The sequence below is a fragment of the Asterias rubens genome, chromosome 18 (genome assembly GCF_902459465.1).
Source record: "Asterias rubens chromosome 18, eAstRub1.3, whole genome shotgun sequence".
NCBI lineage: Eukaryota > Metazoa > Echinodermata > Asteroidea > Forcipulatida > Asteriidae > Asterias > Asterias rubens.
In genome coordinates, this window is record NC_047079.1 from 3,924,235 (window position 1) to 4,036,474 (window position 112,240).

The window sequence follows — 112,240 nt, forward strand, 5'->3', positions numbered from 1 at the left end:
TCCTTTAAAGGGAAAACATTCTCAAGTTTCAAGGCTACCCAAGGATCCGCAAAAATATCCTAAATCTCGAAAAACATTTTCGTTCACATACAGACCAACTTGGTCCTAAAGGGTCACATTTCCTGGTTAAACTATTTCCCATACAATTGGAATCGTATTAATACAATACATATTTCAATTTACCACAAGTCAACAGACACAACGTCACTGGATGGGACAGCACCAACATTTATTATCCCTTCAGACTGGCTCTGGTAAAAAAAATTCTGGTAAAATAACAAACCTGTGAAAATATGAGCTAAATTGGTCATCGAAGTTGCGAGAAAATTATGAGAGAAAAAACACCCTTGTTGGATGAATTTGTGTGCTTTCAGATAGGAATTAAAAGACTTCTGGCTAGCAGACTTTTATTATTTTAGTGAGAAATTACCCTTTTCTCAAAATCTATGCTACTTTAGAGGGAGCCGTTTCTTACAATGTGTTATACTATCAACAGCTCTCCAATGCTCGAGATCAAGTCAGTTTTTAAGTTAATATTTGTTTTGAGTAATAACCAAATGTGTACCTTTCCTTTAACTGTTCCGTCATCTGTGTAAGGTACATGTACATCACATTGTACAAAGCCCTATAGCTGAATTTTTGTTTCCAACTTGCTTAGCAGGAAAACATTTTATTGTTTTCTTAAAGGATTATTTTCAATGTTCGTTTGTTTTATACAATCATCATGTAATGTTTTTAAATGTAAACACTGTTATCCTACACCAAGTCAATTTGTGGTGAAACTAAATTAGAAAAAATCTGTTTATTATGAGCTGTGGTGGGGGTCAGTGTTCTCTTTAGAAAATGTTGGGCACGTTCAGTGCTGTCTCAGCTCAATTTTCACACTGCAGTAAATTAGTTTGTGAAGCAATTTGTGTTTATTACTTACACGTACATTGATCTGACAATAAAAGTTAATGGAAAAAAAACAGTTATTTATGATAGATCATCTGGAGGAAATATTGGCTGCTAATGATCAAAAGTGTTCGATCATTTTCAGCATAACAAAGTTCAGCGACCTACCTTGATATATTTTGTACGACACACTAGTTTGAGATAGTATGTTGGTTTACATCAACCCATAATACATAGTCCTATTATACCTCAATGCATATATGGAGGGTTTCTTTTCTATGAGTTTCGAGTTTCAAGTATTTCAACTCAAAACTCAAAAACTCAACTTCGAAACTCGAAAAAGTGACCTGAAAACTTGAAAGTCAAAAACTTCAACTCAAAACTAAAAAAATTCAACTCAAACCTCAAAACTTCAGCTCAAAACTCCAAAACTTTGACATGAAAGTAAACAAAAATTCAACTTGAACACTTCAACTAACAACTACAAAATGTTAACCTCGAAAACGTGAAACTTCAACTCCAAAGGTGACAACTTTATCTCCCAAACCAAAAAAAGTCAACTCGAAATTGAAAAAGTCAACTCAAAACCTTGAAAACTTCAACTCAAACCTCAACTCCAAACTAAACGGCTATAAGATTAGTCTCAATGCAAACTATGACCTAACAAAACAAATCACTAATGGCAAGAACACATCTTTATGAATCTTAATCGGGGCCAGGTCCATAAAATCCATTACAATGTTAAAGTCCATGGTTAATCCACAAGGATCATCAGTCTGTTTTTTTCCAACTCAGAGTTGGTTTTAAACAACAGCGAAGTATTTTAATAGGTTTTGATATGATCAGCTGCGGTATTTATGGGTCAGTTATATGGCACCGTAGCACAATGTGGTTTTTAACTTAACATAAAATCCTGATCAGTTTATGATAAACTTCTGACCTTAATCTCCAGTACTGTTTACCATTAAAGGCAGTGGACACTATTGGTAATTGTCGAAGACATAGCCCTCACAGTTGGTGTATCTCAATGATGCATAAAATAACAAACCTGTGAAAATCTGTCATCGAAGTTGCGAGATAATATTGAAAGAAAAAAAAAACACATTATCACACGAAGTTGTGTGCGTTTAGATGGTTGATTTCGAGACTTCAAGTTCTAAATCTGAGGTCTCAAAATCAAATTCGTGGAAAATTACTTCTTTCTCGAAAACTACGTCACTTTAGAGGAAGCCGTTTTTCACAATGTTTTATACTATCAACCTCTCCCCATTACTCATTACCAAGAAAGGTGTTATGGCAATAATTATTTTGAGTAATTACCAATAGTGTCCACTGCCTTTAAAGCAATTTGGCAAAGTTAGTAAGCAGTGTATATTTTGACAATAATATTTACAGACTATTTGTCTTTTGTCAAGTGCTGTTTTTTCTTCTTCTTCTTTTATCGAGAGTAAAACTTTATCAAGTTTAGTGATCTGCAACAGCAAAGATAGACTTAGTAATGGGTGTTTTTCGTATAAATTGTAATTTTTGCTGTAATTTGGCTGTTTACCACGAGTTTAAAAGGCACTAAACCAAACTATACTATTCTCTATATTCATAGGAAATTATTGCACCAGTAAAAAGAAAAATACAAACTAAATAAAAAGGGTATATGATTGGAAATCATCGTTTGAGCAGATGGGTTCTTGAAGTTACTCGTCCAAAAACCAATGCTGTATGTACCAGGCCTGGATCTTCATCTTTGAGAGGGCAAGGCCAATTTCATTTTGCAAAGGCCGTGTTAGGGAACCATTTGAAGGGGCACCAAGGCCAAGACCAGGGGCAACAGAGGCCATGGCTTCTGTGGTAAATCCAGGCCTGATGTTTTATCCGTTAATTACTCTCTTAATGTAAAAGAGTGAAAAAGCACTCTTTGAAGAGCCATATATGAAGGACAACTCTTTTTCGAGTGGTCTTTAGATTGAAGTTTGCATCTTTTTGAGTGATTTTTCACTCTGTCCTGGAGTGAAACCCCTCTAAAAGACTGAAATAACCTCCACGCTTTTTGAAGAGCCATATAACGGTCAGCTCGAAAAGTAAAGAGTGGTGTTTTTAACTCTTTTACATTAAGAGAGTACCATCTGCGTTAATTGTCAAAAGCATTCTTCCCTTCATCACATGTTGAAAATACAATCACAGATGTAATAGTTCTAAGTTTCCTAAACTAATGTTTCCCCGAGCACCTAATCTGACAAATTGGGAACTATGGTCAAGGCTCGAAATACATCTCCAACCAATTGTGTTTTTAAAAAGGGATTAGACTTGCCATTACTAGAATTCTAATGTATAGGTGTTGAACTTATGGCATTTTAATTTGTCAGTAACCCCATAACTTGTAGATTTTTAAGGAGGATGTGTAGAAATTTTAACTACAGAAGTAGGTCAAAAAGCAGGATTTTATCATTCGTGTTGAGCAATGGAGAGCTGTTGATAGGGTAAAACATTGTGAGAAATGGCTCCCTCTGAAGTAATGTTTTTTTGTAGAAAAAAAGGTAATTTCACACTCCAATATTAAAAACCTTACTTTCAGGCGCATGAAGCCTTTTATGGGCATCTGAAAACACACAAATTTGTACAACTTATGTAGGTGCTTTTTCTTTTAAACTCTTTTGCAACTTCGATATGACCAATTGAATCAAACTTTTCACCATTGTTTTGTTATATATGCATATGTTGGGATACACCAGTGAGAATACTGGTCTTTGACAAAACCATTTGTGTCCAGTGCCTTTAAAGGCAGTGGACACTATTGGTAATTACTCAAAATAATTATTAGCGTAAAACCTTTCTTGGTGACGGGTAATGGGGAGAGGTTGATGGTATAAAACATTGTGAGAAACGGCTCCCTCTGAAGTGCCATAGTTTTCAAGAAAGAAGTAATTTTTCACGAATTGGATTTCGAGACCTCGACTTGAGGTCTCGAAATCAACCATCTAAACGCACACAACTTTGTGTGACAAGGGTGTTTTTTCTTTCATTATTATCTCGCAACTTCGACGACCGATTGAGCTCAAATTTTCACAGGTTTGTTATTTTACGCATAGGTTGAGATACACCAACTGTGAAGACTAGTCTTTGACAAGTACCAATAGTGTTCACTGCCTTTAAACAAAAAAGGCTTATCAATCTATCATCAATCACGGTGACAAGACCTTAGATTAGAAGAAAAGGTCTGCCATGTCAAGATGTCATGGTGAATGCCTTTGGATTACTTTACATAATGATTGAAGACAAAATTCCAGGTCTTCAACAGGAGGTAACAACAGCTCCAAGTTGACTCCATGCCCTTGGGCATTGAAAAGTATTTCCAGTAGAAATTAAAGTTTCCTGCATAGAGGTGCCCTAAAGTTAGCAGACCTTGTGCTTAAAGCCATTGGACACTTTCTGAACAGAACAAAAATTAAAAGTTCACAGATTTACAAATAACTTGCAGGGTTTACAGATGGTAATGTTGAAAGACTTCCCTTGAAATATTATTTCATGGAATGCTTTACTTTTTGAGAAAACATTAAAACAATGATCAATTCTCGATATCGAGAATAACGGATTTATTTTAAACACATGTCATGACACGGTGAAATGTGCAGCAATACTGTTGTGCGATTGCTTTAATATTTTTATGTAAAATGGCCAACGAGTTTTATTAGCCCAGATTTTAAACATGTGTTGTCATATAAATGTCATTCTTGAAGTAGGCCTACAGGTACGTTTGCGATCATAATCAGTGTTAAACGTAAAAATGAAGTCTTTCACACAATCAAAAATAAATTAACACAATTTTAGCTATTGTTAAGTTGACTTAAAACCTTTTGGAAATTTACAAGCATACTTCAAATAAGTGGGTTGCACAGTTTTTAATAGCCAAGGCACACATGGCAAGTTGACAAGTATTAACTAGTTAGCAGTTTTTACTACGAAGTTAACGTGCCTTTGTTGGGTTTATTTAGTGTTATTGGTGAGCCCTGAAAAAAAAACTACCTTTACCCCCAAGACAACCATCTTGAGTGTTGCTCCAGAAGCAACATAGCTGACACAGGTCTAAACATAATTTAGGGGGCTATTTTTTAAAGCCATTGGACACTTTTGGTAAACAGTATTGTCCAAGGCCCACACTTCATGTATCACAACTTATATATAAAACAACTAACCTGTGAAAATTTAGGCAGGCTCAATCGGTCATCGGAGTCGGGAGAAAATAACGGAAACCCACCCTTGTTTTCGCACGTTTCACCATGCCATGACATGTGTTTAAAATAAATCTGTATCTCGATACGAGAATTGATGTCGTTTTAATGTTTTCTCAAAAAGTAAAGCACTTCATGGAATATTATTTCACGAGAAGTCTTTCACCATTACCTTCTGTAAACCCTGTAAATTATTTGTAAATCTGTGATTTTTTTTTTCTGTACCAAAAGTGTATAATGGCTTTAAATGTCTGTGCATAATTTGTAGATCTTTCTAATTGTTGATAAACAAACCTCCACAATGGTTGGCATGGACAGCTCAATGCTAGCAAAACATTCTACCCTGTTCAGCATTTGTTGTGACCAAATTCTACTTCCTGCAAACTTTCAACTAGTAAATTGTTGGTCCAGACAAATTCAACACTACTTCTGGAAAATTGTGTTACATTATTACCAACTGTGGCTAATGCATAATCAAGTGCGTGGCTTTCCATAGTTTTTCAACCAATAGAAAGAAGACTAGAGGTCCCATGTGGAGTTTGGTTTGCTTATAATCTGATTCTCAAGCTCATTCCAACCCCCAACCCCTCTATCACAAAACTACAATCCGACGTAAAAATGAATTGTAATAAATGCTGTGTAAGATCTAGGTTTAAAGACTGGCAAAACAAACAACTAAGTTTTGATAGAACATTATTCATGCATTATGTATGTCCTTTTTGACCTGCAATACAATGCAATGAGTAGTGGCGGAGGTGTGATTACCGACTACTGTGCAGACTATGAAAAAAAGGTTTTCAATGAATAAAGCCTGGAGCGCAGTTCAGGTAATGGAAATACCTCTTGTTTAGAAGTTAAAAAGACACAACAAAATACTTTTGAACAATAGTGTTTTGAATGTCCAGAACTTAAAATGACAGTGTTATTAAAAACACTCTGTTTTTCTTGAACCCTGTTTTTCCATGTAAAAGCGAGGTAAAAACAACCACCAACAAATCTGACAGCTAGCAGCATTCATGAATGGACCAACAGAAATTTGAGTAACCCAGGAGAAATGATTCATGCATGGATTTTTTCTCAGATTCAAATATTTTCTGGGTGGCGACTACTCTCAGCTTTTAGAAGGTAGGGTCAAAGATTGGAAAACACGCCAAACAAAAATTATCCACCATACCTCAAAGGGATTCTCAAAATAGGTTATAAACAGCTGCAGTGCGCTTCTCTCCCCAAGCAAATTTTTATACATAAAAATGTGCTTGGTGAGAAGACTCAAGAGCACTGCCCAATTGATAAACTATTTTGAGAATCCCTTTCAAAGTATGGTGAATAATTTTTGTTTGGCGTATTTTCCTATCTTTTACCCTACCTTCTTAAAGCTGAGAAGTAGTACAATATAAAGAGATGAACCGTAACAGCGCTACTGTTTTTTGACCAGGCAGACAAAATAAAGTTTGAATTCAGATAATAAGTCTGAAAATGCTCATCCCTGTTATTGTTAGTAGTAGCCTTACAAAGGAACGCACCCTACCAAAAACCAACCCTCTTTTAAATTCTGCGTATTGTCGTGTTTAGCACTAAGAGCAATTTTAAGTTGAGCAGCAGACCATGCCGTTGACATAGCACTGATTCAAAGAACACTGGCTCATACAATAGGGCAAAGTCCCTACTAATGTTGTATGCTCTGAAAGTTTACAAAAATGTAGGTTTAAGGTCAGTACACAGTAGCTGTGGAATGGCATGCATCGTGAAGGTCAAAAACTATGAACCGTGGTCTGGAATTGCAGACTTTGAATTTGACTTTACAATACACATTCATTTTTCTTTAGCTAGGCCTATATCATCAGCGTGTCATGGTGTTTGTTACAACATGTATGCTTTTCATAATCAGGTTTTGATTTTTAAACATGCATTTTATAATGAGGCAAGCTGTGAACTTATAACTGAATTCCGACAGTTAGACCTACTGGTTCTTAATGGGGGCAAGTTTGATGCAAAACTAAACTTTTTTTTAAAGACAAAAGCTGTTATCCTATCTCTGTGATAACGTCTTTAACCGCTGATTTAACAATGACTAGAATGTCGTCTAGTTACTGAATCACAATTTTCTTGATTGTGCAGTTCATATAATCATGATGTTAAGCCAATTTTAGTATGAGAGAGATTTGCTGTTGCCAGCTTGGTGTTTATATATTATCCCCTGTGAGAGTTTGCCGAGTTCCCTTCTCTAAACATAGGCCTACTGTTGATAATACTTTAAAAAATAATTAATCCCCCCCCCCCACATACACAATATAACCTAAAACCCCAAGGTATCCCAGGTCAAAATTCTAGTTGAACCAAGTTAAACTGGGTTTAACTGGAACTAGTTGAAAACCAGTTGATAAACTAGTTACACAGTTAAAACCAGTTGGTTTAATATGGAAAATGGACAGAAACCAACTAGTTTATAATTTAAACCTAGTTGAACACAGTTAAACCTAGTCCAAACCAGTTGGTTAATATGGAAAATGGACGAGTTTGGTCGCTATCCAGTTAAACCAGTTGAACCCCAGTCTGGGTTCAACTGCAATTTTGACCTCGGATGTGTTTTGACTTAAACTGCCACAATGCCATACTTTTAAACTAATATAATTCCAAGTTACTCGGACCCCTCCGAAGTATTATAAACAAGTCTGTCGAGTCTCTACAGTTCAGAAATCTTCCTGACTGAATAATGAACCGGGGCCATACAAAACGATGTTAAATACGTGTATATCACAAAAAAGATGGTTAAAGTCAATTGATACAAACACGTGTGCATCAGTAATACCACTCTCTACCAAAAAATGTTGTGCTACACAAGAAACTTCACTAGCTTGCATGCATTTCTGAAAGTTTAGTTAGACATGGAACTCGAGATAGAAATGGACAGAGAGTTGAAGAAAGACACAAACCAGGTTGACAATTACAGAGCTTTAGAGCTCATATCGGTTATCAGTTGATAAATAACCAAAACGTTTCTTCAAATAATATTAAATAGTATTATATTATCAGATTTTCTTCCTGCACGATGGATTTTGCGAAGGACAACCGTTTGTTTACAACTTCTGACTTGTCTCCCTAGCCTTAGCCTAGACTCAAGTTAGAAACTTCGATCTAAGATTGCATCAACAACTTTTAGTCATGAAAATGATCACAAAGGCACTGCATGGGTTTTTGCAAATTCCTGTACAAGATTGAAATGAAAGGCAATTGGATGTAAGAAGGAAAAGAAAGACACTATACCTTGTTAAGCTTTACCACCCATCGTCGTTCCGTCCGTCGTCTGCTAAGGTTTAACCCGCAGGCCTCTCACCGTACGTGTGGTGGTACTGCAGAAAGTTTTCTTATAAAGCATTCGTCGAATGAGGGCGCCCGTCTTAATTGAGTCTGCGGGTCTGGTGGCAAATAGAGGGGGCTATAACAAAACTTATGTTAGTTATTTTTCGGCAAAGACAATAATTATTGAAAAACCCAAACAAAACTTCAGTCAATATTATTTCACTTTCATGCATTCTTTAAGTTGAACCGTGCCACCAAGGTTTGGTATACACAAACCCTCCAACCATATGCATAGAAACACTGATATTGACAATATTATGTGCAACTAAAAAAAACCAAAACAGAATAATATATAACGCAAACTAATGGCTCAGACAAGTAGAAGATCATAATTATGACATTTACATGAAAACTACCCAGTCGGGATAAATTGTTGGTCGTCTAGGCTAGGCCTAGGCCCCCACTGAAAAAGCACACAACTTGCGTGACACGTCCTGTTGTTTTCTTCTATTATTCTCTCGCAACTTCGACGACTGGGTTGTTTACAAATGCCTTTAATTCGAAACCTCAGCTGGGCTTTGGGAGGTATCGAATTCAATTCAAACATTTTAGTGAGAAATGACTTTCTTTCTTATGTTTTCAGAGGGAGCCGTTTCTCACAATGTTTTATAAAATTGTCAACAGCATTCGTTTTCTCTTTACCAAGTAGTGCTAACAATTATTTTGAATAATTACCCATAGTGTTCAGTTCCTTTAAGGCAAACCAGAGGAATGACAAAACAGCTTGAATATTAATTGCCCACTTACCAAGTTGTCATTGTTTTCCGTAATGAATTCCCAGGGTTCACTTAATTCCTCACACTAAAAAAAACCAAAAAAAAAACACCTGTTGTCGAAATCCCGCGCTATAGGTGACCAGATGGCGCGAAAACTGACTAAGGCTCGTTAATGATGGGACGACAATCGCCGAACGGGAATCAATTTCGTAGTAATTTAATAATCTCTCTCTCGATAATTATTACCATCGTCTGTGAAGGGTGGCATTGATGTGTGATGTATGGAATAGGCATTATACGCTATAGTAATAAGGATGTACCATATTGCTTTTCATTTTTGTCTACGACTGTTTATTAAGTTACTCTATTGATTCAAAGTGCAATATTAAAAGCCTGTAATAATTATGGGAAGTAGAAACAAAACATAGAACAGTCTTCGACTATAAATTGTCACGCTTCAGTAAAGCTGTTCCTAAGAACGCGTTTAATTTAATACAATAGTTATTATGCAATAATAAAATATTCTCGTATTGCTGACCGACTGACCGATGTAAATGAACAGTTGGCTTTGGTCATAATCGCAGACTCAAATAATATCACCAGCGACTATAGATAAACATAATGCTAATAATAAATTGTATTACATATTAAAGGCAGTGGACACTATTGGTAATTACTCAAAATAATTATTAGCATAAAACCTTACTCGACACCATTAATAATGAATTAAGAAAACATTTAAAGATAAGTAAACCCTTCAGGAAAAACCAATAACACAGATTCGTCAGCCCTTTATAATAATGTTTCTTGAAACTAGAGGAATGGAAAGTAAAATTTCAAAAAAATTAATTTACCATTCATAATACCTCAGACAGTTTCGCTATTCCGATTGGTGGAGAGCGCCGTACGGATGTGTTTAAACGTTTAATAATGACCAGCTGGACTCTGTTTATACCGGGTTGTCTTAGTGCAAGACGTTTCTTGTTACGGGCGATGCGGGCGCTGTCGGTAAGTTGGCCGCGCTGTGTGTGACAGGAAAACGAGAACGTATTGCACCAAGATTTACGCGCACGAACGAATCCGGAAACTCTCGGAAATAGGCGTCTCATTCGTAACAGTGCAACACACGGACGTACAGAGCTCAAGCACGTCGGAAACGGAGAAGTTTTACACAGTTTCTTACTTTATTACGCCTTTTAAATGAACGTTACAGAATTGGTAAGAAACAAAAATCATGAAGATCGCCGATTTACATAAAACTAATGATGATGATAATAGAAAACATCCCTTGCAATATTTCTGTCTGAAATGTCATATTTGATGAGAAACAAATAATCTAATTTCGCGTTTTGAGTTTATCGCTCAGTGAGCATTTTATTCATTGTTATTTTGGCATAGATGCAACGCAAAATTTGTAATCGGTTTTTCACTATTCTCTCGTGACCCAGATGGTCGATCGATCTCAAACTTCTACAGGTTCGTCAGTTTATGTATATGGTGGTTTACATAAAGTGCTTACACTGCCAGCAACTGTTTTGTTAGCAACAACCAATTCTGTAATGTTCCTTTAACCAAAAAGGCATTCGTTATGAATGGGAATTAAAGAGTAGTGACTCGTTCTTAAACGGCCGTTTAAAATCTTGCGCAGGGTCGTTGCCGTGCGATAAAGGCACTCGCCTTCGGCTCGGGCCTTTATCACACGGCAACGACCCTGCCTGTTTTAAACGGCCGTTAAAGAATTCGTCGCCACCCTTATTTAAACTTATTGAAACATAACATAGCGATTCATGTTGCATTTATACTTCTGCAACTTAACATAATCCATGCACACATAACATCAAATTAATAACGTTTCAATGTATTCCTCTTTGTTTTGTTTTATTAATTAATTTCACATCGTAAAAATGTTGATCAATATCAGAACACCCACTCAGACAGACGGTGTCCCGGAATGTTTGCGATATTAATTTGTATTCTTCTCACACACACGCACAAAACTGTTTACACCAAAATGCTCCACGCATACTTAAACGGTAACCTAGTGAGGCAGAATTGTACAGTGCCACGAACAATGCTCCCATATTAAACGTGGTTCCATCCAGACTTTGAGCCAAACATACACACTACATACGCAGTGCCTGCTTTTCATAAAACACCTGTAGCTTCTAGTGTGCTAGCCATTCAGCATGTCTGGGCACTCCGGTTCATGATTATTCCACCGCACAATGTGTGAACTCATTGACTGCCTGGTTTCCCCGAGCGTAGTGTTTACAATTTTCATTGTGAAGTTGTTACGCTGCGCCACAGAACCAGGAAACTGTTTGATTTGTGGACAACTTCAACTTGTGGCTTAGTGCTGATTCGAGGCGTGTTGTGTGTAGCGGGAAACTCTGAGCGAGAGTAACTAATCACTATACTGTCTTTCGAAAAGGATTGGGACTTTTTACGCGTTGATGTACAACGCCATCCATCGTATGCAGAAGAGATACCATGCTAATTTCTACCTCCATTCCACAGTCATACAAATAGTTGTGTATGTACAGACCTATAAAAAATAGCTCTATGGTGTTGTATTGAATAATATGCGGGTACCGTGGTTCTTGTGTGAAATTCGGGAGAGACTGACTGAAACGGAGTAGTGTGTCCACTTTGCACGGGCTGGTTGGAGAAAAAGGCTAGTAAGAATACGGATCCACGATGGGGGATCGCGTGGGTAGCCCCGGGCACCTCTGCCGGTGCTTTCTCGCTAGCATCTCCCGGAGGAAACAGGTCCCGCATCCTCCTACGTGCGGTGGGGAGGTCCAGTCCTCATCTGCTGCTGGGTTGCGGTGTGTACCGTGTAAGTTAGCACGGTATGGTGTCGGGCACGGAGGATCCCTCGCTATTGGTGTCTTCGTGATTGTGGGGTACGTGACGGGGGAAGTAGCCGGTCCTTCGGCGTTGCTGAGTTTGGTGATTGCCTCCATTGCGTGTTTGATATCGGGTATGTATTTGTATATTTTAACCTTAAACCTAAAACCTCAAATCTCAAACCTCAAACCACAACTGAGATGTCCACACTTAATGTTTCATTGAGTAGTCTGTATACTGCCACTGCATTGCGGTTCAAGCAAAGTACATTATGACAGTATATTCTGTCTGACAGAGGGTGATGCCTCTCGTATGAGCCTCGTCATACTATAAAGCCTCCTCAGTCAGAATTGACTTGGATCCGGGTCAAGTGAGGTCAAGTGGGACATCATCTAAATATGTGTCAAAATGACCCAGTTTCTGGGACATCATCTAAATATTATGTGAATGACACAGACATGGGTCATACTCGGGCAGAATCGTAGTCTAAAATCTTATTTCTAACCAGTCACCGGGTCAACCTGACCCTGAAAAAAAGGTCAGACCCTCCTGGCAATTGGAATCCGGGTCAATTCTGACCAGGTGCAGGTCAATTAGGTGCGTGGGGGTGATATTGTAGACCCCTTGTGAAATTTTACCCCTGGAATTTGAGCTTGTAAACTCACATGACGGCTGTGGCATCCATATTCACAAGGTTGTGGTGCATTTATAAGCTAATTCAAAAGGCGAGATGAACGTAATTAAATTCCAAAGCGTCAATCCAGATGTCACGTATTTAACTGCATGGTGAGGTTCAGCTCATGCATGTATTAGAGCAATGAGGCTTTGGTCTTTAAAGGCACTGGACACCTTTGATAAATTGTCAAAGACCAGTCTTCTCACTTGGTGTATCCCAACATAAAATAACCAACCTGTGAAAATTTGGACTCAATTGGTGATCGAAGATGCAAGACAACAATGAAAGAAAAAACACCATTGTTGCACATTAATGTTGGTGTGCTTTCAGCGGATGTATAATAACAGGCTTCCGCAATAAAAATGTTTCAAACACTGTTGTTCGATGATGCAACTGAAAAAAAACCACAAGTCACATTCTTATATTGATTTGCCAATCAAACTAAACCCATATTAGAAGAAACTATGAATAAATAGTAAACTTGCGGGTACAACCATGTGTAAATCTCTTCTGAGTGAGTGTTGGCTCTGAAAAGAGCCGGTTTGGTCTCGACGTTTCGAACAATATTCTGCTCGTCTTCAGGAGAAGTCCCTTTATGATTGAGCCCTAGGTCACTTACTGGAACGTAAATGCATTATAGGCGGATGATATATTTGTGTACACGCATTTTGTGCAAATAAAGAACTATCTGGAGGATTGTATGGACATTGACAGCCATGAAAAACAGTTACGTAATATTTAGGTTGCACAATGTGAGATTTTTCTTCCAGTGGTCATGAAGGACGATTACAGGATCAGCGCTTAGCTGTCATGGAGGGATTAGCAAAATACAATAAACTTAGCATTGCAGGGCCCAACTCCATAGAGCTGCATGTAAGCACAAAAAGTAGCTGAGCATGACAAAATTATGCTTACCAAAAAAGGATAACAAAAAAAAGGTAAGCCAAACTAAGATGCCACTTGTGTTATTTCAATACTGTACTAATAATTTGATTTCGAGACCTCAGATTTAGAATTTGGGGTCTCGAAATCAAGCATCTGAAAGCACAGAACTTCGTGTGATTAGGTTATTTTTTCTTTCATTATTATCTCGCAACTTCGACAACAGATTGAGCTCAAATTTGTACAGGTTTGTTATTTTATGCATATTATGTTGAGATACACTAAGTGAGAAGACTGGTCTTTGACAATTACCAATAGTGTCCAGTGTCTTTAAAGTTTTATAAGTACCCGGTGGCTAAATACTGCCATATTGCATAAAGTATTGTTGTGACCTTGTTCTCTATGCTTATGTAAAAAAAGCAATGGACCAGACGTTTTTGTGAAAAACCAGACGTTCTAAATTGCTCAATGACAACTTCAATAATACCGTATTGTTACAAGTTCAATATATAACATAGTGAATAGCCTTGGGGCACATGCTTGGTTTAAACTTATCCATTCGCTTAGAATATACAAGGATCCAATTTCACAGACCTGCCTAAGCGCAAAAAATAACTCAGCAAAACACAATTTTGCTTCCTAGAAAAAGGTTACCAACTATAATACCTTTGCATGCGCAGCATCTGTGACTGGTACCCTGCTTATTTTTGCTTAGCGGGATTTGTTTAAGAAGTAATTTTCTGCTGTCTAAGCAGCTATATGAATTTGGACCGGGGTTTATGTCGTCATTGCAGCTTTAAAGGCACTGAGCACGTTTGGTAATTACTCAAAATAATTGTTAGCATACAATTTCAATTTGAAACTTACTTGTGTAACGAGCATGAATAGAGAGCTGTTGATAGTATGCAACAATGTGAGAAACGGCTCCCTCTATTAAAGTAACATAGGTTTTGAAAAAAAGAGAAATTCTCACTTAAATATTTGAATTCGATACCTCATTAACTGAATTCTCGAATTCAATCACAAATTGGCAAACGCTCTCTGGAAGTGTTAGCTATATTGTTCGCCAAATAAAAAAAATGCAAGTTTTTGGGGGAACATCACAGAAAAAGCAATATCTCCTGGATTTGTTGGTAATTGGTAAAAGGTATAAAACATGTGAAATGACCGACGCAGTTCCTTTAATCGCGTGAACAGAAATCACCAGGGGCCAACTTTATGGCTCTGCTGACCATGAAATTATGTGCTTTTAAGGCAGTGGACACTATTGGTAATTACTCAAATTAATAATTAGCAAAAAACCTTACTGACGTTTTAATGAAAATTATTATTTAGTGACTCTGGAGTTACTACTATAAGTTGTAAAAGTGTTTACCTATCATTCACACATTGACGTCTGATGCGTTTTGCCCGAGTGCACCTACGTACTTCGGTCTACGTGCTCAAAACTGTTTGTTTTTTGTGTGTTTGGATTTGCTCTGATAATTTTTCCCCATAAAGAATTACTATCCATTATCATAAACAGTCGTATTTGTGTTTGTAACTATACAAAGTACGATACAAAAAGCAACCATTGTGGCGTGTTATGACGCTGGGTTCTACTTTGATGGCGGTTACCCCCCCCCCCCCCCCCCGGTCGCCAATGTATATGGCCAGTCATGATTAATATTTCATGTATGTTGTGTAACTTTAATACGGTATAAAACATTGTGAGAAACGGCCTCCTCTGAAGTGGAGTAGTTTTCGAGAAAGATGTACTTTTCCACGAATTTGATTTCGAGACCTCAGATTTAGAATTTGAGTTCTCGAAATCAAGCATCTGAACGCACACAACTTCGTGTGACTAACAAGGGTGTTTTTTCTTTCATTATTATCTCGCAACTTCGACGACCGATTGAGCTCAAATTTTCACAGGTTTGTGATTTTGAGCATAATGTTGAGATACACCAAGTGAGAAGACTGGTCTTTGACAATTACCAATACTGTCCAGTGTCTTTAAGATTGAAGCAGTGCTTTTTGTTCTTCCGTTGACAATTTATCACAAATTCTACTGTAGATGCGGGATTATATTGTGCTGGATTTTTGGGGCGGGCCAGCTTCGCACTAATCAACCCACTTGTATTACCGTGTGAAGCGTTTTGCAGGGTACCACCACTTTGTCATAACTGCACCTTGGACGAAAACTGACCATCGGTGTCCCTCAAGGATTTGTAGTGGGTCCTTCACCCTTTGATTGCTTTTACGTGTATTGAAATGGTGAAATACAAGAATGTAGAACCATTATTTGATTGTTTTTGTTGTTTTGGTGTTTTTTTTTGCGGGTAGGCAGGTCAGCCAAATCGTATGTTGATTATTATGATTATTTGATGGCGTGTATTAACAACGGTAGGTTATTGTTGTGGAAGATGAGTTGAGGGCGTAAGAGGGGGGGGGGGACGATGACCACCCATCTTGCGGTTAAATCCACTTGCCTTGTGTCGTCCTGTAAGCTTGGATTACATCAACAAGCTTTCGGACGATGGTCCAATCCGTAAAGCCCCTTCTAGAAGTTGCTGTAATTTTATCAATTAAAGCACCTCCATGGTTTTCAGCAGAAAGTACTCTTATAAGGTCACAGTGACGTCTTATCAACCTTGTGGATTTAATTAACCAGAAGAATAGCATGAGTTGCAACCCAAATGAATGGGAACTGTCTGTAATGTAAGTTTTTCAGTTAAAAACATTTAATCGCTTCAAATGCACTGGGTGCTATTGGTGATTTCTCAAAATAATTGTATGCATATAGACTTACTTGGTAACGAGCAATGGAGAGCTGTTCATAGTATAAAACATTATGAGAAAAAACGGCTCCCTTTAAAGTAAAGACAATTACGAATACTGTCCAGTGTCTTTAAGATTGAAGCAGTGCTTTTTGTTCTTCCGTTGACAATTTATCACAAATTCTACTGTAGATGCGGGATTATATTGTGCTGGATTTTTGGGGCGGGCCAGCTTCGCACTAATCAATCCACTTGTATTACCGTGTGAAGCGTTTTGCAGGGTACCACCACTTTGTCATAACTGCACCTTGGTCGAAAACTGACCATCGGTGTCCCTCAAGGATTAGTAGTGGGTCCTTCACCCCTTGATTGCTTTTACGGTGAAATACAAGAATGTAGAACCATTATTTGATTGTTTTTGTTGTTTTGGTGTTTTTTTGCGGGTAGGCAGGTCAGCCAAATCGTATGTTGATTATTATGATTATTTGATGGCGTGTATTAACAACGGTAGGTTATTGTTGTGGAAGATGAGTTGAGGGCGTAAGGGGGGGGGGGGTCGATGACCACCCATATTGCGGTTAAATCCACTTGCCTTGTGTCGACCTGTAAGCTTGGATTACATCAACAAGCTTTCGGACGATGGTCCAATCCGTGAAGCCCCTTCTAGAAGTTGCTGTAATTTTATCAATTAAAGCACCTCCATGGTTTTTTGGATTTTTTCCTGCAAAACCATACCAAAATAATGCCCACCCCTTTTTGTAGACCATGGACAAGAGAGAAAAGTGGCCATGGCCCGGGCTCTATATGCGGCCGGTGTCGCATGCAATTATGTCCTCTATGCAATACTAGCCGGAGGAAATTATTGCATATGTAATAATGTGCCGGGCGGTTTTGCATATGCAATCATGTCCTTCCGGACGCTGCTGAATAATGCAATTGTGTCCGCCCGGACACATTTGCATAATGCAGTTGTGTCCGCCCGTGCATTTTTTTTACAGGCCAAGTGCTTCCTTGTCATGAATTACATGGGATATTTTCGGCCGTTGGGTATTCGCTGCAATCGTAAAATACGTCACATTCATGCTGCATATCCCGTTTCTAGTCCTACTATAAATAGGCAACAAATACAAATATATTCTTCACTTGCCAAGATATGTTTAATTTGTTGTTAGTTTCCATTTTTTGAAAAGCAAATTCCAACATGAAAAAAAAACACCATATAATTTTATGCAGTTTATTGTCCTTTGCAGCTTTTGTAAAATTGTACTTCGTTTCGGTCTAATAGCTGTATGTAATTACAATAATTCTACACTTAACTAACAAACAAAATGTAACATTCAAAATTGCCCTGAAATAAAAAACTGCTGAATATAAACAAAAACCCGCACTGAAATGAGGTCGGGTTGATTAAAATGATTGGATGTCAGCCTTTTCTCTGGGTGTACTTTTGTTTTAGCCCGGTGAAAATAAAGTACATATACTAGTACTTCGCGTCCTTTCAACAGTTAAAGTTTCCCATTAGCAAAATCGATAATGGTTCGATGTTTTGTCACTGCAATACTTTAATGCGAATTACTATAAAGTAAGCTTTACTCATTATTATGCGTATAGTGAAATCGCAAAGGACTAGAACAGATTCTGCCCACGCTTTTCTACTATTGTAGGTCTTTGAAATTGGTCACAAACTGGATTACGACGATACAGTTATTAAACTTTTTTTCCCCCACTGGCGTATTTTATTCGGGAATAAACATGATTGATCAGTTGTTGACCATATGGTTTTTTATTAACCGAAACTGAGGCGTCAGTTGTAAGTTGATTAACACTCAGAACGCAAAATGTGTTCAGTATGAAGAATTAAATACATGGAACAAATTGTATTTCACGAGCTGTTGCGCTTCGGTTATTTAAAGGCACTGGACACTATCGGTAATTACTCAAAATAGTTATTAGTTATACTTACTAGTGTTGATATCGTATAAAACATTGTGATAAACGGCTCCCTCTGAAGTGACGTAGTTTTTGAGAAAGAGGTAATTTCTCTGTAAAATATTTAAATTGGTTGCGAGACCTCAGGCGTGAGATCTCGAAATCAAGCATCTGAAAGCACAAAACTTCGTGCGACACTGTATTTTTTTCCACTTTTATCTCGCAACTTCGACGGCCAAATGAGTTCACATTTTCACAGGTTGGTTTATTGTGTGCATATGTTGAGATACACCAATGGAGAAGACTGGTCCTTGACAGTTACCAAAGGTGTCCAGTGTATTTAATGGTAATCATTTGTTTAGGCTTATTACAATGTTTAGAAAAACACATTTAGTATAAAAATGCGTTAAGTATAAACAAAATATCAAAATATGAAAACCAAAAATTAGACAACACACCAAGGAGCAACAGACAAAACAAAAGATGGGCTGCCTAAAGGAGAAAACAAAAATGAACTAAAACACTATCACCACAGGGGTGTTTAAACAATAATTATCCGTAATATTCTCACTGAATCAACAAAATTCATAATTTCATAAAGAAACACCAATTGTTACGACGATGAATTATTCCCAATCGTCCTTGGTGTGTGGTAAGACACCAATGGACACATTAGCACCATCTGTTACCAGTCTATTTATAACAGACATCAGACCACCACTGTTCGTCAATTTACGTACATTGATCCGCAGCGTATAAACCAAAGTACTGAGTGGTTTCTGCTCTACCGTACCAGCCAGACTAATTTTGGGTGCGTTCGATTAGCTTCCCTGGGTCGACCCCGCGGTGCTCGCTCAGGTGAGCCCCCGACAAGAGCTAATCGAACGATCACACTCGCCCTCTCGTGGTAACGGCATGCACCTCGGGTCACCCCCAAGTGACCCACTCCACAAGCAGGGCAATGGGGGCTGACCCGGGTGAGCACCGTCAAAGCAATTCGAACGTACCGGGGCAGACCGGGGTCGACCCAGATAAGCTAAACCAACGCACCCACTATAGGATGGATGGTACCCATGCTTAGGGGATACAATGTGGGATTTCCCAGGTTCCCAATTCTATGATCCCTTAAAAAGGGTTTTCCTTATAAAACACTGTGTGGCTAATGAGCTCAAAATGTAATATTTCTTAAAGGAACACGTTGCCTTGGATCGGTCGTTGGTCTTTGAAAAGCGAACCTTTTGTTGTAAAATGCATATGGTTAGAAAGATGATTTGAAAGTAGAATACAATGATTCACACACATTTGCCTTGAAATTGCGTGGTTTTCCTTTTACTTCGCCACAAAATGGCCACAATGTAGCCCTTGTACGCCCATGCCTATAACATCCTTATGGACTGTGAAGGGGGTAACCCTGTTTCAGCCTTAGTTCAGCCCCATAAGGAGTATAGGTAGCAACGTGCATCTGGCGGCCGTCCGGCATTGTGATTCCATGCGATCTTTCATAAACAAATACTCAATTCAATTCAATTCAATTCAATTTTCTTCATCATCGTATGAAAACACATGACAACGTGTTTTCAACTGTACATTAAAACTACACTAAGACATCAAAAGTAGACAATTATATACACAATGAAAAAGACAAATTATAAAATCATGTACAATTTGTTTTCCTCTTTTGTTAGGTCCCCGGTTTGAACGGTCTACCTACTCACTTCCCAATTTTGTTTACCACATCTTTCATGAATCGATGTAAAAGCTCGCACAGGCTGTGCGAATAAATTTCTAATAAATGCTGGCGACGAAATACTTGATTTATAGACCCATAAAATGTAGCAGACGGAGTCCATCTCGATGACATGCGTCTGAGTTGTGTTTTTACTCCCACCCGGTGATATATTTTTTTGTTTCTCTTGAATATGTTATATATCCCTTAAGAAAGATATATAAATAAACAAGTTTGTTAAAAACGTTTTAAGAAACGTAAACTGAAAAGAGGGTATTTGTCATGTTTCCATATAAAAAAAAAACGTTTTAAAAAACGTAAATATGTAATATTTTGAATGGACAGTTTTACATGTTAAGTGTTTATTGAAGTCAGTGGCTGACGATAATGCTACCTTGCTGAGACGCCTCAAGAAGCGTCTGTGAATGCTGCTTTGATGAATTGTTAAATTGAATGACTATTTTGTTAAATCGAATGACGCAATATTACATTTGACTAGTCTTAAAACGAAATCGAATGACCCTTTTCAGTAGCATTCGATTTTGTGCGAAATAGAATAGCTTGGTGGTTAAATTGGCTGCTCATTTGCCGAAATTGACCAAGAAAACCTTGAATATAAATCGAACCAGTCCCTTACCACAGGGCAATCCAAGTTGTCGAAGCAGGACTTGTGCTCTAGAGAGGGGCCATGGTTATAATCCAACCCTAGGAGTCCTGGGCCAAGTTTCATAGATCTGCTTAAGCAGGACCTTTTGCTAAACAATTTGTTGCTAAGCAGGAAAGAGCAGGACACCAGTCACAAATTGTAAATGTGACATAGCAGTTTGGCTATAGTAATCTTATTCTGGTAAGCATAATTTCGCTGTGCTTAGCTTTTTAAGCTTTAGCAGCTCTATGAAATTTGGCACAGGTGTTTATATCTAGCTGAACCTATTATAATATTTACATTTAATAGCGTATCAATAAAATCCAAATTGTATTCAATATTATGACTCTTTTATATTTCCATTCAGGTTATTGTTACGCCGAGTATACGTCACACTACCCAACCCGTTCACTGCCTGCCACTGCCTACCATTATGTCTACATGCTCTCTGGTGAATTCCCGGCAGCCGTCGTTGGTTGGAGTCAGATCATCACCTACATCGCGGTCTCGTCACTGCTCGGCCGAAATATCAGCTTCACTTTTGACTACCTCATTGGTTACCCCATTCAGAACTTCACTGCATCCACCCTTGCCGATACCACCACGCAGTTCATCCCGAAACCAGACTTTTTAGCCTTTGGCGTTGTCATGTGTGTGGCATTCCTGGTCGCTTTTGGCGGGAAACCGGCATCGCTTTCGAATGCTGTTTTCAACGTGCTGTCATGTTGCGTGGTCATAGCGATCATCGTTTTGGCGGGAATTCAGCTCGCTCAGCAGAATGTGGATTTAGACGCCGTTATATTTCCGGAGGGGCATAAAGGGGTAAGTCATTATCTAAATAAACTGAGTGGAATATTGAGCCAAAGAGAATGATGTGTGCGAACGTGCACTGTTCACAGAATGCCCCAAGATTCTTCTTTAAATATTAGCCTACCCGCTTGTAGACATTTCACCAAGTTTGCAAACGAACATCTTTTGGTAGTGGCAAGATACTAAATCCTACACTGTTATTCCTCCCCAATTTTCACGCGAAACCATGAAACATGAAACACATTTCAAAAAGATCTGATGTAACGCCTCGCACATGACGTCACGAACGGAGCCGTTTATATTAAGTTGCGACAACTTATGATTATAGACCAATTTCGTTTGTAACTAAAACGCATGAGCGAATACAGGGTGCAGACTAGTCTCTGCCCATTGGGTTGTGGACCGAAAATGGCGTCCACCAATAGGAGACTTTCCAACGCTAGGCGGCAGCAGACATACCGGGTAAATTTCCATTGTTTACGTAGTTCTGAACATGCGCATAATTCTGAGAACAATGGATTTACCCGGTAAGTCTGCTGCCCTCTATCGTCCCAGAAAGTCTCCCATTGCGAGACAGAAAAAAGGGTCACAAAACCCCTCAAGCGCCCTCGTGGTGGTCATCGAAGACAGTACAATTTTATAGAGCTGCTTATCGTAAGCACGAAAAGTAGCTTACCACATCAAAATTAGGCTTACGTACCAGGGTAAGGTTGCCAGCCAAATACCATCTCACATGTACTATAATGTGACTGGTACCCTGACTATTTTTTTTGCTAAGCAGGAACTTCAGCAATATACTGGGTGCGTTCGTTTAGCTTCCCTGGGTCGACCCCGGTGTGTGGCGATTTTTTCTTCTAGGACGAACGTCACTGGGTACTAATTATCTGCACACGTTCGTATTGGAGAAAAAAAACACGCCACACACCGGGGTCGACCCAGGGAAGCTTAACGAACGCACCCTATTATAATTTGCTGAAGCAGCTCTTTGAATTGGATGCTTAGCATTTGCTGACAATATTGGGATGTGCGGGGCGCGTGCACGGGACTCGTGTTCATTTCGATTGTTTGACCCGAACGATGGCCGCCACTGCAAAAGTAGTCAGCTCGTCTGTCTAGGCACTGTATTTGTTGTTATAGTTTAATTTATAAGTTTGACACATTTGTGAAAGCACTTGTTAAAAATAATGGTACGTACACCGTTGTCGTAAAATGCAATATTACATTCACCAAACCTAGATTACCGTTTGTGCACGTACGCCATTGTCATAAAATTTAATAATTATTTCCCTTTGTGACTTATAGAACTTAATATAGAAAAGATACGCAAATCTATTGTCGTAAAATGTAAAACATTCATGTCTTCTTCCATTTGAGCCTTGTTCCCGCAGAAAATACAAGATTGTGGTTCTTTAAAGTCACCTGAAAATATAATTTTTATGTTTTCAAACATAAGAGTACATGTTAAGTAACAATAAAACAATTTGTAATGAATTGTTTGTAACGATTTATATGTTTAAAAAAATAGATAAAGTTGTTTTGGGGGTTGACTCCGCCTACCCCTTTTGTGACGTCAATCGAGGCAGACTTTGCCTTGATGCGTAGAGTAAACACACGTGCAAAGTACATGCAAATCCAAGTCGTGAGTTTGTACAATTCGAAAAAAGTTTTGTTCTTGCCTTTTTCCGGCAATGCCGACCAATTGCTCCTGGATACAGCAAAACCACTAGAGATGGGGTCAGTCTGCATGGCTGGTCAGACTCACAAGAGCAATAGTGCCTATATAGTGGATGGTCCGACGTCTTTTTCAGCGCTGTGCAGCATTTCTATTCAAATACCGCGCTTCGATTGACGTCACGAACAGCGCCTGCTCGGGTCGGGGCCTACTCTTAAATTTGTAAATAAGATAGAACCTTAGTTTACTGTTTATTTACATTCCACTCATCAAAACACATATATCAGTGACAAAAGCTTTATTTTGACAAATACCACTTCCAGGTGACTTTAGAAAAGTATACAGTGAGTCACACTGTCTTTGAAGGCACTGGACACTATTGGTAATTGTCAAAGACCAGTCTTCTCACTTGGTGTAATCTCATGGACAGCATTCACTTATAAGGAGTTGTTTACCCGAGGGCGGCGGACGGCTTTACCATTTCATAGCTGGAGGGGTGTTGTGTTGAAAGAAATCAGTTAACAGTTATAATTTTTGCATTTATTTTACTTTTTGACTAAAAAGTGATGATGTTTTTGACCGAAAATGTATTTATGAATGGGAATCAAAGTGTGTTGAATCGGTTTTCAACCAATTCGAATGGAATGTTTTAAAAGTATAGCGACCTTAAACTAAGGCACTGGACACTTTTGGTAATTTGTCAAAGACCATGTATTACCACTTGGTGTATCGCAACATGCATAAGATAGCAAACCGGTGAAAATTCGGGCTCATTTTGGTCATCGAATTTGCAAGAGAATAAAGAAAGAAAAACACCTACGTTGCGTGTGTGCTTTCAGATGCTTCAGCTTTTATTGTTTGAGTGCGAAATTACCTCTTTGCTACTTCAGAGGGAGTCGTTTCTCACAATGTTTGTTAACTATCAACAGCTCTCCGTTGTTTGTTACAAAGTAACTTCCATAATAGCCCTCAAAGCACCACACTTTCGTATTATACTTACAGTGACGTCCCTGGATATCAGGGTCCATTCCTGGGTCGGAAATTTTCCAAAGCTCAAATCATTGCAAAAAGCCACTAATTTCTGTACAGCATAGAGGAACGGTCCTATAGTTTGTATACGAACACTTAAGTTGAATATTTACCATTACCAATAGTGTCCAGTGCCTTTAAAAATGTTAGTATTGTTATTGTTGGTTGAACTCTGTGGTTAGGTGAATCAAGGTGATTTTTGTATATCCCAAGGTTTCTACTGGTTCCCTTTGAAGTGCAGTTGATATTTTAACAGCTGTTTATAATGGTTACATGTGGTATATAATACAATGTAACATCATTAACCGGAACAATGTAACTCTTCCCCCGTTAATCAGCGCTACAAAATTCACTGGTTGTAGGTTTTTTTTTAATACCTAGATTTGATTTCTTCTATATAATTACTGGATTTAATCGAACAGTTTTGAATTTTTATGTCAATAATTATCTTTAAGAAACCTATCTTTATAGGCAATGGACACTATTGGTAATTACTAAAAATATTGGTAAGCATAGAAAAACTTACTTGGTAACGAGTAATGGAGAGCTGTTGATGGTATAAAACATTGTGAGAAACGGCTCCCTCTGAAGTAATGTAGTTTTATCGAAAGATGTAGTTTTCCACTAAAATATTTGAATTTGATTTCGAGATCTCAGAATAAGATTTTCGAAATCAAGCATCTGAAAGCGCACAACTTCGTGTGACAAGGGCGTTTTTCCAATTAATATCTGGTAACTTCGACGAACAACTAGGTTCAAATTTTCACAGTTTTGTTGTTGTTGTGCCCATGTAGAGATACACTATTAGAGGAGACTGGTCTTTGAAAATTATCAAAGTTGTCCACTTACTAGTGTCTTTAGAGGGACCATACATGTTTGGTAATTGTCAAAGACCAGTGACCTCACTTGGTGTATCCTATCATAACCATAAAACAACAAGGCCTGTGAAAATTTGGACTCAATTGGTCATCGAAGTTGCGAGAAAATGATGAAAGAAAAAACACCCTTGTTGGACGAATTTGTGTGCTTTCAGAAAGGAATAAAAGACTCTAATTGTCTTTTAATTTGTTTAGTGAGAAATTACCTCTTTCTCAAAAACTACGTTAGTTCAAGTTCAGAGGGAGCCGTTTCTCACAATGTTTTATATTATCAACAGCTCTCCAATGCTCGTTACCAAGTAAGTTTTTATGTGAATATTAGTTTTGAGTAATTACTAAAGGTGTCCAGTGTCTTTAACCAGCTGTAACCGATGCCTGCTATGGCAAGTCATGGCCGAACGTTGTAGTGCATCGGACTCAAGTTCTGGTTGGTGAGTCATCAGTCGACGATTTCACCAAAATCGTCTTGACTTTGGATTAATCTTAAGACTAAGGACGAGTCCCAGCCTTTCACTGTAACATATTTTATAAACATTATTAAGACTAATCTTTAGAAGTAAGTTACTCGTTCTAACTCGAGATAGGATTAATCCTAACGTTTCGTGAAATCGGCTGCAGGGTGGGGGTTCGAATCCCGGTCATAACACTAAATGGGTCTTTGAGCAATACATTGAACTAACATTTGCTTCTCTTCTGGAAATTAGCATAGCTTTAGGATGGCTTTAACATGGTGGCACAGGCTTGTACTAACCAGGGAGCTGAGTTGGTTGACAGGGACGAAATATTTGGCATAGTGCCAATTAACAACGTTATTATAATAGAAATGATACCTAAAGCGCAATGATAATTATTGGGAATCGCTAAATTAATATGCTTCTCTTCTTTTCATAGTGTGGCTACATGATACCATATGCTGTATACTATTATACAGGGAGCTGGGATGGGTTTAATAGGAACGGAATATATGGCACAGTGCCAATTAGCAATCATTTAGTAACAGTAATGATAATAATTTGAAGCGCACTTATCATTCTTTGGAATTCGTTCTGTAAAATTAATAGTCGATATCATTACGTTTGTATTTCCATTTGCACCATTCAGAGATGATGTTTTATGTATGTGTGTTGCCTTTAAAGCTGACTTTATGCTGGTACAACAATTTAAAAAAAAAAACGGCTGAAAATGGGCTGACCGTCATTACTTATGTACTTTTTTTCATAACCTGGGCCTTTGTTGGAGTTGGTCCAAGCTACATGCATAATTAGCTACTAGACCAATCATGTTGTTCTTTAAAGGCAGAATGCGTTCAACGTAAGCCCGTATCTTTAGAATGTCACATCAGGGGATACTCTAGTGAAAGCCATTTTGAAAATTACATGTTATTCTACCTTTACATGTATATTGTTTATATATAAGGATTTTATCTGCAATAGCCTGTAGCCAAATATTTATTGTGTTATTTATTTATTTATTTATTTATTTATTCATTTCCAGGCAAACAGTACATACAAAGACTAGGTAATAACAATATGACTATACATGAGAACAAGCCTACGGATAACCAAAAAGCGAAAATAATCACTATCTAAAGGCGATAGCAATTACAAAAGAACAAAAGGGTACAAGTACAAAAACTTCATAAAAAATTAGAAAATAGCACATCAAATACTATATCAAATAAAAATATATATAAAATCTATAGAAAATTCATTTAAAATTCCGAAAAAAAAAGCCTGGCAGTAAATTTGGTATGAAAAGCTGACTAACCAGAAAATACCCCACATCCTCGCTCCTTTCAAAAAAGTAGGATGCCAAACATGTTACCTTTAATTTATTTTATCTTTATACTTTTTGTCCTGCAAAGCCAAAAATAAAAATATTCTCTAGATATACTACGGTCATGTGGCACATTCATTGCATGCGGCGTCAAAGCATTTTTCTTTATCTTGCAGATACTCATTTATTTATCATGAGTCACAGTAGAAAGAGAGCTCAAAAGATAAAAACTACTTATAAATTTAGCAGCACGTTTTAAGGGTGTTAATAATTAAATTCATACAAGTTTATGAAAGAAATTATGTACGCCTTTAGAAATTATCTCAGAAAATATTTCTCATAATCTAAAAGATTTCCTCAGATCAATTTCCAGAAGAGATATCTGTTATTATATATAAGTAATATAATGAATAGGGTAGATAGCCTTAGCTTTCGATCCAATCCGGACCTTCTTCAGAGGCATAAAACAAGTACAAACAAATACATATCCATTTATATATAAGAATACGCCATTAACAATTACCTCAGCAAATATTTCTCGGAATCAAAATATTCGTTGAGATCGTATCAGAAGAGAAATCTGTCTGCCAACCATCGTTTCCAATAAACTAACATATGGAACTGATGGCACGAGAGTCAGGCTGTTGAACTTATCATCTGTTTTACCAACAAACATTAAAGGCACTGGACACTATTGGTATAAAACTCAAAATAATTATTATTAGCATAAAAACCTTATACCGAGCAACGGAGAGCTGTTGATATAATAAAACATTGTGAGAAACAACCCCCTCTGAAGTAATGTATAGTGTTTGAGAAAGAAATAAGTTCTCACTAAAACATTTGAATTTGATTTCGAGACCTCAGAATTTGATTTCGAGGTCTCGAAATCAAGCATCTCAAGCACACAACTTCGTGTGGCAAGGCGTTTTTTCTTCCATCTTGCAATTTCGACGACCAATTGAGTCCACATTTTTACAGGTTTGTTATTTTATGCATGTTGGGATACACCAAGTGAGAGTGGTCTTTGACGATTACCAATAGTGTCCAGTGCCTTTAATAAGCGTATTATTATTAGCTGTTATTAGCCAAACAATCACTCAACGGGTTACTCATACAAAGACACACGTTGCAGACTTTAATATCAATCATTGAATAGGCTAGACAAGTCTCGACTCCGTACTATGGTGGCCCTAAAGGGACATCACGCACTGCAAATATCTTTGCAAACACAAGCCGCGATCGCAAGCAATATTGCATTTATCTTTGTGAATATAACTCATACAAAGACACACGTTGCAGTCATTATCAATCATTTAAAAAACTTGGCAAGACAGGTTTCGACTCCGTGCTATGGTGGCCCTAAAGGGACATCACGCGCTGCAAGAGCGTATCGCAACTGATCGCAGTTATCTTTGTGAATATTTGTGATATTCTCAAATAGTATCGCAGAGGTCTACACAGACAGTATCACCTTTGCCAAGTTTTGCTAGCATATGTTATTACGATATCGCAACTATTTGAAAAGATATCTGCGATATATAATTTGCAGTATTGCAATTTAAATATCCTAATATATTAATTATTTGTAGAGATGTTAAATACAGGTATTCAAATATCTTTTCAATTTCATTCGATGTCACAATTTCATTTGTGATATCGAGCGTATTTGAAAAAAGATATTTGAATACTGATATCGCAAATGCTTTTAGATATTAAGTTGTAAATCCTCGGACTTTAAGGGCAATTCAGCAGCTGATATGTGAAATTCTCTGGCTTGTTTTGTTCATGACATTTTTCTTAATACTTTTATTGTTTTCATATTTTCCAGGTGTTTCAAGGAGTTGCCCTTACAGTGTTTCTCTTCAGTAATTATGACGTCATCTCTACGTCATCCAAAAGGTTTACCTCTTCACCCAGTCAAACCTCCCACGCACTGGCCATATCGTCCATACTGAACTTGGTGTTTTACCTTGTGGTTGGTATGTTTTGCCTCTTGGTGGCGCCCTTCCCATGGACGCCCGTCGATCCATTTCTTCCGAGTCTCTTTAAGTCATACTGGGGGAAGGGAGCGATGTATGCTATTGGAATAAGTATTATTGTTTGCCTCGGATCCGCCCTCTTTAACAACATGTGCTCGTTGGTGTACAGCGTGTTCCTGATTGGAAATGATGGGCTTGCGTTCCGGTTCCTGGGCAAGCTGGTCTCAAGGCTACAGTCCCCGCTGTATTCCGCATTAATCGTCGGAGTCATCACCGGAACTCTTAGCATCATCTTTCAGGAGGATGTTCTTCTTGAATTGATGGCGATAGGTCTCTTGATCAAGCAGGTGGCCGTCTGTACATACACTCTCTCCTACCGCTACGTTAAAGTTAAGTTAGACTTGAACGAAAACAGTGATCTCGAAGAGATCTTGAAAAACGGTCACGCGAAGCAGCCTGATGAAGCGGAGGCCAAGACAAAAACTGTTCAGAGAAACGGGGGCCATCATCATCGCCATCAGAAACACAAGTCGAAAGAGAAGAACAAGCGCGGTGTTAAGTCCGAGGAACGCCAACCCACAATGGCGGGTGACGCCTCTCAGATCAACGGTAAAACGGTGCATTTCCTGGACGACACATCGGACAGCTCCGGTGTCTCGGACATTGGGGAGACGGACATCGACGCCATAGTCGAGGAGTATCAGGAGAGAGCGCGTATTGCTTCGATGACGCACTTTGAGAACCCGAACAATCACAACAACAAGACCAAAACGAAATCTCCCAGTGCGTTTTCGTCGGCCGTTGCCGTTGGCTTCTCCGTCGTGGTGTGGTCGTGTGCTACGATCACGTCCGCAATCTTAACATTCCGTCTATCGGACCTCATTGAAGGAAACCCGTGGACGATTGCAGGGCTGGTTGTCTTCGTGGTAACTGCGTTGCTGTCGTTGCTCGTGATAGCATTCCAACCTCACCGTGAGGTCAAGCCAGCTTTCCAAACATCACTGTTCCCGTTACTGCCATTTGTGGGGATTTTTCTGAATGTGTTTCTAATGTTTTCTATTTGCGCCGAAGCCTGGACTGTATTCGGCGTTTGTATCTTTGTCGGTGAGTAAATCATTTTTTTCTTCTTAACGCATGCAATCTCAATTCAGCCCAACCCAATGGACCCTACCCCACTATCACACGTAACCTTACTGATCCGGTTTATGGGTTCCTGCTACCGTTGTTCTTTTTTCCCTTTTTATTTCTAAATATTTCCCTTGTGGGGTCCAAGTTGAACAAAAAAATCCATTGTGGGGTAATTTTTCGATCGTTTTCCACTCACTATGTGGACATTCCTTTGTTCCTTTACACTTATGGAAAATCCTTTTATTCGGCACTAAAGTAACACTGTGTGGACATGTGATATGTGATTGTCCACAAGAGTTTCCCTACATTACGTGGGTCCCTTTTGTTTTCAGGTCCACACTTTGTATGTAGCATTAAAACACTCATTTTGTTCTATTTTAGCCAAACAACACAAAACCATACTTATTTTAAATTAACACCGGACAACTCAGGACACCTTTTTACACAAAATTAGGTTCTAGCCCAAATCAAAGAAGACAAAACTATGTTACTCAACCAATGACCCCCCCCCCCCCCCACTGACATGAGGCCTACCTACGTTTTTTGTTGTTCCATTTTAGAGGAAAGATCCACGTAGCACTGCTACTTCTATAGGCAAAGAGTAGTTCTTCTTATACAGCCCGTTTTACTCAGCTCATCAACGCACTTTACATTGGGCCAACAATATTCAGATACAATCTTTCTCCAGCTCCCTTTGGATAATGAAGCCCGGGCTGCCGTGGTTCCAAAGGCCTTTTCAAACGCAATATCAAATTCTAGCCTCTCATGTCAAAATACATAAAGAGGAGCAAGTTTTTTTAGTGTCATAATAATAATAATAATAATAATAATATGGATTTATAATGCGCACTTTTCCAGAAAACCGATCAAGGCGCCTACACAAAATGAAAACATTATACAATAGAAAATGAAGAATAAACAAAACATAATGAAACCCAATGAAAGTCTAAGTGAACAAGTGTGTTTTCAGTTCCCTCTTAAAGTTGTTGAGAGATGTTGTTTGGCGAAGTGAGACTGGGAGCTTATTCCAAAGGGCAGGAGCAGCTTTGGCGAAAGCACGGTCTCCGTAACGAATTGTTCTACACCGTAATTCGAACCCACGCCCCGATGACTGCCGCCACCAGAACTTGAATTCGCTGCACAAAACCGCTCAGCCATGACATACTAATAAACATACGGCCATCTTTTATTTATGGATATTTTTTTTGTGGGGCCCAGTTATGCGTGTTTGGCTGATACAATAGGGAGGTTTAGCTGCAAAAACGTGAACATGAACATCGGAAAATTGTGTCTTTTCTAGGTGACGTCACCACTTTAGGCTTATTGCATGCTCACGTATGGCGTCTGTACGTACGTACCAGGCACGGTTAATGGACTTCACGTATGCTTAAAACGTGAGATTTGCACAATACAATTTTTTCACGTTCACGTTCAGGCTTTTGCTTACGTAACGTGGAGCTAAACATCCCTAATCCCGCTATAATTCCAGTCGGAGAGGTCACATATAAATAATATATCTCCATTTACTCTCTTTCGTTCGCGACAGAAAATAAGTGAGGTGAGATATAATCCACAGTTAATACCGGCCTACCAGTATAAGTTAATAATTTCATGGCCAAATGAAGGTGTCCGCTTCGCCAAGTCCTTTAAAACCACGTGGATAAAAAAAAACGCGCCAAAAGTGCCACTTTCGAGCAGTGTTCTACAACCATATAGTTTCAATAATGTAGGTCTATGTACCTTATATCCACTTAAACATTCCAAGTGCATACAAACACATGTTTACTTTAAAGACACTGGACACTATTGGTAATTGTCAAAGACCATGTCTTCTCACTTGGTGTATCTCAACATTATGCATAAAAAGATAACATTCAAGCATGTGAAAATTTTAGCTCAATTATTGGTCGTCGAAGTTACGAGATAATAATGAAAGAAAAAAACACCCTGGTCACACGTAGTTGTGTGCTTTCAGATGCTTGATTTCGAGACCTCTAAATCTAATTCTAAGGTCTCGAAATCAAATTCGTGGAAAATTACTTCTTTCTCGGAAACTACGTTACTTCAGAGGGAGCCATTTCTCAGCCTTGTTTTGTACTATCAACAGCTCTCCATTACTCGTTACTATTATTTTGTATGCTAATAATTATTTTGAGTATTTACCAACAGTGTCCACTGCCTTTAAAAACACAAGGGTTCATGGCCTACTCAAACACATGTTGTCTGTAAAGTGAGAAATGCTAATTTCTATGATAAACATAATAAATGTCAATACTGATGCACACGTATCACACTAGATCGATTTTAACCTTATTGACACTGTTGGAAATCAACACCATTACAAAATCAACACCATTAAAGGCCGCATTTAATAGGTTTGAAACGGGAGTTATTTGACGGCCTTGCTTTTTTATGAACAACTTCTGTGTTGTTGAAATGAGATTGATTAATTTTTGTCAATGTTTTTTTGTTATCAGATAGTGTTGGTGGATTAAATTGTGTTTTCATAATAGATGAACCTTTAACTCTGATAACCCAGTTTCGTATGGTAGCGTTGATCGATGTTTTTGGAGCTTGCGTGGTGTCAGTGAGGGATTGTGCATCAGGCCAATTTCCCCCTTGATTTTTTTTTAGACACGAGGCGGATTACCTCGCTAATTAAACCTTGCTTATTTCCAACTGCCTTTCGTAACAAGTTTCCGTGATAATTTTCCCTTATCTTAAAAAACAAAGTGTTAATTGTTGTTGTGTTGTTGTCAGTCTTTTAATTGAGCTCACGATCAGGACGTGTAAAGACTTAATCATTAGTTGTGCGAGTGTTGAGTTCTTTTCTGTAAACTGTTCGCTTCAACTATCATCTAAAGCTTAAAGGCAATGGACACTATTGGTAATTACTAAAAGCAAAACTGCAAATTCTATACAAATTTACTTGGGTATCGAACAATGGGCACTATTGGTAACTACTCAAAGTAGTTGTTATTATAAAAACTTACTTGGTATGTAGCAATGGAGAGCTGTTGATAGTATAAAACATTGTGAGAAACGGCTCCCTCAGAAGTAACGTAGTTTTCGAGAAAGAAGTATTTTCTCACTCGAAAATTTAAAGACTTTGAGACTGAAGCACGAACAATAACTATTCTCCCTGCAAACTCGATGATTGAGTCAAAATTTTCACAGATTTTTTATTTTAAGCATGTTTGGATGCGCCAACTTGGCTATCCATACATAATGCTTAAAATAAATGTGAGAATATTGGTCTTTGACAATTACCAAATGTGAACAGTGCCTTTACACGTCGCTTATTAATTTTGTTTTGTGTTACCAGTTTGCTGTGAATATTTCCAATACTGCCACAAGGCATGTTCATTTGCTTAATGTGTCATTATGAGTTTTCCATTTACTTATGTGTTTAATAAAGAGCGCACAAGTAGGACGTGTAGACTGGATCAATGCGCATTGTTTGAGCACCGAGATCTTTTCAAAAGCTCGCTTTCATCAAATTAAATATCAACAGGCTACAATTACAAAAGACCAACACTTTCTTCAGAAAGAGTCTATCCGCTATTACTGCAAAGGGTTGGGCAAACACAATGAAATCCAAAGCCCTTAATCAGTAGCCGTTGTGTAATGAAGTAAAGCAATTAATGATTGTATTGTCTTGTCTTAATGGTCACACGCATTGACGATTAGATTCAATTCAATTCAGTGTATTTCTGCACTACTCACTATAACCACAAAGCAAATAAAAAAAGACTAAATTTGACACAGAAATAAAGGAGTACAATACAAGCAAAGGTTAAATATGACAGATGGTAAAGTTTTAAAATGAAATACATGGTGTAGTAGAATTTGTGATTAGGGAGGATGTTCATCACGCCTATAGATTCGAACACACATTTTTAGCATGAATCAGAATTCAGAGGAACTTATGTAAAGTTTATGGTTTTGAACGCTAGGTGGCAGCAGAGAGACGCCACACTGCAAAAACTGGGGTGTAAATTGATTACCTTGGTCTCTATATAGTGACAACACCGAGTCCACCGACATGGTGTTAATTTCATTAACGATGAGTAACGGGATAAATAACACCATGTTGGTGTTGTCACATATATAGACACAAGGAAGAATCAATTTAGTGCAGGTAAATTTTAAAGGTTCTTCAGAAATAAACATGTTTCCCAAAACCTTCTATAATGTTTGCTGCCACCAAGTGTCTCCCTTGAGAAAAGTTTACCACAAAATTAATTTCTACTTATTCATTATTTTTTTTCCGAAAAGGTTTGGCCATGTATTTCTGTTACGGGATTTGTAACAGCGTTGAGGCAAGGAGATTCTCAATTCGGCATCCAGACGAGGAACGTATACTCCTTCCGTCCATTCCCGAACAGGCCATGCACGAAGAATTCCTAAACGGGCAGAAATCAAAGCGACGAAATATTGGATACCGAGATTTTCATGAGGAGCCGTAGCCATGGTAACAGTTGTTTTTGTTCCAATGGTAATTTTGATTTTAAAAAATGTGTCCGAAAAGGTTGTAAATACTGGGTGCGTTCGTTTAGCTTCCCTGGGTCGACCCCGGTGTGTGGCGGTTTTTTTTCCAGGACCAACGTGTGCTGATAGTTACCCACGTTCGTCCTGGAAAAAAACCCGCTACACCCCGGGGTCGACCCAGGGGAGCTAAACGAACGCACCCACTATGTGAGTGAAAGGTTATCAAACGTTTTTCATGTGGTATTATGACAAATCTTCCAAACAATTTTTAACCGTGCCTTCGTCTTGTCTTTATAGAGCTATAGAGTGTAAAAGTTTACTTGTGTGCTATTTTGTTTGTAGTCAGTTTCAAAATGTGAAAAACGGCGTTGCGAGAAAAATTTATTCAGTTTAGAGCGAGCTTTTGTTAGCATACGGCAAGCTGCAAATGTAATTATTGGTCTATGTGGCGTAATAACATACTAGGTTATGTTATAATATCCAACTTTTCGTTTATTAGAATTTAAAGAGAATCAAACATTAATCTTAACTGTACAGGTTTTTCATCGATTATATTTGTAAAGAACAAATGCACATTACAAATTATGTAAGAAAATGCACAGTTTGTCTTCCAGTTTGCTCATTTTATTTTTATTAATCATTCATTGTTTTGCTTGATCATTGTCAAAAAATTTCGTATTTTCGTTGACATTTTGTGACCAGTTTAGGATAAAATTAAATTAACCCACGATTCTAATCACACACAAGTCACGAACTGTGGCCCTTTTCGAAACCATGTGCTGTCGGGGCGTAGGCTCCGTTAACAGTCACTTAGAAAACGTGTGTTTTCGTTGCGGGAATTTAACGGCCGGGAGAAGCCTAAACCAGTTAGCTGGAGTTTAATCCGTAGTTTTCAAAACGCTATATGATAGAAGTTATGTCTTGTATCAACAGAGGGCGCTGTTAAAACTTACCATGAACGAATTTTTACATCATCGAAATTGTAATGATACCATAACCCTATGGTAATACCCTTTTAGCCTTATCAAGTGATATTATTCATCGAACCTCAAAACACCACCTAAAACCTTAAAAGTATTTCTTTTTATGTATATAGATCATTTAGATTTGTTTCTAAGTTTTGAATAATGTTGTATATTGGTGTCATTTTGGTTGTTTTTTAAAGATATTTTATTTTGTAAATAAATTGGCAATTTTTATTAAAAAGTAATTCAGATTAATAGGACTATGTTTTAATGCGTTATATACAATCTTCAAGTTTTGTTTTTATGGACCAATCATCATGAACGTTTCACCTCGGATGCATGGTTTCCGGGGGGGGGGGGGGCACGGAATCTCCTGCCACACCGGTTTCACAGGGAAACAGCTGGTGTGACAGTAGGGTATTGGTTTCCTTACAAAACATGGTGGCAGCGTCTTGGTCCATTAGTAATGATGAGTTAGTCTTGGTTCGAGATGTAACTCCAATAAGTTTTTCATAATGATAGAGATAATCGTAAAGATTTATTGACTGGGTGTACATCGATTACAGGCGGGCTCGAGTTGAGAACAGCATTGAACAAGTCTAACCCGGATCAAAATGTTTTGTTGTTGTTTTTTTTAAACCTTCATTGATAAAACTGCTTTGAAATTATATTTTTTAATGTTTACTTTTTACCAATATTGTTTCAGGTTTCATTTGAATTTCGTGATTATACCACCGTGTTGTTGTTTTAAGTTTCTATAATTTCCCCTTACTGACTATAATGTTGAAGAAGTGTTCTAGTGTTGTTCATTGATTTTTGTTGGTCAAAGCTAGATCGGATTATTGCTTTCTGGTGACGTATATAAATTATAGCGCGCATGCAAACTGAGCTTGGAAAAGATGTTGCATTAAGAGAGATTCGAACCCATGACCATTGGAGGTGTTGAGGGCAATAGCATTTGTTGGGACCCCAAAGCTTTAGAAAGTAGTATTTTCCACATTATTGGTGTTTGTTTTTACCTAAAGCAACGTCCGCCTTGTAATCACCTCTTGTAATCTCTATAAAAAAAAATAGGGTCAGAGTTGACCCGGATTCCGCGCCTGACCAATTTCCGGGTAAGGCTGACCCAAAATAGGTAAAACTCGGTATTGTAAACTCAAAATCTGCGAAATGTTCACCCATCGATGCAATGCAAAGTTTGTAATCGGTTTTTCACTATTCTCTCGTGACCCAGATGGCCGATCGATCTCAAACTTCTACAGGTTTGTCAGTTTATGTATGGTGGATTACATAAAGTGCTTACACTGCCAGCAACTGTTTTGTTATTAAAAACCAATTCTGCAATGTTCCTTTAATTACAAAAAAATTATTTAGATAACTGCATGCTCTATCAGAGTTTTCAAACTCGTCTTCATAAAAATAAATGGTCACGAACAAACAGGGTGTATGATTGTGACTCTGCAAGCACACTGCTTTCATTGAAAATGGAGCAAGCCTTTTTTGGTAACCTGGATTTATTTGACTGAGTTTGATTTAATTTATGACTAACTCATCGCTGCCATATAACATTGTTGGGACAACTGTCTTTTCTCCTTCTATAAACGTGTACTTCTTATCTTGATTGTTTGGTTTTGAATTTTTGAACATTAACATAATAATCAGAGAGTAGGCCTATTTATGTTTATGTTCACGCCGGGAACACACAAAGTATCATGTCAAAGATATGTTTATTTAGAATTGATTCATCTATAATTTGTAGTGCTAGATGATTTTGAGTGTAGCATTTATTTTCTGGACATTATAGATATATGGTTACCGTGTCTCATTCGTTTGCTTAGTTTCGTTAAGTAATCATGCGACTGTTTGAGTGAAGTAATCTAAACTCACAAACAAAACCACGCACAAGGCCCCATTAAAGGCAGTGGACACTGTTGGTAATTACTCAAAATAGTTATTAGCACAAAACCTTTCTTGGTGACGAGTAGTGGGGAGAGGTTGATGGTATAAAACATTGTATGAAACGGCTCCCTCTGAAGTGCCATAGTTTTAGAGAAAGACGTAACTTTCCACGAATTTGATTTCGATACCTCAGATTTAGAACATGAGGTCTCGAAATCAACCATCTAAACGTACACAATTTCGTGTGACAAGGGTGTTTTTTCTTTCATTATTATCTCGCAAGTTCGATGACCGATTGAGCTCAAATTTTCACAGGTTTGTTATTTTATGCTTATGTTGAGATACATGAACTGTGGAGGCTAGTCTTTGACAATTACCAATAGTGTCCACTGCCTAACACATTCACAGCGTTTCTGTAAAAAATTATGTTAAGGTCATAACCTTTTATCCTGTGGCCGCCATATGAACATGCCCTGGAACGCATTATGTCCATAGCAACACCCCTGGCAACAGCCGCAGCCGTAGCCGCAACCGCCATTTTGGACACGGCCTTTGTGTGGCGCACCCCGGGGAAGACCGTCGTTCCTCCAGCCTCATTCCAGGGGTGTGTGAGCCTGTCACACTATTTTCCCTACTGTATCTTGCTAGATGGGATCGAGGTTGTAGTGCCACGGTTGGGCTGGGCACGCATCAATATTAGCTTATTATCTTGCCCGTATCATACGGCAAAACCAAGCACTTCCATTGGTAAATCGACATGATGCACTGATTGGGGTGGGCAAAAAATGGGGGATTCCAACCACAAAACATTGATGAAATAGTCTAAAGCTTGCCGTAGGTTACGTTTTGCTAAATGTTTGCCACTTTTAATTAATAGTAGTTGCCAATTTATTGCATGTTTGTTGTTATTGTCGTTTTTGCCCTGGGGTTTGTGTTCAGGAAAAGCACCCAAACAGAAGCTGGAAATAGTTCGAAATCTAATATGTTTGTAGTAATTAAATGTTACTAATTTCACAATATAAACCTCCTCGCAAAAAAACTCGGCACGCAAGCGTTAACCATGTAATAAGATGCATGCTGCTTGTCTATCTATTAACAAAAGCAACAAAACTTCGTCACTTAGTTAGACCAGCATGCATCTCATTTCACGGCTAACGCGTGCGCACTTAGTCTTTACGAAGTAGTCTGTATACTTTCAGTGTTGGTTTGCTTGGGAATATTATTGAAATAAAAAGTGCGTGTTTTTCGATTGAAGTGCTTCCATGGTGTATTTTCTCTTTTTTTTCTGTTTTCTTTGTAATGGTAATGGTTTAGCGTGATCGGAAAAGCTCAAATCTGCTTGTGTTTGCAGCTCGCAATAAATAAAGGTGGAAAATGAGGTTAATTTTGCTGATGTAAATTTGCTTTGTGAAAAGGTTTGTGTGATCCGGAGGGGGGGGGGGGTTCAGACATTTTTGATTAGTCAAACAAAATGACCATCAGAAATATCGCCAGCTGGAAAATGATTATTTTTCTGCTTGAGTAAAAACCACCTTTTCACATCACCCCGCAAGCATGGCAAGTCGAAATTAAATTACAATATTTTGTTTTCTATGTTAAACAAAAATCATTAGGCTTAATATAATTGCAAACAAATAAGCGATGGTAGTTTGTGGAACAATAATTATATGTTTAATAATTACCTGGCGGCCTTTATTTAAAGACACTGGACACTATTGGTAATTGTCAAAGACCAGTCTTCTCACTTGGGGTATCTCAACATTGTGCATAAATAACAAACCTGTGAAATTTGAGCTCAAACGGTCGTCGAAGTTGCGATATATTAATGAAAGAAAAAACACCCTTGTAGCGCGAAGTTGTATGCTTTCAGATTTCGAGACCTCAAATTCTAAATCGTAGGTCTCGAAATCAAATACGTGGAAAATATTACTTCTTTCTCGAAAACAACGTTACTTCAGAGGAAGCCGTTTCTCACAATGTTTTATACTATCAACCTCTCCCCATTACTCGTAATCAAGAAAGGTTTTTATGATAATAATTATTTCGAGTAATTACCAATAGGGTCCACTGCCTAGAATGTATTGTTGCTTTACGAGGCGGCCGTTATTGTATTTCGCGTGACGCTATGGATCTATGAACAGACAATACACAGGAACCATCTTCGATTATTTTTTGGTCGGGGGTGGGGGGGGGGAGCTCTGAGATGAGTTTCTGGCGGCGAGAACACTTATGACTCAATAAATGAGCTCAGCGTCCATTACAACATCCATTACGTCTCAGCCCTCGCTACGCATGCGCGTTGCCATAGCAATATATTACTCATGCTCGTTGATGGGGTGACGGTAATGCAAGAGAAAGGGCGCGCGCATAATTTTACCTCCCGTAATTTGGCTCAACGTTGCTAACGTTGTATAGGGACCTTCTGATATATCAACAGACAACAAAAACAATCCACAATTTCTATGGCAACTAAATTGTCTTCTGAGGGTAAAATGTAATTTCACTTAATGAGCTTCTTAGTTGATGATTAGGATCTGGGGTGATAACCGGTATTGTTTCGCTGTGTGTGTATGGAGGACGTTCAGACTTTCACACACCACTCCAAGTCTCGCGGTATTTCAACGCGATCCCTGCGCGATTAAACGAGATGACAAAAGGAGCGGGGAAGAGTGGTGTGAGTGTGGATTGGGAAGCACGAAGGATGTAGCCCGCCTGCTGCATTGCTAATGACATGCTCTTTCTCTACACTCTCTACCCTACTTGCTCTGCTTCATTGTGTATGCATTGGTTAATGTGGGACACAAGCTGAACACTCAGCGCTTTTGAGTAGGGAGGAACACACTGTGGATTACCAAAGCAGACGACGGGAATGTCAAAAATGATCTGAAAATGGCGCCAAAACAGGTAAAGCACTTTTTTATCTCCTACTTTTTTTTATGGAAATGAGTATTCCAAGAGTTACTGGTGATTGTGTATAATCGGTGGATTGTATTAGGGAGGCAATTATTTTACGTGTTTCGAGTTTGAGCTGAACAATGTGTTGGGGCCTTTTGTGTAGATTGAGGGACGAGATTCGTGTTCAATCGTCAAACAATATGGTTATTAGTTTATATTAAAGAAGATATTTTGTATTAAATGGCATTGTGATGTGAGCGCTCCTTTTTCGGCATTTTGGTTTTGAACGCCAAAAGTCTTCAATTTTTGAAGACAAAAATTTGGGCCTACCATAAGCCTCCGGTTTGTAAGTAATTGATGCAATATGACGCATTTTGGAGAGCAAACAAAAAAGGGAAAAACAACATCACCATTGGGTGTTGTTTATTTGTGTTTGTAAAATTGAGCAACGTTGCTGAATTGAATGTGAAGACAAGTTGATTTACATAAAAGCAATTTTATGCAAACATAATTATAGTTACTGTGTAATTGAATCAAGTGGATGTTACTAATTGCCTACTTTACATTTATATTTTGCAAAACGTTAAACACTGTTGAACTTTGCTAAACGTCGATACAGTTCTATTTTCATGTCACCAAGGTGGCCGAGTGGTTAAGGCGTTGGGTTTAAGTTCCAATGGACGATTGTCCGCGTGGGTTCGAACCCCACCCTTGGTAGTTTGTTTTTGAACGTTTTCATTGCAATGGCTGAACTGTACAGAAAATGTCCTAAATTTCGGCACAGTTATTCTAACCTGTCACCAAGGTGGCCGAGTGGTTAGGGCGTTTGGTTTAAGTTCCAATGGACGATTGTCCGCGTGGGTTCGAACCCCACCCTTGGTAGTTTGTTTTTGAACGTTTTTACTGCAATGGCTGAACTGTACAGAAAATGCCCTAAATTTCGTCACAGTTCTTATAACCTGTCACCAAGGTGGCCGAGTGGTTAAGGCGTTGGGTTTAAGTTCCAATGGACGATTGTCCGCGTGGGTTCGAACCCCACCTTTGGTAGTTTGTTTTTGAACGTTTTTACTGCAATGGCTGAACTGTACAGAAAATGCCCTAAATCTCGTCACAGTTCTTATAACCTGTCACCAAGGTGGCCGAGTGGTTAAGGCGTTGGGTTTAAGTTCCAATGGACAATTGTCCGCGTGGGTTCGAACCCCACCCTTGGTGGTTTGTTTTTGAACGTTTTTACTGCAATGGCTGAACTGTACAGAAAATGCCCTAAATTTCGGCACAGTTCTTATAACCTGTCACCAAGGTGGCCGGGTGGTTAAGGCGTTGGGTTTAAGTTCCAATGGACGATTGTCCGCGTGGGTTCGAAACCCACCCTTGGTAGTTTGTTTTTGAACGTTTTTACTGCAATGGCTGAACTGTACAGAAAATGCCCTAAATTTCGTCACAGTTCTTATAACCTGTCACCAAGGTGGCCGAGTGGTTAAGGCGTTGGGTTTAAGTTCCAATGGACAATTGTCCGCGTGGGTTCAAACCCCACCCTTGGTAGTTTGTTTTTGAACGTTTTTACTGCAATGGCTGAACTGTACAGAAAATGCCCTAAATTTCGGCACAGTTCTTATAACCTGTCACCAAGGTGGCCGAGTGGTTAAGGCGTTGGGTTTAAGTTCCAATGGACAATTGTCCGCGTGGGTTCGAACCCCACCCTTGGTAGTTTGTTTTTGAACGTTTTTACTGCAATGGCTGAACTGTACAGAAAATGTCCTAAATTTCGGCACAGTTCTTATAACCTGTTACCAAGGTGGCCGAGTGGTTAAGGCGTTGGGTTTAAGTTCCAATGGACAATTGTCCGCGTGGGTTCGAACCCCACCCTTGGTAGTTTGTTTTTGAACGTTTTTACTGCAATGGCTGATCTGTACAGAAAATGCCCTAAATTTCGGCACAGTTCTTATAACCTGTCACCAAGGTGGCCGAGTGGTTAAGGCGTTGGGTTTAAGTTCCAATGGACAATTGTCCGCGTGGGTTCGAACCCCACCCTTGGTAATTTGTTTTTGAACGTTTTTACTGCAATGGCTGAACTGTACCGAAAATGTCCTAAATTTCGGCACAGTTCTTATAACCTGTCACCAAGGTGGCCGAGTGGTTAAGGCGTTGGGTTTAAGTTCCAATGGACGATTGTCCGCGTGGGTTCGAACCCCACCCTTGGTAGTTTGTTTTTGAACGTTTTTATTGCAATGGTTAAAATGTGTATAACTTGTTTTAACCTTGAGACTGTCCCAACTTTGTGTCACCAAGGTGGCCGAGTGGTTAAGGCGTTGGGTTTAATTTTCAATGGACGAATGTCCGCGTAGGTTCGAACCCCCTTGGTAGTAGTTCAATCATTTTGTTTTGTTGACCAAACTGCAATGGTTGAATTTTTTTTATCTCAGGATGGCGTCATCGTACGTTTATGATGTCATCATCTTGCAGTAAATTATCTCAAGATTTCAACAAGTTGGATTACATTTCCAGAGCTCCTTATTTATAAATCTTTGTGACATAAAAACCCAAGTCAATTGATAATTGAATACAGACAAAGAATACTGCGATGAAATCTCACTAGATAAAATAATGTGCGACATCGACTCAGCATAATGCATACTTGAGCTGTTGGATTGCGCTTGAAGGCACGGTCATTAAGGTTCTGACGATAGCACAGTGTAAACACATAGCGTTAATGGGCCGTCGTATTTGATTTCCTTTCTCAATAATCATGGCGATGCCCCTTGGTGTTATGTGTCGCTATAATTAAGCAAAAATAAATCAACATTCATGTTGAGGTGTGGATGTTTTTGTGTAGACGTGTATTTAGTCAGACTGTGGGGGAAGTAATTTATATTCACCTGAAAGCTGATAAAATGGAAACATTTATTTCATACTGACTCAGCCTAGTAGAAAGGCAAATATTAATCAACAATGTTACTAATCCTGATTTGTTTTTAATGAAACCTTTTTGTAATCGATTTAGAAAAAAAAAAATCCTCATTGAAAAGCTCCACGACAGTGGCAATGTTGATGTACAGAAAACAAAATTGCTTCCCGAGCAAGCTGAACCCAATCTAAATTTTGTGTTATATTCGACCCTTGACATTTAACGTAATAATTCCATACCAAAGTCCATACATTTGCAAAGCCAAAATATTGGGTTACACAAAGGGGGAAAAGCTAGTCCGCGCACGTTCCTGTATGATTTTATTTGAACAAGAACAGGACTAGTGTCAATACCACACAAGGTATATAGGGTCCATATCTGGCGGCCTTACACTTTCGTACTTTACGTAAAACGTAGAAAGAGTCCTATATGGCTAGCCCCTACATGTACTTAAAGGCAGTGGACACTATTGGTAATTACTCAAAATAATTATTAGCATAAAACCTTTATTGGTAACGAGTAATGGGGAGAGGTTGATAGTATAAAACATTGTGAGAAACAGCTCCCTCTGCAATAACGTAATTTTCCACGAATTCGATTTCGAGACCTCAGAATTAGATTTTGAGGTCTCGAAATCAAGCATCTGATGAAAGCACACAACTTAGTGTGTGACAAGGGTGTTTTTTCTTTCATTATTATCTCGCAACTTCAACGACCAATTAAGCTCAAATGTTCGCAGGTTTGTTATTTTATGCATATTATGTTGAGATACACCAAGCGAGGAGACTGGTCTTTGACAATTACCCATAGTGTCCAGTGTCTTTAACATCTGAATTTGATGAAGAAACGTGTGGCATTGTCAAAGTGTTCTGATTTGTTGTGTGTATCTGAATATCGAGAATGACTTAGTCACAAAGCCTGATCATCTTAAAATATTCATCCGAAACATAATCTTGTAATACGATCGCTTCGCTGTGCATCGATCAATCCAGCCCCACGTTGCTATTTTAATCATCATGGCACAATCCAATTCTCCTGGGCGAAAGCAAATAATCGAGCATAATGTTAATCGCAGAAAGCGGTACCACGTATATAGCACGCATACAGGCGGCAGAAGAGTCGATTCTCTGGGGAATGTCGGGTAATCGAAATATCCGGCTGGATATTAGCGTCGCTCCGTTGTGTTCAGCTGCCGGGTATTCCGACAGGTATGTTGAAACCTTTTCTCTTGAGACTGGTGTGCGGCAGGTTGTTGTTTTGGTTAGCAAAGGAGGACGAGCGATGGTTGTCTTTCAACTTGTGTTATATTAACATGGACTCTGGCGACAGACACCATCTTGCTTTACGTGAAACGTACGCATGGAATGACTTACTGATATCATGGAGGTAGAATTATATCAACGGTTTACGGTAGGTTTTATATTTTACAGTGAGGAGTTATACAGTATTTCGTGAAGACCCAAACCCAAACATAAGCCGTAAAGCTGACACTAGGCACACACCTTATCGTATTGCAACTGCATCAAATCTAACAAAGCCGTGATTTTTATATGACAGTGTTAAAATAGTATTGTTAACTGTAGCTCACCATAACTACAACCATTGCAGGTTTGGAATTACACGTTGGCCACGGGGGCCATGGCCTCCCTGGTCTTGGCCTTGGTGCCCTTCTGAAGTTCCCCATTGACTTTATTTTCAAGTGGAAGTGCCCTTTGCAAATCTTAACGAGAACCAAAACGAGAACCAGAACCAGATTTTGACAACGGCGGTCTCTCACAAAACTGACCCACAGTCGATCACTACCAAAACATTTACCGAAAACCCACCACAAATACAATCGATGTGTGCACCACGACAAAAATGACCACACACACGCCCCCCCCCCCCCCCCATAAACGTAACAACGCCCATAGCCACCACTTTTCATTTTGATTACAATTTTTTTCGGGTGGTCGTTTAAAATTGAAGACAGAAAAGGGGTTGAACATTCAGATTCTGATGTAATTCAAGACTTCTGTGATGCACGATGGACATTTTGAAAAGGTCTATGCACCAAGTTATTTGTAAGTCTAACCGTAGGTCTAACGGGCAGTGCATTTGAATGGCCTCGTTTACCGATTGTACTGTAAATTTACCTCGTCCAACGGGACAAAGATATTCTTTTATAAGACTTGCTGAAGAAGCTTATCGCTAAAAAGGAATGTTTTAATTCACGAGGAATTCAGACGATTCTTCCAGTGTCAAAAGAAAGGAACATAAAGGAAGACAGATGAAACCGGGTTGAGCTTTGTGTCGATTTGGGATTCAAGGGAGCAGGTTGTTATTGTACTTTGTCCGTTTAGCATTGCGTGGGTTGCATTGAAATCGTCGATCAAAATAACTGACTGAGCTCGGCTTATCAAGGCACTCATTGGGTAATATTGTCAAAGACCAGGGCCCAATTTCATAGAGCTGCTGAGCACAAACATTTGCCAAGCATGAAATTTCTTCCTTGGTAAAAACAGGATTACCAACCAAACTTTCATTCGTTGCATATTGCTTGTTACTGGTATTTAGCTGTTGTTTGCTTATCCTGAAAATCACGTGGACATTACCTTCGCACCCTTGCATGCCCTTTCAAAAACGAACCATACAGGCCTGATCCCAATATATGTTACAGATCTGTGAAAATTTGGACTCAATTGGTCATCGAAGTTGCAAGAGAATAATGAAAGATTAAACACTCCTGTCACACAAAGTTGTGTGCTTTCATCTGCTTGATTTCGAAAAAAAAATGTGGGGTCTCGAAATCAAATTCGTGGAAAATTACTTCTTTGAAACTATACTACTTCAGAGGGAGCCGTTTCTCACAATGTTTTATACTACCAACCTGTCCCCATTACTCGTTACCAAGAAAGGTGGTATTCTAATAATTAGTGTCATTTAAAATATTTGGTCATATTTTGGCTTAAAAGGTTTTTTTTATTGTCTTTCACCTGTGTAAATCCCTAAATAAACGGGTATGAATGCAAACTCAGTCATGGAACCTTGCATGTGGTTGGCACTCAGCTCAGTCCCTATTTGGATTGCGTGGGTTTATGCCATCTGGGGTGCTTCCTCCCACATCTTAAAGACAAGGTACACGTTTGGTAATTGTCAAAGACCAGTCTTCTCACTTGGTGTATCCCAACATAAGCATAAAATAACAAGCCTGTGAAAATTTGAGCTTAATTGGTCATCGAAATTGCGAGAAAATGATGAGAGAAAAAACACACTTGTTGCACGAATTTGTGTGCTTTCAGATAGGAATAAAAGACTTCCCTAGCTAGAAAGAAGTCTTTTGTTATTTTAGTGAGAAATTACCTCTTTCTCAAAATCTATGCTATTTCAGCGGGAGTCGTTTCTCACAATGTTTTATACTATCAACAGCTCTCCAATGCTCGTTACCAAGTCAGTTTTTAGGTTAATATTTGTTTTGAGTGACCATTAAACATGTACCTTCCCTTTAAACATAATTTCTTCTCGCTTCATGTTCATTCTGTTATTGGCGCTAAATGTTTGCTAATGGATGTGTAAAAAATAAATGGTTCCAAACCATCCTCTTATGTGCAATGTGGATTTGTTTCCTGCAGGCATGACCCTTGAAGCACTGAATGTGTAGTGATTCATCAAAGGGCAATGACTTTATTCATAAAATAAAATTGTGAGAAAATAAAATTAGCTGTTGCAAACAACTTACCAACCAAATGGACCGATGGTATAAATGCAACAAAAAAATAGTTAATGGCCTGACGTTTCGACCCTAGCAGAATCTTTCTCGAATTCTAAATGACAACACAACAAACATGAACAGGTAACTAAGTGAAACATAAGCATAAGCCACTTCACTGCTTATGTTTCACTTTGTTACCGGTTCATGTTTGTTGTGTTGTCATTTTAGCCTTTGAGAAAGACTCTGCTAGGGTTGAAACGTCAGTCCGCTAACTATTTTTTTGCAAAATAAAGTTGTACTAATTTTTCTTGATTCAAAGAGAGTAGGCCTAATCAGCTGTGACCTGGAAGTGTCGTGGCCGAGCGGTTAAAAGCACAGAATTCAAACTCTGGTGTTTCTGATCAGCAGAGTGTGGGTTCGAATCCCCAGCCGTACCAAATTATAGCCCAATCTGATTGTATCCCTGTAGGGCATACATATACATGTAGCCCAAATTTTGTAGGCGTCACGCAGCCCAAATCGTGTACCCAAATATCGCCCAAATATTGTACCGAAATGCACTAAAATCTTGTACCTACAACGTTGCTGACGTAATCTTTTAACCTAAACGATCCACCATTTTTATTTTAACCATATTTTTACTCCACAAAATGGCTGACGGTGTAAATTCACGTGAAAGAAAAGCCAATCGATTTTGAGGTAGTCGTGTATATATTTATATTCTACTTTTGAAACATCTATCCAACCATATTGGGTGCGTTCGTTTAGCTTCCCTGGGTCGACCCCGGTGTGTTGCGTTTTTTTTTCAAACGATCTTCACCAAGGCGGCATTTCTTTAAAGGCAGTGGACACTATTGGTAATTGTCAAAGACCAGTCTTCTCACTTGGTGTATCTCAACATTTACATAAAATAACAAAATTTGAGCTCAATCGGTCGTCGAAGTTGCGAGATAATAATGAAAGAAAAATAACCCTTGTCACACGAAGCTGTGTGCGTTTAGATGGTTGATTTCGAGACCTCAAGTTCTAAATCTGAGGTCTCGAAATCAAATTCGTGGAAAATTACTTCTTTCTCGAAAACTATGGCACTTCAGAGGGAGCTGTTTCTCACAATGTTTTATATTTCAACAGCTCCCCATTACTCGTCACTAAGAAAGGTTTTATGCCAATAATTATTTTGATTAATTACCAATAGTGTCCACTGCCTTTAAGATGTGTATTGTGAATAATAAAATGTTGTGCCGAACATGAATTCCATGCTTTTAAATACGCTCCACTTATGATTTTGGTTTTAATTTTTCATCCATGCAGTGACAAAGCCAGAGAGAAAGCAACGAAAGTCTGTTGAGGAAGTCGACGTTTTTTTTTAAGTCATTACCACCGAAACAAGCTGCACCCGCTCCGCCGTCAACATGGGCTTCCGATCGGCAGTTGACTCCATTGTTCGCCGCCTAGTGCGGGTCAAATCCTTGGACATCTCCGGGATGAACCATCGCAAGGACTCGGTGCCCGGGAAGTTATCAAAATGTCTGTCCACGCTGGACCTTGTCTCCCTTGGGGTGGGGAGCTGCATGGGGACGGGGATGTACGTCGTGTCTGGCCTGGTGGCAAGACAAATGGCCGGACCTGGTGTCATTTTGTCTTTCATGGTCGCAGCTCTAGCTTCAATCCTATCAGGTAAGTTTAATAACTTAACTGGCGAAACTCCATAGAACCCTCGTATGACGTCATTTTTCCAAACAGCACACTCAACGATGAAACAAATACAAAGGGCCGCAGCTGCTCTTGGTGCGTAGAAACGTGATGAAACGTACAAGAGGTGTAATCTGTGTTCAAGTAATGAGAACATTGGGTGCGTTCGATTAGCTTTCCTGGGTCTAACCCGCGGTGCTCACTCCGGGTGAGCCCATGACGAGCTAATCGAACGATCACATCTCGCTCTCGCGTGGGAAACGGCATGCACCTCGGGTCACCCCCAAGTGACCCACTCCACAAGTGGTGAACTGGGGGCTGACCCGGGTGAGCCCCTGAAATGACGTCAAAGCTATTCGAACGCACCGGGGGCAGACCGGGGTCGACCCAGGGAAGCTGAACGAACGCACCTATAGTGTGCGTCTTTTATGGGGGATCTTTTTGGGGCATTTTGGGCTCAACGTGGCATTGTGTACACCTTTATTGTGTGATTAGAATCTCAGGAATTCTGTAGAGGATTTTAGGGATGGGGTACTTGTGTTCAATAAGAGAAAAACAAAGTCTTACGGTATAGGGACATCGGGGATAACCTTTGCCCGATATCGGACATGGATATAATTTTAGGGGTCATTTTTTGCTATCCAACCACAGTTAATTTTAGTAAGGTAAGTTTATTTCGGGTGGTGTCCCCGAACTGTGATGGCTCTCCATAGACCGTTATCACGGTGTGGCCATCTTAATTTTACTTCATTTCAACTCATTGTAACCAAACTGAGGCTGGACGAAATAATAGTCTGGTGCCATGCGAGATGAATGTTGGCATTCATTACTGTTATTGGAAACAGGGAACATGACCAAAATGGTGTCACCGTGATAAAGGTCCATAGGGTTCTGTCCTGCATTGCTGTCCATAGCTCTGCTGTATCCAGTTCGCTGTCTTTCTTCAAAACATCTAAGGTGCTATTCACATGGTAGCAATTTAACAAGGGTCCCTTGCTTAATTTTAGCATTGTAAAATAGCAATGTTTTGAAAAGATTTCCCTTTCACACGAGTTGCATTTTGTAAAATTGTACAACCATGCTACAATAATTAGCAAGGGACCCTTGCTAAATTGCTCTCGTGTGAAAGGAGCTAGTTAGGTCAATTTTGGTCTACCACGTTTCCTGCGTCCATGTTTTGGTTAGTGAATGAGTTATGACGAGACTCCTTGCTCGCACTATACAGTGCGTGTAAAGTATCTAATGTTTTTTCACGGAATGGGTGCTGCTAGATTCAACACGCAATGGCTTGCCGTATGGTCGCCTGCTTGCACCACAGGGGGAGCTCGGCTATCTCATTATAGTGTGGAATTCTATTCAATAATTAATTACCCTCTATAACGTCTTCAGAGAAATACGCAAGCATCCACGGTTAATATTTCATAACTATAGATTTTTCAGAACCATAATGGAAGACCGATCTACTTAATATGTCTGAAGACTGCGTGATTCATAGCTGACGAACCGATAATAATAATTAATAATCGTACAAAGTTTAAATATTTATAGGTTTTTTCTTTCTGTTTATGAAGAATTCTTTAGTCATATTATGGAAAATAATTTGACCAAAGAAAAATCGGGCAAACGGTGTTCGGCCCCATCATATATTTTATTTTATGTTGTTTATTTTTCAATTTTTGTATTTCCATATTAAGGACTTCCCCTATTTTTCGGTCAACGGGTTCATAGTTCGGAATTTTCCCAAAACTGTACACTTGTACTTTTCCTATTTGTTTTCCTATATGAAGTGATCAATCCCTTCAAAGGCACCTTATGGTAATAAGATTTGTATAAATATTACAACATTTGAAAATCATAATTATAGACATGCATTTAATGCTTGTATAGAATCCGAAACATTACAAAATTACTCATTCTCTACGTTTTACCACAAAAGTCAACCTTTTATTGAGATATACATTTGAATCTTTCTTTTACTGCAGACTTTTATCAACTCTTGACTTGAAAACTCATGTCCATGATATATCTCAATAGTGTAGTATTGAAGCCAAAACCTAATTTACACTAGAGACTACAAAATTAAAGGCAATTTCAATAAATTTCATTAGGCATTAGGTGGTCGACATTTATTTAATCGGGGCGCCCTGTCGAGAGCGAAATTGGCCGAATTGTGAAGCTTTGAGACTAATTAACCCAGTCGCTGTATTGGCTGTGATTGGTCTCCTGCAATCACGTGATACAGTGGACGCGATTTTGATTTTATGTTCATTGCCACAAAGATTTTTTGTTAAATATCGTTTTGTCCGGTACGTGCCAATCACATAATCTTTGGCGCGAACTGGCACCAACTGGCGCTGGCCCAGTAGACTCCTAGCATGAGATAGTCGAGTTGTCACTGCTCTCGCGCGGACTGCTGGTTGCCGACTTCTACAAGTCGGGCAGCGCGCTGTATAGTCGCGCAACCAGCAGTTCGCGCGGAGAGCACCGCTGCAACTCGACTATCTCACCGCGTGGGACCATAAACGACTTGTCCACAAGTCTAACATATGCGATGGCGTTTTATTATACATCGAGAGTAATTTACAGGTTTCACCGAAGTTGATATTATGAATTTGCATAATATGAGAAAAAAGCAAAGGATATCAGGAGAAATATATTTGGTTATTTGACCATTTTGTTTATTGTCCCTTGTAAAAATGGGTAAAACAACAAGCAACGGCAGCCATTTTGAAAATCTTGAATTGTTTGCATTCTACGTCGGTTCAAATGATCAACTTACAAAATACTACTCCCAATGCAACCACCAGCCTTGGTTTTATGCTATCTTACTGAAATACGTGTAAAAACCAAACGCAAGAAAAACATACTCTAATTATAGTCTGGCAAATTAATTAAATTAAACAGTTTGTAAAAATGTCAATAAAGAGCATAATACACATCTAAAATGTCTCCTGGCAATCTTGAATGAAAATGACATGCGCGGTGATGTCGCCATGCATAGCCCGATAATTTGATTAGATGCTCTGATTAAAAAAGCCAGTCGAAATTGCTTTCGCCCGTGTAGGAACATTGATGAAAAAAATACGTCAACAAATTGGAGTTTACGAATGGGATGACAGTTTCTTAATTTCATAATCATTTAGGTGCCAACATAATTGCTATTGAAATGGACAGTAATTTTTTTGAGTCTCAAATATTTCTTATAAATATTGTTAATTTACCAAAACAAGATAGTTATTTGCAATCGTAAATAAAGACAGTGGACACTATTGGCAATTGTCAAAGACCAGTCTTCTCACTTGGTGTATTTCAACATGTGCAACAAACCGATTGGTCGTCGGAGATGCGAGAAAACTATGACAGAAAAAACACAATTGTCACACGGAGTTGTGTGCTTTTAGATGCTTGATTTCAAAAACCTCAAATTCTAAACTTGAAGTCTCGAAATCAAATTCGTGGAAAATTACTTTTTTCTCGAAAACTATGTCACTTCAGAGGGAGCCGTTTCTCACAATGTTTTATACTATCAACCTCTCCCCATTACTCGTTACCAAGTAAGGTTTTATGCTGATAAATATTTTGAGTAATTACCAATAGTGTCCACTGTCTTTAAAGGCAAGGTGAACTTTTAGAAGACAAGTATCCTCATTTGGGAGATTTTAGCTCATGCATAAAATAACAAACCTGTTATAATGTTTGCTCATTATTGGTCATCGAAGTTGCATAAAACAATGACAGAAAAAAGTTGTAAACTGTGATCTGTAGATGTCTTAGAAATGCTTCATGCCTGAAGCCTTTTTCAGGTTCAAGTTTGTCGGTGAAAAATTACCCCTTTCCCTAAAACTACGTTATTTCAAAGGTTGTAATTTTAAACAACCTTCAGCAGGTCTCCAATGCTCTTTATCAAAATAATTGTTTACGGTCATTAATTTTTTGATCAATTTACCAAAGGTATCCCTCCCTCTAAATCATGTGTTGTATCAACCATTTAAGGATTTGGGTACTTTTTGTAACACAAAACACAACGTCCACAGATTTACTTTAAACTTACACCGTTTGAAGATAATGATAGTAGAAAGCGTACCTTAAAATATTAGTTGCTGAGGTGCTGTAGTTTTTGAGAAATGAGTAAAACAATGTCATGAAAATACGTTTTTACATGCTAAAATAACTTTCGTCTCATGATCACTGAGACGAAAGTTAATTTCATGACATTGTTTTACCCATTTCTCAAAAACTACTGCACCTCATGACCTCAGCACGCAATATTTTCAGGGAAGCTTTCTACCATCATTATCTTCAAACTGAGTGTGTAATTAGTGCAAATATGTAGACATTGTGTTTTGTTGTCATACAAAAAGTACATTAGCGTACCCTTTAATGTCAATTGCAATATTTATCTTGTTAAAACATTTACATTAAGCTAAGAAAATGCTATTGGTGACCGTTTTGTAAACGTCACAGGCCACGGACGGCCACTTAAAGTTTGAGGCCACAAATAATCTGAAATGGACTTTCAACCCAAAGCAACTGTCACCAGGGGCACGTTGCCACCTACTCCTGGGGCTGAAACAGGGTTACTCACTTCACAGTCCGTGAAAATAGGAATGGGTATCATTCACTACAGGAGCCTGGCTGGTAAAGCAAAATACAAAATAGGCCTATAGGCCATCTTGGTTTTACTCCATTCCAATTCATTGTAACCAAATTGAGGCTGGACGAAATAATAGTCTGGTGCCGTGTTTGCGCAATGAATGTTAGCATTCATTATTGTTATGGAAACGGGGAATATTGATATTTTTAAGATGTACTTTGACCCTTTAAGCTTCTGCTGCTGGTCATTTTGTTGTATATGAGAAAAAAATACCAATGAATAAACCTGACCAAGATGGTGACAGCGTGTTAGGTCTATACCTTCCCAACTTACCTCTTCCGTGATAAAATCATGTGATTTTATCGACGCTCTGCCATGTCAACCATTTCACATCGTACAAAATGTCGCTCGAAGGGTTTGCTGATAATATGATTTTAATTTCCGCTGGAAATTTCCTTCATACTTCAGATTTAAAAATGATTAACTCGAGTTGAGTAGTCGCTTGAAGTGGAGTGAACCATTAATTATACAATGCCTTCATATAAAATACCACGCCGTAAACTGTAAACAAATGTGTAATTACGTTATTGGATTATTTCATAAAAGGGTATTGTTTGTGTTTGCGGTTTTTACCGTTACTTGGATTGCAACAATCAAAACAGGCGCATAATTTATACGAACGTGCAAATAAAAATCATGATGACGTCCAACATTTACTGTTTTTTTATTGGTCCTTATAACATGGCATCTAATGTGGATACAGGCTTCTGGGAAGTAATATTGTTGGCTGCGAGCTTTAAAAGGTCTGTATACATTTGGTAATAACTTTGAAAATGAATGTCAATAACAACTTAAGTGGTGAGAAGTACAGCTTTTGGGTAATATAATGCATTTTTATAAACATTTCACTTCGAGGTACTACGGTTATGGAGAACGATATCACTTCTTATCCAAACAAAATTCGAATAATATAATAACATTTCTCAGACTGTGTATTCGTATAGGGGTGATTCGCTCCAGAGTTCGGCGATTGTCTTAAAGGCAGTGGACACTATTGGTAGTTGTCAAAGACTAGCCTTCACAGTTGGTGTATCTCAACATATATGCATAAAATAAGAAACCTGTGAAAATTTGAGCTCAGTCGGTCATCGAACTTGCGAGATAATAATGAAAGAAAAAACACCCTTGTCACACGAAGTTATAGCGTTTAGATGGTTGATTTCGAGACCTCAAGTTCTAAACTTGAGGTCTTGAAATCAAATTCGTGGAAAATTACTTCTTTCTCGAAAACTACGGCACTTCAGAGCATGTATCCTCCATGTTCAGAGGGAGCCGTTTCTCACAATGTTTTATACCATCAACCTCTCCCCATTACTCGTCACCTAGAAAGGTTTTATGCCAATAATTATTTTGAGTAGTTACCAATAGTGTCCACTGCCTTTAAAGGGTCTTTATACAATTGGTAATGACTCTGAAAATTAATGTCAATAACAACTTATTAAGTGGTTAGAAGTGCAGCAGCTTTAGGTAGTATAATTATTAGGAACGTTTCACTTCGAGGTAGTTGGCGGTTATGGAAAAAATATTACTTTTTAAAAAATAAAAACAAATTTGATACAATAACAGATCTCAGACGGTGTATTCGTATGGGGAATATTGTCCCAGCGTCGTGGGAACCGCGTCGTGGGCAATATCTCAAAAACGCGACCAACTTTTGAAACGATTATTGCATACGTTACATTTTGATGTATAAATCTCATTTAGTATAATTTATAGTCCTATAACAATCGAGCAGCTCAACAACCATGGTATAATTTGCCATCGAAAAAGAAATTCCTTGGCGTAAAACAAATTCATCTCCCTCTGGATGAATGTAAGACCGCTTCCCTTCCCTTAATACACCAATCGGTCTAGTGTGTTCATGTCACCCGACCTCTGCGTGAATGTCAAGTGTTTCCATGGTGTAATTTGTCTTCTCGTGTCTAGCCTATAATACTATTTTATTGATCAGGAAAGGAAGGATGGTATCGACTACTGCTGAGAATGAGAATAGTTGATGGCATAGCATGCACGCGAAGAATGTTTACAATGTGCGCTCGATAACATTTATTTGTAGCTGTGGCCCTCTATAGCCATGTTAGAGGCCAAATTAAGCTCTGTGGCTACGGTTGTATTTCCTTAACAACTCCCTTAGGAGCAGTCGTAGCCGTAGCAAAGACGCTAATTCGGATACAGTCAACACTGTAAAAGAGAGACATCAAAAATAAAATAAAAACTTCGTTGAAAACAACAGGAGTTATAATTATGTGCGGTAAACATGACAAACAAATTCTGGACTGATACCCCAACCCCTTAATATTCCTGGTGTGTGCAATGTCTTCTAAAAAGTCTGATTTATTTGCGGTTCACACAAACATATAACAAACAAAATTCAACCCTTGATATTTATGCTGATCCAGAGGCAGGGGATGTCGACTCACGCCATTCATCCTCCACGCTCACCGGGCTTCGTTTGAACCAGCCCGCCCACGCGCCCGGGTCAATATTGTCTTGCTGCAGGCGAGTGTTTTCGAGACAGGGCGCGATGTGCCGTTCATTTTGCCGTACTATAAATTAGCATTACACAGTGTAGCAAGGTGTACCATTTCAATCTCTTAAAGGTGTGTTACGCGATTTTTAATTATCAAAAACAAGATAATATTTTAATTTTTTATCCGCGTGGAACAACACTACGATACATTTGCTTCGCCAGATTACTGTGATTTCGTTGTAGCGCCGGTTGCTGTGCTTATGCAGTGCGACAAAATGGTTCATTCAATGTTTTAGTAATTTTAAAATCACTGTTCAAATACTTGAATTCAGCATACGACTTTTTTATTGTGAATCAACCATTTGAAATGTAGGAGGACAAGTCAAAATGGACCTTTACTTCCGTGAAATAATTGCACACACAATTGCACTCATCGCTCGTGCGAAATTTTTACTCACTGGGCCCAATTTCACAGACCTGCTTAAGCACATGAATTATGCTGAGCAACTTTCTGTTTAGCAACAATGAGCAGGATATCAGTCGCAGACTGTACATGTAACATGGTATGTTGGCTGGGCTGGTAACCATGGTCTGGTAAGCACATTTTGGTTGTGCTAAGCTAACTTAAAAGCAGCTCTATGAGTGGGCAAATTATAACCAGACATATTGCTTCTTCTCACCCATACACTCTTGATTTGCTGAGATGTAGAACAAGGAGCCATTCCAACAGCTTTATTCCACGTACTGCATCTCTTTGGAACTCCCTGCGTGGTGCATGTTTCCCTCCATCCTATTCCTACCTTCAGCTCCCCTGAGTTCTTTTCTCATAAAATAAATTGTCTTCATGTATAGCCCCATAATAGACTGGCTTTTACCTTGTTGTGGGCGAACTTGCATAATTAAAAAATGACTGCACCCTCGCAATGTTGGAGTAAAAATGCTCGTAAAAGAGATCATAATAAGTGTAAATGCTGCGTCTCCACTATACAACACAAGGGGATATCGACTCCCAAAATGGCGCAACCATGAGTAGTGTGGTGATGACGTCATATGAATTGTGTCAATACTCCTCTATTAATTATTGTTTATTTCCTCCCCAAACCAATGAAATGATTTCTCTTTTGTATTTTTATTTACAATTCAAGTTGTACTTCTGACATAATATAATGATATCCTTGCCCGTGTGTATAAAAGAGCTTAGACAAACCACGGCAGCTTATTTTAATAATCCAATAGGTCTTACGTATTTTTAGCGTCGATAATACAATTCCAAAGCCCCACAAGCCGAGAGGATCAACCCACGGTATACGAGCAAATTGAATTACAGACTGGGACTAAAAAAATCCAATAGTTAATACCAATGCACCTGCTTATTCTGTATGCAGAATGACGAGGCATTCATTAGCAACGGAACAAGTCTCTCATAATAAATGGGGGATTCAAAAATTTAGAAGATGACCTTAGCATTCTAAGAGTTTAACTATAACTATAGATATGAGTTATAGTAGACTTGCGGGTACAACCATGTGTAGAATCTCTTTTGAAGGAGTGTTGGCTTCTTAAAGAAGCCGGTTTGGTCTCGACGTTTCAGACATTCTCTGCTCGTCTTCTTAGCATTCTAGCAAAAAAAAGAGGATTTATCTGTAATTTCATTAAAGGTTTAGGAAATAAGACATGCAGAACGTCACAATGGTGGCAATAAATTGTGAACGCTTCCCAGTACTAAGAACTAGCAAGTACATCATTGGCAGTTAAATTAAAAAAAAAAACACTGGACACTATTGGTAATTACTCAAAATAATTTTAGCATAAAAACTTACCTGATAGCAAGCACTGGAAAGCTGTTGATAGTATAAAACAGTGTAAGAAAACGGCGCCCTCTGAAGTAACGTAGTTTTTGAGAAAGAAGTAATTTCTCACTAAAATATATTAACTGAATTCGAGACCTCAGCTGAGGTCTCGAATTCAAGCATCTGAAAGCACACACCTTGTTCGGCTATGGTGTTTTTCTTCCATTATTCTCTCGCAACTTCGACGACCAAGAGCTCAAGTTTTCACAGGTTTGCTAGTTTATGTTAAGATACACCAAGTGAGAAGACTGGTCTTTGACAATTACCAAAGGTGTCCAGTGTCTTTAAAGAGTTACGAAAATGTTCACGATGTGTGCCCAAAATCACAAAATATCCAAATAAGTACTCACGTAACAATATATCTATGTTCGATGTCCCTTCAGGGCCACCATACTAACCAAGTTGAGACTAAACGTAATAATACAGGAACACAACAAGACATGTTCTTTATACCACTGTTTTGTTCTATCAAGACTATATGACGATAGCCACGTGAGCAAAAAACATTCACCATGATATTGAACGAGATTTTTTTATAATTATTTGAACGAGAAGGCCCACCAATTTACTTTGGAAAAAAAGACACATTTTGTGGCCAAGCTTTATCTGAGCTTTACTTCCGCAAAATGGGGGCATGGTTGGCTTGTGCGTAAAGCACTCGTCTCTCACCAAGGTGACCCCGGTTCGATTCCCGGCCAACAGGGCCATATGTATTTGAGTTGTGCGTTGGTTCTCTGCTGTGCCACGAGGGTTGTCCAGACTATCCGGTTTTCTTCCGATCTCCCTCAGAAAAAAAAACAAACACTTTCCATCCCTTGAATTCCTGCTTCTCGAACACGTTGTAGCCGCGTCCTTCGCAATATTCAGCTCTTAGCTGCGAGTATGATTAGCCTCCCAAATTATTATTCTCATAAAATGTAATTTCATCTTGCCCGAGCAGGTTACCTTCTTCAAATCCCAATGCATGAAAACCTTCAAGTAGGCCTACTTCATCCATATTCTTAGGCACCAGACGGATTTTATTATCCCGCCATAAAGACCGTGCCTATAAACGAACACACTGAATATCAAAGTCGACAGTGATGGAATGCGCCGTGGGCAAAATGCAAACATTTAAATAGGTTTCGATCGATCACACCTTTTGGAGCCAAGCTAATCTGTTTCACAGACCGTTTAATTATCCCAGATTCATGTCCTTATACTTCCGTGCATGACTTGCCACTGTCTGAACTCATTAAACTATAGCCAATGCCTTGCTTTAAAGGCAGGTGACTGTGGCTATATAAGGCTTATTTAAAGGCACTGAACACTAATGGTAGTCACTCAAACTAGTTGTTAGCATAACAACTCACTTGGTAAAGCAAGCAACAAAAAGCTGTTGATGGTATAAACCATTGTGAGAAACAGCTCCCTCTGAAGTAGCGTAGTTTTTGAGAAAGCAGTAATTTCTCACTAAATTAATTTGAATTTGATTTCGAGACCTCAGAACTTGATTTTGAGGTCTCGAAAAAAAACATCTGAAAGCACACAACTTATGCAACAATGGCGTCTTCCATTATTCTCTCGCAACTTCACGACGACCAATTGAGTTCAAATTTACACAGGTTTGTTATTTTGTGCATAATGATGAGATACACCAAGTGAGAAGACTGCTCTTTGACAATTACCAGAGGTATCCAGTGTCTTTAAAGACAGTGGACACTATTGGTAATTGTCAAAGACCAGTCTTCTCACTTGGTGCATCTCAACATAATATGCATAATATAACAAACCTGTGCAAATTTGAGTTCAATCGGTCGCAGAAGTTGCGCGATGATAATGAAAGAAAAAACACCCTTGTCACAGGAAGTTGTGTGCTTCCTGATGCTTGATTTCGAGACCTCAAGTTCTAAACTTGAGGTCTCGAAATCAAATTCGTGGAAAATTACTTCTTTCTCGAAAACTACGTCACTTCAGAGGGAGCTGTTTCTCACAATGTTTTATACTATCAACCTCTCCCCATTACTCGTAATCAAGAAAGTTTTTATGGTGATAATTATTTTGAGTAATTACCAATAGTGTCCACTGCCTTTAAGGCAGGTGACTATGGCTAGAGGGCTAAAGGCTTTTAGCATGTACTGCAGTTGAATGCTTCCCAAAATTGCATGTAAAAGTTGCCTCGTATAGGACAAGGCCCCATGAGTCACCGGTGTCGTGACCTTTGCCCCTGCAACTCAGTCATATTGTTTTATTGTATCGTCTTATTCCTCTATAGGTGTGTGCTATGGTGAGTTCGGAGTAAGAGTTCCCAAGACAACAGGCTCCGCCTACATGTACAGCTACGTCACCGTTGGAGAGTTCTCGGCGTTTGTGATTGGTTGGAATCTCATCTTGGAGTACCTGATTGGTACAGCAGCCGGCGCAAGCGCATTGAGTAGCTGCCTGGATTCACTTTTCACTAATAAGATCAGTGAATTTATGATGGATCACGTGGGTGGATTTGGCATTCACAGTAAGTGATACTAAAATTTACAATTGTTGAAATTATTATTACTATTCGTATTATTAAAAAAAACTTCAAAATTCGTAGCCAAAGGCTGAATTTAGTTTAAAAATACAGAGTTATCTCAAACATATATTTTGTTAAAAATTACACTAAAAAACATTAGGAATTACTTATCCGTGGCTGTGAGTTATCATCCTTTTCAACACAAGTGCAGACATCTGATTAGTGTGTATTAACAGACGCCAAGTGCCTTTTCGAAACCTGGGTCTGGGCCCCGGCTCTGTACATTGGGTTCTGGCTCGGGCTCCGTCATCAGGTTTGGAGCAGTGTACAATGTGTACGGTGTTAATCGAACGGAGCCTGGAGCCGGAGACGGAGCCTAACCCCCGCTGACTTAAAAACAAACCACTATGCCGATGTCTATCTTCCTCCGGAGTTTTCTGTCCTCTATAACGAAAAATTAACATGGGCTATAAAGGAGGATTCAACAGAGGGCGCTACCAGAAGAAGTTTTTCACAGTTTGCCACATGACACAATCTCCGGGAAACATCATCTCCTGGAAAGAGATCATGGGTCAAATTGGCATTGCATTATAGACGATGTGACCTATGTTTACATTCAAACCGCCCTATTATTGAAAAAAAAAACACTGCATACGTCATGTTTTGGTAAGATCGCATACACTTTCTAGCTGGCTGCCAAAACACAAAGGTTTTGCCCGGCGGTATGCGCGCGAATCGTGTTATGGTTTTCGAGTGACGTCAGAGGTCACATCGTCTATACGAGCTTTACTTTGATATGAAAATTGTGCATTTTGTACGCCTTTTCACACAGCTTTGCAACTTTTCAAAAGATCCCCGACATTCACAGGCTAATAACAAGAATCTTTTTTTTACTACCATGTAAGAAAGTAATTTGGGGCAACCGTCCCCCCCCCCAACAATTTTGACGGCAATGAAATACCAATTTTTGTATAGGTCTGTAATATTATTATTTAAATTAAAAACCAGACCCGATCGAATACACCTTGCCCTTGCGATCGACTCGCCAAACGTCCCTCTACATCATCAATAAAACGTCCAACCTTCCACATTAGTATTTTTACAAAAATTAAAGGTGCACATATTATTTTAAATTGTCTTTATTGGAATCTCTTTTGTTATCTTTTGTTTAGCCGAGACGTACCCAGACTTGGTAGCAATGGTTATAGCAATCATTATGACCTTAATCGTCACAGCTGGGGTCAAGAAGTCAGTGACCTTTAATAACATCCTCAATGTTGTCAACCTGGTAGTCTGGGTGTTTATGATCGCTGGAGGGCTCTTCTTCCTCAACGGCAGTAACTGGAGCGAAGATGGGTTTCTACCTTTTGGATTCTCCGGGGTAGGTTTTGAAATAAAAAGTGGTAAAAGTGCTGGCGGAAAACTCTCCCCAGGAAACTTTTACAAGAACAAAATATTTGGCTTGTTTTCTGGAGCACTGTATACTGAGCATACAAAAGTGAACCACATGACTCATCCAATACAAATGTAATGCCAATGGATCCTTGTCCACTGACGTCATCAATCAGCCATGTTAGAGGTAAAAGATGTGTAATAGGTGAAACAATAGACCTTTGACGTCATTTCAGTAGGGCACCCTCGCCTAGAGGTAAAGAGGAGGTTGTTCATTGAACAATCCTGTGAGCATTGCTTTACAAATCTGTGCGTTTAAAGGAACACGTTGCCTCGGATCGGCCATTTTATGGAGTCAAAATTTTGACTCCACAAAATGGCCGACAGTGTTTCCTCGCGACGTAAAAGGAAAACCGTGCATTTTTCGAGGCATGTTTGTGTGGATAATTATTTTCTACTTTTAAAATATCTTTCTAACCATATGCATGTCACAACAAAACAATTTCAAACGCTTTTCAAGAACCAACTAGACCGATCCAAGGCAACGTGCTCATTGGTTCATCATCGGTTTAACTCCAAGATGGCGACTGGAACACATCAGTGCAATAGGCCCTATTCGAATTCACGGCTTCGGCTCCAGATTCGGGTTATTTGGTTCGCCGTGTTTTGCATACGCGCTCGGGGCTTCAGTCAAGAGAACCTAACCTGAAGCCAAATCCAAAGCCGAAGCCATGTATTAGAAAAGGGCCATGTGTCTATAACAACTGGAAACTAAAATACACTAAACGTAAACAGATATAGTGAAAATTTAACATTAGATTGTCAGATATAGGTCTTGTTGTGGTGTAACACAAAAACACATTATTTTATTGAATCATTTTAAAAGCAGCCTTTTCAAAAGGCATGTTGACGGTTGCAGTCGGAGCAAATGAGATAAACGAACATCTAATGTGGGACTTTTGAACACTAGGTGGCAGCAGACTTACCAGGTAAATTTCCATAGTTTACGTAGTTCTGAGCATGCTCACATCACAGAGAAAAACGGATTTTACATGGTAAGTCTGCTGCCACCAAGCGTCCCAAAAGTCTCCCATTGTAAGTTAATGACAGTAGTAGTATGTACAAAACATCTATCATACGTCCACACAAGAATCAACAAACGCCTCCAAAAACTATCACACTTAGTCTTGTTCGTTTCATTACAAGGTGATGACTGGTGCTGCAACATGTTTCTACGCCTTCATCGGATTTGATATCATCGCGACGACTGGTGAAGAGGCTCAAAATCCAACCAAATCGATCCCATTGGCTATTATGCTGTCACTGGTAATCTGCCTCACTGGTGAGTACACGACTTAGCAAAAGAAACGAATTTGGGTGAATTTTTAAGTTTTATTTTCTCCATTCTTATAAAAAAAAGTTCTTAATTTATTTAACAAAAGTTGTTTATGTTGAAACAAACATAATAGCTGGGCTTTGAAAGTTTGTAGCTCTGCATTTTAATGTCAGTACCCTGATGAAGACGACCAAATCAAGCTAGTGAAACGTCGAGAAAATCAAATGGATTCGAGAATGATTCCGTCAGTAAAGCATATACATCTTATCAAGTTGTTATCAACACCCACTTAATAGAGAAAATGGTCTTATACCTGGTACAACGCACAACTGAAACATATTTAATAGCTAACATTTTTATATTATATAAAACAAATAGCAAAAAAGTGACTGTATAATTGATTTAGTCTACAAACAGTGCTCTGTTTTTAAACTGCAAAAGTTTCCGCACAATTGTTTTAAGAACCCATGCGATGAAATCCTTTCTTTTTGCACAGGCTACGTATCCGTCAGCTTCATTCTCACGCTAGCCGTTCCGTACTACGACATCGGCAAGGAGGCACCACTGATGGACATGTTCGTTCAGAATCACGCCGAGGCCGGCAAATACATCGTAGCTATAGGCTCGATAGCTGGCCTGACCGTCAGTCTACTGGGCTCGCTCTTCCCGATGCCTAGGATTATTTATGCCATGTCTACCGATGGGCTACTGTTCAGGTGAGGCACGGAATCTTATTGTTCTTATCTGGGTAGGTCGTAGACTTGGCATCAAGACGTTTGTTGCAACTTTCTTTAGCGAGACGAATTCAATGTGCCGTTATGGTGTCGTACAGAGGCCTAGGGCGAGTGGGTGGCAAATTAATGGTGTTCACTAACGACCTGTTATCAAGTCTAAACCGACCGCTGATGTAAATAACTTATACAAACAAAGATTTTCAAAGTGAGAAGACAGACTGACGAAGTATAACAAAATATGACTCAAACGAATTATCCAGAAAGAATAGAAAGTATCTACATTCGATGAATCTCGAATATATTTTGCCAAACTCATAGAAACACGGAACTTCCAACTTTGTGTTCTTACATTGCTTATTATTTATTATTTCCATAGGTTTTTGTCACGTGTGAATAAGATCACCCAAACACCCGCCGTTGCCACGGTAATCGGTGGCTTCCTAGCCGCCATCTTGGCACTTATGGTGAGTCTAGCAGACCTCATAGAAATGATGTCGATTGGTACCCTGCTTGCCTACACTCTCGTCTCAATGTGCGTCCTCATCCTACGTTACCAGCCACACATGGACCTGGAGAAAGGTCTCGGCGAGGGCCTGCCCTATGATACCTTTGAGAACGAGGAGGACGATGATGAAGTCGTCACTGTCACCACCGGGAACAAGGTTGAAGATCCCGAATCAAAACCAACACTAGAAGAGGCGGGGCCGGAGCAGCTGCTCCCAAAACTGCCCAAACTTGACCCCGGCAGCCGTAACTACGGCGCCGTGGACTCTGACCCCGAAACAGATAACTTCCGCAACTACAACAAATGGGACTTCTATCTATCGCGCACGCGCGAGTTCATCTACAATCGCTACCAGCAGTTTCGCTCCCTATTGCGTCTTCCGGACAAGTCCGCCCTTCCAACGAGTGCCACCGGGAGTACGGTAACCGTGGCAACGCTAGGTTTATTCTTCTCCCTATTCATCGCCTGCGCCATTATAATATTCGGCCGGCAGTTTCTAAGCCAGTGGTGGCTCATAATTATTTTCTTGGTGGTGCTAGTTGGCGTCCTGGGCTGTATATGGAAGATCATACAACAGCCTCAGAATCCGGATAAGCTGCCGTTCATGGCGCCCTGCGTGCCATTGCTACCCTTCTGCGCCATGTTTGTGAACATCTTTTTGATGTTGAAGCTCTCGCCACTCACCTGGGTACGGTTCGTCATCTGGATGGCTGCTGGTGAGTCATAAGCTATGTCGGAGTTTTTCTTGACTTAAGGGCTGAGTTCGGGCGGTAAGTTCTTGGCCCGAGTGCGTTGTTCGTATGCCCGAACGATGGGAAAATGACCCGAGAACAATACACTCGGAACCAGATGGCACCTCCTTTTGTGAGCAGTTATGCGCTATGTGCTTTGTCTGTGTGTCTTTTTGGGAACTTCGACAGAGGCAAAAATAGTTCAGACATGTTCATTTTTGTTGTTGAGAAAAGTGAATTATTATTGTAGCCTTCCTTGTGGTCCTGTTGTGCACCACTTCCGAGTTTTTGTTTGCTGTGTTTGTTTTTAATAATCTTCCCGTCAAGGAAACTTGGCAAACCTCTGCAAGGGAAATCCCTTTTATCACTCTCGCCAATCTCTCTCTCTCTCAATGGGTTAAACCGCCTGTGATTATGAATTACACAAATCAAGAAATTGTGGATGAGGGTTAAACTAGACGACAGAATTTTATCCTAGTGAATGTGAAATTAGCGGTTAGATTTGTGGTATCCGAATATTGTGCAATTTGTAAAAATGTCATTAAAATTTTGTTGCAGGTCTCATCATCTATTTCGGGTATGGTATCTGGAACAGTAATATCGAAGCGCGACATCATGACGTCACGAGGCGTAATAAATCGGGCAAAGAGGCAATCCTCATGGACGCCAAAGGAGTTGAGGTGATAAATGAAACGAATTTATTATAATAATAATTATGCATTTTATCCTAAATAATGGAGTGGTTTTTGTTAAGCAATGGCCGACAAGTTTGTTTGACCTCTTCTTACCTATTATTATCCTTTTGCAGATGCCGACCGAAGCCAGTATGGTGCCTGCCCACGCTAAGAGTGTACCAAAGCCCGCAGGAGATAAGGAACCAATCGTTGATTTAGAATCAGATTAAAACAAATCCCAAATAAAATAGTTTTGCCGGGAAAAGTGTGCTTTCAGTATAGTTAATAGTTCAGATTACGGGAACATGAAATCTGATGAGGAAAGTACCAATTCCAAGCCATAAGGACGTTTCTGTATGCAATCAAAAGGTTGATAGCGACAGTTTTATACTTGGTAAAGCCTACTTATTTGTACTGTTTTAATTTTTGTGTTTTCTTTTTGACATACGGTATGTGTGGTCCTGAAATGATCGAGTTATTAGGTTTGGATTCTTTATTAACCCTTGGTCAAGCTCGCACAAGTACCTTTGTGTGGTTCATCCTTATGCCGCTGGTCCACATGAACACTAGTCCCCTGTCTTTATCGGCTAGGATAACGTCTTTATCCGCAAGGATGAACACAGGTATTGGTTCTACAGAACCAGTGATGTTTAATATTCGATACAGTGATTTCACTGGATAAACGTGCGGTGACGTAAGCTTTCTATGTGTTTTGATTGGTTTGAGGAGCAGCTGAACTTTCGGTCGTCTGCACGTGCAACAGCGTATAGGCACAATTGCCATAAATATAGACATGCTATCTGGCACCCATGCTCAAAGCATGGTCTTGTTTGGTACTAGACATTATCGGCCTTTAGTCCATATGGACCCTGGTAAACTTGACCGAACGTTGCAGCGCGCCAATCGTGAGTCTGGTTACCTGTATCCGCTAATGTGTGTATCGCGCAGGCCGTTGTCGATGACCAGACTAATCCAGAAACCCTCAGATTGTGCATGCAGTGTGGATTTCTATAAGGCTGTACAAGGTGGCTGCACAATGGTAGAATGCTACGATTACCAACGATTTTAACCGAGAAATTACGAATTGATGCCGAATTATGGCAGTCGGATCACATAATTATTTTTTACACAATTGATTCATGGAGTTTTCATCGGGCTTTAAAAGCAAACCTTTCACGACAAAAACAAAAGTTATTTAATTTGTTATTTGTGGGTCAGAATAGATTACGGTAATGAGACCACAGACTGGGTCAATCCCCGACCCATTTTGTGTCAACCATCACTTAAACACAGATTTGGGGTCGAACTATACCGGTATCTCAATTATCTCTATTACAAACCGATGAGGGTCAGTCATGATATGGATATTGACCCCAAAAGGATCGTGTCTGATTCGAGAAATGGTCGGACTTGATATTGGGAGGGGCCAGTCGTAACATTGAAAATATTTGTGTATAACTATTATGTTTTGGATACAACATGAATCAGAGTTTCATACACGCACAAAATGTTTTTTCTTTTTAAGAATTGCCACACTGAAAAAGGTTGCAAACATGAAATGAAATACGGACTCATAGCGGTACGTAATACAATTAATGTTAAATCATTCCATCTCAGCGCAATATTAAATATTATAAATAATAGTGTAGATAATATATAAAACTATAACATGATGATAACATAATAGAATGTTGTGATGGTGGATGTGTGTGGAACTAACTACGTGTATACTGGATTTATCTTGATAGTGTACAATTATTTTGAATTGTTCGTGTGGGTCTTTTAATCATTTAATGTTTTTATTGTGTAGATTGGTTAACTGTTTAACAATAATAAAGTATTTATAGTAATGTTTTGTCTTGAAAAAAAAAAACCTGTTTAATATTAAAAAATACTACCTATTATAACCAAATTATTTGTTGGTCAAGCAAACGATTCTCCGCGCACGATACGTTTGAAAATTTGTATTTATGTTATTATTATTTTTTATACTGAAGAGCGACACTGACCGCGCACGTATGGATTTTTAACAAACACTAATAATTATGGCCAAAATAAACTTAATTGCAACTCAAATGTTGCAAACTCGTGCTGCTTTAGTTAACTCAGTAAAAATGTGATTCACTGAGATCAACCTGTGATTGTTTACGATTTTGTGGGATTTGGGAAGGTTCCCACTCAGATTTGTGTGACCATCGTATCCCGCAAACCAATTATTTTCAAAGAAACTTGTTTTGACGGTCAGGATTGTTTGTCGAAAGTACACGAGACTATTGAAAAACGTTAAGGAGAGTATCCCACACTAAACTGCACCCTCAGTGGACACGTTTGGTAATTGTCAAAGACTAGCCTTCACAGTTGGTGTATCTCAACGAAGGCTATTCATAAAATAACAAACCTGTGAAAGTTTGAGCTCAATTGGTCATCGAAGCTGCGAGAGAATATTTATAAAAAAAAGACACCCTTGTCACACGTTTTTGTGTGCTTTCATATGCTTGATTTCGAGACCTCAAGTTCTAAATCTAAGGTCTCGAAATCAAATTCGTGGAAAATTACTTCTTTCCCGAAAACTATGTCACTTCAGAGGGCGCCGTTTCTCACAATGTTTTATACTATCAACAGCTCCCCATTACTTGTTTAATACCAATTAAGGTTTATATTCTAATAATTATTTTGAGTAATTACCAATAGTGTCCACTGCCTTTAATTAGAAGGAATTCTGTGTCAGTTTGACCCTTTCTTGATCAGAACCGGGTCAATTCTGATTCGGAAGTTTTCAGAGTGTGTGTTTTTGAAAAAGTACAGTTCTGGATCATATCATATAATGAGGGGACTTCAGACTTGTGTTTGTGTATAGGCCTACCCTAACAAACAGTTGGCGTTGGTATACGCATGGTACACTCAACACGGCAACCACTTTTACACATACGGCTTCCTGCTGCTGCAGTTATTAGCAGCAATTATGTACTGAGGTTTCGTTTATGTTTTACGCACTGAGAATCTATGAGTGAGGTGATGTTGTTGGGCGTTCGCCTTCTTTGCAAAAACTCAGTAACCCAGTTTGTTTTTGTGAGTAAATTCTTTAAATTGCGAAACAATTTGCCTAAAAATCATCTTGATATCCCGTTGTCTATTATTGTTTATAAAAACGGGGAAGAAATATTTGAAAATTGTCACAAAAATTAACAGAACGCCAACTCGGTGTTGGTGAACAGCAGAGCGTCGGGAAATTGGCCTGTGTTGATCTAACCTTTTATAGGGTTTGGACAACTCCCAGGCGACTGGAAGGGGAGACCACGCACCGAGTGGCGAAACTCACTCGCACGCGTGGTCTCCTCTTCCAGTCGCTTTGGATTGCGGCTCTACGTAGCTGTCCTAGCCACGAATACCTTGACAGCAGGCTAGGGATCCGGATCCATTAGTATTATGTGTGTGTATTATCAAAAATAAAAACTCTCCGTCCCGCGAACGCTTAACATTCAATAAAAGCTTTAAAAAACTTAGTTTCTACCTTGATGAAGCGAGAGGGCGTTTTATTACTATTAGAAAGGTACATAATGTCCAGTCCATTATGAGTATAAAGTAAAGGGTCCGCAACTAACACAAAAAGTTCTAATTTTTTCCCAGCTATTTTATTTTACGGGAAATTAGATACTATTTATTATTATAAACACTTTGCAATGTTGGGAATAATGTTTAGAAAGCGCCCTCATAAGATTATTTTGCAGCCCAATAATATAAATATCAATGTAATCGTAGCCAACTAATTAGCGTTTAGAAGCAATAAAACAAAGTCTCTATAATTATAGAACCTGCCTCGATGTGTTAAACTCTTTCCACATTAAGGCTAAGTAAAAACAAAATACCAGTTGATTGCCGGGTTGAGGGCCTTTTATTTATTTATTAATTGTTTATCTTTTATTTTTAAGGTGGCCACCAGGCATTTTAAATCAAACTGGCCACCAATTATTCAGTTTAAAGTCACCACCAACTGTATGTAGTTACAAATGCAAGTTCTTAAAAGACAAAGACACAGAAAATTTGTCTCTTTGAAAAAAAAACTGTAAAATAAAAAATAGTAAAAAAAAAAAGGATGCAGACTAAAAAAAAAAGGAATGAGGGAGCAGATGATCAATCGGTTTTTTTATTTCTTTTTTGTCTAATGCCCCTTATTTTTGACCGCGCGGGGGCGCTATAAATAGTATTTTGATCACTTCCGGGGGTACACGCGATTCGCCCTGCACAAATTAATAGGCGTTCTGTCACTTTTGTTGCGCCGTAGTTTCAATTTGCTTTAGAGGTGGATTAAACGGCTCCTTTTAAAGTCTTATTGTCTGTGATGGATTAGATGTCTGTGGTTATAATGTGTTCCAATCTTTAAAAACTGTTTTAACGTATGAATGAATATACCTCCGGAAGTGATTGAGAGCGCCCTCACGCGGTCAAAAATATGGCCCATTGCCCAGGGACTTTTCATAACTTCACCTTTTAAAAATAATAATTTTTTTTTTGGGTTTTACCCTTACTCCGATGTGTTAGCAACTCGGGGAAATAGTAACCAGTGCCAACACTTATCGGTGTGTGGGTAAAACCCACATAAATATTATTTTTCCACAATGCAAATTTAACACCTATATTAAAACAAAAATACAATTTTAAAATAAAGAATCAGTCAAGAAGCTCAAGATATACCTTCTGTTGCTTTTTATTTACTACTCGACCGTTTAACAAAAACAGTAGGTTCTAAAAGTACATACTTATTTACAATATTTTACACCCTCTTTTCAACCAATGGAGCTCCAAACCAATGTTTAACCAACTGTCCCTGTATGGTTCCCTATATCTGGACAGTATTAATGACTGATAAAATTTGCACTACATAAAGGAACCACACTACCTGTTGACCACATGCACCCGACGTCATCATCACTATAATCTTGGTTAAACCATTTTGGGAGTCGATGTCTTTTTGTGTCGTACATTTTAGGCGACACAGACTTTACACACTTACTATAATTTGGATTTTACCCTTGCACCGTGTTTTGGAGGCACGTCTGATCCTTAGCACCGAGTACCTCAAAGACTTAAAGGGAAGGTACACTATTGGTAATTGTCAAAGACCAGTGTTCTCACTTGGTGTATCTCAACGTATGCATAAAATAACAAACCTGTGAAAATTTGACCCCAATTGGTCATCGACGTTGGGAGAAAATGATGAAAGAAAAAACACCCTTGTTGGACGAATTTGTGTGCTTTCCGATCAAAATAAAAGACTTCTAGCTAGAAGTCTTTTATTATTTTAGTGAGAAATTACCTCTTTCTCAAAATCTATGCTACTTTAGAGGGAGCTGTTTCTCACAATGTTTTACACTATCAACAGCTCTCCAATGCTCATTACCAATTCAGTTTTAAGTTAATATTTGTGTACCTACCCTTTAATAACTTTCAATAATTTTTTCTTAGCATTTTCTCCAAATTAGAATGGTAGACATTAGCCACATGTGGTGTCTGTCGGTGGAGGGGTGTCAATGGTTCAAATGAAGTAAGAACAAGACAAATGAAAGACGATCTGTGTCCAGTTTTCTTAGATATTGGTGTTGTGAAACTAAGACAAGAAAATTCTACAACAAATACTTTTCCACAGGCAATTGTTGACCATCCGTTTTTTTTCCATTTGATTGAAAGAGGTACTACATCTTCGTAAAAAACATTGTGCAAAATCTCCTAAAATAGCACTTCATTACGCACAAGTTTGAAATTGTCTAAACGCTGTGCATAAAGAAAGCACTTCATTACGCATAAGTTTGAAATTGTCAAAATGCTGCATCTGGCTTTATAGCCGGATGACATACACAAAAAGTATGCGACGAGAAACGTTTTTTTTACTTCGACACGACAACATCTTGAATGTCTTAATACTGGAAGCTTCTCTTAGTCTGGATGTTGTCTAAGACCTCCTGAAGTGCTTCATCTTCAAATCGTCCTTCAAGGCTTTAAGGAAAGGAAAGAAGACCACACGAGTTAATGATACTGGACACTATTGGTAATTGTCAAAGACCAGTCTTCTCACTTGTTGTATCTCAACACATGCATAAAGTTACAAACCTGTGAAAATTTGAGCTCAATTGGTCGTCGAAGTTGCAAGATAAAAAACACACCCTTGTCTCACGAAGTTGTGTGCTTTCAGATGCTTGATTTCGAGACCTTGAAATATAATTCTGAGGTCTCAAAATCAAATTTATGGAAAATAACTTCTTTCTTGAAAACTACATTACTTTAGAGGGAGCCGTTTCTCACAATGTTTTACACTAACAACAGCTCCCCATTACTTGTTACCAACAAAAACATAAATGTTCACAAATTTGCACACAACTTACACGTCCCAAGTAAAACTCCCTCGAAATCAAACAGTTTTAAGAAACAAGTAAAAAATTTGTTTTGATCTTCAAGTCCAAAACTCAATGTTTTCTGAAAACAGGGAAATAATTTTAAGGTTTATTTATTTTGTTCTTATGGCCCCAATGACAGATTGAGCTTAAAATCATCACAGGTTTGTTATTTCATGTATATGTTGGGTTACTTCAGGTGTGGTAATACTTGTCTTTGAAAATTACCAATTTGTTTTAGGTTAAAATGGTCGAGATGAGGGTGAACACTACATTTACAACACTAGGTGGCAGCAGATACATTTGTAGACCTCATTCCATCGGGGGGATTGACCCCCTTGGTAGACGTTGTGTAATGTCGACTGTGGCTGACAAGCAAAGTTCGAGAGAGGCATACAAACCACACAAATCTATCGTGCGTTAGCTGCGCACATTTTAAACGGCTCTGAACTTGGAGAATAATTGGCACTAGTTGTCCTTACCTTGGAACCAAGGCCTTGGCTTCCTCAGCATTCTCAGGGCAGAGGTTTGCTAACGACGCAAGCTCAAATTTATGCAGCTTCTGTTGTTGTAAGAGGCTGGGGATAATAAAAATATAATTACATATTGAAAACAAAATTTGCGTATGGAAAACAAAATTGATATTTAAAGAGACAATCTACACACTGTATCATCCATGCCATTCTAAATAACCAGGCACTGTGTAGTGTGTACATGTACTGTCTCTGCGAAAACCTGGTTGAATCAGTCAATTCTGGATGGTGAAATCTTAATAATATCTTGATACATCAACTTCAAGCGTGTTTCACCTGTATTACAGGAAATGTTTGCTTTTGCGTGTCCGTACTCTAAGTTACCATGCATTCTTCGCTTAACACAGCTAGCGCAGGAATTTGGTGCTTGCCCTGTAAGCGCAGAATGGTGATCGCAAGCGCAGAACTCGGGGGGTAAGCAGAACTATGAAATAAGCCTGGTTCATACTTCAGTTCCTGCGAATACGAATGCAATGCGAATTTGATGTCACAACTCTGTTTTCGCTGCGATATTCGCAAGAGAGTTGAGCACAACTGAACTCAACTGCTGCGAATTATTCGTTGCGGATTTGTGACGTCAACATTTGTATCGCATTTGCATTCGTAGGAAGTATGAATCGGGCTTCAGACTCCAGGTTGTCAGGGATCCAGTGTCTGGAGCCCTACCTCCGTGATTGGATTCTTACCCTCTAACATCCGCTATTGTCTCCCTGTTCTTAAATCTGGAGAATCTTTCTGTGTAGTTTAGGGTTTTCATGAAGACTTCGCTCAGCTCCTGCTCTTCTTCTTGGCTCTCATTCTGCTGCTTCCGATGCTCAAGGAGCATACGAACCTCGGAGTTCAGTAACGTCTCCGCTTGCTCAAATTCTTGAATAGAAAAATCAAAATAGGAAATTCATAAGTTTCATACATAATGTAAACCTTATTCTTTAAAGTGCTGTTTTGTGGGCAGGATTTGCCTTCAACTTTTTCAATGACTTGCCGCCGAACCACCTGGCTTGAAAGAATATCGACTTATGACTGGTCCTTATTGTTTGAAATGGCATTTGGCCAGTGGACCACTGTAAGTGTAAACTAATTAATTTCAAACGGAGATGCGGGACCCTGGTGTGTGATGATATATAAAACTTGGATCAATTATTTCACTTTCTTAGGAGAGATTCATGCACTTGAAAATACTGAGATGGTGGTAGTTTGTTCCTACAAAATTATGGGTCTCCTTTAAAGCTTTTACCATCGGACATCAGTCCAAATATTTGCAAAAATAAAAAACAAATTATTTTATTACAAAAAAGTTTATAATATAACTTGAATCTTGATAATAAAACCAAAGTTTCCAACAAAACAGTTTCTAGATTACAAATTGGCCTAATCAACAAATACATTGTATAAAACATTGACTTTTATTATTTTGTTTTGTACAAAATACATTAGTTACAATTACAATGGTACAACAAAGAAAGAGATGTCGGAAATACACGGATTTAGCCTAACTGCCGTACGCTTATTCCTTTGATTTGTTATTTCTCAGGCAAAACCTTATGAAATCTAGAATAAACCCCCAAAACGTCACTAAACCTTTAGAAAATTTCAGTTCAGATGCATCTTCTTCAATCTCATCTTGATTGGGAAGTACTGCCCCTCCAGGAGTCGCCATTTGTCACGTTTTCTGGGGTAGTTTGTGTTACTTTTGCTCGGTTATTTCAACGTCCAGTCAGCATAGTTAATGCGTTGTGGTCATGTTCCCGTACACTATACATCGAGTTAAATTTTATTAGATGGGGGATCTGACTATTTCTGCTCAACATTTTCTGGCATAGTCAAAAACTGTTTTAATTTAACAGATAGAACACACAATATTTTTCAGTAGATAATAGTTTAAATAAAGACAAAAATACAGTGATTTGTATAAATATTTTTGTTTATTAGTGTTATTTTTTTTATTTTTATATAGGCTGCAAATAATATTTTTTCTTTTATAATCAAATCCAACCCCGGGCCAGATAAAATACCTGCAAAAATGGATTTGCTTGGAAGTATTTTAGGTTACATGGAAAAACCTCCCTCTGTTGGAGACAAAGAAAAGAAACAGGCTAAAGGTAGGTTAAGATAATACTCAGATATTGGTGGAAAAACTCAATGAAGACGTTATTGAAGGACAGGGTAGAATTTACCTAATAACTAGAAATAAAGGAAATCATTATTTCAGACTGGCAGCTTTATTTTGTAAACAAAAGAGGGCGCTATTTATCACGGATACTGAAATTTTGACAAGTAAATTAATTTGGATGGCGGGTTTGCTTGAATGGATGGAGGGAGGGGGTTATTTAGAACTGCTTATTTCCAGTCCAAGACTACATTATTGTGTTTTTTGAGAGGAAAATGTTTGATAACTTTCCGTATCCTGCCACCACTTTTTCACTCATTTTTACAAATGGGATATCTCAATGAATTGATCATTCAATGATCGAATGAAATAATGTGGATTATTATTTATTTATTTTTTCAGAGAGGAAAAAGCAGTTTGAAAAAATTAAAACAGAAGAAAAGAAAAAAAAGAATGACTTCAGAGAAAAAATTGAGAAGGAGGTGAACGAGTTTATCAACGATGCCAGCCGAACTCGCCTGAGATATGACCCTATGGAAAGGATCTCCAGAACAATTTTGTAAGTCAATGATTTGTTTTTAAAAAAAGGGAAGGCAGTGTAATTAAAATATTGATGCAGAATCATCGTTTGTGGTGACAAGAATCATGTCGTTTGTTCACCGGACCCGAGTTATGGTGTTGTAAGCAGCTGAGTGTGGGTCAGAATCCGGGTCAAGACAATTGTGCCCTTGACTTGAGAAAGGCACTGAACCATAGTTGCTTCAACAAATTTGTAAGGCAGTGCCTTCTGCTCAGGTACCAGCCAGGGGTCGATTTCACAAAGAGTCGAGGACTCGTCTTATGTCGAGCTAGGACGAGTAACTCGTCCTAACTGAGGATTAAACTTGAGGTCTGCAGTGCAGGGTTGGGACTCGTCCGAAGTCCTAAGATTAGTCTTAAGTTAGGAAGAGTTTTGTGAAATCGACGTCAGGCTCCTAGTGGATGATACCAATGCCTAGATCCTTCTGGACTGTGAAGGGGTTAACACTATTCTAAATCCCAAGAGTAAGTGGCAACATTCCCCTGGTTACATAGTCACCAATGGAATTTTCAACTTGTTCAGAAAACAGCAAAACAAATTGGTTCCTACTGTACCTGCCATGCATTCGCAACACATAGAACCTACATTGTAGGCTTCAAGTCCCATTTGAAGAAATTGTGGTAAAATGTCTTGCTCAGGGTGACAAGTATCATGACCGGGATCGGCAAGACACTGCAAGAAACTACACTAAAGGGTGTGTCATGGCTGAGTGGTGTAGAGCATCAAATTTAAGTTCTGGTGGTTAAGTCATCGGAGTGTTGGCTCGAATCCTGGTCATGACACTCGCTTCTTGAGCAAGATGCTATACTGTTCTTTACTATTTTTGAGCAAGATGCTTTACTATTGCTTCTCTTCACTCAGGCATGACATAACCTTCGGATGGCCACAGCAACTGTATGCTCCCAAGGGTGCGGAGAAAGATTAAAGGGATGTTATTGGCACAATGATCAGGGCACTTACAAAGTCCATTGATATTTTATTGTAGAATGCGGTTTATAAGAAGTTTTAAGAATGTCCATGTTAATGCACCTTATTTCTTAATGTCATTTCCACTTTTGTTTTGTTTTGCATACAGACATGACGTTGCTGAAGTAGCAGGTCTAACATCGTTTTCATTCGGAGAGATGGAAGTCAACAGGTTCATTATTCTTTTTAAAAAGGTGAGTTTTAAAAATGTGTAAGGCGAAGCATCTTGTAGTGCCACACTGAGGCAAATTTGTTAATATTGAATTTCAGGACTATGAACCAACGTGATAACTGAATAATAATAGTGGCTTCTTTTAAAAAGCTCAGGTCCGTCATGCAGTAAGGCTCATGGCGCTTCAACATTATTACCCCTGGTCACTGGGCCTTAAATCATTCCTTAAACCATCTCAGCTTCCTGGTCAGTATTCAGCCTGTGCCGCCAAATATGTAGCGCAATCAAGGATAATCCATCACAAGAACCAACTCTGCCCTCACAGGTACCCATTTTACCCCTGGGTGGAGGAGAAACATGGGATGCGGAGAATGCCTTTCATTCAACAGGGAAACTTGAATAACTGATCAATAGGAGGCTATTGAGACGCTGGTGGCAGCAGACATAATAGTCCTTTTTTGTGGCTCTGAGCGTGCGCGCGCATTCTCAGTATTGTACGCGTAGGTCTGAACACGCACACTACTGTGAAAAAGGATCGTCTAAAAGTCTCCCATCGTTGGCTGATAAATTTATTATTGATGACGTCACTTGCTTTGCAGAAAACAGATAATGGAAATTGATACATTTCATTAATAAAATGACTTATTGATTGCTTGGTTGTATTTGATAGATTGATTGATTGATTGATTGATTTGGTTACTTGATTTGCAGGAGTATGCACCAACAGATGATGAATTGGATGCGTATCGAAGAGGAGAAACATGGGATGCGGAGAAAGCAAAAGAATTTGCCAAGCAAAAGGTGAGTAATCTTGACCTCCTGCAATACTTCTTAATACTGAGGAAGTAGAGCTTTCAGGAGGAGTTCTGCAAGACCCTTTTGTTATGGTATTTTCCACCTCAGGGACCCAAGTTGGTAGTTCATCAGAGGCACCATATGAATAAGCCATTTGCGTGTTCACCAGACTATAGAGACAGTTGCTATGTAACATGATTCGGGGCAAGCTTTTAACGAAGTTATGTCAAGAGACGGTGAACACCTCTATACAATTGTTTGTATGGAGATGTATGTCATAATGGTACCAGGGTCTGCTCATCTGGAGGTTCCTATACAAAAGCTTGCCCCGAATCATGTGACATAGCAACTGTCTCTATAGTCTGATGAATAGACCGATCCATTAAGCTCCGCCCCATTGCATATTGACCAATCACAACGCAACGAAGGTCCGACAAATAAGGTCCGACATGCGTGCACGTATGCTTGGCGCGCGCGGCAGATTGTGCAGAAAGGCATTGGAGAGGTTCACGTGTTCTTGCTCACACGTGCATCAGGGGCGGAGCCTAATGGATTAGTCTATTCAAATTTAATTGGCAACTTGTGATCAAGCACGTCATTGTACCAGACAATATTCAAATCTAACATGCAAATGGCTTATTGGGTTTATACTTTATTAGTTCCTACTTGATTGTTTGGGTTTTCCCTGGTATAATTCGCTGACAGGCCTGATTCTGCACGGAGGTAACAATGAAATTTCTTCCTTGATAGAAACAGGGTTACCAACCAAATTTCCACATGATTTTCAGGATAAGCAAACAACAGCTGAATGCCAGTAACAAGCAATATGCAACAAACAGAAATTTGGTTGGTAATCCTGCTTTTATCAAGGAAGAAATTTCATGCTAAGCAAATTGTATGTGCTGAGCAGCTCTATGAAATTTGGGCCCTGGGTATTGCCTTGGTGCACTTAAAATGCTCCAGTAGAAATTGACAATGTCGTCATACATGTAGGGTGCCCTTTATCAAGGAGAAAATGTCTTCACCTTGCCCTTTCAAAATGAAACCTACCTACAGGCCTGCTCTGGGTTTTTCTGAAACTTCCTTCTTTGTCTTCTATCCATGGGGTTCTGGGCTAGTAACCTGAGAGTACTTGGCTTCACAACCGTAATAAATCAAGTTAGATGAAAGGAATCAGTCCACTAAGTACAGCAATGTTCCTCAATTTAAAAAAAAAGGTCAGTGTATATTATTAATAGGCTTTTCTTATCTTCAAAGTTAATGTGTCTAAATGATTCTTTTTTTTTTAGGCATTAGACGAAGAGAATGAGAGAAAACGTCTAGCTTCCGACCCTCACAAATTCGTTCCAAACTCAAACTACCAAGCCAAGTATAAGAGCATCATTGGTGAGGAGAGTGCATTGGAAGCTGCCAAGAACCTGACCCCAAACAAACAGTTTGGAAACGGTGAGAAGACAAATGTTTGTTTTTTTCCGTTAGTGAATAACATTTCTGGCACCATGCACCGTTTCTCTGAGGGGTAATTCTTACAAATACATGATACTATTCATCAGGACAGGGGTCTACCAGTAGTCATTCTTTCACAGTAGCATCAGGATATGGAACAATCTCCCAGAAGACCTTATCAACTGCACAACTCTTGCTAGTTGTAGTTTTAAGCGAGGTGTACAGTCAGTCTAGCTCCGCTAGGTCAGCCTGAGCTGTTTTTAGCCGCACTCTATGTTCACTGTTCACCAACGTGCACTGTACATGTATGTACACGTACATGTACGTATCCACACCCTCGCATGCACACAACAACAACAGTACGTAATACACCAGATGGTGGACTACTTTTATGGAAGCAGAAGAAGAACCCTGTCACTGAACTAGGAACAATACTGTTGATTATATGGTCCTTCCACTTCCCTAGAACAGAAAGTGGAAGAAGAACCTTTTATTTCAGGGGTATCAGGCTCGGAACAACCTGCCACATAATCTGAAATCTCTGCAGCCCACAGAGCTTAATCAAACTTTAAATCAACTCAAACTATTTGGTAAATCCCGTTTTCCACTGTCAATTTTGATTACTCCATTCTGCTTTTTTATCTGTTAGGCCTATTGTTTGTTAAAAAATTCTTCCCCCCCCCCATGTTCATCCTTTTTTAATTCCATTTTTGTTATGTTTATGAGTGCTAGGATCCAGTGTTTGTTAATGAAGTTGCATTGTTATTCCCTGTAACATTTTCCGACCTGTATCTTTCGTTTTTACAAGGGCAAGGGCACCAAGGCATTTTCTCCTTTTGTAAAGAGGAAATTGTACTTGAGCATTTCAAAGGCACTATAGGCAACGAACAGGGGCCATAGAGGCCTCGGGCCTCTGCCTTTTATTATTATTGTATATAGACCTCATTGAATATGACGTCACCGTTCAAATATCTGACCTTCAAGATGGCGTCAGTGCGTGTGGGTGTGGGTGCGTGTGTGCATGCATGTGCCGTAGATACATGTATCAAACGGGAAGTGCTGCGTGCTTCATTGATGTACGCGTTTGGACACGCATACGGTTTGCCCTACAACTACAAGATGGTGACTCTCATAGCAACAAAGGGGTTATTCAATACGGTCTTTTCAGTGCACTTTGCAGCTTTGTATGTAGCCTAGGAGATCAGTGAGAGGGTTAAGATATACATGTAACTGAAATATTTTGTTGTCTATGACAGTTCCAAGTGAAAACAAAATGGACAAACGCTCAGTTGAAGAGACGCTTGACGCCATTCGGAAAAAGAAGAAGCAAAAGATCGGAGAAGCGTCTTCCTCGAGCCAAGACACGTGACCTATCAACTTGGTTCAACTTGTTATCAACTAATGTGTGTGTGTTGAAGGTAAGCGGATGAAGATTGGGGACTCGTCATTCACTAGCAAGGCCTGTACCTATCAACCGATTCAACTTGTTATCCACTAACATGTTTTAGGAGGATCTAGGCTAGACCTTGTTGTCTGAACCAGCCCATCACCAGATTTATCTTGTTGTTCTCAACTGGAAAATATTCTTCATGAAGGACGGAGGTTGGGAAGTCACCATCGTCTTCAAGAATTTAATTTTCTTATCAACAACAATTTTGTGTGTTGAGTGAAAAGTTTGGAAACTAAGGAATCGTCATCCACACATTTCCCGAGCTCATTAGCTGATTGACATTGTAATCAACTAATGTTTCGAAAAATAGAGGATAAAGATTTTTAACATCACCAAGGAGCTTAAGGAGCTCAACATATTGACTCGAGTTTGTCAACCGATTTAATAACTTTTTTTTTATGAACTAAAATGTTGTCGTGTTGAATAAAGAGGCTGAAGGTTGGAGAGTCGTGATCCACCTGCCAGATCCACGTTTGCTGAATCGCTCAACTTTCAACTTAACATCAGTATGTAAAGGCCGAGTTGATATTTATAGTCAACAAACCTGTAGCTTAGTTTACTAGCTGGGCCCAATTTCATAGAGCTGCTGAGCACAAAAATTTGCTGAGCATGAAATTTCTTCCTTGATAAAAATAGGATTACCAACCAAATTTCAACGTGATTTTCAGGATAAGCAAACAACAGCTAAATACCAGTAACAAGAAATATGCAACAAATGGAAATTTTGTTGGTAATCCTGTTTTTATCAAGGAAGAAATTTTATGCTAAGCAAATTTGTGTGTTTAGCAGCTCTATGAAATTGGGCCCTGATTTCAACAGATATAGCTGAAGATTAAAGCCGGGTTCATACTTCCTGCGAATGCGAAGGGAATGTTAACGTCACAGGGTTGATTTCGCAGTAAATGTCTCGCAGGAGTTAAGCACATTTCAACTGAATTATTTGTTGTGAATTTGTGAAGTCCAAGGTTGAATCGCATTTGCATTCGCAGGAAGTATGAACCAGGCTTAAGGGAGGAGATAGAGCCAACATTCAGAGGCTTCATCAGCTTTCCTCAGTCGAAATACCCAGAGTTGAATAGACGATGTGACCCGTGACATCACATGTTTACAAAAGAGCCACAGAGCCTGGACTTCCTGCAGGCATGATTTGTACACGGCCTAATGGAAGAAAACATAAAATCCTATATTTTATGGAGATCGCACTGTCTAGTTTTTATCAACTTTTGATATGATGAAAGGGGGCACATCTAAAAACTTGTCCAGCTTTTACTTTCATAACTCTTGGATTTATGTGGAGATTATGACACAAAATGTCAACTTTCCCATATGACCAGTGTAGTATCTTGCCTGCCAGAATACTCAAAGAATGTACAAGGTCACACTTATTGTAGACAAAGTTCACATGGTCTAAAAGCATAGGTCTCAGGATGTCCGAATTTTGGCTGAAAACTACTATCAACCTGATAACTCAAACTGAGTCAAAACAAAGTCAACAGAGTCAACTAGAGTCAGCAGAACACTACATGTACATCTATTCTTTATCAGTTGAATCAACTCACTCACTCACTCAGTCGACCCAGGTTGTTGCGCTGCCGCATACTAGAGTCGGGCTATAAATGAATCAACTATCAACATTATGTGAACTGAGCTATGTGTGATTCTAAAAAAAAATATTTTGCTGAGTTGACAACAGCGTGTGGCAACTTTAACTGGATCTTTTTTTGTTATGTTGTAGTGCCAGAAAAGTTAGGTTCATTCTCCTACGTTCTCACTTTGTGAAAACTTATAAATCAAACTCTCCTATTGATGCATATACTCCAAAATGTCTCAAAAAGCTTCCATATTATATACACCTAACAGTGAGGTAACCCATGTCTTTCATATGTACATGTTGACGCCATCGAAATAAATAAAAATACTTTAAGAAAAAAAGGTTCTTGTGTCACTCCCTAGAAAGTTTGTTATTAAGATTTTTGGGAGTGAGTAAAATCCTTATAACAGAGTACGTGCGCTTAAATTCAGCTGCCCACCACTAAGAATGTCCTAGCTACAACACTGGGAGTGACACAAGAAACATTTTTCTTGGATAAGATTTTGACTTCTTTCTAGAATGCCTTTTTTTTGCAGTATGACCCTTGCTATCAATATATTAACAAAAGAGTTTGTTGCTGAAATGGTGCCCTTGCATATTTCTGGTTCCAAGAATAGATAAAGCCCAAGATAATTTTTTTCACAGGTGTTACATACATCTATGCAGTACTTAAAATATGAGCTCTTTTTTTTAAGCAGTCATACTTTTACTAGCAACTCAAAATGTTGATTTATTGAATCTTCTGAGGGCAGGAGAGCATTCTAAGAATAGGTGAAATCTGACATACGTACAAAAATGGTAAAACAGAAGCAACAGTTGTTTGGTCTTTCGGTTTATTTTTACACAATTTAATTGTGATATGAAAGGTCTTTTTAATTAGGACTTTAAAACAGTGAATAAAACTACTCTGGTATTACCTCCTTGAATGGGAGACTTTCTGGGACGATAGAGGGCAGCAGACTTACCGGGTAAATCCATTGTTCTCAGAATTATGCGCATGTTCAGAACTACGTAAACAATGGAAATTTACCCGGTATGTCTGCTGCCGCCTAGCGTTGGAAAGTCTCCTATTACTGATTTGAATATTAGTATGTTAGTGCAAAAATATCTAGAGCGGCCAAGTACTCCCTAATAATAAACCGATCTTTCGATGTTCTGATGAACAAATTTGAATATCACAAATTGTCTTGTCTGACTTGGTATATCCAGGATGCACACTCACAAGCTTTGGGGACAAGATGCAACATTTTTGCACTTTGATTTTTCTTTTGAGATACGACATTATTTTGAGATTTAAACGCAACGCTTATGTGACAATATTAATCTAAATATGTATGTACAGTCGATATCATTTTAAATGAGTAAATAAATGTCAAATGTGGTTAAAACTAAGTGTCGGTGCACTTTTTGTTTCAATGTATGTGTGGACATTTTACTAATCCAATCAAACAAGAGGCTGTTCAAAAAAGAACACATTTAAGTTTTCAGACAACATGAAATTTTTTGATTTGACACAAAATATACTTGCAAAAAATAGTTAATGGCCTGACGTTTCGACCCTAGCAGAGTCTTTCTCGAAGGCTAAATGACAACACAACAAACATGAACAGGTAACTAAGTGAAACATAAGCAGTGAAGTGGAAATACATGAATGGGGTTAGAAAGCGTACAGAAAAAGCAAGGGGTAAACAGTGGATAGGGGGACAAAAGGGGGGGGGGTGAAGGGAAGGGACTGGCTTGACCACAAGAAGATGGAAAAATATACTTGTACACTGACAAATAAATTATGAACATGTTGCACAATGAGTCTACAAGGAATTGTACTTTAACAAAATTTAAAACCCAGAAAGTCTCATCTTTGCACTTGAAATTCAAAACATACGAGTTTAAGCCTTAATTATTGTTTAAAACCTTCACAAATGTTTATCGCGGATAAATTTGATATAAATGCAGATCATCATAGATATTGATTCCAGACAACGATTTAAGTGTCTTTCATAACCATTTCAATAGTTCAACAATTCAAACATATCTTCCCAATATAACAAATATTATACAATTACTTTTTTGGCACTCAATTTAACAATACTGATCAATTAAACGAACTCTAGACAAAATTTATGTCCTTCATTTTCATTCTAAATGATCTAATAATATTAATAATAATAATAATAACCAGTTTTTGAAGGGCGTCTCAAAGCGCTTTCAACATTAGTACCCCTGGTCACTGGGCCTTTAATAACTCATTCCTAAAACCATCTCAGCTTCCTTGAGAGTATACAGCCTTTGCAACAAATATGCGCTACTCGGCTAAATCAATCACAAGAGCCATCTCTGCCCTCACAGGTACCCATTCACCCCTGGGTGGAGAGAGGCAATTATAGTTAAGTGTCTTGCTCAGGGGCACAAAGTGTCACGACCGACGGGGATTCGAACCCACACTCTGCTGAACAGAAACACCAGAGCTTCAGTTCGGTGCTCTTATCCGCTCGGCCACAACACCCTCGATAATCTATCATCTGATAATCTACCTATTGACTCTAAAAATTTGAAAGACTTTTTGACGTCACTTTACAACTACTTAGACTCAATTATTTACATGAACATTTAAATAGTACTAATTAACAGTCTGTTTACAATCTTTTGATAACTTATTAAATAGATTCTGTTATTAAAATTGACTCGCCCATCTATACAAACACTTGAGCCGGTATGAAAGCAGTAAAATATTTGGTAAGAGAAATAGTTTTGTTATAATAATCTGTATATACTTTGTGTGCATCATAGATTTGTATGCAACCATATTGGTGCATTGGAAAGCTGATCACACTGTTACAATAATAGTATTATTCAATTGGTAAACATAAAGTATTGTGCATTGCCCATCACAGCCTAGCAAAATTTCACAGAGCTGCTTAAAGCAGAAAATTTTGCTTAGTAAATTTGTATCAAGCAAAAATATGTGCAGGACACCAGTGAAAGCAGAAAATTACTTCTTTCTCGAAAACTATGTTATTTCAGAGTGAGCCGTTTCTCACTATGTTTTATACTATCAACCTCTCCCCATTACCAAGTAAGGTTTTTTTGCTAATAATTATTTTGTGTAATTACCAATAGTGTCCACTGCCTTTAAACAAACGTACATGTACTCACACAATCCACAGTCCTAATTTATTTTTCCTCCTCAAGCTCCATGAGCACCTTTTTTAGCCAGATACAGGCACTGTAGACGATGTGACCTCTGACGTCACACGAAAACCATGACATGATTCGCGCGCATACAGCCGGGCAAAACCTTTGTGTTTTGGTAGCCAGCTAGAAAGTGTACGCAGTCTTACTTTGACTACGCAACTCGAAACATGACGTGTATAGTGTTTTGTCAACAGAGGGCGGTTTGAATGTAAACAAAGGTCACATCGTCTATACTCTTAAGGTATATAAGTTTTATAAAACAAAATGAAAAAAATTCTTCAAACCCAAATTTTTTAAACTTTTGAGAATAGACGGACTTCTGCTATTATTAAATATTATAACACCCAAGCAGATCCTTGCCATTTGATTGGAGGATTGTCCGTCACGTGATAGCAAATAAAAGTACCATTGCACGCTGAGTCACTCGCCGTGCTTTTTCGTTCCATCCGAAAAGTACCATTGCACGCTGGCACGCTGCCAGCGTGCAATGGTACTTTTCGGATGGAACGAAAAAGCTGAGTAAAAACATCACTGCGTGCGCGTGTCTTTGGTAACGCAGCAGGTGTTACTGCAAGAAGGCATAGTAAAATTACTAGCATTCGGCTTCTACAGTTGAAATGGTTTGTTTTGAAAGTTGTTTCTTTCAATCAAAATGACAAAGTTCTACTTGGATGTTATATAAAACAAATAATGAATGTTTTTCATTCGTGCAATGGTGCGAATATGTTCATTCGTTGAAAGCTGGAATGTTCCATTCAACTCGGCTCCGCCTCGTTGAATAGAACATTCCATCTTTCAACTCATGAACATTATTCGCACCATTGCACTCATAAACATTCATTATGTGTATACTATATTATATACATAATCAACAGCCCTTCAATATTCTTATGGAAAGGAGATTAAAAAAGGGCAAAATCTGGACAATGATTCTGAAACAATTTTTTTGGGACTCTTTGAAACAGAATCTCTATGAGATAATAACTATTCACACACTTTGTGGAATTAGAGAATAATGGTTAATCACACACATACAGTCGGTGGATTTTATATATGAACTTTTGCAAGTCACCTGTGTAACATTTCAGGCATGCAACTTTTCCTCGGATCAGCTGATTTCCTCTTTTTGAAGTCTCAGTTTTACCATTCAAAATTGCAAAATACTATACAAGATCATTGAAATTTTGTAATTTCCTCTTTTTTTGGTGAAGATAAGGTTGCGTGCCTGACATTTGATGCAGTGTGCTGAGAGCAGAACGAGTTGAATTTGTGACAAGAGGGTACAAATCTTGTAATCAAGTTTTTGTTTTTCCCACAGTATACATGCCTTTTCAACTAAAGCTGTTCACTTGATCAATAATGAATATGTGATTACACACCCATGTTTAGCTAATGGTGTTTTTATCACATGTTTTAACATGACCACGTGATCTCCTCTCTCCAAGCCAGAACGGATAAACTGTCCCAGGTAATTATTAACAGATTTTTGTATCAGGAACACTTTATTTGTTGAACTTTTCAACATCAAAATGAAATGCTTGAACAATTATAGTGGGTTTTCTGCTTGTAAGTTTTTAATTTTTGAAGCTATGGAAATTTTTCTTACCATGCCACTCTCATCCTACTTTCCAGATTGGGATATTCTAAATTTGTCCCTTTTTTCCAAATTGGCCACCAATATATCCCAATCGAAGAGCTTTTGGAGACAAAAACTACTTCATCTCAGTTTAGCTTCAAGAGGGTGTTTAGTAATATTGACCAGGGCTGGTACTGTCTTTCCAATGAAGATAGTAAATGTCCCAAACAGTTGAACTATCCCATGTTATTTTTGCCAAGATTGGAATGTGGATAGAAATGTCTTCCGATTGAGAGTTTCCAGGATGACAATAATACTTCTCTGATTTAATTCTTAGTTTGACTCTGCAGCTTTCTCAATCAAGAAAACTGTCGTCATTCCTCCCAAGATGTCAAGCTGAGAGATCTCAACTCCAAGCTGATTGGTCGCCCAATTGGCAATCTCCAAAGCAACCAAGGAGTCTACACCGTAGTTCACCATCGGCTGGCTGGTGTCGATGGCGTCCTCGGACATGCAAAGAAGCTCCGCCATCTTGGACTTGATGGTGGTTTCCAGGTCTTCAATCTCAAGATGCGGAGCGTCTCCTTTGGAAGATGTTGCTTTACTACGTGTGGCCAGGTGATGGAATTTCAGCATAGACTTGTGGCAGGTTGTCTGCGTTATTCCCCAGTCCTGAAAGTAAGAACGGTAAAAGTTTAAAGAAATTCTAATAGATATATTATGTCCTTTTAAATAAAACAAGTCTTGTTATTCTTTGTTTCTGGAGATGGTTTCGAAAAGAAGATGATTGCCAGTAGGGTTTAAACATGAGGTTTGCGGTAGCACCATGTGTAAGTCTCTTTTGATTGTTGGTTCTTAAGAGAACTGGTGGTTGACAACTCAATATTTTGATCAGTATGCTCTCATCGCCTTCAGGAGAATGCTGGACTCTACTGTTGAGGAGTGCCATTCTGAAGTTTAAGTTTGAATTAATTATAAAGTGAAAATACCCAAATCACAAAAAGCGGTACTAGCTTGTTGCATTAGTGCAAGGGATCTTCACCAGTTAAATGGGCAATTTCTCTGTTTTAAGCCAGTTTTTGTGATGATAATCTTATTTACTTATCAAGTTTTTTCATTTGCACAGATTATCGTCCATCTTTGAATGGCCATCAAAGGGTTATCCGATGTGATTAGGAGACTACTGAGTGGAAAATCTTATTCGTCTCTGTAACAGGTATTTCATTTTTCCCCACTTCCAAATACTAAGGGCCTTGTCACATGAGGCAACTATTACAAGCAACTTCGAGGCAACCAAATCAGTGCATGCTGGCTGACCACTTTGGGGAGCACATGATTAATTTTTTCAAATGATGTCTTTTGATTCCCAAGAATAATTATTTGAACATTCAAATTTCAATGCCTTCCCTTCATAGAGATTGCCTGAAACTAGTTGCCTGTAAACTGCCTTGTGTGACATGACCCTTAAGTCTCCTTTGATCCTCTGTACACAATTGTGACCATTGTACAATTGCAATGGGCATAAGTTTGATGAATTTACATACCTGATTGGCAAAAGTAACCACTGGGAGGTCTCTGTTGGACAGCAGCTGGCCTAGAACCTGAAGGAACTCGTCTACGTGAAGTTGATAGCATCCCTTCATGGCCAAGACTTTCACCGTCTGCCCCTTGTCTTCAAGATACCCGGCTCCCTTGACGGGTGCCAGCTGGATTGAAAGACCTGGTAGGCCCTCCATGTGTCTCTTCTCAGCCAGAGCGTCCAGGTATGCGTTGGCAGCGCAGTAGCACGGCTGGGCTTGATGTCCCCAAGTAGTCGAGATTGAGGACAACATGAAGAAGACGTCAAGGTTGTCTTGTTGCGTCAGCTCATGCAGGTGCTGAGCTCCGAGTGCTTTCGCTCCAAGAATACGGTCCATCTGCTCCTGTGTAATCTGTGAGAGATTCTCCTCGTCTATGACTCCAGCAAGATGGAAGATTCCCTTGACGGGAGGAACAGTCTTGTCTTGTTGGAGGTTTTTCAACAGCATCTTGACGCAGGCTTTCTTTGAGATGTCAAGTGAAAACTCGTAAATGTTAACTTGGTTTTTCTTCAAAAAACTCAAGGTCCGCTTTGCAGCTGCAGTAGTAGCTCCTCTCCGAGAAACAAGTGCAATGTGCTTTGCTCCGTTCAGGCACAGCCATCTGGAAAGAGCCTGTCCGATTCCTCCATACCCACCAGTGATGATGTAGGTTGCATTAGGCTTGAACTGGCACAGCGAAGGTTTAATCTCACTCGGCTTGAAAGCGTCAGGGATTTCAAAGACGATCTTTCCAATATGTGAGCCTTTGGACATGATACGGAAGGTGTCTTTGAGGTTTGCTATGGAATAGACACTTGTCGGGATGGGTGTCAGCTTCTTCTCTTCAAACAGCTTTACTACTTTGCACATGACACTCTGGACTTCCTCTGGAAATTGTCGCATTAAGATGTCTAGCTGACAGGAATGGAACACCTTGTTCTCCAGGAAAAAGCTCATCGGGAGACTTGAGCCCTGAAGGATGTCTCTTTTGCCAATTTCACAAAACCTCCCTCCAGGGGCTAAAAGTGACAAACCGACTTGAAGGAGCTTCCCTGATAGAGAGTTCAGAATTACGTTCACTCCCTTTCCATCAGTCCACTGCATGACATCATCATAGAATTGGGAAGATCGAGAGTCGCTCACCAGATCCAGTCCAAGGTTCCTGAGAAAGGACCTTTTCTCTTCAGTCCCAGCGGTGCAGATAATCTTGGCTCCTCTCATGCGAGCAATTTGAATTGCAGCTAGTCCAACACCTCCACATGCAGAATGAATCAACACAGTCTCACCCTTTTTCAAGTTCGCTCGGTCGACTAGACTGAGATACGCCGTTACAAAGACTACACCAACACTAGAGGTCTCCAACCAAGTCAAATTCTCTGGCATGAGGACAGTCAACTTGGAATCACATACTACATGAGAAGCAAAACAACTTTTACCGAATGACATCACCTTATCATTGACTTTCAGTCCAGTCACACCACTCCCTACTTCTACAATTTCACCAGCACATTCCAGACCGAAGGATGGGTGTGCGTCACTTTCCAGTCCTTCAAGTAGCCCCAAGGCCATCATGACATCTTTGAAATTGAGTGGAGCTGCCTTCACATGGATCTTGACATGACCTGGAGGGATTTCAAAGTCTTGAACGTCATGGAAAGCAAGGTCGTCGATAGACGCTCCCTTGTTTCTTTGCAGATCTTGCTCCACTCGCCAATTTTTGGACTGCACCTCACTGACCAACTTCACATCTTGATGGATGAGGCGAGGCACAAGGCGTTTTCCTTCCCTGATGACAATCTCCTGCTCACCAAGATCTCGATCATACACAATCTTCAGTAACTCCTGAACATTTTCCCCTGTTGAGGAGCGCGGGTCAAAGTCAACTGAGATAATTGGCACACTTGGAATCTGATTGCTTGATGCTCTAGCCAACCCAACAGCCAAGGAGCCACTTGGATACTTGGAGTCACCATTGCCACCAGTTGTCAGAACCCAGACCTTTTTGACAGCCTGAGGGTACGACTCCACTGCTTGGAAGAGTCGCAAGAGAGCATGAAGTGTACTATCTTCCTCACTGTATGCGTACAATACTTCAATGGGTGTACTCACATGCTCACTGAAAATGTGATCTAGGGACTTGGATGCAGAGAAATTGCTGATCAAAGACTTTCCCTTGTAGCTTTGGAGAAACTGAGAAATCAAGTCGTTGCTGTCATTTTGAATTATGACCAGTTTGTTTTCTCTGGGCTCTGAGACATCCGATGGAGAGGGGAGGATGCAAGAAGCTGGCTTACATCCCATGTACACACTTTGAAGTAAGTTGTGCTGCGGTGAAGTTGACTGAATATCTGTGAGTCCAACAGTTTCCATGATTTTCACCCATTGACTCTGAGGGAGCAAGCAGCACTCATTTTCTGTAGACAAGGAGAAGAACTCGGTCAGGAAGTTGAGGTCTGTGTCTTCCATGATGAACATCAACCCATCAGGACTCAGGAAACGTGACATGTTTGCAACACTTTGTTGAGTGTTGTCTGTGGAATGCAATGCATTGATGCAAACGACTATATCAAAGCTGCCAGGTATGTAATCTTGCTCTAGGGGACTTCTCTTGATATCAAGCTGCTTGAACTCAACAAAGTCAAACTCGGCAAGGTTGTCTTGGGCTTCCTGGAGAAACTTCTTATTCTCAGCTGCAAAGACGTATTCTAAATTTACTGCAAGGCCAGCTTCTTTGAGAGGTTCCACCACTGTACGGGTAAGTTTTCCTGTGTGACCCCCTACTTCGAGTACTCGCACAACTTTCTTGGTTTTGACAGCTTCAGAGATGGACTTGATAAGAGCTTGTGAAGTAGGTTTGTTTATTAGCCTGGTGCTCATTGAGTCAAAGAAGTAACGATCTATCCCCTGATCAGGATGCAAGATTGACAACCCAACTTCAGGATTGCTTAGAGTTTCTGGCAAAGCTTCCCCAAATAATTTCAGTAAGTTAACCTCAACTTCCAACTCAGGTACTCTGTTGAGGATGTTTCTCATGACCTCTGGTATACTGCTGTAAGGTACAGACTTCACTTTGGTGGCAGAGGAGATGGTTTGGATACGTGTCTTATACTTGGATGTACTTGAAGTGTCTTTTGCGAGTGCATTTCGAATGTAAGACACACAAACTCCTTCGAGGTCAGGGAGGACTCCTTCTGCTTTTTTGACAGCAGCCAACTCATCACTGTTTGCTTCGCTCATGTTCTTCTCAAGAAAACCCTCACAAAGATGAGATGTTGAGAGTTTAGTTGCAGACTCTGGTTGCCAGTGGGTGGTGTAAACGCATGATTCAATTGGAACATTCGACTGGTTGCCACTGAAGTTTTGAGCCAGGAAACCTTTGATGTCAGCAAGCACTCGTCCGTCAAGAGTTACCATGGTTATGTCAGCTGCAATGTTAGAACTGTCATAGTCGATGATTTTGGTGTAGGCCAGTATCTGTTTACCTGGAGGGATGGAGTCTGATGTCATATACATGGAGTCAATACGAATGGGAAGGTACATTGCATTGAATGAACCTACTGCAGAGAGAACCAGCTGGAAGGTGGCATCGAAGTGGGTCACCTGGATTCGTTGCTTGTTGTCCTGAACTGGGTTCAAGATCGCGTACGCTTCACCATCACCAAGGAACATCTTCTCCACTGTCTGAAATGCAGGTCCATATTTGAGACCAACAGCCTCAAGCCTCGAGTAGAACAACTCACCGCTCACCTCATTGGTACATCTAGCCTGGATTCCTTTCAGATCAAAGGAAGCTTCTTTGGTCTTGCTTGATGATGGCTCGAGTTGAGCATCACAGTGCTGGTTTCCATCACATGTCACCTGCATTGCGGAGCCATCTTTAATCAGCCCCAGCTTCAGAGTACACTTCTTTGGATCTGTGTCTTCAGGCCACGGGAGAACCCTGGTGAAGTTGATGTTCTTCAGAGCCGGTTTTTCTGTTTCTGAGAAGCCCATTTGAATCATGAACTCCACGTAACCAGCCCCTGGAAAGACGATTCGGTTTCCAACTACATGGTCAGCAAGGAAGGGAAACATCTCCAAAGTGAATTTACCAGCCTGTCCTTTGATGGTACGATCATCAAGACCAAGTCTACGCTTTTGTCTGTCGTCTGTTTCCAACCAGAAGGATTGATGCTGCCACGGATATGTTGGGACAGCAGACCACTGGGCTGTGTTCTGTGTTATTTTACCCCAGTCCAGAGACACTCCACTTGCGTAAAGAGTACTCATCGCTCGTTGCATGGATTGCAAGTCGTCCTTATCTCTTAAGCTTGAGTTAACTATCACAGGAGGATTCTTGGGGTCCAGTAGATGAGAAATCTGCTTGATAGGGGTGAGAAGGGTGTTTGAGGCTGCAATCTCAAGGAAAATATCAGCTTTTGTTTCCTGAAGTATATTCTCGATTGCTGGCTGGAAGAGTACAGCACTGCGAATGTTACGCCACCAGTACTCTGTTTGGAAGCTACCAGAATAGAATTCTCCCGTCACTGTGGAGTAGAAGGGAACCTCTCTCTTGTGAGTATCTCCATTGACAACACCCTTCATAGCTTTCTCAAATGGAACTTTGATTGGATCCATCTCAGGAGTATGGAAGGCACAAGTGACACGGAGCTGCTTTGCCTTTCCAGGATTGTTCTCAACAACAGCTGCTATGGAATCGTTGTTTCCTGCCAGGGTCATTGATCCAGGTGCATTTACTGCTGCTATGTAGAGGTGCTCATGATCCTCACAGATCTTTGCTGCCTGTTCTTTGGTTGCTCTCAGTGCCGCCATTCGACCAGTACCTGTCTGCTTTGCCTGTTCATGGCTGCGATGGAAAATCACAGATATGGCTTCATGTAAGGTCAAACCTCCACAAGCGTAAGCTGCTGCTATTTCTCCGACACTGTGCCCAACTACGATATCAGGGTGTACACCCCAATCTTTCCATAGATGGAGAAGGGCGACCTGGATGAATGTGATTGCTGGTTGAACCACCTGCACTTGATTAAGAGCATCTTCAACTGATGAGTAGGGGGACTTGGGACTGATAGCATTGCCATTGAATAGGCCACAAGTTTCAAGCAATGACCAGCCAGATATCTTCTTAAAGATCACGTCACAGCTATCAATGGCTTCTTTAAAGACCTTCTCAGCTGTGTACATTTTGCGACCCATGTCTATCCACTGCTGCCCTTGTCCAGGAAAGACAAAGCAGATTTTGGGCTTGTCTTGGGGAGCTGTTCCAGTCACGACTGTCTCAGATGTAGTGCCCTGAATGAAACTCTCAAGACCCTGTTTGCAGGAAGAACTGGAGTTAGCAGTGACAGCTAGACGGTATGGATGATGATCTCGCCTTGTTGCCTGCCATGACGTGACACTCAGTGCATCTTGGTCGCATTCAAACTCCACCCACTTCTTAGCTAGATCTACGAGGGCATCTTTTGATTTTGCAGAAAGAGGCAGAATGATGGGATATCCCGTCATGTCCTTATCCCCGAATTTCCAACCAGCTGTTGCAATCGGAGGAGTCCTCTTCGTCTTTGGAGCCTCCTGAAAAATCATGTGAGCAACTGCGCCTGAAAATCCGAAACTGTTTAGGCCAATAGTGAACAAGGCATCGTCGGACTTCTCCTTCAGTGGTTGCATCGTTGTCTGCACTTTAAGGTTGAGTCCTTGGAGGTCTATGTTTGGGTTGGGCCTGCTATGGTTGACAGTCGGCACCAGTGTATTTTTGTCCAACATGAGAGCCACTTTGATTGAAGAAGTGATCCCAGCTGCACACTCATTGTGGCCAAAGTTGCTCTTCACAGATCCGATTTTGATTGGGGTAGTACTCTGGTTGCCAAAGATGCTTCCAATAGCCTCGGCTTCAATCGGGTCACCAACAGGAGTGCCTGTTCCATGTGCCTCGACGTACTGAACAGATGAGAGGGGAATACCAAACCGTTCATACGCACTCTTCATCACCATCTCTTGTGCTGGTCCTGATGGCATAGTAAGACTCTTGCAGAAGCCATTTGCTGCAATGGAGCTGCCTCGGATGGTGGCATAGATGTGATCATTAGCAGCTACTGCTTCTTCAAGAGGTTTCAGAATGAACGCACCCCAACCCTCGCTCCTGACGTAACCATTTGCCTGATCGGAAAACGGACAACACTTTCCCTCAGGAGATAGGACTCCAAGAGCGCTGAAGCCAACTGTAGTTTCTGGAATGAGTAAAGCATTACATCCACCAGCAACAGCATGGGTACACTCGCCATCCCAGATGGCGTTGCAAGCCAGGTGCATTGCTGTCATCGATGAAGCACATGCGGTCTCCACTGCAAACGAGGGTCCTCGAAGATCAAAGACGTATGAGATCCTGTTTGCAACTGACGAGTGGGCTGTCCCAGTATGCATGTAAGGACCGATGAGAGAGGTTTCTGTGAGCATCACGGCATAGTCCATCATACCAACACCGATGTAGACACCACAGGATTCTCCTAGAGTGCTTGGAAGGATACCTGCATCCTGAAAGGCTTCGTATGTCACCTCTAAGATTTGGCGTTGCTGGGGGTCCATGGAGCAAGCCTCTCTCGGGGAGATCTTGAAGAAGGTATTGTCAAACTTGTCGATGTTGTGGACAAAACCTCCACGTCTTGTAACCATCTTACTGTGATTGGTCTGGTCGGGGTCATGGAATGATTCCAGGGACCATCGGTCGGCGGGTACTTCGCTCACCATGTCTTGCTGGTTGACCAGGACATCCCAGAAAGCTTTCGGTGAATCCACACCTCCAGGCATTCGACACCCTGTGATACGAGAAGAAGAATTTGATTAAAATTATGCCATCCAAACTAAATGGGATAAATTCAAGACAGGCAACTATTCTGATAGGCTGAGGAGAACGTGCAGTTTCAGAAAAAGCAGCCAATTGTTTCTGCAATTTCGCTTCAAGGTCAAATTCAGTTTTGTTATGCACTAATTTTCAAATGAAAGGGTCCTTTTGAAAGTGCAAAAGATTTCTAACCTCCATTAAAATGGTGTAAAATTACAATTTATTTGTTACCCCTTCAGACACGACGTCATTGGATATCAGCAACAAATGGGTCTCTGTATTCCAAATAATAATTTTTTGCGAGTGTCATGTAAGTTCAAATTCAATGCCTCTTTGATATCATATCATAGAAATTTTGAAATGAACTCAAAAGTTTCCAATACAAAAATGTTGACAAAATAAATACCGGAAGGATATAAAACACAATGGCTTCAGACACCATTACGATTATATAATGAGGTTAGACACTTGTATTCCGCCCCCCCCCCCTCCCACTTTCATGTAAGGACTCTATCCATTTTAAAATGAGTGCATCAAAGAACCGAATTTGATCTTGTGGCCCCTCTACAATACAAATTACCATGTCAGTTCTGACAGCTCATCTTAAAGGGACATGTTGCCTTGGATCTGTCGAGTTGGTCCACGGGGAGTGTTTGAAACGGTTTGTTTTGAGATCGACGGTTACAAAGATGTTTTTAAAGTAGAAAACAATGATCCACACAAATACGCCTGGAAGATGCATGGTTTTCTTTTGACTTTGCGAACTAACATGGTCGGCCATTTTATGGAGTAAAAAACTTGAATCAAACAAATGGCATGCAGTGTTAGTTAGTTCACGACGAATAAGGAAAACCATGCATTTTATAACTCACGGTTTCAAACGCTTTTCATAGACCAACCGACCGATCCAAGGCAACCTGGCCCTTTAATATGAACCCTAGTACCCTATGAAATTAAGCCCAGGCCTGTATTTTACCTCATCAAAGTATATTGTTTTTCTTTCTTACAGAAACATGAAGCAGGAATAATAACCATTCTACCTCCATGCATCTTCAAATGATGGGAGTAATTGCTTACAGCAAAATGGGGACAAAGAATGCTTGCTGTCAGCAAACAAAGACCTATCCTCCAATGGAGAGGTGAGTCACAAACATTTAACATCTTTAAAGGCAGTGGACACTATTGGTAATTGTCAAAGACCAGTCTTTTTACTTGCTGTATCTCAACACATGCATAAAATAACAAACCTGTGAAAATTTGAGCTTGATTGGTCGTCGGAGTTGCGAGATAACTATGAAAGAAAAAATCACCCTTGTCACACAAAGTTGTGTGCTTTCAGATCCTTGATTTTGAGACCTCAAATACTAAACTTGAGGTCTCGAAATCAAATCCGTTGAAAATTACTTCTTTCTCGAAAACTACTCCACTTCAGAGGGAGCCGTTTCTCACAATGTTTTGTACCACCAACCTCTCCCCATTACCTGTTACCAAGTAAGGTTTTATGCTAATAATTATTTTGAGTAATTACCAATAGTGTCCACTGCCTTTAAAGGCACTGGACTCTATTGGTAATTACTCAAAAGAATGGTTAGCGTAACAACGTGCTTGGTAGTGAAACGAGCAATGGAGAGCTGTTGGTAGTATAAAACTTTGTGAGAAACGGCTCCCTCTGTAGTAACATAGTTTTTAAAAAAGAGGTAATCTTGCGCTCATTATTAAAAGACTTCAGGCCTTAAACCTTTTATTAGGCATCTGAGAAAACACACAAATTTGTGCAACAAGTGTGTTTTTTTCTTTCATTATTCTCTTGTAATTCGATGACCAATTGAGTAAAACAGTTCCCGGGTTGGTTTTTTATTATGTTGGGATACACCAAGTGAGAATACTGGTCTTTGACAATTACCAAAGGTGTCCAGTACCTTTATATTTATCGTATACTATCGTTTATCGTAACCCCCCCCCCCTTTTTTTCCACAGGTCCCTCATACCTATTTTTAAAATCATCATACCTTTGATCTTGCTATTCTTATTAATTGACCATTGTTAGTTGCATCATGATGCAACTTGCTCTCTAATCCTACCCTTTCTTGTCTCCCTGCATTGTTGTCGAACAATACATTTACCACTTTTATGGTCCAGTAACCCTTCCTTTCATTCTAAACATCCTTTGTCCTCGCCACTTCACTCCTATTGGTTCATAGCCCCCAATATTGTTTCTGAAATAGGAACTTTGATTGGCTGTTATTTTCCCGCTTCTTTCTGGATCTTTTCCTTAATCCCTTTCCCCCTCTCTTTTTCTATAAATGGATATGTATTTGTTTGTACTTGTCTTATGCCTCTGAAGAAGGTCCGGATTGGATAGAAAGCTAAGGCCATCTACCCTATTCATTATCGTATACTATTAGTATATAAACATAAACTTACCAATGCCGACGATGGCAATGGGACACCTTTCTGTACACGTTGGCTGATCCATGTTGACTTTGCTAGGCATTCTGATGACTCAACAAATCCCGCTGTATTGTGACGGTCAGAGCTAACTTGTCTTCTGAAAGAAAAGAAATTGTAGTCGTGTTTGAAATGTAGCCTTCGAGAAAAGGTTGGAAATTCAGGCCATCAACTATTATTTGCTTTTGTGTTTGAAATGTAACAGTTGAACTACAAGACAGATTGCGATGTCACTGAGAAACGCCAAGCCAACAATCACCTTTGATTTATTTTAGGGTATAGGAACTAGATTTGATCTGAATTCAGACTTTGTAAAGTCTACGTGGTTGTCAAGATGTGTGTTTTTTCTCCAAATTAAGTAAGTCGTGCTCTTGATCTACTTCTCCAGCATAAGGATACTGTTCCTAAAAGCTCCTTGGAATCTATAACTCCAGGGGGTTAGCAAAAGGTGGTTATCGTTTCAATTTTACTAACTCCTTATAGATCTGGATCCCAATTTCAGAGTTTTTCTGACAGCAATGAATCTTATCCCTGATATCAGGACATGTTCCAAAATCCACCTAATGCATTTAGATTCTGTAACATTCTGTTACATTCTTGAGATGCACAAAGAAATAAATCTTTTCAATTTGTTTACTTTTTGTTTAATCTTGTTGTGCTGCTCCTCTAATAGGGCGATTGTAATGGGCAAAATGCCAGGCATCCGGACACAAATTCTTATTTATTATCAACGCTAAATTTGTTTGAATTTCCTCTGTTCAATTTTGCCTGCTTTAATTTCAAGTGCTGTATTCAGATGCAATTATTTGGGGAAAAAAGTCTGTAAAAAACCCTTAGTGGTTTCCCTTTGAATAGCGCGGAGTTTTTTAGGTCAAGACCTATCCTGTGTCTATACAAATTGTCTATTGACTTTAGAGTAAACAAATTTTATGGGTTCAGGTAGTTCTTGAACCTTTAGGCTTATGTTTGACTTTTGGTATACTGCAGTATGACTTATGACGTTCACCGAACTCAAGCTCTGGTGAATCGTTTAGCAGAGTGTGGGTTTGAATCCTGGTCACGACACTTGTGTCCCTGAGCAAGACACTTAACTATAATTGCTCCTCTCCACCCAAGGGGTAAATGGGTACCTGTGAGGGTAGAGATGGTTCTTGTGATTGACTAAGCCGAGTAGCGCATATTTGTTGCACATCAGGTTGTATACTACCACGGGAGCTGAGATGGTTTAAGGAATGAATACAGGCCCAGTGACCAGGGGTAATAAAGTTTTAAGCGCTTTGATACGCCCTTCCGGTGGGGAAAGCGCTATATAAAAACTGTGTACTATGTAATAATCTGATAAATACCCTGGGACTGTGGTATGATCTTTTTAATACTGTAATAAATAAGGTGGTATTCTCTGGTTAATACTCAGGTGATTTTAAAGTCACCTGAGTATTTACAAATACGCTGGTACTCTGGTTATACACTGAAATACCATTGTTTGTTGTGGTATGACTTTTGATAATCTTGTTAATACTTTAATATACTTTAATACTATAAAAATGACTTAAGTGCTCTGAAACAGGTTTGACTAAACACTCAAGAGGTATAAACTATGTTTATACTCAGATTATGATATAACTTAAATACTTATGACTTAAACTACTCTCCCTAGAATAATTAATTTAAAATACCCTGTGTTTACAGGTGTACCCTGTGTGATACTGAGCTAAATACTCTGATATTTTGCGGTATTTTTTTTTATTGTAGGCCTATTTTAATTAAACAAATCTATCCTCTATGAAAATATTTGAAAATCACCCTGAATATGGAAAAGTTTTCAGTGTGATGTTGAATATAATGTTTAATATATCCCTTAATGCAAGATGTCAATTGTTGAATTTCTTTGAAATGTTAAGAACCTTAGTTTTTGTTTGAGAAGACATTTTTTTTTTTTGTGAAAAAAAACGTATTGTTTTGTGCGAAAGTACCAACGTTTTCGCGTAGAAGATTGTTAGTTTTTGGGTTGAAGAATCTTTGCTTTTTTGTGAAAGTACTCTACTCGAAGAGCCTTAGTTTTCGTGTGGAAGAACCTTAGTTTTTGTGTGAAAAGGGCCTTTTTTGTATGCAAAAGTACTTGCGTTTTCGTGTAGAAGAACCTTGGTTTTTTGTGTGAAAGTACCCTACTCGAAGATCGAAAGTTTTGGGATAAAAGAACCTTAGTTTTTGTGTGAAAGAACCTTTTTTATGTGCGAAAAAAATGTTGTTGTTTGTTTGCGAAAGCACTTACGTTTTCGTGTGAAAGAAACTTAGTTTTTGTGTAAAAGAAAGTTAGATGTTGTAAGAAAAACCTCAGTGTTTTGTAAGAAAAACCTTAGTTTTTGTTAGAAAAAAAACAATTAGTTCATGTGTAAAAGAACCTTTATTTTTTGTGTGGAGGAAACAACAAACTGGCGCACTTGAAACAAGTTTCTCAGGAAACTCTCAGGAAAAATTGCTTGACCTTCACACACTTGAATAGCCATTCTTGAATTGCTTTACACTGACAAACTCATTGGAAATAACCATTTCCTGTGGTTTATTTACAGGGCATTGCGTCTCTTTAATGTGTACTGAACACTGTTTAAAACAGGCATGTGAGACTTCCTCTTTTCAGCTGATTTCCTCTTTTGGGGTTTTGATTTTCCTCTTTTTTTTCATGGATAGTAACCCACATGCCTGTTATAAAAAACAAACAATAATATGCTAAATGATGGGGGGCGGCTAAGTGTCAACAAGTTGATGAGAATTTATTTTAAACAAATAAATGTATCCCCCTCCCCCAAACACTTTGAAGGATCGTGATAGTAGTTTTAAGTAATTTAAAAACAAAAATTAAAAAGGAAAGTTGCATTATTTCTGCAAACAAAACTATACATAATTAAATATTGGTACGGTAAAAGAATCAACTAAATCACCAAAAAGAAAATAACAAAATCAAACAGACTTTCAAAACGGTTTTCTCTGTCACGGTAGGCCTATATACATAAGTGGTCAGCAAACCCACCCTGATAAAGCTTTGAATAAAGGGGCGTCCTTGCGAGCTGACTGCTACACGTCCTGAGGTGACAGGGTCGCCCCCATCCCCCCATCCCCCCACGACCCCCCCCCCCCCCCACCCCCCCCCCCCCCCCCCCCTCGCTGGCGAACTGTGTTCAAAATCATATGGGGGACAGAATCTCCGGATCCGGCGACAGATTTTCCTGAGACACCGGCTTGTGAGGTTAAACAATAACCGACCGACCCCCCCCCCCCCTCCACAAAACACCCCTTCCACCACCGCACACACGCACCCCCACGCACAACACCGCTTTGTCTTCATCTGCACTCTGTTTGAGGCAGATGATTTAGTACAATGAAATGATCCACACATTCGAGTATACTCTAAAAAGCATTTAGATACGATTAGGGCATTTTACAATTACAAAGACATTATCGCAATTTAAATTGTTTATAATTGCCATTCATTTCTCGTTTTGTTTCTTAATATGAATTTAAATGCATTTCTTTCGCCAAGCGTTTTAGGTTTATACTAATATAATAATTTTCCGACGATCTATGAGCGCATTATGAACAAGCACTTTGGGATACATGTACACTGCTTCCATCGCCAATCGTATAAAGCCCCTGGACCATATCCCCTCAAATGCGGAGAGTAAACAAATCAGATAACCTCATACTAATAAATTTGCCTTGTTCAAACCATGGAGGAACTTAGGAACGTAGTGTCAAGACAACTCCGGGTAGTAATATATACTACAATTTAATTACTTGAGTTAATTAGCCTTATTCTAAAATGTCATTCTTTACTACCTGAATGCAACAACAAATAATTTCCATCTAGAATATTGAGGGGACAATTAAATTACCCCAATCACTGCTTGATGTTGTATAGATAGATGGGGATCAAAATAATATAGATTTCAACTTACCACTCGTCCTTCCTCGGACCACAATATCTCCGGTGTGTTAGTCAGAAAATCCCATTTGCTAAAATCACTAAAAACCGGCTAGCTGTAAATCCTCGCCCAAGCCCGTCAATAAATGAAGTGGAATTGTAGGGGAAATGTTAACCTCTTATTTATTCCTGGGACTACCTCTAAGGGTCATGATTATGCTCATCCGAGAAACTCCACGGGTTCTTATTGGTCAGAAAAAATACTACACTTCTCATAGTGTTGAAATCATGTTACTGGTTTTATCCAATCAGAGAGCGCCTAGTAACGCACGGCTAATTTTATGAATCGAAGGCTGCGCGGCCACCTGATCATCCTATGGGTGTGTTGGCCAATCATGGACGAGCTGTACAACAGCCCACTTGCGCTGTGTGCACGATCACCTTACGTGTGTGTGTTATGTACAGTATGTTGGGACAGAAGCACTCGAGGTTGAAATTTGAATAGGCTCCCTGTGCGTGTGTGTATAGGCTTTTATTAGAATCATTGCTTAATTTTCTGTTTCATTATCTCCGATGTCCCCCAGTTGACACACGCACAAACGGCGTGCAAAGAGTGTAGTTGCTTCCCCAAAGTTAATGGTTTTGCACACGACGTGAGTCTGGTATAACGCGTGATAATAAAATTTCTAAAATGACAGCAGACTGACATATTTATTACACTGTCCGATGACCCGCTGCAAAATAAGCACACAACTCAAATTAAAGTGTTCCAGAGGGAAAATACAAAAGACGCCTTGATTCATACTATGTTTTTATTAAATGGAAGAAATTAGTAATTTGTGGCTCACATATCTCTTTAGGTATACACATACTTTGTTTGTCTGCGAAGTGTCTATTTTGCACACTGCGCAGTGTTGAATGTGCACCCCTGAACCCTTTAACATTTTGAAATTTATTATTCTTCACTCGACACTCATGGGATCGTCACGCTATTCTGAGGAATCGGTAATCTCCTTCTTTAATAAATATCTGTATCTGTAAAATGTGAAGTACATACGATGGAAGTATGGGATCACTCGAAACCTGACGTGGAGGGCGCTCAATTTACAAAAGAATTGGTTAAAGGAACTGACTAAAGTTGATTGAACCAATATTGAAAAAAAAAAAAAACAAATATAAAACAAATTAAAAATACGGGGTGGCATCTTTTAAACCCGTCACACCTGACACTCTAGCAAAATGCTCAAGTGTTGTTTGAAGCTTTGCATGGTCTGGTTAAGTAGGAAGTAACTATAAATAAATAGTGAACTTGCAGGTACACGTCAATTAATGTACCCGCAAGTCTGCTGTTTATTTATAGTTTCTTCGATAAAATACTCGTTCAACCTGCATCATCGTTGATGAGGTCAGGGGAGGGAGTGACTGGGGATAGAGTATGTGACCACAGGGGTGGATTTCACAAAAAGTTAAGACTAGTCTTATCTCGAGCTCGCTTAGGACTAGCCTTAAGTTGTTAATATCTCTATAGGACTAGTCCCAACTCTCTGTGAACTCCACCCCGAGGGCAAGCTGCCCGGACCCCGCGTCAGCCGAGACAAAAGTTTATTTTGGGGTTACGTGCATGCGTGAGCTATGTTCTCCATATCTTGTGTATTCTGAGCAATCGCAACCAGACTGCACTAGTTTAGTTATTTAAAACGTGTCAAGTACATCGTGTGTTATTGAGGCCAAATTGACGACCAATTGAGCTCAAATTTTCACAGGTTTGTTATTTTATGCATATGTTGAGATACACCAATTGAGAAGACTGGTCTTTGACAATTACCAATAGTGTCCAGTGTCTTTAAGCGCTGTATACTATAAGTACCCTCCAAAGTTCTGTGAACAAAAAGATCTCCTGAGTTCTTTGAAGACAAGCCACCATTTTTTTAAATTTTAACTTCCCTTTGATGTTTTTGTTTTAAGCCGTTCTAGTCACCAATAAGCGATTGTATTATAACCGACATGTAACAGCCCATTTCTGCCTAATCCTGCGATAATCTTTATAATTATTTTATCCACTCAGTCAATAGGTTTAAACTATTTTAAGCCATAAATCTTTAGTGATAAGCGGTAAGCTTGAATTTAGTTTAATTATAGAAAGAAAACTAATGCTAAATCAAGAAGTTGTCCTTAATCCTTTCCAATTATAGCATACACGTTGTGGGATACCTACTGCACCACATGTGAAATGGCGTGTCTGTATGCCATAAAGTGTAGTATTTGTACAAGACGTTTATCGTGGTGTTATCACCCATCAGCCGATATATGGATGTAATCGCGGTGGTCTTCTTCCGAGATAAGGTTTCGTACCAAGACTAGGTCGTTTGCATTCTGTTTTACCCCAATGCCAGTGTCAACTAATTTGTTCAGTTTTGAGCCAATACGCTTTCGGTACAGACAAAAAATTAAAAGTTCACAAATTTACAAATAGTTCACAGGGTTTACAGAAGGTAATGGTGAAAGACTTATCTTGAAATATTATTCCATGAAATGCTTTACATTTTGAGAAAACATTAAAACAATATTAATTCTCGATAGCGAGAATTACGGATTTATTTTAAACACATGTCATGACACGGCGAAACGTTGGGAAACAAGGGTGAGTTTTCCCGTTATTTTCTCCCGAATCCGACGACCGATGAGCCTAAATTTTTACAGGTTTTTTATTTTAAGTTGTAGTACACGAAGTGTGGGCCTTGGATAATACTGTTTACCGAAAGTGTCCAATGGCTTTAAACGCATTAATACAACCGTTCGATTATAGAACACAAACACTGAAGGCATTTCACTTTGGTGTTTGGAAAACGCCCCACTTTGGTGTTTGGAAAACGCCCCGTGCAATAAGTAACTAAAGGCACGATGTTACAATTGAATTGATACAGTCAGATAAGTTAGTATGGGCCAATGTAAGCCTGATGATTAATTTAAAAACCTCAAACCGGTCATCCTTACAGAATAATACAAGCTCAACAAAATTATTGCTAAGCAGAAATATAGGTTACTAGCCGAATTTACATTTTTAAGTTTCCATTGTTCTGACTGGTGCGGTGCAGAGAAAATTGCCGAGCAGTATTTTCTGCTTAAAGGGTCTGTGTACAATGTCCACAGATTTACATTAAACTTACACAGTTTGAAGATAATTATAGTAGAAAGCTTCCCGAAAATGTTAATTGCTGAGGTGCTGTAGTTTTTTTTAGAAATGAGTAAAACAATGTCATGAAAATAATTTTCGTCTCAGTGATCATGAGACGGAAATTATTTTAGCATGAAAAAACGTATTTTTTGTTTTACTCATTTCTCAAAAACTACATCACCTCATGCTACTAATTTAAGTTACGCTTTCTACTATCATTATCTTCAAACGGTGTAGATGTCAATCTGTGGACATTGTGTTTTGTGTTACAAAAAGTACCCAAATCCTTAAACAGCTTCATAAAGATTGCCCAGTGCCCAATTTCATGGCTCTGCTTACAATGGATTCTGCGCTTACGGCCCATAAAATTGTGTATTTCTCCATGGTTTCACAGACACCGTTGGCACAGAGGTTTGCTGTAAGGATAGACATAAAATTGGACCCAGGGTTGCAGACTGGATTGAACTGGGAACTATGGTTTATCTCTGCATTGTATACATTAAAGACTCAAAATAAGCAGCTATGGTGCAATGAATATCCACATAGACTTCCAAGGTTCAATGAAGTGATGGTTCGATTTTTAGGTTGAATGTACTTTTGTATTGCCTCGCGTGTATTACATAGAGCATTATAGATTATAATGATTGCATTAACGGGCTAGTCTGAGGGGCGGATACAGTAACAGCAACTGGGGTATGGTACAATTGACATCATGGTGGGTGTTAAGTGGTATTTGAAGCTTTGCATGGTGTGGAGAATAAGAGTAACTATAAATATGAATAGTAAACTTGCGGGTACAACCATGAGTAAAATCTCTTTTGAAGGAGTGGTGGCTATGAAAAGAGCCTGTTTGATCTCGGCGTTTCGAACAGTATACTCTGCTCGTTTTCAGGAGAAGGGTGTTGTGACATTAGTAATGGATACAGAAGAGATAATCTAACATCAGAGGGTATTTGAGACAATGAACAGCTTGGGTAATTGTCAAAGACCAGTATTCTCACTAGGTGTATCCCAACAAATCGTAACCAACCTGTGAAAATTTGGGCTCAAGTTTGAATCGAAGCTGCAAGAGAATAATGGAAAACAAAAACCTTGTTGCACAAAATATGTGTCCTTTCAGATACCTAATAAAAAGCTTCACTGGGCCCGAAGCCTTTCTATTAGGGCATGCACAAAATCATGTTCTAATAATATGGCAAAAATTTACACTAATTTGTTACTTTTTTCCCCTTCTTTTTTCGATCTCAGTGGCGGGACACTATTGGTAATTACTCAAACTAATTATCATCATAAAACCTTTCTTGATTACAAGTAATGGGAAGAGGTTGATAGTATAAAACATTGCGAGAAACAGCTCCCTCTGAAGTGACGTAGTTTTTGAGAAAGAAGTAATTTTCCACGAATTTGATTTCGAGACCTCAAGTTTAGAATTTGAAGTCTCGAAATCAAGCATCAGGAAGCGCACAACTTCGTGTGACAATGGTGTTTTTTCTTTTCATTATTATCTTGCAACTTCGACGACCGATTGAGCTCAAATTTTCACAGGTTTGTTATTTTATGCATATGTTGAGAAACACCAACTCAGAAGACTAGTCTTTGACAATTACCAATAGCGTCCACTGTCTTTAACTTGGCGTGTTCATGCAGGGTCATTAACCATAACCGATTCTTGCCACTTACCAGGTCACAGGCCCAGGAGGACCTGGAATTTTGATCGGTGAGTTCTTATAGAATGTTTCATGTGGCATATTAACCTCTTTTATTGTATTGTATTCATAATTTTTTCATTATTACGTTGTCATTTCATGCTTAGAAAATTAAACAAAACACAAATATTATATTTGATTATGATATGGCCATGTATATGCTAATATCGGAACATGTTGACAACAAACTAAAATTATTGTTTGAAGCTTTGCATGTTGTGCATAAATATAGGACACTTGGTTTTACCCGCAATTCTACGATTTATTCGAAGTCCTAGTTTCTTAATACCATTTTAGTATTTACCTCAAAAATTGGGAGGAATCATCTGTAAACATTTTTGATGTGTAGGTATATTTGTCACACCTTAAATACACTGATGGACACTATTGGTAATTGTCAAAGACCAGTATTCTCACTTGGTGTATTTCAACATGCATAAAATAAACAACCTGTGAAAATTTGAGCTCAACGAATCGGTCATCGATGTTGTGAGATAATAATGAGAGAAAAAAACACCATTGTCACACAAAGTTGTGTGCTTTCAGATGCTTAATTTCGAGACCTCAAATTGTAAATCGGAGGTCTCGAAATGAAATTCGTGAAAAATTACTTCTTTCTCGAAAACTACGTCACTTCAGAGGGAGCCGGTTTCTCACAATGTTTTATACTACCAACCTCTCCCCCATTACTCGTTACCAAGTAAGGTTTTATGCTAATAATTATTATGAGAAACTACCAATAGTGTCCACTGCCTTAATTAATACTAAATGCATACCAAATCAGGCCTACAATAGTCAATATACTAACTATTATAATATTTCAATACTGATGTACTTCCCTATGCCGGTTTCATGCCTCTATTGCAAAAATGACAGCTATACGGTGTCAACAAACTTTGGTTGTTTGCATTACACTCACAATGTTCGGTGTGCTTATCATCACTTGGTGATAACATAACAGCACGCGCCGATTAGATCGTCGTACCACATCGTTGATGGTGAGTTTATCCCCGTGTGACGTTGACCTTGCGATCACGTGGTGCTCATTCAACACGCCATCACGCCACATTTTCTCGTCAGTGTGTACTGTTGGTCTTCGCCCAAGGCGTGTTCGTCGAAAGTGGAAGTGGACGAGTAGTCGATAGTAATCTGTGAGTGTGTGTTATAGCGATTTAGCACCGAGCGAATTACACTGATCCACTATCGATCACTGACGTCTTGGGCCAAGACTAATGTATGGCTGTATGCCGACGGCTGACTTCGTATGCGTTGCCTTGGCAACGACGATTATGTTGCCTTTACTGAATTAGTCGTCAACGTTATGCACTGTGGTTTTCATGTGGACGAATAATTTCGTCTGAACATAGAGCTATCTGAAAGTCTGGTGGCTGGTAAATTTGTCCGACTGAGATTCTGCCCCCCCCCCCCCCCCCCAATGGGAAATTAAAATGGAGTGAAAGAGGATGGTTTAAGAATACATCGTTTTAAAGGCACTGGACACTTTTTGTAAATACTCAAAATAATTATTGTTAGCATACAAACTTTACTTGGTAACGAGCAGTGGAGAGCTGTTGAAAGTACAAAACATTGTGAGAAACGGCTCAAAGTATCTGAAGGAGGATGATTTAACATTACATCGTTTTAAAGGCACTGAACACTTTTTGTAAATACTCAAAATAATTGTTAGCATACAAACTTTACTTGGTAACGAGCAGTGGAGAGCTGTTGAAAGTACAAAACATTGTGAGAAACGGCTCAAAGTATCTGAAGGAGGATGATTTAACATTACATCGTTTTAAAGGCACTGAACACTTTTTGTAAATACTCAAAATAATTGTTAGCATACAAACTTTACTTGGTAACAAGCAGTGGAGAGCTGTTGAAAGGTCAAAACATTGTGAGAAACGGCTCAAAGTATCTGAAAACACACAGCTTGTGCAACAAGGGTGGGTTTTTTTTTTTCTTCCGTTATTCTGTCGCAACTCCGACGACCAATGAGTCAAAATGTTTACAGGTTTGTTATTTTATGCGTAGCTAGAGGTGTTGGCAACTTGGAATACCCCATAGAGGGATACACCAAGTGATATAGAGGGCCTTTAGAGGATTTGGGTAATTTTTCAAAATGTCCACAGATTTACATTAAACAATACAGAGTTTGAAGATGATGATAGTGGAAAGCCTCCCTTCAAATATTACGAACTAAAGTTGTGTAGTTTTTGAGAAAATTAGTAAAAAATGTCACAAAATCATTTTGGTCTCATGAGACCGAAATTATTTGAGCATGTCAAATCCCCTTAACCAGTTATGATATTATACCCAAACCATAGCATAACTGGTTAATACGTTTATACATAATAAAATTCAATTCAATTCAATTCCAGTTCATTAAGGTTTATTAAAAATATCACAAAATACACGACAGAAGTTAAAAAAAACTTAAATTGGCGTGTTTACATTCATGCACAAAAAAAGATAAAAATTTGATTAAATTTGATAAACATTTGATAAAACTGATAATTCATTATTATTAAAAATTACAAAAGACAACAAGCTCTGACTTAAGAAGGAGAAGAAACTGTAGGCATGAATGCACAAATTTAAAAAATTTGATCAAATTTGATAAACATTCAATAAAACTTAACCCAACTGTTAGAGATACTTGTTGATGAAGCCACAAATGTGATAAACATTTGATAAAACTTAACCCAACTGTTACAGGTACTTGTTAATATCACCGATTATTATACAGTCTCACTAATGCTGGAACACTAGACACTCTGAGTTCTCATTAGGGGCAAGTGAATGTTGTGTGAGTTTCTCAGTCCAGTGCGTGAGAGTGTTTGGCGTTCAGGGGGGAACAAATCTCGGTGTCGTGTTGAGATTGTGATAGATTTGGCAAAGTCTGTAAGTATTTCAGTTCTTCTTGATGCAAGGGAGGGAATACCAATATCTATCAGGAGATCCTCATAATGATGCCGTTCAGGAAACATGATGATTCGAAGAGCTCTTCGTTGTACCCTTTCAATACTAACTAACAGACTGGTGACTTGTTAGATTACTGCTCCACACAGGAGCGCAAAACTCAAGTAGAGGACGGATGTACGCAGTGTAGATGAGATCACTAAGAGGGACTAAAACTGAGACGAAATTATTACTTTTACTCAACTTTCAAAAACTACAGCACCTTAGTAAGTAAAATTTCAAGGGAAGCTTTCTACTATCATAATATTTTTAAGTTTAATGTAAATCTGTGGACATTGTGGTTGTTTTTGTTGGGAAAAGGTACATTTTTATACCCTTTAAAAGAGGGCGCTATCAAAATAAGTTTGTGTGGAATCTCCTGGCACACCCCATGTGTGACCAAGGCCCAATTTCATAGCGCTGCTTAACAGTAAGCAAATTTGTGTGCTTACTGTAGCAGAAAAATTTGCTAAAGCCTTAGCGTATTTCACACAGGTTAGCAGAAAAATTTGGCGGCCATATTGCGTGTTTACCGTAGATTTGCATTGTGACGTCATTTATGTTCGTGCGGTGAGCACCGGAAGGTTAGCATGCCTTTTCGTGTGCTTACGGTTAGCAGCGCTATGAAATAGTAATTGCACAGTAAGCACAAAATCGGCCGCTAAGCAGCGCTATGAAATTGGGCCCTGATTAAATACCTTTATGCCGTGTTCTTAGCTCTTCATGCGCACCAGCCTGCCATTGCAGTCAGTTTGTAGCTAAGCAAAATGGAAATGAACTAAGTATGACGCCTGGATTGTACGATGTGCATGATTGTAGGCCTTAAAGCCATTGGACCCTTTCGGTTAACAGTGTTGTCCAAGGCCCACACTTCGTGTACCACAACTTCTATATCAAATAACAAACCTGTGAAAATTTAGGCTCCATCGGTCATCGGAGTCGAGAGAATATAACGGGAAAACACACCCTTGTTTCCCCACGTTCCCCTTGTCGTGACATGTATTTAAACTAAATCCGTAGTTCTCGCTATCGAGAATTGATATTGTTTAAATGTTTTCTCAAAAAGTAAAGCATTTCATGGAATAATGTTTCAAGATAAGTCTTTCACCATTACCTTCTGTAAACCCTGTAAATGATTTGTAAATCTGTGAACTTTTAATTTTTTGTCTGTACCGAAAGTGTATATTGGCTTTAAAATGGATTGTTAAATAATGTGTACATCATTTTTGAAAAAGAGCCGTTGTCCAATAACCCTGACTTTATGAAATGAAAATATACTGAGTAACAAGAGTTGAAGTCGTGTTTTGGGGTGAGTTTTACGAGCACAGGTTGTATCCTGCATGTGCATGAATCAGAATCTCATGCCACAGAATCGCATGCCACACATGCAGTAAAAAGTCCATGCAAGTCCAAACATGTGGACATTGATGTATGTATGTATGTATGTTCTGGCCTGTATGCTTCATTTTTGAAAGAGCAAGTGCACCAAGGCATATTTTCCTTGGTAAAGGGCACCCTATGAGGAAATTGTAAATTTCTACTGTAGCATTTCAAGGGCACCAAGGCAATGGCAAGGGGCAACGGAGCCAATCGCCTTCGTTGCCTCCGTCAAGTATCAGGCCTATGATGTTGTATAAAATCAGTTTGCAATTTTTTTTCTCCCTGTGGGTTCTGGATACATTCAATAAAACATTCATCACATAAGCAGATAAACAGTACATAAATTATTGATTTAAAAATTATTGCGCGAATTTGTTTATTCTAGTTGACTGGGCCGAAGGAAGATGATTCGATAGAGGGCGCTATCACACAAAGTGCTACTCGATTCTCCTCGTGGGGGGGGGATAGAGATTGGTGGACTAAAGCGTGCATTGCACTTTTTCCTGGTATTACTAAATTTCTAGGGACACTTTACCTTGGGATCGGTCGAGTTGGTAATTACAAAGCGATTTGATCCGTTTGTTAACAAAATGCATATTTAATGGTAGAAAGATGTTTTGAAAGTAGAACATGATGATCCTCACAAATATACCTCGAATTTGCGTGGTTTCCCTTTCACTTTACGAACTAACACGGTCGGCAATTTTATAGCCTTGATCAAGGCTTCCCCGGCCCGGTTCGCTGCACACGCATGCAGTGCATACACAAAATGTACATTACCATACATTGTACAGTGAGAACAGTATAGCGTAGTCATGAGTACGGTCGTGTCTTTGTACTTTCAACCTCATACACGTGGCTCAAACAACAGCCTTGATGGGTTTGTAAAGCTTTATCGGAATTCCGATAAAAGGGTATTCATAATGTGGGCGTGTCATTATAAACATTGGCCAATCACAGGCGCGATTGAGAATGACGTATTACTGCTAGCAATCATGCCACGTCCGTGTGTGTGCACTGTGTTATGTATGGGGGTGCGATGGCGGAATTCAGAGATTGGGACTGGGATTTTGCAGATCGCGGCTGGCTGTAGCGCCTTGATCAAGGCTAGCAATTTTATGGAGTCAAAAACTTGACTCGACAAAATGGCGTGCCGTGTTAGTTCACGACGTATAAAGAAAACTGTGCATTTTCGATGCATATTCTGTTAAGGCGAGTCTGTTAAAGTCACCTGGAAGTGGTATTTTTTCAAAATAAAGCTTTTGTCACTAATATATGTGGTTTGATGAGTGTTATGTGAATAAACAGTTAGCTAAGGTTTTAAAAAATCAGTTCTTATGTTATTTATAAATTTAAGAGTAGACCCCGACCCGAGAGGGCGCTGTTCGTGACGTTAATCGAGGCAGACTTTGCCTGTAATGCGTAGAGCAAACACAATTGCAAAGTACATGTACGGACCAAATCGTGAGTTTGTACATTTAAAAAAAAAAATTGTTTTTTTCCGGCAATGCCGACCAGGTGTATTGCTGCTGAATGCAGAAAAACACTTTTTGAAATGTACCAACTCACGACTTGGACGTACATGTACTTTGCACGTGTGTTTACTATACGCATTGCAGGCAAAGTCTGCCTCGATTGACGTCACAAAAGGGGTAGGCGGAGTCATCCCCCAAACAACTGAATATATTTTTTAAACATAATAATCGTGACAAACAATTACTAAAAAAATTGTTTTATTGTTCGTAAGCATATACTCTTATGTTTGAAAGAAAAACAATTATATTTCCAGGTGACTTTAAGTAACATTATTTGTGCTGAGTTTTGTGTGTGTCCAACCAAGCAGCTCTTTGAAATATGGGTCCTTTAAGTATAGCTGCGTGTGACGTCACTAGCTGTGTAACTGGCCAATAAGTGGAGAAATCTCATTGCTTTGTTTTTTTGTTTTTACAATGCAGCAATTGAACACTTCTATTTAACGGCTGTTTTAGAAAGCGTTAACTTGTTCTTGCCTGAACATATGACGTCACACCTTGACGACACTAGCTTTCCATATCTGTCTTTTGATTGGTCGGAGGTGATTGTCAGCTGCATTGATATCATTGTATATGTGTCTATCAATGAGATCGCTGGTTCTGTAAAACCAATACCTATC

The 112,240-nt window shown here is 39.1% G+C and overlaps 5 protein-coding genes and 10 non-coding genes across 17 annotated transcripts; 13 read left to right on the top strand and 2 right to left on the bottom strand.

The window, feature by feature from the left end:
- The first annotated feature begins 11,487 nt into the window (after positions 1 to 11,487).
- Positions 11,488 to 34,500, top strand: LOC117302697 (cationic amino acid transporter 2-like). The gene is made up of 4 exons (XM_033786695.1): positions 11,488 to 12,176; positions 21,029 to 21,483; positions 28,658 to 29,912; positions 34,215 to 34,500. The coding sequence occupies exons 1-4, from the start codon at positions 11,891 to 11,893 to the stop codon at positions 34,403 to 34,405; spliced, it is 2,187 nt and encodes a 728-aa protein (XP_033642586.1). The 5' UTR covers positions 11,488 to 11,890; the 3' UTR covers positions 34,406 to 34,500.
- A 5,250-nt stretch (positions 34,501 to 39,750) lies between these two features.
- LOC117302299 (probable cationic amino acid transporter) lies at positions 39,751 to 66,472 on the top strand. 2 transcript variants are annotated; one of them, XM_033786180.1, is made up of 9 exons: positions 39,751 to 40,195; positions 48,094 to 48,459; positions 59,703 to 59,939; positions 61,109 to 61,317; positions 62,535 to 62,670; positions 63,161 to 63,380; positions 63,775 to 64,619; positions 65,193 to 65,314; positions 65,443 to 66,472. In XM_033786180.1, exons 2-9 carry the CDS (start codon positions 48,195 to 48,197, stop codon positions 65,536 to 65,538), a joined length of 2,130 nt encoding a protein of 709 aa, XP_033642071.1. In that variant the 5' UTR covers positions 39,751 to 40,195; positions 48,094 to 48,194; the 3' UTR covers positions 65,539 to 66,472. The 2 variants fall into 2 exon arrangements, with proteins under 2 accessions (XP_033642071.1, XP_033642072.1); XM_033786181.1 differs by lacking the exon at positions 39,751 to 40,195 and adding an exon at positions 44,311 to 44,501.
- Trnal-uaa lies at positions 40,821 to 40,903 on the top strand. Its single transcript has one exon. It is a non-coding gene; the product is annotated as a tRNA-Leu (tRNA).
- Positions 40,986 to 41,068, top strand: Trnal-uaa. Its single transcript has one exon. It is a non-coding gene; the product is annotated as a tRNA-Leu (tRNA).
- Positions 41,151 to 41,233, top strand: Trnal-uaa. Its single transcript has one exon. It is a non-coding gene; the product is annotated as a tRNA-Leu (tRNA).
- Positions 41,316 to 41,398, top strand: Trnal-uaa. Its single transcript has one exon. It is a non-coding gene; the product is annotated as a tRNA-Leu (tRNA).
- Positions 41,481 to 41,563, top strand: Trnal-uaa. Its single transcript has one exon. It is a non-coding gene; the product is annotated as a tRNA-Leu (tRNA).
- Trnal-uaa lies at positions 41,646 to 41,728 on the top strand. Its single transcript has one exon. It is a non-coding gene; the product is annotated as a tRNA-Leu (tRNA).
- Trnal-uaa lies at positions 41,811 to 41,893 on the top strand. The gene has a single exon. It is a non-coding gene; the product is annotated as a tRNA-Leu (tRNA).
- On the top strand, positions 41,976 to 42,058 carry Trnal-uaa. The gene has a single exon. It is a non-coding gene; the product is annotated as a tRNA-Leu (tRNA).
- On the top strand, positions 42,141 to 42,223 carry Trnal-uaa. The gene has a single exon. It is a non-coding gene; the product is annotated as a tRNA-Leu (tRNA).
- Trnal-uaa lies at positions 42,306 to 42,388 on the top strand. Its single transcript has one exon. It is a non-coding gene; the product is annotated as a tRNA-Leu (tRNA).
- A 4,185-nt stretch (positions 66,473 to 70,657) lies between the features above and the next one.
- Positions 70,658 to 73,954, bottom strand: LOC117302363 (DNA-directed RNA polymerase II subunit RPB4-like). Its single transcript, XM_033786284.1, has 4 exons — positions 73,806 to 73,954; positions 72,914 to 73,094; positions 72,177 to 72,272; positions 70,658 to 71,299 (listed from the first exon to the last, which is right to left on the bottom strand). The coding sequence occupies exons 1-4, from the start codon at positions 73,882 to 73,884 to the stop codon at positions 71,221 to 71,223; spliced, it is 435 nt and encodes a 144-aa protein (XP_033642175.1). The 5' UTR covers positions 73,885 to 73,954; the 3' UTR covers positions 70,658 to 71,220.
- A 271-nt stretch (positions 73,955 to 74,225) lies between these two features.
- LOC117302463 (sperm-associated antigen 7 homolog) lies at positions 74,226 to 80,376 on the top strand. Its single transcript, XM_033786417.1, has 6 exons — positions 74,226 to 74,326; positions 74,737 to 74,893; positions 75,990 to 76,074; positions 76,764 to 76,853; positions 78,137 to 78,293; positions 79,550 to 80,376. Exons 1-6 carry the CDS (start codon positions 74,248 to 74,250, stop codon positions 79,660 to 79,662), a joined length of 681 nt encoding a protein of 226 aa, XP_033642308.1. The 5' UTR covers positions 74,226 to 74,247; the 3' UTR covers positions 79,663 to 80,376.
- Positions 80,377 to 85,313: 4,937 nt separating this feature from the next.
- On the bottom strand, positions 85,314 to 100,995 carry LOC117302237 (6-deoxyerythronolide-B synthase EryA2, modules 3 and 4-like). 2 transcript variants are annotated; one of them, XM_033786084.1, is made up of 4 exons: positions 100,901 to 100,995; positions 96,924 to 97,044; positions 87,647 to 94,473; positions 85,314 to 86,774 (listed from the first exon to the last, which is right to left on the bottom strand). In XM_033786084.1, the coding sequence occupies exons 2-4, from the start codon at positions 96,991 to 96,993 to the stop codon at positions 86,436 to 86,438; spliced, it is 7,236 nt and encodes a 2,411-aa protein (XP_033641975.1). In that variant the 5' UTR covers positions 96,994 to 97,044; positions 100,901 to 100,995; the 3' UTR covers positions 85,314 to 86,435. The 2 variants fall into 2 exon arrangements, with proteins under 2 accessions (XP_033641975.1, XP_033641974.1); XM_033786083.1 differs by having other exon boundaries at positions 96,924 to 97,047.
- Between the last annotated feature and the right edge of the window lie 11,245 nt (positions 100,996 to 112,240).

Bases quoted from the DNA above. Each gene is read 5' to 3' on its own strand.
- LOC117302463 (XM_033786417.1), top strand. From the start codon at position 74,248: ATGGATTTGCTTGGAAGTATTTTAGGTTACATGGAAAAACCTCCCTCT. The intron at 76,075-76,763 runs GTGAGTTTTAAA...CTTGATTTGCAG, and splicing joins TCATTATTCTTTTTAAAAAG to GAGTATGCACCAACAGATGA. The intron at 76,854-78,136 runs GTGAGTAATCTT...TTTTTTTTTTAG, and splicing joins AAGAATTTGCCAAGCAAAAG to GCATTAGACGAAGAGAATGA.
- LOC117302299 (XM_033786180.1), top strand. From the start codon at position 48,195: ATGGGCTTCCGATCGGCAGTTGACTCCATTGTTCGCCGCCTAGTGCGG. The intron at 63,381-63,774 runs GTGAGGCACGGA...TTATTTCCATAG, and splicing joins ACCGATGGGCTACTGTTCAG to GTTTTTGTCACGTGTGAATA. The intron at 64,620-65,192 runs GTGAGTCATAAG...ATTTTGTTGCAG, and splicing joins CGTCATCTGGATGGCTGCTG to GTCTCATCATCTATTTCGGG.
- LOC117302237 (XM_033786084.1), bottom strand. From the start codon at position 96,993: ATGCCTAGCAAAGTCAACATGGATCAGCCAACGTGTACAGAAAGGTGT. The intron at 94,474-96,923 runs GTAAGTTTATGT...CTCGTATCACAG, and splicing joins CATTGCCATCGTCGGCATTG to GGTGTCGAATGCCTGGAGGT. The intron at 86,775-87,646 runs GTATGTAAATTC...TCTTACTTTCAG, and splicing joins TGGTTACTTTTGCCAATCAG to GACTGGGGAATAACGCAGAC.
- LOC117302363 (XM_033786284.1), bottom strand. From the start codon at position 73,884: ATGGCGACTCCTGGAGGGGCAGTACTTCCCAATCAAGATGAGATTGAA. The intron at 72,273-72,913 runs GTAAGAATCCAA...TATTATCCCCAG, and splicing joins ACAATAGCGGATGTTAGAGG to CCTCTTACAACAACAGAAGC. The intron at 71,300-72,176 runs GTAAGGACAACT...CTTTCCTTAAAG, and splicing joins GCCAAGGCCTTGGTTCCAAG to CCTTGAAGGACGATTTGAAG.
- LOC117302697 (XM_033786695.1), top strand. From the start codon at position 11,891: ATGGGGGATCGCGTGGGTAGCCCCGGGCACCTCTGCCGGTGCTTTCTC. The intron at 21,484-28,657 runs GTAAGTCATTAT...CATATTTTCCAG, and splicing joins TTCCGGAGGGGCATAAAGGG to GTGTTTCAAGGAGTTGCCCT. The intron at 29,913-34,214 runs GTGAGTAAATCA...TTTTCCGAAAAG, and splicing joins CGGCGTTTGTATCTTTGTCG to GTTTGGCCATGTATTTCTGT.